A 144179-nucleotide genomic window follows, 5' to 3' on the forward strand; every position below is an offset into this window, starting at 1 on the left:
CTTCCCTGGTCCAACACCTCAAAGCCACAGGACATGAGATTGACTTTAAAAATACCAGAACTATCGCCAAAACTGAACACCACAGCAGCAGAATAATCAGAGAAGCCATAGAGATAGAAAAACGCCCACACAGCATGAATAAAAGAGATGACACCTCCCGCTTACCAGCCATTTGGAAACCGCCCTCATGAACAAACGAGTACCCAACATGATAAATGACACCAGACCCACACCCATGAGGGCCACACAAGATGCCACCACCACACTTCCACGTAAAAATCAGACTCACACCCACACAGAAGATGAGACATGACCACAGACCAGAAGCCGCACTGCAGCTGCATCACTACCCACCTCAAACTCCTCTGAACCATACATGAAGCGAACTGACCCCCACCATGAAGATGTGGCACGACCACGAACTCAAGCCAAACGAACACAGACCCAGACCCCAAACTCAAAGCCATATTAAAACCCAAAATGCTACATCACAGCCACCCGCTCAGGACATCACATCAGAAAACTCAAGAAATTACACCTCAAGAACTCAAGAAGTCACAACACAGCAAATGACCCAGGATATCACAGCACAAGACCAAGGATACCACAGCAATAAATCTCACAAGGTCATCACACAACCCATTACCCAAGCTGTTACTACACAGGAGGCTAATCGAAAAGAGATCAAAACACAAAGCGACCCAGGAGATTACAACGCAAGACCCAGGATACCACAACAAAAGAACTCACAAGCCCATCACACAACCCATTACCCAAGCCGTTAAAACACAAGAGGCTAACGACCCAGGAGATGACAGCACAAGATCCAGGATATCTCTACAACAAAAGGCCATTACACAGCCCATTATACCAACATCAACTCCATCAACCAATCAAGAGGCTGCAGCACAGCCAACCAGCCCAGCACACCATCCCCCACCACTTGTATATATAGAGAGATGGCAGCTCCGGTCACACACTGCTTGCACTGGCACTAAGCCGAAAGCACCAGCCTGAAGATGGCGAGTGGGACCTCGCCGAAACGTTGCCTAGATACTTTGAATCTTACGCGGGAGAAAACCCGAATAACCAAGGATCCACATATATATACCCATGAAAACTTAAGAAAACATATATATATATATATATATATATATATATATATATATATATATATATATATATATATATATATATATATATATATATATATATATATGGATCTTTGGTTATTCGGGTTTCCTCCCGCGTAAGATTGGAAGTATCTAGGCAAGCGTTTCGATGAAGTCTCATTCATCATCTTCAGGCTTCTGTCTTCAGCTCTGTGCTTCTCAGAGTGATGTGAGCTTGCAGCTGCTTCTTCCTTTTAACTGCTAGTGGGGTGTGACTTGATTGGGTGGGGGCTTGGCTGTGTTCTGATTGGGTGGGGTGTGTTCTTATTGGTTGGGGTTTGGCTGTGTTCTGATTGGTTGGAGGGTTGGCCATGTTCTGATTGGCTGGAGGTGTGTTCTGTTCAGGTGGGGGCTTGGTTGTGCTCAGGTTGGTCTTAGTTACTGGGGGATTTGAGCTGGTGAGCTGTGATCTTGCTGTTTGGCTTTGAGTTCGTGGTCGTGCTGCATCTTCATGGTGGGGTCAGTTCGCTTCATGTGTGGCTCAGAGGGGTTTGAAGTGGGTAGTGATGCAACTGCAGTGCGGCTTCTGGTCTGTGGTCGTGTCTCATCTTCTGTGTGGGTGTGAGTCTGCTTTTTACGTGGAAGTGTGGTGGTGGCATCTTGTGTGGCCCTCGTGGGTGTGGGTCTGACCCCCACCATGAAGATGCAGCACGACCACGAACTCGAAGCCAAACAGCAAAATCACAGCTCACCAGCTCAAATCCCCCAGTAACTAAGACCAACCTGAGCACAACCAAGTCCCCACCTGAACAGAACACACCTCCAGCCAATCAGAACATGGCCAACCCTCCAACCAATCAGAACACAGCCAAACCCCCAACCAATAAGAACACACCCCACCCAATCAGAACACAGCCAAGCCCCCACCCAATCAAGTCACACCCCACTAGCAGTTAAAAGGAAGAAGCAGCTGCAAGCTCACATCACTCTGAGAAGCACAGAGCTGAAGACAGAAGCCTGAAGATGATGAATGAGACTTCATCGAAACGTTGCCTAGATACTTCCAATCTTACGCGGGAGGAAACCCGAATAACCAAAGATCCACATACAAATACCATGAGAACCTCAGAAAATATATATATATATATATATATATATATATATATATATATATATATATATATATATATATATATATATGCATGCTCACTAAGAAATGATTTTTCAATTGACCATTATAGCATTAGTATTTTGTATATTATTATTAACACGCTCTGATGCTAAGGAGTTCTACTCCCCCTCCCCATCTGAAAAGAAATCTGTTCCAAATGCAAAACACAAGCAGAGGAGTTTCAGTTTCAGAGCACCAAGCAACTTTAGTACAGAACAGTTGAGCTAAACCACGCCCAGGTTCATTGCTGTCTCCTTCTTGCTCACACAGCAAATACTGTTTCAGTTTCCAAACAGCCCTCAACTCTCTTACACACTGACAGGATGCTAATCAGATGAATACCGATGAATACTGTGGATAGAGGCAGAATTCCCCCTCCTATTTCCTTCCCAAAAACTAAGCCCGACCACATAGCTAGGAAACTATGTGGTCCGGCTTAGTTTTTGGCAAGGGAAATACTATATATAAAGGAACTTAAACGTGTCAAGAAAGTGAATGGGATAAGTAGGTGACCACTGATAAGCTATAGCTTATTAAAACTATACCATTACAGAATAATTTATTGAGAGCCATGTACATTCCCTACAAGGAGAAAAGAGTAGTAGAATTATACATGGTGTGTAAATTGCACTGGTTTCAAATAAAACGGTGTTTTGAAGTCTGTGCATATTCCTAGAGCATTGCATTTGTTTCACTAGGAAAGGACAGACCTGCCTTTGAAAATGTCTATTGAGATTCTTGCTCAAAGCAATTCCTAATATTTTTTTTACTGAAGGACCTCACAGCACAGGTTCCACTCTCCAATTCGCCTTGGGGAAAAGTTACTAAACTGAGCTGGGCTGGATTAGTAGTTGGATGGGAGATCACTAAGAAACCACGGGGATGTAGACCAGACTAAGAAATTAAAACAAAACAAAACAAAACAAAACACCACCCACCCCGGAACAAGAGTAGCTTTTTTAGTTTTGTATACTGCTATCACCAAATTCTGTGGACTTGTGCGTGTCCACACGAACATTCGCACTGGATCGTGGGGATCATTGCCTTTGCCTCCACCTCTCAGGACTCAGAGAAATTATTTCTCTGCTTTCCTTCCTTTTTTCCATAAGAGTCTGAAGCGAAGAAGAAGCGCCTGCTGTGTTGCGAGATCCCAGATGCACAAATCCAGACACGGTCACAACGGCCGAGATTCATACAGCGCAACTCGGGGATAACCCTAAAGCCAAGAACCTTTGCGCAGCCGCATTCGCACCCTCCGCGGGGCAGGACTGAACAGGTAGGGAAGACGGGAAACGAAAGGAAAAGGGTGAGCGCCTTCCCGTTTGAATGACGGCGCTTGCCCAGACTCGTTGCCCGACGAAGCAATGGCGTATTTCCCTTCCAGTCCGCCCGTGACGTCACTGGCCTGTTAGATCACCTGATACGCTGTTCAACATGGCTGCGGCCATCACGCTTGATGGCATCGGGAAGGAGGGGTTGCGCAGAAAATAGTAACGCTGTTATTTAGTTTGGTCCCCCAGGTGAGTCAGGCTGGAGGCGAGAACAGTTACCTCTTTTACAAGGCGGAGATCTGAGGGAACAAGGGGACCGTGAGAGGTCAAACTCCGAGACCGAAACAGGGACTTTCATGTCTGGGAAAGTTTTGCAGAGGCTGCTCTCATCAGAGGAGACGGCGCGTCCATCAGCAAATTCAGACGGGCAGAACTTCCCCTGTCGTTGCCTGCGTTTGCTGTGATGAAGGCGTGGCTTCGAAAAGTTTTGGAGGCCGCCAGACCCCAGTGAGGCATTCTTAATGTCAAGACTACAATATTCCTCCTTTGCCTTAGGTGTAGGACCACCCGGTCTGGCCTGCGGGAATCTGGACGACCACTAGATGGCGGCCAAGAGCCAGCGAAAAACGAGTCTTTGTGGGAGCTAACCAGTCTGCTAGAGTGAGAAGACTTATTTCAGAGTACCTGTTGAAGAAGTGGAAATCATGTGAATTGGATACATTTAGATCTCAGGAAGGATAGATGCCTGGACATTTTGATTTAGTGGGGAATTCTAGTTACTATTTCTCATAGTTGTAAAAATAATACTGCAAATGTTGTTTTGTACACAGTTTCCCAGCAGAATTAACTAAGTCTAAGTAGTTCTGCTGATTGAAATGAGTAGTATGTAAACAAGGATGTTTTTGCAAGTTATTGATTTTTGGTGCAGATTTTGGCAGAGTCACTTAGGATTTGGAAAGCTGGTAATTGGAATCTGTCAACAAAGAAACATTTCTCCACCTGCTTGATGAGAGTGATGAATTTGGACTTTTAAATCAGAAAACAGTTATTGTAGTTTCCTAGTTGGCTAAACTTTGGAGAAAGACTAAAGTTCTTTTTTTTTTCCTTTTTCCAAAATCTTTTCATTTTAGGAAATACATTATAAGCAACACCTGTATATGAAATATATTTAAAAATAGGAGCTGATGAATCGAGGTTTTGCCTTTTGAAGCAGGAAAATGTATCCATTTGGTAGGGAGGAAGCAGCATCCCTTGAACGACTCTTCTGGTTCTTCTCTGAATGTGTGCAAAGGGGAGACTGGGAACTGGCACAGGCCTGTGTCCCTCAGTTACAGCAGTTGCAGGATGATGGCTCTGAAAAGGTTGAAAAAATCCTTCATGCCCTAATAATCTGCCCTTCCCATTTGAGGTAAGTTATATTCAACCACAAATGGGTGAAAGTAGTGTGAAAAGAGGATTTCATCATTTATAACATGTAACAATACAATCCTGTACATGCATATGGACAAGTAATTCTTAATTATTTTCGGTGTGATTACTTGCAGGTAGATTTATAATTTACTACAGCCTGAAATTATTTTTCATGTTGTTCCATGTAGACCAGCTGAAATTTATTTTGAGTTTAATGTGCACATTGTGGTTAAAGGCAGAATGAAGTCTTTCTGATGCTTAGCACTAACATGAAATATTTTTCAGGAATTAAAGAAACTCCAGAGTTTTAAAACTGCTGGTGGTGCTTACACACTGATATTCACAAGATTGAATACTACTGCATGTTAGCTTTTAAATGGTTTACTACATTTTTGAGTATATAAAATTGGTGATTTATTGGAGCACATAGGGAAATAATTTTCCTAGTGGTTACTTTGGAAAAAATATTATTTTATTCTCAAAGTTAAACTGGATCATTTGCTATAGATTTCCTAAAAGTACAGTTATGGCAGATGGAAGAAGTCCAAGTGACTGGGGTTGTAGAAAGTTAGAGGAGGGAGATTACAGTATGTGCATATTTAGCTTGAGATGAAATTTTGAAAATTTGAGTTTTCTGGAATATTGTGTAATTCCTGCTGTGGTTGCAGCTTCAAACATGATTAAGAGTCTTTTTTTAAAAAAGTAAGCTTATAGTATGTAAATGTATTCTTGATTACATGTTATATTTGTAGGAGTGAATCAAAGCACAGTCCTCAAAAACTTGCTTGGTTTTGGCTCCTTGTATTGAAGGAATGGCTATCACACAAACAGGTAAAGAAAAACATTTTAGTCCTATGTAGAAAAATACTATGTCTAGTATAGAGAGAATTTTGCAGTAGCAATAAAATATAGGAATCATCTTTGGAGTAATTATAAGACATCTTAAGTCTTTCTTTCAATTACCCTAAGCCAAATAAGCCAACTAGTGCTGACTAGGAAGAAGCTTGGTAAATAATTCTGAACAATGCAAAGGAAAATGACTTGCAATCAAATAGGCACATTGCATTCTTTCTTACTTCAATAGAAAAAATGCTTTTCTTTTTTCTTTTTAAAATGCAGTTAGTGTAGTGGTTGAGGCATTAGGTTAGTACCCAGGAAACCATGGGGCCTGAGACACAATGCCAGCTGGGTAAACTTGCATCAGTCATTCTCAGCCCTGGGAAGCAGGGAATGGTAATCACTTCCAGAATCTTGCCATTTTCTTGTCCAAGAGTCTTGTCCAAGAAGTCACCAGGAGTCAACACTGATTGAAAGGCAAAAAAACCCTCTAATTAATTGCTATATCTCACTATACTCCTATAATGTAATTTTCATAAGATATGCTGTGGAATGTTTGTGAAGGTTCTCATATTTTTAAATTGTCTTGCTCCTGTTCATTGAAAATCAATCTAACCTGCAATTCCTGACTGTAAAGCTGCTATTCAAATTCACCTCTTGACTTAATGAGAAATTGAGCAGTTGTCTACATTAATTAAATAATCTGGGAGTAGCAAAAATAATTTCCCCAGCTATATGTGTAGCTAAAATCAGTGGAACCCTTGAGTCTGAGTCAAATGTTGGTTCAATAGCTGAAGGAGCAATTGCAAATAAAAATGCAGTCCATTTCTTTGGGGAAATATCACAGTAGTGGAATATTGCTAGGTGTTGTCAAAGTATGTAGCAATTCTTATTCGTAGTTGCTATTTTTTTCTTACATTTTCTTATCTGTTTTTTAATAATTCTAGAAAACTGTCCCAGCAGCTCTCCAAAGAGAAACAGAATTTTTGCTTCTTCTAGAAGAACTGGAAAAGGATGTCCCGTTTGTTGTTCTAAAGGTGTGGTTCCTTTTTAAGGATAACAGGTTGTTTCCAGTGCAGACATGTCTGAACACAGTATTTAGTGCATACAGGTTGGATGTGAATTCAGAATACTAATATAAGAATATGAACTTTGCTGGATAGACAAGACTGCCAATTAATGCAGTGTTACACTTACCGTACAAGTGTAAGTGACCAACCAAGGAAGCCTTCTATTGTCGGCAATGAGGACATCAGGATCCTCCCACGCATTTCTTTGAGGATCCATTGTTGAGAAATACAATGCCTCTGATACAAGAAGAAATTATGGCCACCATGCATATCACCAGCAATTGATAGTTCCCTGGATTTATCTCAACTTTTCAAACTGTTAGATAACATTATATCATGTGATAGTGACTCGTAGACCTTGACTGCACAATGTCAATAAGTAGTTTCTTTGATCTATTCTGAAGCTCCCACATTTCAGTTCAAACACAGCTCTAGTTAGAATTTTGAGAGAGGAAAAGAAATGTTTTTCTTTCCATTTTGTCTATTTGTGTAACATTACTTGTCCAATATTACTTATTACACATTTTCATATATACCAGATGCCAAAGGTTTTTTTTTGATGGGGAAGTTCTTTTAGCTTTTTGATCACTTCAATTGCCTTTTCTTTATATTTACTTTTAGTAGTTTTTCTTTCAAAGTGCAGTGATCAGAATTTCCAAATGTTGTTATACAATGGAATTGTGTAAAGGCATCATTATATTGACAGTTCCACTTTTTTTGTTGTTCCTTTTCTAATAATCCTCAACATGCCATTTGTCTTTGTCAACAGAAGCTCTATCCAAAGTTTTAATGTGAAAGATTGTTATGACAACTACATGGGATAGGCCATGAAATAACTGCTTACAAAATCAGGATGGCCTGATTATTGCCTCATTAGTTAGATTATCAAGAGAGGCCTTTTTGAATAGCCTCTCACAGCCAGAAGCTTATGTTCCTGGATTTTTTTCTGTGTCCTTTCCAGGTTATAAAATACTCTTCTCCTTTATTATACTCAGGAGAATATTCTTAGGAGAAAAGCAAACCTTACCTCTTTTATTAAGCATTTAATTGAATTATTTTAGTGTGACTAATTTTACCTCTGATTTTAATGGTATTGTTTTACTTTTTATGAATCATTTGTACTTTTAATTGGTGCAAGCTGGCTTAAATTTTGTTAAGACAGAAAAATGAGATTAAAAATTAATAATAGGAATAAAAAGATGGTGATAACTTCTAAAATGTGTGAATCAAGAACTGACGTTCTCTTAGTAGAATTTGGCTCCTTTCACATTTGGTTTTAATAGCAGATAATGCAAGAAACAAATGATACATCTCTTTCAATACAACACTAAAGGTCTTCATTAACATTATTTCAAGTTAACATGCTTCGCTCCAGCACCCAGTATTATGAAGCTGGGATGTCATATAGCTACTTAATTACTTGTAAGGATTTAAATCCTGCCTTTCCTTGTGGTTCAGATTTGTTTTCTCTTAACTATAAGGTAAATTGATCTGTGGGAGTGTGACAGGCCTGTGGCTATGGCTGAGGGAAAAAGCCAGTTTTGTGTAGTGGTTAAGGCATCAGGCTACAAACCAGAAAAACACCCTGCTACAGTGTTGACAGTGACACCACTTTCTTCTGGGTGTTTGTTTGATACCCAATTATTTATCCCAATATGCCTTACATCTAATCACAGTGCTGTTTTCTGCAGTGTGATATCCTGAAGGATTGAATTAAAATTTTCATTAATTCCAAGCCACTATCTGAATATTATAGTCTAGCACATTTGGATGGTGCCTAAGTCAGAAATACCATCCTATGAATATTGTTTGTGTTAAATAACAATGCAAGATTAGTAGAAGAACAAAGTGGTTCCCTTTGTAACACTGCTTGGTACCATGAAGATTTCTTGTGGTCCCAGAGGGAATCAAGTACATTTTCAAATCATATTTCTTTTTCCTCTTTGATTTTGTATCGGTACCTTTGAGAATAGGCAGACCAGAGGCAGCTGTATCATAATCATAATGCTGGACCAGGGAATTCAGCTAACATTATCAGCTGCCAAAGAAATAGGTGTTATATAGGTGATGGTTTCTACATGTCCTGAGGTGCTTTTTCAGGAGGCAACTGGACTTCCTTGTTTTCTTTTGAAGACGTTTCGCTTCTCCTCCAAGAAGCTTCTTTATCTCTGACAGGATAGTGGAGAATTGTACAGTTGCCTCCTGAAAAAAAACACTTTTGGGACAGCCATGACCTGGATGACTGAGAATCTCTACAGACTTTTGGTTTCTACATGATATGGGCTTTTCCTCATTTCTACTGAATAGATGCATTTGACTATTAACAGGTATTTGATATATTTTTCATATCTAATATATATTTATGAAACAAAATGTTCTTAGCTATCTATTTCCCACCCCCACTCCCCCTTTAGGAACTTTATGAAGCATTTGAAGACAACCATTTGTTGCATAGGAAACAAAGAGATGGATCAGTACAGAAATTTGGTGTGGAGGTGATGTCTACTCTTCAAAAAATGCTCTTGCAGGCTCCCCGGAAATTGCAATCCATTCTGGAACTTCTTCAGCGTGATTCTGTGGACTGTAGTTCTTCAGTAGTACAAAGTGGCTTGCCACAGAATGTTTTTGTCGGCTTTCTTTGGGATTCACTCAAAAGTTTGAAACGTCTTCATTTAAATCCAGAATTACTGGAGAGAGAGGGGAATAAAGTCACAGATGAAATCTATAACGCCATGAGTATGTTGAATTTGAAGATGGACAATCAGACGAGAGAACTAAGGCTCCTCTGCAGAGAACTTCTGGATGCTTGTTGGTTTGAGCAGAGTCCTCTTAGAGAGGAGAGGCTACTTGGCTGCATGTTGCGAAAAGGCAGCCATGCCTTGCTTAGTCTCTTTGGCAGTGTGTTTATTGAGAAGATGAAAGAAAAACTGTTGAGTCAAAAGTCACCAGGCAAAGGTTGGTGTGGTTGAATAGTCTGAGTTCTAACTGTACATTGTGGCTAAGGGGCATCATCCAGCCGTCGCCAGGGTTCAGGGTGGTCCCCACCCACAGAATTAATGCTGAAAGGCTGAAGAATCGGCAGCTGTTATTGGAATATTAGAGTCCACCATTCAATGAGCAGGTGGAGAGCTGGATGACAGGAAGGGTTTGATGATGCCACAGGAAAAGCTGGAACTTATTTTTTTCACCTATTCTTTTTTTTGGGAGGGGGGAGGAGGATGGAATTAAGGATGGAATAGACAGGAAGTCATTTCAATTTCTGTGCTATATCCCCACCACCACCAAAAAAACAAACAAAACCCAACTCAAAATCATGTCTCCAAAATTTGGGGACAAAATGGCTGGATTTCTATAGCACAACTTTGAGATTGCTTTAGATTAGAAATTGATGCATTCTACCTCCCAGAGTTTATCCACTTCCATTCTTATTTTAGTAAGGAAAAAAAAAACAATTTCAAGGGGACGACCATAGTATGCTGGGTAGAATTTCATGAAAGCTATGGGTGTCCATACCCGATACAATAATTTGAAGAGGACTAAACACTGGTCCTTTAGGCTGGGTAAGAAGATCAGTTGCTGGTCTAATGAGGAATAGTGCATAAGGGTGGTTTCATCCATTTATTGACAGCTAAAACTTGTGTGTAGAACATGGGTATCAAACTCGCAGTGTCACACCATCACATGACGTAACATGATTTTCCCCCCCCCTCTTCGCGGAGCTGGAGAGGGTGTGGCCTGTGTGTGATGGCATCCTGGCCCACAGGTCGCGAGTTTGACACCTAGTGTAGAATAAGTCACAAATCATCTTTGTCACTAACGTTGTTGATTGACAATACAGAACTGAATGTAGTAGGAAAAGGACAGCGGCTCTTCTTATCCCTGCCTTTTGTGTTTGGGCAAATTGTGTCTTATGCCATTGCAAGCACCAAGACTTTAAAAAGAATTCCTTTCACTGGTGGTTTAAGTCTTCTGTATCTTGGCTATATGTGAAACTAATCATTATACTTCTGAACATTTCAGGTACACCTGAACATCCAGATGCTGAACGGGTAGTGATGGCATTGTTCTTGGATCATGAGCAGGCTTATTCTTGGAAAGCTGCTTATTTCTACTATCTTAGCAGCAACAAGCACTTTTTGGAACAAATTCTGGTAAATTCATAATGAGACGTGTGAAACGTTGAATAAGTTAATTGTGTAAATAGTACTATTTCAGAACTAAATCTGTCCCGAGATATTTTGCTGCCTGAAGCAAAAAACAAGATGGCGCACTTAATTCTAGGAACCAGTGGGACTTATAATTTTTAAGACTAGAAATGGGTCAGCATCTTCCCATGTTGGCTGTTTGGCATGACCCAGATTGGAAAAAGAACAGCCTGGAGTTCTCTGGCATAAATTATTCCAGAATTGTTCAATCTTGCACAGCCCTAAGGTGGATACTCATGGACTCTGCTCCATACAAGTAGACACATGTCTGTAAATGAGTCCCTGCCCACCATAATCTCCTGTACTCCTGTAGCCATTTCAAAACTGCTCAACAGTATGCTTTCCCTGGATTATATTCATTCAGAATGTTACACTGTTTTTCCACCAGAGTCATCTTTAGATCTTCCATTATTATCCATTGATGTAAGAATACCATGCAGTTCTCTCCATTCTGTCCAGTTTTTCTGTTTTCATCCATACTCTTGCAGACGATACCAGTTTATACTTTTATGAATAAAAGAGATCAACTGTACATCAGAATGTATGAATTTGATTTTATCTACGGGGAGTTTTCTGGCATACTAAACCTATATGTTCACCTTACAGCCATACTTCCAGCATTCCATAGTCATAGAATAAAGAAGTCATTTCCCCCCCACTATAGATTACTGCATTAACTTTACTGAAAAGGGAAGATTTCTCAAGCCTCAGCAGATTACTGACACAGGAATTCAGCTACCTCAGTCGCCTCCTGATATTGCTTGGTTGGACGCAGTGCTGCAGCTTAGAATCGGCAAAGATGCTGCTGGAGACCCTACACAAATCTCAGGCAAGTCAGACATCCCTGTCCAAAGCACATTTCACTCTCTTGACCCTAGTTTGTTTCTCAAAAAAGAAGTCAGAGAGTGCTCATGTCCTTGTTTTTGGAACAAGGATTAAAGAAGATAATTTCTCCCCTCCCCTTTGTTTTTTAACAGGGTTTCTACAATGACTCTGTATTAAAAGACTTCTGTGATGGGTTATGTGCCCAGGTGGAGGTTCTTGAGTGGTGTATACAGCAGAATAGGTAACACAGCATGGGAGTATTTGGCTTAATTTTTTGGTGAAAGATCTTCCCCCACAGTCAAACTTATTGGTGTTGAAATACAATGACAGTACTATCCATTAATGTGTGCATGCTTGGCCTCTGGCTGTAGCTGTGAATGGAAAGGATTAATAGCTGTCTCTGGATTTATTTGCAATCTTTACCATTCTCATCTGTACTGTTTTATTAGAGTAGATACATCCATTCCTCTATGCATCCATTCAGCTATGCTGATTTAATTGTTCTATTTCTGTTATCTATGGAGGTGTCTATCTCCATCATTGCTCACTTTTGTATCCTATATGTACTGTGATGGGGTCAACCTTTGGTGCAGTTGTATCACAGAGTTAAATGGTTGGTGAATCATATGTACTCCGTAGGCTCCTGCTAGTGAACTTTGGAGAATTGCAGTATTTTATTTATTTGTTAAATTTATTTGCTGCTATCTCTCCATGGGCCTGGTCTGGTATATATGGATCTGCCTTTGTCCCTAAATTTATCTGCATTCTTCATGTTGCTTAAATTGTTCTTGAAGCTAAGGGCTAAAAAAGACACTGCACAGACTAACTAAATTCAACTCTGGGCATGTTGTGTATCTTTATCTAGAAAAAAACCCAGATGTGAAACCAGCATTTGGTGATAGTCAAACTATGCTTACTTTCTTCTATAGTAATTGCATCCCGGAAAACATTCTTCTGCAACATCTTCACAGTTTGGAGTGCCATTCTTCCCTTTATCTTCTGTACCAACTGACAGACCTCTTGACCTTGAATGAGGAAGCAGTAATTGAGCTTTTCCAGAAAACTCCAACTGAGTACACAGAAGTTCAGGGTAAAATATATAATTGTAAATAGTAATGCTTTGGCCAGAATTTCTTCTTTATGTTTAGTACTGATTCCCTTGTTTTGAAGTTGTGCTGCTCATCTTGGCTTTGCTATGGCTTTTTTGAGGATTTCTTGAATTTGGAAACACTAGCTTTGGCTGGTGAAGGATGGTGGAAGATAAAATATAGACTTTCCTGCTTTGAAATCAAAACTACTTCTCCTGTTGCACAGAAGAAAACCAAAAGAACATTCAGTCCCTGAGATGAAGAATCAATGGTTGTAGGATTTTGTCTTAAAACTATCAACTTATTAGCTATCAGTTGTTGAGTCTTAAAAATCATGCATGCCAATGTTAACTAATGGTTGGTTTTGTGTGTGTTCTCTTTTATTTTAGATTCAGCAGTGATGCCAGATGTCCGCCTTTTGAGTCAACAGCACAATCTAACTCTTTACCAGGCATTTTGTGCCATGAAGTATGCCATCTATGCATTGTGTGTGAAAGCACACAGAGGTTCAAATTGTAGGCACTGTGCAAGCTACTTTGTCACTGAGCTCCCTAATGAACTTCTGGAGAAGAATGAATTTCCCACTCAACCTTTCTATCCAGGTCTTGTAGAACCAGTAATTAAATTTTGTGCTGCTTTTTTATTCATTCTGCCTTTAGCTCTTTTTGAAGTGAACTTTTTGTTTTGAATGGCTTTGTTCAGAATTTTATTCAGTGAGAACTTGGGGCTAGTCATTACTAATGTTATCTATTATTCTAGTATTACAGCACATTCTGATGATAACATTGGATAGCAATAGCACATAGATTTATATACCACTTCATAGTGCTTTACAGCCCTCTCTAAGCCGTTTACAGAGTCACCATATTGCCCTAAAATGGCTCCTCATTTTAGTGACCTTGGAAGGATGGAAATCTGAGCCAACCTTGTGCCAGAATCGAACTCCTGGCAGTGAGCAGTGAGTTAGCCTGCAATACTGCATTCTAACTACTGTGTCCACAGCTCACTTGTACACTGATATTGTACTTCCTTTCCTTTATCCAACTGTTGTATTTGTGGAATGTGCAAAGTTTTAGGGAGAGACACTAAATTATACAATTAGAGGATAACCACATTCTGCAGAGAAAATATCATGGATCACCTTACTTGTTGCATTCTCTATTTGGATGACACTATTTAGCCCAACTTTCCCCAACCTGGTGCACACCAAGTGTATTAAAATGGCAATTTGTAGATTCCCAATCTCTAATCAATTATAAATCTCTACTTTAAAAGGTATGGGCATTTCTATAAAAAGGTCCAACATTAAGTTTTTTACGTTTAGAAGAGACCCCTGCTTGGCAGAAAATATAGTTTATAAGAACAGTAGAAGAATCAGGTGCTTAGGGCTCAGATTCTCCTGAATTTCAGAACATTCTCCATGATATTGAGCTCAGCTTCTCCCACTACAGCTACAGTCCAGCTCCCAGAGTACAACTAGGAAGGTTCTGCAGTTTAGCCTTTCACTTCCTTATGAATAATTCTTAATCTCAAAGCTGTATTTGGGCTAATAGTGCTTATTTAGCTTAGTCCACATAATATACCGTATATCTCCTTCTAGGATCCCCAGACTGTGGAATTTCTCTCATATAAGATAGAAAGTGAGGAAATGAGTATAATGTTTGTTAATCACAGAGAACTACATTATGGGAAAGTCAGCCAAAAAAAATTCAGCTATTCTCAAACAGAATTGTTGATTGGAGAGAAATACTGAATCTGTTCACTTAATTGTTTTGTCTTCACAGATACAAATTATGCAGCTCTCTTTCCTCACTATCTCTCTAAGTGTCAGAATTATTTAAGAAGCATACCTGCTCCTCTCAGGTTGGAACTCCTGGAAAATATATTCTCTTTACTCTTTGTTTATTCAAGTGATCTGTATGGTGACAGCCCACAAGAAGAAGATAATGCAGAAGATGGCGGCTTCAGGAAAAAAAGCCGTTTGGGTAAGAGAGCAGAGCGTTGTGCTAGCCAAGATTCATCCACCTCACCAAGTCCTCAGCACTCTGTCAGTCCTGAGATGACAGCCCATGCGCCCACTTCCTCCGCACCTAAGAGCAGCCAAGCGTTATTCAATTTGGAATCAAGCAACAGAAATTGTGGTTCCTTTGGGCTGAGCTATTTGGATTTGAAACACTTCACCAGTAATATCTGTGGATTTCTAGTGGATGAGAAAGCCTTGGAAATGTTTCTCAAAATGCTCACGGAGCATCTGAAAGAAATTGAGGATTCTTTTGTGTGGGATTCAAGACACATCCCTACGATGGAACTGGCTTTGCTAGATAGCTTGAATTTATCTATAAATAGGGAGAGCTTTAACAGCCGTATGCAACAGTTTTCCAGGTATCTTTCTGAAGCGCAGTGGCGGCACAGAATAGCGCTCAGCAACAAAAACACAGGTAAGAATTATTAAGAGATTTCATACATTCTTAAACTGTCCAAAAGGATAGGTGCTTCTCTTGGCGACAGTTTAAAATGAAACAATTTTATATCCTTCTGTGGAGAAAGTCAAGAAATAGGTGCATATACAGGTGAACCTACAAAAGTAAAATTGATTTGGTAAAGAACATGGAGAAGATACAGCAGTGTGATGTATTTCTATTGCATTACAAAATGTTATCTCTCCTGTGTAAGCCTTTAAACCTATTGTGTGATGTACCCCAAATATTGGGGCTGATGTGTTATGATAGTTTGTTTTGTCTTCCCCAAGCATACCTGAGAGAAATATACTTGAATGTAACCAAGTTTTAGAAGTATCTGAAAAGAAGACAGCTGTAAATCATGAGGTATTCCTTGGTGCAAGCCTGATTATGATGAGTTTTCATTCTTTTGGCTAAGTTGCATCTCATGATGCAGCCATATTTCTGCTTTAAACAAAGAAACTATAAGGAAAATTACTAAAATATAGAGCAAAAGTCTCAATATTTATTTCTTTTTTTTTTTGCTTTCATCTAACATATGTTGTGATAAAACGGCAATTATACAACAACTTAATGGTGTTTTTGCAGGTAGTTGTCGTGGTCCAACTAGAATAAACTATAGTTTAACCAAAGCATCCTTGAAAAAGCACACTCAGTCTCCAAGACAAAAGCCAGGTAAAGTGGTAGAAATAGCTATGAGTCTTATATCACCGTCGCAGATGTACTGCTGCTTCTGCTAGTCAGAACCTCATGGCTCTATGACAGGGCCCCCCAAACTTGACAACTTTAAGACTTGTGGACTTCAACTGCCAGAATTCCTCAGCCAGCTATGGCAGTTGAAGTCCACAAGTCTTAAAGTTGCCAAGTTTGGAGACCTCTGCTCTATGAGATTCTGATCATTTATCTATTCTATATCTCTGTAGTGAATGAAGATGGCCTTGGAGCTACCAATGCCATGATCAAATAAATGACACTTTTGCCCAGGCTAAGAAAATGACTTCCAAAAACACCTTAGACCAGAGGTCTCCAATCTTGGCAACTTTAAGACTTGTGGACTTCAACTCCCAGAATTCTCCAGCCAGAATAGCATAGCTGGCTGGAGAATTCTGGGAGTTGAAGTCCACAAGTCTTAAAGTTGCCAAGTTTGAGGACTCCTTCCTTAAATGGTCCTCCTGTCTAATTCTGATGAAGATAAAAGAGGGCGTAAACTAGACACAGAAACCTTGCAAACCTAAAGCTTTTGCTAAACCTACTTTTATTAGAACACCCATAATGAAAGGCTGTTGCAAGCTTCAATGTGCTACTTTTTCTCCACCTTTTAACTTCATAGAAATTGGGGGAGGGGCCCTGTCCTACTGTCTTTCAAGACCATATTCTTTATTCACTACAGTATCTTATGACCCATGCTGGTTTATAATTGCAATCTTAAACTGGGGGTAGATAAGAAAAATTATATTTAATATTCACTGTAAACCTAGGTGCAAAGACAAATAAAATTTAAAAAGTAGCAGATGCTTCCGAATAGACTCTGTAGATCTAAAATCTTGGGGTCTCCTATCTTTCTAGCTGTCATTCAGCAAAAGATTCTGATTAATCCAAACTACCAGAATAGCTGGGTTGGAAATACTGTTCAGCAAGAAAGAACTTGCTTTGTCCAAAACAACCAACTTGTGTTTACTGCAGCTGAATTTTTAAAATGAATTTGCTTCTTAAAATTAAGAAAATTGCCATTTAGTCCTGCAGTGATTAAAGAACAGAGTGGGAACTAGTCATGATTCTATTTGTATAATTATATTAAAATGAATGTAATATGGGAGAACAAAGTCCTCCAAATGTAAGCTAAGCTGTTGCTATAAAACATTTTGTTTAAAGGCAGACTATTTTAAATGTTCCTTCTGTGTTATATCCTGCATTTGCACAGTCGAGACTAATATCGGATATTTTGGGCAATGGCTGTGCTGTCATGAAGTTAATATATGAGGCCTGGGTGTACAAATTAGATAAATTGTATAGAATATCCTAACACAAAGCAACTTACAGTACTCTGCATTCAAGTTCTCTAAGCTAGCCCAAGGTAATATAAGAATTTCTCTAGACTGGATAACCTTTAGTTTTATCACTCATCTCTCAATTAGTCTGTAGATGCTGTAATGAAAATAAAAGGATATGCTTCCCTCAACTTTTTCTCTTTATTTTTTTTCCTGCTTCAGAACACAAAAGAACTTCAAACCCATCACGGGAGAGCTCCAGCAGTGAATTAAGTGTCACCAGCACACCAGGTATGGAAGAGCTTTCTTGGTCACGGAAACCCACGTTGTTTCTGTCTCAGGAACCTTAAGTAAGCTTGTAAAATCTTCAAATGTGTTTTACAAAATACCTCAGGTTTACACATTAAAGCAACCCATTCATTTGCAGAGTTCGTACAGTTGCTTTGAAAGGAGGACTTTCCAATGGCAGCTTTGGTTTCTAAATTATGGCTGAGTTCTTTTTCTTCTGTAAATGCTTGTAAATTTGTCAGTTCAGTTTTCAATCTGTTTTGATATTGTGGCTTTCAAATATACAATTAACAGATTAATTGATTGGTTGTTGTTTGGTTGATTGATTGATTCATTCATTCATGCTATGAAAATAGCAACTGTAAAGAGTGACAATTCTACTGTATAACTAATCAAAACAAAAAAAAATTACCTTTTCCCATTATATTTTGCAACCATCTGATGACATCAAGGATTGTTCTAAAACCATTCCTCCTTGTATTGATATTTTTCTTGGAGAAGGAAACCGATCCTAATAATGTGTACAACATTTTTTGTTGGTTTATTTTTAGAAGGCAGTGCTGGTGCCTCCTCTGACTGTAGTGATGCAGAATACTGGATAAAGCCTCCAGAGAATTCCCTCATCCCAGCCATGCTTTCCCCACCAGAATCTCTTCTTGTTGCATGCATCTTGAAAGGAAATTACGTCGAAGCTCACCAGGTAATGGCACAGAATCTCAAGTCGACAGAAACCAGTTGGATTCCTGAATATTGCTATAAATTTCTACTCTCTCCACAGAGCCTTTAGAAATTAATATCCCATTATCTTGATCTACTTCTTGTGCATTATGTACTCCAAGCAGTCTCTGGAGAATGTATTGTTTTCATCCTGAATATTGCTATAAATTTCTACTCTCTCCACAGAACCTTTAGAAATTAATATCCCATTATCTTGATCTACTTCTTGTGCATTATGTACTCCAAGCAGTCTCTGGAGAATGTATTGTTTTCACCCTGCTAATTGAGAAAAGTGAGATGTATTTTTGTCAGAATGTGTATTCGATGGCAGAAGAACGATCTAAATCTTTATTTGGTTTCAAAATCTAATCCAAAATTAGTCTTACCATTTTAGTTACCCCTGGATTGGCATTGTTCCTTTAGAGAAAATAATAGTGATTTGTCCATTCAGATAAGCAATAATTTCTTGAAGTTTTAAAAAGATTTTTTTTTAAATGTTACAATAAAATTAAAGGCAATTGAGGAAGATTGAATTATTACCCAGCAGAAATTTCTTTATTTGGCTTATCAGACTGCCTTATAAAATTTCTTTGATTATATCCTTCCAGATAAATTATTAGAAAGTTTTATTGGAATAAAATTGAGTTCTTGTTTTTTTTCTGTCAAAAATTAAATATATTTTAAAATCTTACTTAACAAGCATACGTTGCCTCTTAACTCTGCAATATCAGGTTGCTATTATGTTTGATTTGGAAACGTCTGCTTCCTACGGTGAACTAATTTTCCTGGAGCGTTACCAAGAAGTGATTGGGGAGCTAGCAAAAGTGGAACACAAGATTGAACATCAGTCATCGGAGGGATCTGGAAACCTAAAACAGTCCGGCAGTGGCCGTTCCACTCTACAAGCGATTGGAAATGCAGCAGCTGCTGGTAAGATTTGGCTATTCATTTTAAGAAATGAAGCCCTGGAAAATGAGGCTTCGCATACATATGTATGGTACACATGTAACTTCTACAAAATTAAATTTCGATTTGCTATATATTGTATTTGAGATGGAAAGATAAAGTTAGATAGCTAGTGGGCCGTATGTTGCCTGAATGTTGAATCTCTTTCTCTCCCTGCAATTGATTATAGAAGACAGATTTGGGATATTGTGAGTATTGTAGTAAAAAAGAGTTTTAGTTCTCTATACAGTGATATACGGTATTCATCGTTAATTGATTCCGGGAGGCATGATGAGAATCAAAAAAGATGAGTACCAAACAAAATTTTCTCATAAGAAATAATGTAGTCAGTCACAGCTGACACCAACAAATTCTAGCTTGTGCAGTGACTACCAAACAAACAATTAGTACCAGGACAAAATTTACACATCAAAATGAGTTACATACCAAATTCGATGAGTTTCGGAGCAGTTGAGTACTAAGGTACCACTGTATGTTAGGAGTTATAGTTCAAGCATGTTTTCTCTATCATTGGTGTCTGTTTCTCATTTTTTTCTACTCACCTTCGGTGTATATATTGTATATGTGCATGCAAAGAATAGTAATAGACAAACCAAAGCAAATCAAAGCTTTGGACCAAATTCAGACTGTAGATTGTTGCTATTGGAATTTCCTGGTTTTCATCCCCTATCCACACCTGCCATAAGATCAAAGAAATCCCTGAATGTGCTTGAAATGGGAGAAGTTCAATAAGGAGTTGGAAACTGAAGAAATCCAATGGTACTGTCTTATGTATGCAAATTTCTACACTGATAAGACTTTTCTAGGTCCAAGATTTTACAACTGGCAAGACAGATTTCCATCTTGCTAATGAAAACAGAAAAATGAAAAGCAATGGTTATGCTCTGCTCAGTTTCAGGTAAAATCACAATAAGCATCAGAAAAATTGCATGCTCCTGAAGTTAGGCAAAGTGGATGGAAAACCTAAAGAAGGCTTTAGGACTGAAAACCTGTAATAAGTTAAGTCCCAAATCCTTTAACGCAACTTTCATTTTTGGCTTCCTAAGGGATGGTGTTTTACTCCATTTCGGATGTTACGGATAAGCTGCTTGCCCCTTCAGAAAGGCTTGAACCCGTGCTCCAAGAGAACTTCTGGACTAGTAGCACCCAACTGGAATGTACCGACCCTTTGAGTAATGTTCTGGAAGACCTTTGTCCCTCTGCTATGGCCATATTCGATTTGGCAAGTACTCAGTGCAATTTATGGAAAACCTGCAAGCAGCTGTTAGAAACAGCAGAGAGAAAATTGCAGAATAGCCTTGAAATCAAAGGTAAATTTCCCTATTCTGTTTAGTGCTGGGGTATTTTAAAAATTCAAAGAAGCCAGGAGAACAATGGTGAAGTGTGTATATAATTCTACTAATATATCTTCTTCCTGGGTTGTCATCCTATATCTTAATAACAGCCAGAAGACTTGATTCCATTCACCAGAATCCAGATGGCTTGAAAGGTTTCCCAGCAGTTCTCCAGCAAATAAGTAAAATTATCAACATACCACAAGGACAGCCCAAATCAGGTAATTGTTTTGCTTTGTGTCATCAATTTATTCACACATGTACTGTTCTCCATTCTTACACTTGTGTTCTGGCACCTCTTCCTAAGGCAGCTCATCGGGGCCACTTTAAGAGCCATGGTGGTGCAGTGGTTAGAATGCAGTACTGCAGGCTACTTCTGCTGACTGCTGCTTGTCTGCAAATTGGCAGTTTGAATCTCACCAGACTCAAGATTGGCTCAGCCTTCCATCCTTTCCCAGTTCGGTAAAATGAGGACCCAGATTGTTGGCAATATGCTGACTCTGTAAACTGCTTAGAGAGGGCTTTAAAACACTGTGGAGTGGTATATAAGTCTAAGTGCTATTGCTGTTTAAGTGACCATCTTTTCATGAATGAAGATATTTTTTTTTGCTTCCTGTTTTTCATTGCTTTTCATGAGGATTTCTTTTTATTGTATTCATTGTGTAATTCCTTTGAATTTAGTTTCACTTCTGTTTTTCTTTTTTATTGCTTTTACAGTATGTAAGATTTGTGTAATCAATATTGCTAGATAATTTTGAAATGCTAGGAAAAGTGAGATGTAAACACAGGTATCCATAGTTAGCCATTGGAATGGAAAAATGATGTGTTCTGTAATGTCGCAACACAACCCCTGCCCTTTCACTCTTGTGTTCTGATGCCATATACAAGCATTTAAATTTTGGAGATTGTGTTGCATTGTTTTCCCTGCTCCTGTAAAATTCTGTCTGCTACCAAAAAAAAAAAGGCAAAAAGAAGATTAAAGGCGTTCAGCTAAACTGATTTGTAGAGTCTTGGTAGAATGCAAGTCCATGTATATTAAAATATCCCATTTTATATATATTATGTTGCAGATCTCTCATTTTATTAATCAATTACGTTTAGGCTTATATTATAGGAAAGTTTGGGAAAAAAATCCATCATTTCACCCCATTCATGACATTTAATTTCTTTCATGAGTTTTTACATAGATGTTTAGTGTTACAAGTGAGACTGAAATATTTATCTTAATAAATTTTCCTATTGTTTCCTAACAGAAATTTCTGATGAGAAAATAAGTTGTCATTTCCACTGCAGCATTGTGGATTTGCTGCAGACATGTTACCCAGATCTCACTGCAGACTGTATTACTAATCAGCTTGTTTTGTCACAACACTTGGATGAAATCCTGCAAAATCTGGCACACGTAGACAATTTTTCAGGTACATCTGTGGGTGAATTACTTTTTTTTTTTCCTCATGAATGTTTAACTCTATTATCTGGCATGAAATGTATTTAGATTTATGCCTCACCTGCACGATGCTCAAGGCAGTTTCCAAAAATAGATTTGCAGTTAAGATGGGATTTAACATTTCAAACAATAAAGGAACTTTTAAATCCTTGAAATATAAAAATATAGATACAATAGCCGTTCCTTAATTCTTTCAGTTCAGTATTACCACAAATGTGGGAGATTTCTCTTATTGATAGAAAGAGTTGGATTTCTCAGATCTGTAATTTGTTTTTACAGACTCCAAAGGAAACATGCTTGCTTCTTTGGTAGAACAAGCTTTTCTGAAATCAGCAGAACTAGAAGCACATCCAATTTGCAGTCAGATCAAACATCTTCTAAAAATCTTGGACCAATACTCTGTGACTATGCCGGAGGGCTACAGACAGACTGCCTATCTACAAACATTTTTTGATTATATTAACAAATTGGCTGCCATTATATTTCGAAGCCTCACAGGTGAGAGATTTCACCCTATTGAAGCAAGGTATGTAGGTTTAGTTCAAGAGAATCCACTTTTAGTAATGAAAGAAAGCAGATCAATGAAGAGTGGATAAAAATAGCATATTAATAGGAACTTTAAATGATTGCATTCATATTTGCCTATATTTGAGTTCTCACTGAACTATTTAGCTATTTTAAGTATATTTTATTAAGATAGAGAGTAAAAACTATAAACTAATTTGCAGATGCGTAACAGAAATTGGAATACTGTAAAAAGATCATAATAAATTCTCTGCATTTCTGCATGGCAAGAGATGTGGAAGATGGATTTGGGGACATACAATGAAACAAAGTCCAACCGATACATTATTTTTTTGTAAATACCTGGTTTTGCTTCTAGATCAGTCTGCAGAGATCCAAGTTGGAAATCCATTCATTTTGCTCCAACAAAGTCCATCTCATTTGCTATCCCAGCTTCTATTTGAGAAACAGATTGCCCCTGACAGGTAAGGATCTTTCATTTACCTGCTGAACATGCTTCTTTGGAAATATTACAGCTAGTTCTTGTTCACCAGCTGCTTCGGAAAGTGACTATTATCAAATGGCAGCAATAATAAAACCATGGTAAATGGTAGTAAAAAAAATTTTTTTCCCAACCAATATGCACAATTGTGCTCAGATTTGTGCACCTGACTACAATGCATACTGGACTGGGATTCCTTCTGGCATAGTACGAGAGAACTTTATCTGAATGAGACAGCAGCAACCAGCAATCTTTGCAGCATATCTCTCTGTCTCTGTCTGTCTGTCTGTCTGTCTCTCTCTCTCTGTTGCTCTCTCTTGTTTTCCACTGACATAAAGTCCAAATAGTCCTTGTTCATTGATTTAACAACTAAAAGTTATGATCGTGCCCAAAAACGTGATTTATGATTGGGCCTTTCACTTACAACCATTGCAGCATTCTTGTGGACACATGATCAAAATTCAGGTGCCTGGCAACTGACTTGTATTTATAACAGTTGCATCATCACATGATTGCCATTTATAATCTTCCCAGGGGGCTTCTGACAAGCAAAGGGAAGGGGAAAAGCTGCATTCACATAATAGCTATGTGATTCATTTAACAACTATGATGATTCACTTAATAACTGTTAAAGTGGCAAAAAGTTGTAGAATTGAGTGTGATTCAGTTAATGACTGCATTGTTTAGCAACAGACGTTCCAATCCCAGTTTGTGGTCATAAATCGAGGATTGCTGTAACTTTGTTTTAACTATTGTAAATATTAATATACGGTTTTCCTGTATGGGATCTGAACAAAGTAATTTATACATGTCCTAGTATATAATCCTCAAATGTAGAATCGAGACTAAAGAATTGAGATTGTGTTATTTGGAGGTAATGCTGGTAGATGCTATGATAAAAGATAAAATATTTTTCGAAGTCTATTTTTGTATACAAGGTAAATTTAGGGATTATAGCAGAGAATATCAAATGAGTTCATAATTAACATACATTATTTATAGCACAAAATCTTCTGAAATAATCTTTGTCATAGGGTGCAAACAAGCATAAGATGCATTTTTGCACGATCCACTCTCTGATCTGTCAGTCTTCCATATAGAAGCACTTATTATTAAGATGGGAAATGTTAAAATCAGGTTATTCCACACACATACTATGTTCTATAATTTATTGTGTTAAATTGGGGGGGATTATGGTGGTTTGACATTGAAATGAGACACAGGGAACTGTCTCTGAGAAAAATGCCAACCCTGAGAGAACTCAGGTAGCAGTATTTATTGAGAAAAACACAAGCAAAATATACAGTATGCATATTCAGAAAACAATGACCTCAACAGGAGATTACTTCACCAGCATGAGAACACACAATCTTGGAAAGTCCCAGATGTTACCTTGCTAGGATGAGATCATACAGCCACGGAAAGTCTCATGGGAAAGTTTGGAAAGTCCCATGAGAAAGCACAACTGTGTATCTTGTACCTTGAACTTTCACCCATTTTCCTATTCCTTCTAAACTGGCAGAATCAAAACAGAATGAGGCACTCTGAGCAAAGATACTCCTACCCCCACCAAGAATGCCCACATCTTCCTAGACTTACTGCTAGTTATACAAAGGCCTTACAGAAAATGATAAAATGATTAATAAAATATATTACCACATTCCCTCCTTTTTTATTTATTCAAAGATAGGGGTGTTTTAGTGGCATAGTACACAGTTCCCTCATGACCTGATCCCACACGCCGGAAGACTGAGGTACACATTTGTAATAGATTAGGAATACATTGAATAAAACAACATAATAAGATACATATAGCAATAATAATAACAACCCTTGCAATAAGGAGCGAAACCATGATCCATCAGGAAGCCAGGACCACAGACTGTCCCAGAATGATGCATTAAACCCATCAGCTCCAGATTGATGCTGAGCAATACGATCTTCCATGTCCTGAACAGTCTTTGTAATGTTTGGCTCATAATTATGTATAAAAACACAACAATGTGAATGAATTAAAGCACAAACTCCTCCTTGGGCAGCTAACATAATATCTAAAGCATATCGATTTTGCAAAGTAACTGTACGAATTTCAGACATTTCTACATTAATCATCTTAATATTCTTTATAGTATCATTAAACATAGCAACAGTAAAATTATTTAAAATATGAATATCCCTATAGTTCATAGCAATTCCCAAAGGTGGGATAAGACCTCGAGAAATTTGTGTCCATAGATTACCTCCCATGGTTAGGATCTGGAATTGCTCTGTTGTAGCACAAGACAACTGTTTTCTCCAGGTTGCATTCTTTATTAAATCTTTTTCCTCAAAAGGCACTCCATGCAATGTTAGTCCTTCTCCCACTCTCCCAGGAAGGTGCATACACAACCAACAATTGGTGATGTTCAAGTTTTTGGCAGTTGTGCGCAAATCTTTAATGTAATTATTATCGGTCCACAAATCATCGCCCAAATCTCCGGCACGCTGAACATGCTGTCGCTGCTCTCTCCGCACCCGAGCAGCCCAGGACAGATTAGGCAGAATCAACAGGATCAGGAACCACAGATGCACCATCCTGCTCCTCCGAAACTTCCTTCACAGGTGCCTGCGAATGATCAGGCCGAACACACCGACCAGGAACCCAACGAATTTGACCAAGATGTTCAACTGCTGCATAACCACGTCCCACGTTATCAGCTCAGCAGGAACCCATGCCGGATCTGGAAGGAACCGCACCAACACCCGAGGTCTCACCGCATCTGTAGAAGGAGAAAAATGCCTGCTGGCCGCGCCGCAGGGGGGTTACCAGACAAATTTAAAAATTTAAAGTATATAAAGCTAGATTTAATTGATCTTGAATCGTTGATCTTGAATCGCCGGAAGCCCCAGGAGCTTCCCTCCTTTTTTATTTAATTTAGTCAACATGGTCTTGAGCGTGGAATTATGACGTTCTACAATAGCCTGCCCAGTAGAATTGTATGGAATGCCAAATTTATGTTCCACGGACCATTGTTTGCAAAACTGATCAAAACCGGTGCTCCGATAAGCCGCACCATTATCAGTTTTTAAAGTTTTAGGTGTACCAGCAACTGAAAAAGTCTTAATGCAATGATTGATGACATGTTTAACCATCTCACCTCTTTGAGGGGTAGCCATTAAAAATCCTGAGTAAGTATCCACAGTCACATGTATATATTTCCAGGGCGCAAATGATGGATATTGAGTAACATCCATTTGCCAAATCATTGAAGGTTTCAACCCTCTGGGGTTAACTCCCATAGGGATATTCGTGCCCTGCTTTGAACAAGTTGGACATTGTTGAATTATGGCAGCAGCTTCTGCAGTAGTAAGTTTAAATTGCTGTGCCAATGCTTTAGCGTTTTTGATGAAAATAACTATGACTATCCCATGGCTGGACAGTGAGAACTGAAGTTACAGCACTGTCAGCTTTGGCATTACCTTGTGATAAAATTCCAGGCAAATTACTATGACTACGAATATGAGCAACAAAACACACATTCACACGCTGCTCCAAACATCCTTGTAACAGCAAAAGCAATCTTAAAATATCAGGTGATATTCCAGGAGACAAATAAGAACCTGCTACAAAGGGTAACAAATTATACACATACAATGAATCCACTATTAAATTAAAATCCTGATTGTAAAAATTTTGAAAAGCCAAAACTACAGCAGCAAGTTCTGCCTGCTGGGCAGACTTCTGCTCTGATGTCACTTTTGTATGCCAAATTCCAGATTTATCTTTCCAAACACAAGCACCAAAAACTTTCCTCCATCAGTAAAAACTGTAGGAGCATCTGATATGCCCAATGGTATCCTTTCTTACATTTTGGGCACACTGATTTAGGACGAACACCCTGTCCCATTGATCTCTTATTCTGCTGACTTTGACCTCCTCCAGGAGCCCGACATTGCGCTTTAAAATGTCCAGGCTTCCCACAATTGAAACAATTCCCCTTTTGAGCATGTCCTGTTTGTAAAGCCAGAGCTAAAGTTTCCATGTTAAAAGACTGACTCCCAACCTTCCTACATGCATTAATCAAATCTGCGATTTCTCTCTCTCCACTTGCTACCAGTGGATTTAAAATCTTTTTGCAATCTGTGTTAGCTTGTTCTACTGCTAACTTAAAAAGCAACTCTTTCTGGGCGAATTGATTATCAATTTGTCTTTCAATAGCCAATTTCAGTCTGCTAATGAAATTTTCATAGGGTTCATTGTTCCCTTGTTTGATGTTAGTAAAGGTCTTCTCACCACCTTCGCCGTCAGGGAGAGACCCTATGGCTTGAAAAATTATTTGTGGGAGAAGAATGAACCCTTCCTCAGGCATACCATCTCTCTGTTGTTCCACTGTTGTAAAATTACCAGCTCCGTAAAGCTGATCTGGGGTAACATTTGCTGTTCCCCTCTGGACTGCCAGCTGTCTCCATTTCTGATCTAACACCAAATATTGAGCTGGAGTTAAAATCATATTCAACAGAGCTTTCCAGTCAGCCGGAATCATTTTATTTCCATAACCAACTGCTTCTAACAATGCCTGAGTATATGGCGTTCTAACACCATATTCTTTTGCTGCTTGCTTAACTTCCCTCAAAATTCTGAGCTGTAAAGGCTTCCACTCCCGCTGCGGATTTAATGCAGCATCCATGACAATTTCCACTGGATTAAGTTGAACTTCTACTCCAAACTCCACCAAATCATCTCCTGATAATTCCCTCTATTCTTTGCTTCTTGAATAGCTGCAGTAACTGCATCCACCTGAACCCTTAAAGGTAAACTCTTATCTTCTGACAAAGTATTTCTAGCGCCGGACAGTTCCCCAGATTTATCTGGAGGTGCCGTCAGGCAACAAACGATACCGCATGGTAAAGCGGCAAACCTTCTTCGGGGGTGATAGGAGCGGTTGTTCATAAGTAGCTAATGCATCCATAATCACTCTCCAGGTTAACAAAATTGAAGAAGGGGCACGAGGTTCCTCGTGCAAAAATTTCCCTATCTTTTTCCAGGACTCTACTTTAATACTACCTCCTCCGGATATGACTTAATATTTTTCCAAACATACTGTAGTAAGTCCTCAATTTCTTTCTTTCCTACAGCACAACCCCTACTGCCAATTCCAAACCCAAAACTATTCCCAATGATCCCTCTCAATTCCCTGATGTGCTCTTTCTGAGCCTTCGAGAGATCTCCCCCATACTCACGAAAGAATCTATCTTCGTCCAGCGAAGAAGATGAGGGCCCAGTCGACGTCCGCGACGATGAGTATAGGATGCGGGAAACGATAGCCTTCCAAGCTATCACGCGGGGTCACCATTTATGGTGGTTTGACATTGAAATGAGACACAGGGAACTGTCTCTGAGAAAAATGCCAACCCTGAGAGAACTCAGGTAGCAGTATTTATTGAGAAAAACACAAGCAAAATATACAGTATGCATATTCAGAAAACAATGACCTCAACAGGAGATTACTTCACCAGCATGAGAACACACAATCTTGGAAAGTCCCAGATGTTACCTTGCTAGGATGAGATCATACAGCCACGGAAAGTCTCATGGGAAAGTTTGGAAAGTCCCATGAGAAAGCACAACTGTGTATCTTGTACCTTGAACTTTCACCCATTTTCCTATTCCTTCTAAACTGGCAGAATCAAAACAGAATGAGGCACTCTGAGCAAAGATACTCCTACCCCCACCAAGAATGCCCACATCTTCCTAGACTTACTGCTAGTTATACAAAGGCCTTACAGAAAATGATAAAATGATTAATAAAATATATTACCACAGGGGATCACAAATATATAAATCAGAACTGAATCTGTTCTAGGTTCTAGGACCTATGTCACGCGTGCCAGAAGTGGCACGCAGAGCCATTACTGCCAGCACGCAAGCTCTTGGACAGAGCAGGTCCACTGTGCATGTGCACACGCCTCACGCCAGCTGATTGTCGCATGTCTGGTGTGCATGCGTGGGGGTGGGAGTGCATGGGAGATGCGCACGCATGTGCAGAGATGTGCAGTGCGTGGGGGGCCATGCGCACATGTGCAGAGGGTGTGGAGGGGACCCGCGTACATTGCCTTCTGGGTGCTGGCATGTGAGCACACGCACAATTATCGGCACAGGAGCCCTAAAAGGTTAGCCACCACTGTTCTAGGACAAGGGTCTTTAAACTTGGCAAGTTGAAGATTTGTGGACTTCAACTCCCAGAATTCCTGAGCTAACATGATGGAGGGAGAATTCTGGGAGTTGAAGTCCACAAGTCTTAAGGCTGTCAAGTTTGAAGACCCCTGTTCTAGGATGTATGGTAATTAATTAAGAGTGTGCGAAATGTTTCAACTGTAATTTTTCCCCACCTAAAACAAGATGATAAATATGTACATTTTTTCCTAAATCCACTTGTAACAGTTGTGGAGTATGTCTTTAGAGCTTAACATGTGTGTGTGTGTGTGTGTGTGTGTGTGTGTGTGTGTGTGTTTTATTAAGAAATCTTGTTTTTAAAAGATTGAAGAAATATTTTTTAGGTAAAATAAAGAAACGTATGACAAAATTCCAAGAAATCCTGGTGTTCCAGTTAAATTATGATAAATCACAGACAGTTCAACTACCATTCCCATATTTATTCAATCGTTATGTATTTAGATGCTTAATGGGCACATTTATTTGGGGGTGTTTGATATGTATTTGGTGACCTATACTCATCCATAACCATTTTTCCTTTTGTGTTATGTGGGAGATAGTGCATAATGTAAGTGCCAAATGTATTTTTATGTGCTCTCAAATCTGCAGGTTGTCTTTGCTGCTAGCTAAAGAAGAACTGAACTTAAATGTGCAGCAAGTGATCATCAACTGTTGCTGTAAGGCATTGCCTCTCTGCACCAACATGCAAAACAACCAGACTAGATCCCTTTTGACAAACATCAGTAGCCTAGCTCATTTGCACGCGTATCATTGTCTGCCAGATATTGAGGTTCCCGTGCATAATCCAGCCATGGAGTCTGAGAACACTTCCAAGAATCCCCTCTCTTCTCTGCCTGATCTTAACCAGCATTCACTCACCGCTTCCACCCTCAGTTTCTTAAAATCTCAGTCAAAACTCATAGCTACCGTGGCTTGTCTTACTGCCTTGAAAGTGCAAAAGCCACCCAAACAGAGTTTGTCATGGATTGAATTCCGAGGAAAAAGGGAAGTGCCCTTGTCCATGGATCAGATTTCCAAAGAATGTGAAATATTGTTAAAGGACTTCCCCTTTCTAGAAACTTTTCTTCTCACTATGATCGAGCCTCTACAGGATCCTCAGGATAAAGGCATCCGTTTGGCTAGCGAGCTTTGTGGACAGTCTTACATCACATTGCTTTTCCTGGGATTGCATTCCTCCATGGCTGTTGAAGTGTTAATGGAGACTTTTGAACAAGCTCTCACAGCAAAGGATTGGCCCAGGGCCCTGAAAATCTTGGAATTCTACAGCCAGGATATGCAAGAGCTAATCACCGTACGGGATGCTGTATTGAGTTGTGCCACAGCTGATGGTACAAAAAAAATCTATATTCTTTTTTTAAACAATGGTGTTTTGGATATGAAGTTGCAAATGGGTGATTTAAGCTTCTAGCTTTTGAGGGAAAATGCATTCAGCCATAAAATCTAGCAACGGGCTCATGCTGTATCAGATGATCTGGTTGAGGTGGAGAAGAGAGGATAAAGGAGATGTGAAAATCAATTCCTTCAATTATGCAATTGAAGGCAATTATACAATCTGGGTCAGTCACCGGGACTAGAGGTTTTGTCTTCCGAGCTTTTGGACTTGGGTTGGAACCCATCCTCAGGGAACTTCTCTCTAGCAGAGTATGTCAGAAATTCTCTGAGGATGCGTTCCAGCACAAGTTTGAATACTTGAAAGACAAAACTTATGATCCTGGTGACCTGCAACATTATCCTGGGACATGTATATTTGCCTTCATTCCTTCAATTATTTCTGTTTTATAACGAGAGAGAGGCATACTGCTGTTAACAAAGGGGGAAGCTGTAACTGATCATATATTTTGCATTGGAGACCCAGGTGAAATCGCTGCCATTTTCAGGTAGAATTAGGAAAGAAAGCTTTAGGAATAGAGAAGTTAGTTCCTGCATCCAAAACTAAACTCATGAGCAAGTAGTTTATGTAAGAAAGTTTTATATGTTCCTAATCATTGTTATCATTTTCTTAGTACTAGGTTATTCATTGCATTCATTATCCCTCATAGCTAAAAATGCACTGACTGCTTCTCTGTCTTTGAAAAATGCCTCCTTTTCAGGTGAGGATGGATGGCAATACGTGTTTCCAGTGAGAGATGCTGTGCTGAGGAGCAGATTGGCCCTTCGGTGTCTGGATAGATGGCCACTGGAGGCCTGTCTGGAAATACTAGCTTATTGTGCCTGTGATCCCGAAGTAACTGAAGAACTCAAATTTGATCTGCAGAGCAAAATCAAGGAGCTTCAAGTTTATCAAAAGGTATGGAGGCATCGCATTTGGGATAGAGTACTTCTTCCTTTGTCCCTTTCTCTGCATCCAGCCCACAGGGTCTGGCCTGTGGGGCTGCCCTGGAAATGAAAAAGGACCGGCCCGCCATGCCTCTGCCAGCAAAAGCTGATCTAGGGAGAGCCGCGTGCAGCCCTCTCGAGCTCCATTTTCAGCTGCAATGGCCTCCTGCAAACCTCTGCCGCCACAGGCGCCCCCGACATGAGTGGCATTGAGCTGGCCAAGCCCACCCTGCCCATGCCCCCCCACCTCGAGATCAAACACAACCCTGATGTGGTCCTCAGTGAAATTGAGTTGACACCCCTGATCTAGAGCCTGCGGAGAATATCTCAAGTAAAATTACCAACAAGCTGAAGAGAGTTAATAAAATGTTCCTTGATTTCATAAAAAGGACGATGGTTATTGAGCGCCTCACCAGAAAAGAAAAAAAGCAGAATATGTATGTTTCCAGAGTACACATTCATTAACTAATTTTTATGTAATGTATAAAGAATAACCAAGCATAAGCATACATAGTTCTTCAAGGAAATTCCCTACACCAGTATACTGAATAAACATTGTTATTTTAAGTGAACTGGGTTTGATCAAGGAGAGATTATGGTGGCTGGATCAATTTATCAGCTCCACTAGCATTTACTTCAGAATAATTCTTCAATGCTATTTAGTTACTACTAATCTCTGTACAATCTGCTTGCTTCCTATTGAAGGGAAAACTTATTAGCCAAGCTCTCGCCACAAGGTCTGTGTTGGGATATTTATGCATGTCTGCCTCTTTTCTCTTTAGAGCTCAAAGTGATGTCATAACACCATAACACGACACCACTAACACTCTCCTCCATTTCCCCCTACAATAACAATCCTGTGAGGTTGGCTAGGTTGTGTGAGGGTGATTGATTAGTAATAAGTCAGTGATTGGAAGTTTCTGTTTCAATACTTAAATATATTATTGGCCAGAATTCCAATTTCTAATTTTGTGTATGTACTGCCACTGTTGCATCCTTCAATAAGTTATTTTCTTGAACACTGAAGTACCCTACGTTGCAATTTCCTTGTTTTCCCATTTTAGCTTTAAGGATGGTGGAAATTACTCAGTTATTACTTGATAGGATACCTGGGTTTTCTGGAAATAAAAATGTACATTATGTAGTACAATCCTGGTGTTCTATAAATTGATTTTTCTATTGTGAGTGTGTAGAAAGTATGGAGAGTTTAAAACAGTCTTCTAAAAATAATAACCTTCTATTGAGCTAATTTTTTTTTTCACCTTGAAAAGTAAGATTAGAATTTATATAAGGATGGGGTTTTTTTCAGTGAAGGGGACAGGGGACAGTTCCACTGTTCCCTCTTCATTTTCTTGTCTCCTTTTTTCTTATAGTCAGATTTAGTTTATATACATATTTATGGATGGAAAATGGAGTGTACACAGATGGTGTGACAAAAAAATAAATCCTAGTAATAACTACCAGATTTCCAGGGTATTCAGATGTTACTTATTGTCCAGGTTCAGCCAAAAACTTTCACTTTCTCAACTTCCTCCTGCACAAACTTGTCCGGCTGAGAGGTTCTTTGTGGCGGCCATTGCTGACCGCCGCTCCACTGCCTTTGGAAAAGGGAGTTAAGCCAGATGACGAAGGGGGTTGCGATGCCCTCGGACCCCTGCCCGGATCTTCCCTGTCTTCAGTTATCTCTACGGGATAACTATAGCCTCCAAATCCAGCTGGATCGGAGGCACTCCAGTGGCGAGCGCAGCAGGGATCGCGCACAGTCGCGAATTCCTGCCGCCGCCAAAGCCTGACAAACCGGAACCATTTATATACATATTTATGGATGGAAAATGGAGTGTACACCGATGGTGTGACAAAAAAAAATTCCTAGTAATAACTGCCATATTTCTGCTTATGAAAAGTTGCTCACTTCTAATTTAGAATTATTCCTGGAGCAGCTGTTCAGCTGTCCTCTTGAAAGAAATAAAAATTTGAGCCTGTGTCTGTTTGTGCATCCACCAGGAAAGATTTTATGTAGATAAAATGGACAAAAGATCCCAGAATTACAGCAATATATATAACTTTGTTAAATAGTGGAAGCAGCATACTCTCACACAGGAGAACTCTCACTCTGATTAGCCATGACATACAGTGGCAGGAAAGGCACTTCCATCATAATGTCTATAATCTGAATTCTTTAGCATCCAGGTTAATAGTACTAGCCCCCTCCCTCCCTGCATCTGAAGCCAGGGTGCAGTCTCAAGGGAATTGATCATGAGGCTGAGATCTGTGAATTCATATGAATAACAGCATGTGGATGGAAACGAGAGGCACCTTCTGCTTCCCAAAGTTCATGCGATAAATCTACTGATGGGAACAGGAAGCTGGTTACCTGATTAGGGAGAGTGGAGGGTTAATTGCATTGAAAGAGTGGAAAGGTTTATTTGCATTGAAAAGGAGAGACCTGGAGGCTCCTTATCTGATAAAGCCTGACAGCTCTGGAGATAGCAGAGCTTAGGAGAAGCTGTAAGAAGAGACTACACTTAACTAGGACCATAAAGAAATCCAAGTCCTGGCCAGCCTTGCAGAATAATTTTTATGACAGTGCCTGATCAGTTTTGTTTGATTTTCTTTTCTCAGATTCTTAGACTGCAGGCTGTCCACGTCTGGCATGACTGGCAGGATCTAAAGAGGACCTGCACAGAAGATCCGCAGGCCATTGTGGCCATGGTTTTAGAAACAAAGGTAGGACATTTGCAGCAGTGTTTCGTTATTTTTCTCTTAGAGGCTTGTTCCCGCTTATTTTCTGTCCAGAAATAATAATTCTATTTGGTTTAGCATCCCTTTCTTTACTGCGGTCAGCCATTTTTTAAAACGGGCAAAAGGCAGAGCTTTTTCTTCAGTCCATATAACAATTCCGTAGTAGAAAAGTACTAAGGAAGTAGTTTGGTGGAGTGGTTAAATGCATTAGGCTAGAAACTGGGAGTTTGGCACAAAGCCATCTGGGTGATTTTAAGCCAGTCTTAGCCTTGAGAAGAAAATAATGGGAAACCAATTTCAAGAAAACCTGGCAAGGAAACTGCAGGGACTTATCCAAGCAGTTGCCAGGAGCAGAAAGACTTAACTTTACCATGGTTTTTGCTTAACAATTAGAGAAATAACATTGTTCTAAATCCAGTTGGGTTGGTCTTGGAATAGGAAGTTCAAGTCCCATCAGGCACAACTGGGGCAGAAGCCTGGGGAAGGCCAGTTGTAGAATAAGTGGATAGCCTTGGCGAAGTTTTGTTTTTAAACTTTTTGATTTACAGTCTCTATTATTTTTATTGCAGGATTATGAACTGTGTGAAGAATGGGGCCGCTTATATTCTATCCCAAGGGATCACTTAATCAGCCTTCACCAGGAACACCTCCTTCATTTGTTGGGAATAGGAGATATGGAAAAGGCTCTCCAGGTAACTGGTCTCTCAGGTATTCTAGGATTTTTTTTCTTTCATGCCAAAAAGGGACATGTGCTTCTAAAATTGGGTGCTACTTTGTTTTTTCTTCAAAGGCCAAAATGTTGACTTTGGATATGGAGCAGGATGAGTTTGCTACTAAGACGTTGAGCAATTTGTAATTATTTCATTAGGAAAGCAAAATATCGAGCTAATTTTCAGAGCGATAAATCTCAGAGATAAAAGTTTGTGACAGTGATGATAAACTTGTAAAGCAATAGACAAGAGGGAAATGCACGAGTTTGGGCTATGACATTTCCATTTGACACCGTGAAATATGCTAGATGACCAGTCACAAGAGTTATTGACAGTAGTTATCCTTAGTTTTATTATCCTTATTTTGGCATGTGTCTTTAGAGAGAATTGTTGTCTTAGTTAAGTAATAATAGATGCAGATATGTTTTAGTCCATAACCTATTTGTGTGTGTGTGTGTGTGTGTGTGTGTGTGAGAGAGAGAGAGAGAGAGAGAGAGAGAGAGAGAGAGAGAGAGAATTTTGCTAGACTTCCTTTGTATATACATTGTTATTTTACAAAGAAGTTATTTGAATGCATAATAAGTATTTTGATTTTGCAGCATAACTCTAACAAATTAGTCAGAGTATGTATGCAGGAGAGTGAAAGAATTTGCTTCAAGTAGTTCTGACATGGTGGAGGAAACTGATTAAGGCAGAAATTATTGTCCAAACTGTGTAAGACTTTGAAAAGTGTTTGCCTTAGAAAAGGAGAAGGTAGATCTGCCTAGGAAGCATGATATATTGTGTTGATATGATCCATTAAAATCTATATAAAGTGTATACATATCTAAATTTTTTTGTAGCTCTTGCAAAGAATAGGTGATCCAGACATTCAGTTTGTCATAAGTGAACGGTGTCTTGATAGATATCCTAGCTTAGCAGCTTCTCATTTCCTTGCGGATTATCTCACAACATACTTCAACCAGCACCTGACAATTATGCGCCAGAATGAAATTCAAGCTCTTTACGTGGGGTCCAAGGTAAGTAGCAGAGATGATTTCCAGAACAAACTGCAAGACTGTTGTTCTCTACTCATGAGTTGCAAGTTCTTTTCTTGGTAGTTCAAGATGCTGTATTCCTTTCTCTTCTTTTTCAAGGTACTGCTGACTCTTCCTGAGCCTTCCCGATCTAACTATTCCCACCTCTCCTGCAAGCCCCTACTCATGCTGGAACAGCTATTGATGAACATGAAAGTGGATTGGGCAGCTGTGGCTGTGCAGATGTTGCACCAGCTCCTGGTTGGTCAGAAGATAGGCTTTAGCACAGAAGACATTGATGCATTACTCTCCAACTATGCTGGGAAAGCTCTTGACTTTCCATTTTCTCTAAGAGAGAAGAGATCAGGTGACTATGTTTTGAAAATCTCCTATCAATGATGGTGAACAACCCAAGATTTTTATGGCTCCACTGGAAAAATCACAAACAGATTTTCAGTCTATCGTAAAATATTTTAGAACTGTTAACATACATAGAGTAAACAGAAAGTACCACATTTGTGTTTCTCCCATACTCATGGTTCCATTTTTTCCAAGTTTCCTGTTTCATTAGTATTGCTGTTTTCTGCTTTGTGTTGCAGAAAGTTAAATGAGTCAGACTTTTCTCTTCATTTAGATCCACCCCCCCCATAAATACACCCACTTTAATCCTCAAAATGTGACTAGTGTGGGAGAACAGTTGGTCTACGTGCTCCTTAACTGTCATAGCTTAGAGCCACTTTACTCAATCTTAAAACCTTGCAGAATTGTACGGAATTGTACATCACACAGAATTGTACATCAGAATTGTACATCACACAAACTGTCAAAACTCTCAACAGTAGTTGAATAGCACATGAATTATGGGAGTTGAGCTACATGGAAAATTGAGAAAGTTGTAATAGGTGCTGGGCCCTGCTAATGGAAACTAATACTACTTCTATCTCATGTTTTTTAAAAAGCTAACTTTATTACAACATAAGTCACTTTTGTTCCTTAAATAGCAAACCCTGCGTTTATAAAGCAAAAGAAGTAAATTCAAACTAAAGAATGTTTAGGAAACAATACATGAAAAGTATATACAAATCTGTACACATCAATCTTTCTCTTACTACTTGGAGACAGATTTGAACCATAGATTTGATGAATTATTTGTGTGTGTGTGTGTGTGTGTTTGTCTGTCTGTCTGTCTCTAGCATATGTACATATATGTGTGTGCATGTATGTGTATGGTTATATATTTATTTTCTTTTGAATGCCTGCATCAGAATTTCATTTTTAATACGTCCCAATGTGTTCACAGAAAAAAGTGACAATGAAAGTTACTGATTTGCAATCTATACAAAAAATTTTGTCACTTCTGTCACATGAGCTTTTGAACAAATTTGAGCAATTGTTTTTTGACTCAGTTTATCTTATCTTTACAGATAAATATAAATTGCTCAATTTCTTAACAGCATTTTCTTTTTGTCTTAGATTCTCTTATACCAATTCAAGAGAGTTTGTGTCCGGGATCTGAATCTGACACATTATCTAAGCCAGAGTCAACAGAGCATTTTCCATCTAGTTCTCCTGGTGAGAGAAAGATTTAAAACCCAAACTCTTTTCTTTCTCTTTTCTTTTTCTATTTCTAATTGCTTTTATGACTATGGAAAAAAACAAAACAATTTATACAAAGTGGTGCTGCTATCCCAAGCCTTAAGGACCTGGATGTTCTGTCAGGCCTTGGGTTAAGATATTTGGAGCCACTTGATGGATATGTTTGTATTTGTTTTTGATGTTTGTTGAATTCACTAGCTTATTTTCTATTATCTGTATTTTACTGCAACATCTTGCTATGTTGTGACCCATCCAGAATTGATCTGGAGTCAGCCAGTATTTAAATTCAATAAAGCAGCAACAATATAATAATAATAATAAAAACTGTTAATGTTATTTCTTATCAATTTTCCGATGAAGGATTTTGAGGCTTCCATCTGGGGATAAAAGTGGTGATGTTCAGTTTTTTTGCCAAAAAAAATGTTTTATTTAATGTTGCAGTAGTTTATCCCAAAGGTCAACGATGACCTGGACAATTGAGAATTTCCATAGACAGTTGCAGTTGTTCAGTTTTGCTATTCAAATGGCAACAAGTCCATTTTCTTTTCATGATGTAATCTCAGTAGCTTTCAACTCATCTAGAACAATTTTAACTCTTTTTAAATTTCTTACTTTCCTGTGCAATTAATAACAAATATAGCTGCGCTTAAAGGTATTTGTTTTTTCTGGGAAGCCTGTACTTTTCATCTAAATGTTAACATATAAGCCCCCAGTTATCAGTTGGGTTGTTTCCAAGCAAAATCTTGATGACAAATTAATATTGCAGTTTCTCAAATTTTGTTGAAGACAAAGATAAACATTTTCCAATATGCCAGTATGAGTTTTCTGTGCATATGTGAACATACATTTTCTTTTCTTAAAAACTAGATGAATCAAAGCAAATTGCCCCTTAATGTAAAACTCTCCAAAAAGAAATGTTTAGGGATGAAAAATAGTTTGCTTCTCTTTTCATTCTATTGTGATTTTTAGACATTCTTGATTTGGATGAAAACCTACTCTTCCGTTCAAATACATGTGAATGCTATGCTGATGGAGCATATATTCGTATACATTGTCTGCAAGACAACCTTATATAACGGGAGAGCTGAACCTTCTTTCTGTTGGTAATGGGGGACAGATTTGTTACGGATGATGTCTTCTGCAATAGAACCTCCAGTGCATTATCTGGTCTTCATGATAGCAGCAATTCAAATGTTCATTGGCTTTGGTTTGCCTCTTCCGTATCTTTTAGATACAACAGATGCTTCCAGCCCAAGAGAGAAAAGCCTCCAACAAGCTGCCTCTGCTCAGGACTTTGTGCCACCAGAGAAGCCCCCACCCAAACAGCAGTGGATCCCAGATGACACTGAAGTCACATGCATGGTTTGCAAAACAGAACGCTTTACGATGGTAATTGAATTCCAGAACTGAGCCTGAGGTGTATAACAAAAGCTCTTGAATGAGTATTTATCTAATGTCTTTGGAGAACTTTATATATGTGTGGATTAAACAGTAACTGCAGGAATGCCGTTGCTCATTCAAATGTCTTCTTTTATGTCTCAGTTTAACAGAAGGCATCACTGCAGACGTTGTGGGCGGCTAGTGTGCAGTTCCTGTTCTACCAAAAAAATGGCTGTGGAAGCTTGTAAGGAAAACCCAGCTCGTGTGTGTGATCAGTGCTACAGTTATTTCAACAAGGAATATGCAACAACTACATTCCATGACTCAGAAATGTGTGTAAAGAATTTTTTCACATCTTTCCATTCTTTGAAATAATAGTTCTCAGTGTGAGAAATGGTTTTACTGCAGATTCCATAATTCCTGATGACTATAGTGATAAGGGATTTGTAGACTTTAGTTTAGAAGGCACCAGGTTTGGGGAAAACCTGTATTATATATATATATATATATATATATGGCGATGTTTTGACGAGGTCCCACTTGCCATCTTCAGGCTGGTGCTTTCGGTTTCGTGTTTGTGTGAGCAAAGCATGATCTGAGCTGCCGTCTCTCTATAAATACTGGTGGGGAGGTTGGCTGTGTTGTCATTTCTTGATTGGTTGATGGAGTTGATGTTTGCGGATTGGTTGGCTTTTTCGTAAGAACATGTGTGGCTGAGGTTTTGGCTGTGTGTCTATCAGCCTCCTGTGTTGTAACGACCTGGATAATGGGCTGTGTAATAACCTTCTGAGTTCTATTGTTTTGACATCCTGGGTCAATAACAGAATATACCCGTGTAAATCTATGAATGTGTGTGTGTGTGTATGTGTATGTATATGTATATGTATAATTGTTGTCTATAAAAATTAGCTTACTTCGTTAGTTTTTTAATGGCTACATTTTGTGCAGGAACATGTCTTCACATTTTTCTTTTTCTTTTTGGTTTGTGAATGTTGGTTCTGATAGTTCATGAATAAAATGGACATTGTTTAAGAGCCTGGCAAAGAAGAATGAACATGTTAGAGGCTTTTTTTAGGAGGCCACTGATAGAATGTTAGAATCATGAAAAGAGATCTCTTTTTCTCCAACATACATTTATGTATTTACAAATCTTATCTTGCCTTTTCTGAGACAATCTGAGTGGACATAAAACTACATATTAACAAGATCAAATCATAAAACAATGCTGAAAATATTATAATAGTAGTACTCTAGTACTCTCCCCCCTCCTATGTAAAATAACAGCACCAGTGGAAGTGCATATCTGCTCTTAAACATCTTCACAGTCATTCTTCAGCTTGAGGCAAATTGAATTATAGTATGAAATTAATTCGTTGATTATTGTGAACAAACCTGTAGGTATTTCCCCTTCCACTTAAGAAGAAACTATTAGTAGGACAATGCAAACAATTAAAAGAGGTACACATATTTGGTTTCTCTAGTGCATCAGTCCCCAACCTTGCCGGATTAGCGTGGGTGGGGGAGAGGGGAAGCTCCATTTGCGCGTAACTGGAGTTTCACGCGTATGAGTACCTGCTCATGTTCTTCCGCCACTTGCGCAGCCCAGTTCTGAGCGGACTGTGGTGTAGTAATGGGCCATGGCCTGGAGGTTGGGGATCACTGCTCTAGTGATTCTGCATACAGCTAGAGGATAATCTTCAAACAATTGCTATGATGCTTCCAGGAGACCTGCTGTGTTCATAGGCTTTATATAGTCTTCATTTCCAGGGCTTTTCTTTAGTGAAGGAACCAGTTTATAAGAAAAACATGTGGTTTAATTTCATTAGCTACTGACTGCAGTATTCAAATTTTATAAAGTTTTCAACCTTATTAGAATGGATGTGAAGCATCTTTCTTTTCTTTTTAATAGTTCCAATGAAGAGGAACAGAATCAAGAAGGTGAGGACACGTAATAGGTTATGTTCATAATGCTACATCTCTCTCTGGTACTTGCCTATGCCTATGGGTAACAACAACAACAAAAAGATGCAAGGAAAACCTTGTTGAGTCTTAACAAGGAATCAACAACTCAACTGTAGTAGAATTGTAAACCTTCTAGTCTGTGTTGCTGAAGGACTAATAAAATGGATGAAAACATTAATTAAACTAGCTGCCTCCTAAAAATATTTCAAGATCAGAAAGCTGAGCCATGATTCTTTATACTTGGTTAAAAATCCCTTATTCTAAAAATACTTTTTATAAAGAGACACTAACCAAATAAATGCTATAATTTTGCAAAAGTTTCAAGGCTGCCAGAAACAAAACAGTGCAAGAAAATATCATCAGTATACACTCAAGAGAAATAGCAATGGATAGCATTTTTGTCATAATCAGTAAAGTCGGGAACAAAGTAAAAAAAAAAACTGCTAGGAATTTAGCCATCATATTTTATGAGGTTTTATTGTTATTCCTGGAATAACATGAAAAATACAAGTCAGATATTTTTAAAGGCAGAGTATGTAGGGGGATTGGGGGAGTTTTGGGAAATATGCAATAAGAAAAAAATGCCCATTGCAATGGGTGAAAAATATAAAAGTTTAATGTTTAAGGAAAGAAAGACCATGTGCCAAGTTACTTTCCTATCAAGGTGTATTCTTCCCCCAAATTGCTGAGCTATTTGTGGAATATGGTTTCTTAACCTGAACTCATCTTAAAAGTGTTTTGTTGTTGTTCATAGCAGTTGTATCTTCTGATAATGAATGCTCAGATTACTCTGCAGTGGTACAAATACCAAAGCCAGCAGAATTTGAATGGCAGCTTTCTTTGATGGAAGAAGACAATAAAATGGTGCGCAGTGAATTCTTTTATGAACAGGTAAGTACATTTTCCTAAAGAGACCCTGTGGTGTCTTAGGATAGGCAGAAAAGACCAAGGGACATTACTGAGGTTTTAGAAAATTGCTGAAACAGTAACTTTGAAGGAGTGGACAAAAAATTTGCCAGGTCTCTAGATTATTATATTGCAGAATAGTTAGATATTGTTGATTTTTGGTTTGTTATGTTTTAATTTTTGTAAACTATCTTAAGGTCCCTTTGAATTGAAGTGGGAATAAACTGGATGGATGGATGATAGACGATAGACAAAGAGACCCATCTATCTGAAACTAGAGAGAAGAAGTATTGCTTCCTTAGCTTTTAAAGTAGAGAATATTCTGTAACTATGTTGGGCTTTGTCTCATGACTTGTTCCACCTAATTTATATGGGGCTCTTTTGGCCTCATGCACCAACAGAGGTGTCACTCTTTCATTCTTTTTTTTCTTTTCTTTATTTCTTTTCCTTTTCTAATATTCAGGCTCCTAGTGCATCTTTGTGTATTGCCATTTTCAAACTGCATTCTGACAGCATTGCCTGTGGTCAGCAGTTGGTAGACTATTGCTGCAAATTGTCTCAAAGCCTGGCAAACCCTGAAGTGGATGCTGGTCTCCTCATAGACATCATGAAACAGTTGCTTTTCAGTGCCAAAATGATGTTTGTAAAAGCTGGGAGGAGCCAGGAATTAGCTCTTTGTGACAGGTAAGATGTCCATAGGCCTCCTGAAAAACCTTTCCGTTGTAATGATTTGTTTCTAATTAACCTTTTTGTAGAGTTTTGCAAAATAAATCACAAACCAAAATAATGCCCTTGTATGTTTTGTGCAGTTTATTATATTTTGGGGGTTATGTGCAGAATTTATCACTTACGTATTTTAAAAATGTCCAAACCTGCCTTACCACATGACAGAATATATTTGTGCAAACTTTTGAACAAACAATACACTGATTTTCTCGCTTTCAGCCAATTTAGTTGCTATTAACTATCCCGGGCGTTTGATCTTAGCACACATTTATGTTAAACAGATACAGAGCTGAACCATCTATGCAACTAGTAAAATGGACCCTATTATATTTCGTCTTAAGAAGAATTCTTAATGCCTCAAGAAATCATAATGCCTTATTGCCTCAAACTTAAGAAAATGTTGCCTCAATATGAAAGAAAATGTTGCAGCTGGAATTTTTTCTCACAATAATAAAATTGTGTGCTATTCTGGATAAATTGGGAGCTGTTTTCAGGAGACAGCCTGAAAAGAAAACAAAAATAGTATGATCCCTGTGGTTTTGCCTCCTCTGAGTTGCAAGTTTCCTCTTGAAATTAAAATACAATTGAAGCTTTCAAGAACAAAACTGAGTAAAATGAATAAAACGCATTTCATTTGTTTCACTTTTTTTCTTCCCACATCAGTTACCTCAGCAAGGTGGATGTGTTGAATATTTTAGTAGCTGCTGCTTATCGTCATGTTCCATCTCTGGATCAGATATTAGAGCCTGCAGCAGTTAGTAGGCTAAGAAATCAACTTTTGCAAGCAGAATACTATCAACTGTCTGTAGAGGTAACACTATAGGAATGATGTAATTGTGAAGTATAGCCTATGGATTCCTTAACACACTTCTGTCTTTAGTGGAAAAGCATCTCTATGGAAAATAATTTTATCTTCATTCTCTTTCCTATCAAGGATTTTGAGTTAGGGTTTCAGCCTTAGAAATCTTTTTTGGTTTTGGTTCTAGATTAAGAAAAACTAATTATTATTACAAAGTAATACATAGATTAATCAAATATAATTAACTGACCAAATATTATTTTGAATGATTGGATCTGTAAGTTCTTTAATACATTTATTGTCCCAATATAAAATGTAATGTGCATTAGAGAGCACTTTTGCTGCTAGGGGTGAGCTATGTATCTTAAAATGTAAATTATTTGATACCTCCTCAATATTTGAGGAGACTACCTAAGATTTTATTTTTTATTCCATAGTATTCCTATTCAGATATAATTTATTAATCAGTTTCCTTTATAATCATTTATACTTACTTAATTGAGTAGCTGAAAACATTGCCATCCAGTTAACTTTCTAGGCTAATCTTTCCCAACCTGGTGTCCTTTTAATTCTGACCAGAGAAGATATCCACTTTTAATGATGTAGACCAGGGGTGTTAAACTTGCATCACATGGTGGCCCCGCCCCTGCCTGGTTTAGCAAAGGCGGGGAAAGACTGCCATGATATAGACAGTCATGATTAATTGTATTTCTTACCCTACTAGTGGTTAAACTAATTTGTATTTTCTTTACTAATTATCAGAAATATTTGGAGCTTGTTGCAGAACCCTCTCCTACTTCTACCTTAACATGCTAAAAGTTGAACTTGGGATTTTACTGTGTGCTCAGACTCTTAAGCTACCGTCCTTTTCCTATAAACTGTGACTTAGTCCTAATGTTATTTTAAAAAGTTACTCATTTTTAAGGTATTGAAAAAGGTATTCTGCCATCTGAGTTTCAGTAAACAAATGCTTCTTTGATAAGAAAATCTTATGAACAGAAATTCTCTGTAATTTTCTTCTTTTTAGTGAAAAGTGTATATTTCTAATATTTATTAGGCAAACAGTACCTCTAATGATAGTCAGTAGGCTTTTGTTGTATCTATAATGTATCTAAATTTCTGATACATGTGGACAGTACTTATAAAATGCTGTTTTAGTTGTCTTGGTGTACATTTTAAAAAAAACTTAACTATAGTAAGAATGACATTTTTAAAAAAATCTTAATTCTTGGTGGTTTTTAGGTTTCTACGAAGACTGGTCTGGACCCCGGTGGAGCATGGCATGCATGGGGGATGGCTTGCCTTAAAGCTGGAAACCTGACTGCTGCCAGAGAGAAATTCAGTCGATGCTTAAAATCACCACTTGATTTGAATCAGCTTAATCTGGGTTCCCGTCTGGTTCAGGAAGTGGTTCAGTATCTCGAAACCACAGTAAAACCCATTCTTTCTGTGGTAAGGCTTTAATCCTGCTGACAGCATTTGAATAACCTAGTTTTCACTGGGTTGTTAGGGATAAAAGACAAGACAATGACTTGTGTTTGTGTGTGTTTCTATGGACTATTTGAAGAAAGCTGTGATTAAAATATATATATTGTCTTGTTTTAATCAGCGGTATAGCAGATTGATCAGTTGTTAATTGCAGTAAAAATGTGAACTTGAACATAAAAACAAGATATGGTTCATTACTAAAACCTGCTGTTTTGTCAAAATGTGACAGATTTCCTCCCTAAGAGAACTAGAAATCTCCCATTCAGGAAGATTTGGGAATGAGGAAATGGCTTCCCCACTTTTTTCCTCATGAAGTTTCTGCTCTGCTTCACAAACCATTTCAGTTCAGTTTCAGTGGTTGTGGGGTACCTGGCCCATTTTCCACAAGGAGAAAAATGCTCTTGAATGTTTTGTTGATAAACATTCTGAATTCAGCCTGTGACTTCTGATTCTCTCCCTTAATAGCAGGATGATGACTATTTTGCCACTCTGAAAGAACTGGAAGCAATGCTGAGGACACAAAGCCTCTCTCTAGAGATGACACCAGAGGGGAAGATGCAACACAACAGCTATTATCAAGAATGCCTTTTCTATTTGCACAATTATGGCACTAATCTAGCAATCATTAGTTTTTATATGAGACATGACTGTATGCGGGAAGCTCTGCTGCATTTGTTAAATAAGGTAGGGAAACTGCATTCTATTGGAATCCGATTAAGGACTTAGAAAGTAAAGTCCATGCCTTTAAGTTGACCAAAACAAGTTTCATAACTTCGTATATTCTATTGGTTATAAACTTGTTTTTGTTAACCCTTGCAGTTTTCTTGGAGAATAGTCCATGGGAATGGGAGAGAAGGCGGCAAGTCCATCAACTGTTTATTCACTCATTTATTCACTTATTGAATTTATACTCAATCAAATTACTTCTTGAAAATTTCAGTTACGGTTATCATTAAACAATTAAAATATCCCTTGTTAAATCACCAACCTAAATGATAAGAAAACTGAAAAGAAATAAAAATAACAAAAAATGTGCATTTTAATCAAACTTTTGTTTGCCCAAATCTTCATTGGTACCAGTTGATTTAATAGTTTGATTTTTTTTACTGTTTAAGGAAAGTCCACCAGATGTATTTATTGAAGGCATCTTTATCCCAAGTTATAAAAGTGGAAAACTTCACATGTTGGAAAACTTGCTGGAAACCATAGATCCAGGACTAGAGAGCTGGGGTGTCTATCTCATTGCAGCCTGCAAACACTTGCAGAAAAAGAATTACTACCATATCTTGTATGAACTGCAGCAGTTTATGAAGGTAAGAGTTGAAATTTCTTCCTATAACATAAACATTGCAAAATTTACTGAGAACTTTACGCAAAAAACATGGTACTTAGCTAGCTTGTTGTAGTAGTTAAGTTGCTGGCCTAGCAACTAGGAGACCGTAAGTTTGACAGTAGATCACTTTTGGGCATGAAAGCATTAGGTGTCTTTGAGCCAGTCTCTCTCTACCTCAGCCTAACCAACTTCACAACAGCTTGTTTTGTAGAAAATGGGGATTTTATATTACTTTTTTTTAGGATATATACTTTTGTTTATTTGGAAGAATTTTTCAAAGCTGTTCCCAGTTAAAAAAAAAAAACCTGTTACCTCAGGTTGGAAAAAACTGCAGAAGAAAATTTTAAAGGCTAAGTAGTCTCATGGCCTTGGAGATATTTAATGTGTGGAGAAGATATTATGAATGGTGGATTTCTGCATTAGATTTTTCATATATGCGTATTCCTCTACATTTGAGGATTCTTTGAATTTGAAATGATAAAAGTCAAATGAGATTTCCCTTTGGACGTCTTTTAGAATTTTTCCCCTTCAAACAGATTTTTTGAAAAGGACAAAAAGATAAACAATGATGGATGAATGAGTTACAAAGAGTTCTGGGCATCACTTACCTCTTTCTCGGTAGTTGCAATGGAGATAGGGGGTTGCATGAAGTATCTAATAAAGATTTTCTGAGCAGGTTCAGATTCTACTGTATAGCAAAATATGTTAAGCAGTGGATCCCCAAACTCAAAATCAGTGCAGAACCTGTTTTTTTAAAATAAAGCTCAAATGTTATCTCAACTGACCAGATAGTATAATTTGAAAGCTTCATTTGTGTTCAGAAGCCTATCTGTTTTCCAGGATCAAGTCCGTGCTGCTATGACCTGTATTAGATTTTTCACAGAGAAGGCAAAATCTTACACTGAGCTGAAAGAAAGGCAAAAATGGCTCTTAAAGGTCAAGGATCATCTTAAAGTTTACCTTCAAGAAGTTTCTAGGAGTTCAGGAAGAAAAAAGGTTGCATGCTCTTTTCGCAAGAAAATGTCTGCTCCCGATGTATCAAGGTACTAACAAAAGTTGGGCAACATTTTTATAAGTCAACAATTTGTTATTAAACTAATTAGTAATGATATAATAAGATATAATTCAGGATAATTCATATAATTATAATTCATATAATTCTGCTCTTTTCTACAAGAGCAGACAGACTTACCTGAATGACTAACTTTAATGAGGGTTTCTAATTCATGCTTTGAATTTCATCTAACATTTCTCCTTTGGATGTTATTTTAATAATTATCTGCATTTATTTAGAATATGCACTGAAACATATATTCCCTAAATTAGGCACATCAATACAGTTGAGCTTCAGATGGAAGTAACAAAATTCCTCCATCGTTGTGAAAAGTCAGGATCTTTATCTGTAGGTAATTTACCTGTGTCTACCCTGTTTGGAAACAATCAAATGAAGATTGAGGTGGCTTGCAAGGTATGGAGTACCACTTAAATTTATTAGTGTGGTTTTACATATTGAAATGGAATATTGAACAGAGATTGGTGAACTCTACACCAAAATCATGTAGATTGTTTATTGAAGTTAACCCAAAGTCATGTATTATAATTTTCATTATGAATTTTGATTTGAAAGAACAGTGACTCAGAGAAACAGTATTTCACTGTAGTCTTAACATGGCAATTTGATGACTGAAATCCAGGAAAAAATAGAACAAATTGTTATCACAGCAGCTTTTCCCAAAGCTTTCATTCACTTGTATGTTACTCAATTTTTCCTTTTTTTCCCCTCTCTTTTCTGCTGCTGCAATTTTTCCTCAGGTCATGTTGGAAGGCAAAAACATTGAAGAAGGATTTGGGATTGCATTTAGAATATTGCAGGTATATTGAATGAAGAAGCTTTATATCTAACATTTGACATTATTTCAGATTATTTTTATGTAATTTTAGATATTTACATTTTAATAATACTTTTATTAAATATTACAGTTGAAAAGATAGAAACTAATACAAACTACAAAAAATATGTATGAGTTAAAAAGAAAAATTACAAAGTGCAGAAAATGAGATGAAAAAAATAGAAAATGGAAAAAAAAAGAAATATGTAAAGAAGTAATTTCCCCCTTCATCACAAGTGTAACTTATCACATTCTCTTAAAATACAATAAAAGCTCTCATATCTCATTTCTTAACTATAAACAATATCTTAAAACCTCATCATTCATTCCTGATCAGCAAAAGTCCATTAAGAGTTACCAGGGATAGTCACATATCTATTTTAATATTGAGCAAATAAACCAATTTTATATTCCTTCTCTTCTCTTTACTTTTAACTTGATTTTTAATCCCTTCCAATAAGTCCTAGAACCTGATTTCTTTTCGTTTTTCTCCTTTATCCTTCTCAGAAAACCCTTCAAAACCTTTAACAGGTGTCTTTCGTAAATACAGTATAGAAAAGTTAACCCAATCATTCTTTCAGTTTTTATTTGTATGTCCCTTTTAATGATCGAAACATCAACTAGCTTATTTCTATGTACAGTACATCAAGTTTCTCTCTAAGTAATACTTATTTTGTCCACCTTCTTAGGACTTCCAGCTGGATGTTGCCACTATATACAATAAAGTGGCTAGGCAGCTGGTGAAGCAGCAGAACTACAGCGAGATCAGGCAGCTCATTAAATGTATCAAGGAATCTGGTGCTGCAGATAAAAATGATGGGGACAATGTCATCCTCAGTTGCTTGGAGGAGTTTGATTCTATCCCTGCTGAGGTAACGTTGGCTTCTTTTTAAAAAAATATCTTTATTAGGTTTTAACATCTTACATTAAAATACCGTGTTTCTCCAACAATACGGCCTCCACCAATAGGAAGCCCCAGCATGATTTATTGGCATAAAATCAAATTAAGCCCCTCCCCCCAAATTAAGGCCCATATTAAACATGCGAAATGGGGGAATGGCGGGGGGGGGCTTGCCTTCCCTTTGCCTTCGATGGTAAAGTGAATTATTTTAAAACCTCCGCTCATCCTATCAGGGCCGTGCGAGCTGAGCAGAGCCGGGAAAGAGAAGGAGTGCGGCAGCAGCGGCTGTCACAGTATCGTCTCATAGCGGGCAAGGCTGGCAAGCTGAGGTGGCCGCACCAGAGAGCGTCACTGCCGACCCTTTTCTCTAGCCGATTCTGACTGAATCTCTATCCCGCTCCTTTATCCTCACGACGGAGTCGGCAGTGACGCTCTCTGGTGCGGCCACCTCAGCTTGCCAGCCTTGCCCCTTCTCTTTCCTCGCCTCTCCTCCCTTCGCCGGCAGGAGTGTGCGTGCCTGCTGCCACTGCCGCCGCTCCTGAGGCCATCTGGGGCGGGCAGGTGGGAAAGCAAGCAAGGTGGCTGCGCTGTCTTCTTTTTCCTCAGCGAAGCGCCGCCGCTTGCCGCCGCCACCTGCAATGGGCGAGGCGGCGGAGGCACCGAAATGTCACCAAGGCAACGAGTGCCTCCCCGCCGGGCCCTCCGCTCATCCCGCCAGGGCCGTGGCAGAGCCGCGCGCGCTGGGCAGAACCAGGAAACACCCGCGGCTTGCCTGCCACGGCCCTGGAGGCACTTCCTGTCAGCCTCGGCTAGAGAAAAGAGCCAGCCTCTTGGAGCACGCCGGCGTCTTTCCCTCTCTCTCTATGTATGAAAGAGCTCGCCTCGCTCGGAGCGTTGGCGAAGCACACGAGTTTTGCAGTCGGAGAGGGAGGACGCGGCGGCAACGGCAGGATGCTGCAAGTCAGGACCTTGCATTGAAGCAGCCCGGGGGCACGTAGCCACCTCCTCCAGCCCACCTTGAGGATTTGCCTTTTGTTGTTGGTATATACTTGGCTTCAGGCGCTCCTGTGGCCGCCTTCCCTTTGCCTTAGAAGGTAAAGTGAATTATTTTAAAACCTCCGCTCATCCCGCCAGGGCGGCAGAGCCGTACGGGCTGGGCAGAACCAGAAACACCCCGGCTTGCTTTCCGGCTCTGCTCAGCTCGCACGGCCCTGATAGGATGAGCGGAGGTTTTTAAAATAATTCACTTTACCATCGAAGGCAAAGGGAAGGCGGCACAGGAGCGCCTGAAGCAGTGTCTCCCTCAGGGCTCCGGTTGCAGGGAGGAGCCCTGACTGGCTGCACGTGGCTGCGCCAACGCCGCGGCGTTGCTGTAATGCTACGGCAGCAAGGGAGAAGGGAAATTAACGGTGGCGGAAGGTCTCCCGAACATCCAAGCTGTCGCCGCCCGCCCACCCGAGGATGCAAGGGGGAAATTAAGTCACCCGAAAAGACGCCCTAGCCGGTTTTTGGGTCAAAAAAAATAAGGCCCGGCCTTATTATGTGAGAAACACGGTACAAAGTAACTTAAAAAGGGAAACACTAGTTGTACTTCTTGTAGTGTTAGGGAAGAGACAATTGTATTTTTTTCTCTGTCTTACATTATTATTGAATATTTAGAAAGCCAAGCATAAGTCCCACTTTGTTAATGATTCTTTCATAGCCAATGAATGAGTTATGTTATCCTTGTGTCTTTAAACCTACAATTTGCTAATAGGATACCCAAGCACCCCATCCAGTGCTTAAATGAGGAGAGTTACAACATCTTCATTTTGCAAAGGGGTTGGGTATATGTTTATGCCATGGTTGTGGGCATCCCTTAAGTCTCACAATTAAGTCACATAGTTCATTAAAAGCTTCTTTAAAAAAAAAAAAAAAAAATTATTGGTTTTTAAAAACAAACATAAACAAACAAAACATAAAAACATCAAGCTATCTTCCATATGTGTACATACAGTGTGCCAGTTGGTTTACAAATTGTTTTGTGCTTCCATTTCATAGTCTTCAATTACAATTACATTGCATATAATCTCATATTTTCAATCAAAAATTAAATACCTTAGTATCATCATTAATCATTTGACTATACTTTTATTCATTCATGTTTTACAAGATAATCATAATTTACTTAGTTTATTTTATAACAGTTCATATTATCATCCCAAATCTATCCTAAAATCATTTTGTAGATATAATAAGAAAGAAGTACATCTTTATATATTTATTATTTTCTAAAAGTCTACATATTTCATTACTGTATTTTATTGTCTAACCATTGATAGAAAAGATCCCAAATTTTATAAAATTGTTTATCCTCTTGTCCTCTAATTTCAAATGTCAATCTACTCATTTCAGCACATTCCAATATTTTCTTAATTATTTCCTCCTGTGATGGTATTTTCTCATTTTTCCAGTTTTTAGCAAATACAATCCTAGCCGCTGTTAATACATTTACAATCAGGTATTTCAAATCTTTACTATATATTTCAGGTAAAATTCCCAATAAAAATATCTGGTTTCAAGTCTATATGTTTTTTTGTCATTTTTTCCAACCACATGTGGATTTTAGTCCAGTATTTTTTAGCATCCGCACAAGTCCACCACATATGGTAATATGAGCCGGGTGTCTGTTGACATTTCCAACATTTTTCAGATTTATTCTTGAACATTCTTGTTATTCTTGTCGGGGGGAAATGCCACCTGTAAAACATCTTATACAAATTTTCTTTATATGCTGTTGACATTGTCATTTTATCATTTTGAGACCACAATTTTTGCCATTTCTCTAAATCGATCCCATATCCAAAATTCTTCCCCCAAGCAATCGTAGTTTCTTTAACTTGTTCTTCTTCTAATTTAATTTCTAATAAATATCCATATAGTTTTTTAATCACCTTTTCATCAGTACCTGTCAAAATCTTATCTAAATCAGTCAATTTATCATAGAAACCTTCCATTTTAGAATCTTTATCATACCTTGAATGTATTTGCGCATATGAAAACCAATTCATCGTTATAACTTGTTCCTCTAGTTTTTAAATATATTTGAGTTCACCCTTTTCATTCAATTTTCACCATATCTAACTGTTTGTTCCTTTTTGTATATTATAGGATAAGAAAATGCTTCAATAGTCGATAACCAGACTGGAATTTTCAAATAACATTGTCTTTTAATCTTCTCCCAGTTTAACCACAGAGACTCCCGTATATAATGTCTTCTAAAATACCCGTGTGTTTTAGTTCCTTTATACCATAAAAAGCATGCCACCCCAACAACAAATCATGTCCTTCTAAGGTCAACAGTCTAGTATTTCTTAGTGTTATCCATTCCTTAACCCACATCAGATTTGTAGCTTGATAGTACAACTCCCAATTAGGCAAACCAAATCTTCCTCTAATTCTAGCATCTTGCAAAAGTTTTAACTTTATTCTCGCTTTCTTGCCTTGCCATATATATTTCAACACAATTTTATTTAAATCTTCAATGTAATCTTTTCCAAGCCTAATTGGAATTGTTTGAAACAAATATAAAATTCTGGGTGATATATTCATCTTGATTGTTGAAATTCTCCCTATTATTGACAGTTGTAAATTTTCCCATTTCGCCAGATCTAGCGCTATCTGCTGTTTAAGTTTGATATAATTATTCTCTTTTAATGTACTACATCTTGCTGTCAAATATATCCCCAAGTACTTGATCTTATTCGTGACCTGAATTTTCAATAATTCTGCCAGTTCTTCCTTTTGTCTTAATAGCATATTCTTTGTCAAGATCTTTGTCTTATCTTTATTTATTTTCAAACCAGCCACCTTTCCATCTGTCTCTAACTTTTCTATCAATTTTGATGCTTACTGTATCTTTTTTCAGTGGGCAGGACTTCATTTATAATTGCTTCCTTGATTCTCTGGTGAATTGAAAGCAATCTATAGGGGCAAGTATAAGCAACCATATCAGTGTAAGCAATGTTTAATGGTTCATCTCATGATCTTTCTACCATTTTTATTTTCTTGCTGGGATCTAGGAGTTGGATAATTTGATCCAGGATATGGACAGTGATGAAAACAAGGTGAGTAAAACAAAGAATGCTTTTTCCTGGATATGAAGTAATTTTTGGAAATTCTTATTTATGTATATGGTGTATTTGCTCATTCGTTCTTGTAGATACAATCTTTTATCTACTCCTATTATTCTAAGACTATCATATTCAACAAGTGTGTGAATGTGGTTACTGATAATTCTGTAGTAACATTGAACATGATGTTCATAGTGATGCATTCTGCTTAAACATTAATAGAAAGCTACTTTGAAATGTGCTGTTCCATGCATTTCCAGAATATATAAAGGGAAGCAAATATGTATCTCTGCCCTATCTGAATTTCAGATCTTGATTCATTAAGTGGTAGCATACTTGTAAGGTAACATACTACCTTACAATTTAATGACAGTGAGCATGGATATTGATAAATCAAAGTGTGCAGTTTTTCTGACCTAGGCTTCCTTAGAAAGCATAAAACACAATCTTAATCCTGACAAAACCTCTTTTATTTCCACAGCTGTGAATTACGTTCATTCACAGCCAGCTAGGCTTCACATACAGTCTGTCGGGTATGTTTATAAACACCCACCTGATCATACTTGGAATGCGGCCAGAGAACTAATTGCCAGACATAGGGCAAGGCCAAACTTGACACAGAGTCAAACAGCAATTTTCAAAGCTTGAGCCGACCAAACAAAATAATCACGTCCCATTCACTCCTCTTTTATGTCCTATGGGAAGGGCCAATCATCTCTGAGGTGTGGCCTTACTCCTGAGTTGGCCCTGCTTTCTCAATTGTTCTTGTCTTCTGCTAGCTCTGTGCATGTGCAGGCTGGGAACCGGTTCCATAAGCTTCCCCGCATCTCTGCTGTCCAAACCCGAAGGCAGCTGCTGACTGCCAGCCTGCCATGGCCCCTGATACAGCGCCCTCCTCCGGATCTTCCTCAGCCTCCAGACCCGGCCCAGATTTCTCCCCAACCTCCTCACTCCTGTCCAACTCTGCTGCCAGCTCCGTCAGCTGCCAGCAGGTCACAACAGCAGTCACATGAAGACTTTCGTTATTCAGTCTGATATAATCTGAAATTGTACAATAGGAAAATCCAGAAGATCCATATCGCATTCTGAGTTGTTCAAGCAGTTTTTGAACATGCCGTTTCCCCCACCTTTACCAGCAGTGACAAGAATCTGACAAAGTTAAACCCAGGAAGCCCATCTAGAATTTGGGGCATAAATAACCTTATATGTATCATTTATGATAGACGAACGTTTTGTGCACTCTGGGCCATTTGTTGTTCCACACAATGATTCTCTCTTCTCTTGGTGAATAAACCCATTGTGTTTTCTAATTCAGTAAATTCCCATTGTAATGGACTATTATTCTCAGAAAAACTTACAACTACCTTTGCTTGTTATAGAAGAAGCTATGGCATAGATATTACTTTTAAATTGTTTAATTTTTGTTCTTTTGTTGGGAAACATGACTATATAAGAAACAAGATTTTTAAAAAAAAATGTTCTAGGCAGAACTTATTTGTTTAGCACTGAGTTATTTTAACAAGCCTAGCCTGCAAGTCTTTTGTAATACATTCCAGTGCCTGGCCCACAAAGCAACTCTTATCATCATTCTACATGCATGCATTGTTTCAGACTTAAATAGTCTCTGCTGCTGTGCAGAAAACAAGCATCTTTTGGCAGTAAGAAAGTCTATGTGCAACAGGGCTTACTGATATTCACTTCCCGATGCAGTCTTCTTTATATCAAACCTCTTGGTCTCCTACAGACTCATCGTTTAGGTTAAAGTCTGTATCAGAAGCTATATTAGGAAGTGAAGGAAAACCGGTGCAACCCAAGGGCAATAAATACCCTTCTTATAGAATTTCAAATCACGTTATTTTTCTTTCTGTTTCAGATTCAGGCATACTTGAAATGCCATAAACTACGTTCTGCCTATCTTATCTCGGTAAAACAAGAAAACGTAAGAGCTGTGCAGTTGGTTCAACACATACGGCAAATGGCAGAGGACAGTGGGGATGATGTAGTGCAGGCCATCTGCACCCAGTGGCTTTCGGTACATCACACTAAGCCGAAAAGCTGGCTTATCCAAAATTCCAAGAAATGACTCCCAGAAATTTGTTAGGTCGTTGTTTCTAGAAAGGGATAATATTACATTGTACTAGATTCAATTATGGCTGCAAACTGGAAAGAAGCTTTATTGAATGCCTTTTCTTCAAAGGGAAAGGATCAACTTCCTCAAAGTGCCAGTCATGATGCAGTGACAACCAACTACCTCGACTTCAGGGTGTTTATTCTTTACATACTTCGTATTTTCACTGCTGCTTCAGCTGTGTTTTACTTGATGATCATGGAGATAGCTCTCCTTTAGGCACTGTTTTTATGAATGCAAATCCCACATCAACAAGAGTTTATATCTGCTTGTGATCCCCGACACTGCAGAGCTACAGCCAAATCAATAAAGAACCAAGTCGCATTTTGAGATGGGTACAGTGCTCTATTGATTTTCATAGGAAGAAGCTGTAATTGAATTCTGTGCATAAGAGATAACAGGTCTGTAAGCCTACACCTGTTACTGTCTGAGGCCAGAAAATAACCAGTTAACACAGAAAATGGAGGAAGAAATGATGAAGGTTGAATAGTAGTTCCCACTTGGAACCTCTACCCATATTTGCCACCTTTCCTTGAAACAGTCTGAAGTTCTCATTGTCCTTTCAGTGACATGATATAGAAAACAATGAGACCACAGCATGCTCTATAGAAGAGAATATGGCTGTCATTGAGAACAAGTTTTTAACTTGAAAAATTCAAACTGTTATCAAAATGGCATTAGTTTTAAGAAATTATTCAGAATGGTTTAATGTGAGTTTTTTTTAAAAAAAATTATTAGATGAACATCATCCTTTCCCACTAATTTTAGCAAACGATCTAAGCTGCACTCTTCCAGGGAAACAGCCACAGCTCACAGCCACAAGAATAGTAATCCTTAGTTCACTGGATTTGGCAGCCGGAAATAACCTTGAGGTTAAGTAACTTGGGAGGGCTATATCTAGCTTCCATCTTTTCATACCTTTGGGGTCTCGGAAGTTATCCTACTAGGAATCTAAGAGTTATAAAATCTGCTTTTGCTGTCTTATCAAGCTCAACTGCCATGAGTCCCAGGAGATAGTCTGATTGGACTTTCTGTGACTCTCATTACTTCTTCTACCTTAAGAAAAGAACAGGATTCATTATTTGCTGTGTGCTAAGCTATGCTGCCTATTGAGTTTAGTACGCAACATGGCTTGTCCTTTCATCTCCAAACTCTTCTCATCAATACCTTCCAAAGGGAAGACACTTGTGTGGGAGAGAAAATTGAGACGAATGTTGGGTCCACTCTTTGCACTGCATTTTATGCACTTTATATTGTTACTTGGATTCTTTAGGATTTTTAAAGGATCCCCTTCTCACCAGCAAAACTGTCCTGTGAACTATCCTGTACTAAACTGTAACGGAGGAATTCTAAACTTCCAATGAACAAAAGTGTTAAACTCTCATTGAGAAAATAAAAGAATTTGGACAATTTACTGTTTAATCACTTAATATCGTTTCTTGTTAAATATGTAGCTGCAAAATAATTCAGCAAATGAAAGAAACTAAGACAACAAAACCATGCTATAAACATCTAAAAATTTCAAAAAAAAAAAAAGATAATTGATGTAATTTTGTAGCCTGGCATGTTTTCATGGCATACTGAATCACAAATGAGCCAGCAACCTTTTAGCCCAGCATGTTGTGCAAAACCACATCAAACAATTCATAATTCACACTGCCAGAAAACCCAGAAAAACTAAGGAGTTGTTATTATTTTTTGTAGGGGGAATCAGGAGACCTTCAGCATGGAGTAGATAGTTCCATACACTAAACAGTTGTTTGAGCTCTATTTTAATGGAAACGCTGAGATTAACGTTTTTATTAAAAAATGAACATAACCCGATCTGTGAACATTCCATGAAAGCAACACTTTTCCAGAGTCTTACATACAAAATACAGGATTTAGGTGTAGCTGGCCTTTGCAGGTCAATTCCACTCGACACCAAGGAGTTCACAACTAACACTCCAAAGCTTCTTTGCTGTTTCATCATTACGTCCTTGAGATGATACATTTGCTGGTTTACAATCACTGTTATGTAAAGGAAGAAAGCATATTAGCAATGCTGCATTGCATTAATTATTATAATTAATTATACTTTAATGTAATCATATTAACTAATTATATAATTATAATTAATATGTTCAGCCTTAGCAAAAAAAAAAAAAAAAGCAAACTAAAGCACACTAATTGTAAGAGAGGCAATTAAAACATACCTGAACAATGGACTCCTAATACAAGATACCAGCATTCTTTCCCTTTTGTAACAGGATTTGCGCTATATAAATATATCAGCAGCATGCTCAACTAGAAAAAGATTCATTCTGATCTTTTTATAAACTAGTGTATTCCAGAAGTTCTGCTGAACCCCTTTGGAGTGGCTGCAGTTCAGCCAAAATAAAGCCCAGAGGATCACAGGTGGTCCTCAGCTTACAAGTACAATCGAGCTGAAAATTTCCGTTGCTAAGCAAGGAATGAGTTGTTAAATGAGATTTGCCCCATTTTATGACCTTCCTTACTAAATTTGGTAAGTGAATCGCTGTAATCCTTTTAATATCATGGTTGTTAAGTGAATCTGGCTTCCCCATTAGCTTTTCTTGTCAGGTCTCAAAATGTGATCACATGACACCAGGATACTACTAACAAGCCAGTTGCCAAGCATCTGAATTTGGATCCCGTGGCCATGGGGGGTTGCAATGGTTGTAAGTGTGAAAAACAGCAAGAAGTCACTTTTTTTCAGTGCCATTATAACTTCGAATGGTCACTAAACCAGGGATCGCCAACCTTTTGGACTTCAGGGACCACCAAACTCATAATTTTAAATCCCAGGGACCACTAACTGGTTCTGTGGGTGTGGCCTAATTTGTGGGTGTGGCTTGGTGGTCATGTGACTGGCTGGGCATGGCTTGTATGTAAATATTATAAATATTTATATAAATATTGAATTTTTTATAAAAAAGAAACTTTTACCCAAAATCAGGCAAAGCAGGCAGGCAGAATGAGTTGCTCACAGAATCATTCAGTGATTTATCTATCTGCCATCGGCTAGCTCAGTCTGTCACATAAAATTTGCTTGCCGTGAATCTGCACTGAATAATAGAACCTTCAGTCGTAAGGGAAGTTGGGCTGTGCTTAAAAGCAGAGCCGAAGATCTAAAGACTAGCTAGAAAGCAAGAAATCCAACCATTTCCTGCTTCCTAGCTAATTAATCTGGCACAACAGAACACCTGATGGTCGGAAAAATAGCAATTTAGTAGGCAAGTTTGCCAGGTAAGGAGTGAGTGGGCAGAGAGGGTTCGCGCGGGCCATGTGGGCGGCACAGCCTTGTGTTTCTGCACAGCCTGGATTAATTGCTTTGAGGGGGTGCTCTGGGGGTGAGATTTCTCTGTGGCCCACCAAAATTTTCTCACGGCCCACCAGTGGGCCAGGACCCACTGGTTGGCAACCGCTGCACTAAACTAATGGTTATTACTTGAGGACTACAAATATTGAATTTTATAAGGCAAATTCAACAAGACTTAGTTATTAATTGAGGACTACCAATATTGAATTTTATAAGGCAAATTCAGCAAGATTTGAAAGCCAATTTGGTGTAGTGATTAAAAGTACCAGGTTGGAGCCTGGCAGGCCGTGAATTCTAGTTCTGCTTTAGGCCCAAGGTCAGCTGGCTGACTTTCATTCTCTTCAGCCCTAGGAAGAAGGCAATGGCAAACTACTTCTGAAAATCTTGCCAAGAAAAATGCAGGACTTCTCCAGGCAATTGCCAGGAGTTAAGACTGTGCCCCCTCTCCCTACACACCACACCAACAAGGCCCTCTCCCCACAGCATTCTTCTACAGTTCCCCTCATTTTTACTCTTAGCCACTCCCCACTGCCTTGGCTTTCACCTACTCTTCTACTTACCCAGAACAACCATATTTCATTCTGTATCCAGAGCAACCCTGTTTGCTCATGTTATGAACTTAAATACATGTTTCAGGAATGGACCACCTATAAAATAACTGTTCTGTGGAAACCCAAAATGTGCGCCCAGAATTTTTTGCACATTCCTTGTACAAAGCTGTCATTGGTAAGTTTTAATGCATAAAAAAAAAAACAATTTAGACTACTTTTACAAAACTATCCTGGCAGATTTTAGAAGCTACTTAACATACTGCTAAGATTCTTCACTCATTCAGAACACATAGCTCAAAGAAACACATACTCAACTGGTGTGGCTGCTATGAGTGCATCACATAAATAACTATGGATCTTTATCCTTAGCATTAGCTAAGGGAGTCATTAAGGCTGATGTCACCATGAATCTTTATGCAGTAGAACTGGATTCAGATTTCTAATCCTTTAAAGCGGTAGCTTTTAACTCTTTTCATCTCATAGCACACATCTCAAAGGCAGGACTTTCAGGCTGCAGAACTGGAAATCCCTGACAACACAAGTTGCTGGGACTCAGAAGAAGAAACTGAGGCAATGTGTCTCCTGGCAATGTCATAGGGGTGGGATTTTGCTGTGCATCTGGGCAGCACTTTTCCTGTCATGTAGCTTGGCTCACATGCATACCTTTATGGCACAGTGGCTGAAAACTGCTTGAAAGAGACAACTAGTAGTATCAACTGGTGCTGTTAGGCGAGAATCAGCAGACGAGATTCATTCTTTCTGAATGACTTTTCCACTTATTAGAGGTACAAGAACTCTTAACCCATCAGAAACTCATTACTAAGGATTTGCTAAGTCCCATGTTTGCACTTAGCCTATGGGAGAGCCTCACTGATGCTTCAAAATAATACCAATAGCAAAAATAACTCCTGCTTGTATCCCGGTTTGAGGTGGCTATCCAAAGCTTCTTTCCCCATTCCAAGGCTTATACGGTGACGAGGTGGTTATAGCAAAACCCCCAAAAAAAAGGTTTTCCCCTAAGTTTGGACTCAAAGCTTTGTTCTCTCTCCCCACATCCCAATGCCAGTCATCCCGGATCAACCCACCTGAAATATTTTCCACTGACTGTCTCTAGCTCCTCTGCCACTGCACAATATATGCTGGTCTGAGCTCCTTGCCAAGGTGTCTTCAAGAAGATAGCAAATATGTTCCACAAAACTTTTAGTGTAAAGGAGTGGCGAACAAGTTCAGACAAAGCTGTGCCTGGATGCAGGGCATTCACGGTGACGCCAGAACCTGTAGGAGGCAAACCAGGCATGTATTCAAAAGTATACTGATAATGGGATCAGCCTGTACAAAAGCAAAGAGAACTTTGTTTGATTTACAAAACGGAAAGATGATGCCAGTGTAAACTTAAAAGTGTCAATGGAAGAGAATATATGTAGGTCAAGGTTAAACTGTTGAGTCCTTGGTGCCATACTTTTAATTGTATGTATGGGACTAGTATAATTTATACATGCTATAATATTATGGCCTCTGTTATGGGTCCTGAGAGTGGTGAGTCCCCTTTGATTTTGTTTGTATATTTGTCCATTAAATTGAAAGTAGATAATGAGGCAGAGGTTGATAAAGTCTTTAATTCTGGGTATTTCGATCTTAGTGTATTTGGCTAGAACAGAATGCTCCTCTCCAGCATCCAATACCCAGATAAGCAGAGATTAATACCAAGCAAACAATGAAGCAGAAAATAATGCAATAATTAAAGATTTACCAAGGAGAAAAATCACATTTCTACCCCAAACTGGAAGAGCTAACTACTATATATGAACAGGGAACAACCCCACATTCACTCACACTGGAGATGTTACTTTGGTGGTAGTGAAATGCTTGCAAGCATATAATCAAGTTCAGAAAACACCAAGGCCTCCACAAATTAAGAGTTTGTGTCCCATATGTCCACATAAAATGCATGCATGCTAAAACCAAGAATAAATAAGTCGTATTTATAGTCCATTCAATGGCAGTTGGACTAAAGGAGACCATGGTTTCCTTTGGGTGCAAACAATCATAATTATGGTAAAAGCCTAAATATCTCTCTAATTAGTTTATTTCTCATTACTTAGAAAAAAAGTCGCACAGCAATCAGTACAGGTAGTGCTTGACCTATGACCACAATGGAAGTCAACATTTCTACTGCTAAGCAAGACAGTTATTGTGCCCCATTTTACGACCTTTTTGGCAATTGTTAAGTGAATCATGGCAGTTGTGGGGTGAAGTGTGCAGTTGTTAAGTGAACCCGGATTCCTCCATTTGTTTTGCTTGTTGGAAGCCAGCTGGGAAGGTTACAAATGGTGATCACATGACCCTGGGACACTGCAACTGCATGTCAGTTGTCAAATGCCCGAATTCTAAACACGTGACCATGGGGATGCTGAAACATTTCTTAAATATGAAAACCAGTCATAAATCACTTTTCAGGTGCTGTTGTAACTTTGAACTGTCACTAAATGAATGATTGTTACTCAGGGACTACCTGTATGTATGCATAGAACAGAAACACCAGGGCAGGGGTGGAATACTACCAGTTCTGTCCAGTTCCGTACAGCCGGTAGCTCTGAAGAGCAGCAGATATCAAACTGGTTCTGTGTTTGCTGCTGTGTGGCCCACCTGCCCGCCTGGGCTCTTACCTGTCCTTTAGTTCCTGCTTTTTCAACCTGAGATGCTTTGTGCAGCACAGCTGAAGTTGAAAAAGCAGGGAAAAATAGGCTTTTCAAACGCTGCGCACTTGCATGCAATGCTTATTAGCTGTCCAGGGAGCACAGCCTAAGGTTGTTTTACATGCAGGCCGGTTGAATCCCACCCCTGCACCACGGCTTTTGCAAGTTGTTCCAGCACACTCGGTCTTTGCTTTTTGAGATAACATTTCCGCCAAGCTTAATCCGGGCCAATTTTGACATTCTATTTTAAATATTGGGAGCAACAACTAGAATTTTTTTTAAAAAAAGGTCTTACTTCAAAAATATTAGAACTTCTCCCATCCCAGTACTCCAATTTTTCCAGTAGTTTTTGCATCTAAATAATATTGCTGACTAAAAACACTGCAAACTTTCAGCTCACCTTGCAGATGTCTAGCCAATTCCCGAGAAAAAAGAATATTGGCCAGCTTGCTATGACAGTATGCCAAGCCCCGAAAGTAGAACTTTTCACCCTGGAGATTCTGGAAGTGAATCCTCCCCATATGATGACCCAGCGAAGACACATTTATAATACGAGCTGGTGCACTTTGTTTCAGGCGTTCTATTAGCAGGAACGTTAAGAGAAAATGGCCTAACAGGAAAGATTATGAACAATAATTTGAATTTTGTGGTTGCTTTGTTAGACCTGCTCACATTCGTTTTTATTAAACATGCGGGTTACAAGGATTTAACTTATACCTATCCCAACATATCACACTACTAAATATCTGCAAGTGTATTAGAAAAACACTGCTGCTTAAGGGGAAAAAAATGAAATTTAAAAGAAAATTACAACATTGCATAATTTTAAAAAAATCAGTGATTCGTAACACTGTTTCTCTCACTTCTTGTTAGTGTTCAACAATACATAAGCTATCATATGTTTGTAAAATTTGACAAAAATAAAGCAAAAATGTGTGTGTGGGGGGTCCATTTTCAAGACATGACTGATAATTTATAAACTAAGTAGTTGTCCTTAAGGACTTAATCCATTTTTTTAAAAAAAAATATTCATTCCCTTTCAGATATTCTGAATATTTGTATATCTTTCAGTAGTTCATGTAGGTTCTAAAATCATCATCCTGATAGATATGAAAATGTAATTGTCCTTAGATTCAGTAACTGGCTGTTGAACTCACATTTAAAGATTTTCGAGCATTAACTTGACATTTTGGATCCTACCATAACATTTCTGTACAATTTAGATCTCGACTTTGAGTTGGCCATTCCAAAGAAGTGAATGTGGTCTTCTTTCATACCCTTTTAAACCTGTGCCTATATTTGCAATTACTGCTTTGCAATTGCTGTGTGACCTGCCTACGCTTCAGCTGATGGACAAATGGCCTGATATTCTCATAGCTTTCTCCAATAGTGACAAGTCACCCAAATCTGGGATAGGAAAGCATCTCCACCCTCCCCCATGCTTGACAGTTGGTATGAAGTCTTTATTGTTGATTCAGCATTTGTTCTGGTATACCAGATATTCTACATGTCACGTGTTCCACTCTTGACATATAGAACAAATGTTCAGATATCTGGAAGGTTATTCAGGTGATTTTTGAGATAACCATTGATGTTCTTCCCAGTGACCCATGACTTTTACCTGTCTACTCTGTCAGGAATCCCATTTCTGCTCAGAGCCTTTCTGATGAAGGAATTATGAGCACTGACTTCAGCCAAAGCAAGTGATGCCTTCTAACATTTTTTGTGACTTCTTGGATGACTATACTGTGCTCTTGAAATAACTTTGACATGACAATGTCCTCCATGCAAAGGGTTTTTATTGTTCTGAATATTCATGGTTTCCCCAAATCTTCTCCATTTCAAGAGTCCTGCTAGACTAATGGAACCCTCCACATTTAGAAATGAATTTGTAAGCTTTGCCAGACAGATAGACATCATGGTTTTTTTTTAACAGAGGCCTTTTGAGCAGGATACATTATGCCTTTAAGAATCTCTATGGTGAGAACTTTCCTGCTATTTATTTAATTCAATTTATATGGTTGCTGATCTCACAATGGTGACTCTGAGTGGGAAATAATAGTTTAAAACACAACCAATAAGGAAAATAAAATGGATAATTGGAAGCCAAGGTAAACAAAATCCAATCAAATCATGATTAACATAACCATCTCATGGACTGATGAGGAAAGCCAAAGTTTGTGAGTTTTATATAAGGCAGGACTCAGCCCCAATCAACAGAGCCTTCCTACAACTGAACTGAGATTTAAGGTTCATCACTTTTTCAGACTAGCAAACTGCACATTGGATCATTCTGTTTATGAAATAAATGAATCGAATAAGAAAAGCCAGAAATACTTTTTTGCTCACTTTCTCCTTATATATCAATTAAGAAGCATGTGAAACTCCAACAACATTCAATATTAAAAAAAGCAAGAATTCAGAAAATCTGAAATAAGTGATTTTCTTTCATAGCACTGTTTAAAATATGTAGAACTGCTCTTGCTAATTTTGTGTTCTACATCTTGGTTGAGTTCATATATATAATACATAGATAATACCAGGAATATAGGATATACTGGGACATTTAAAAAAAACAGGAAAAGGCAATGGCAAATCATTTGTATATTGCTGCCAAAAATATATATATTATTTTTTATTTATTTATTTTGTCAAGCGATTATAAGGTAACAGGTATAAGTATAAACATAGTTATGAATACATGAAATGAATACATATATATGAATACATAAAAGAAACAATAGGACAGGGACAGTAGGCACATTGGTGCACTTATGCCCATGAAGTCCCATGAAGTCACCAGGTATCAAGAGCAACTTGGCTTTCCAAATTGGATGAGAATGTATTACTGATCTTTGGATTTTTAGAAAGTAAAGTTATCTGGTGCAACTGTGTTCTCAAAGTTGTTTCCATTCCCCCCCTCAAAAAAAAAATTACAAGCATAACTTTCTGATTATTGAAATCAACTAAGGACTATGCACGTTCAAATAGCTCCTTAACTTGATGAAGAATCTGAAGCATTAAAAAAAAAATCACAGTGTGGTCAAGAAAAACAGTAATCCCTGTGAGAATAATTATGATAATGTTGTTTTATCTCACCCTTCCCATGTTACCATTAATTAAAACAAATGAGCAGCAATAAATCTTATCTCAATCAGGGCTCACAGAACCTTAAGGAAAATTTGTTACCTCAATGTAATGCTCCTCTATATAACAAGTACAATCTTCTGAAAGACCTCTGTCTGCAGAATTCAACCACTTCATAAAGATAAAACAAATATTGCAATGTAAGCTCAGTCTTTTACATATGTGCGTGCAACATTGCAATTTATATATAAAAGAGGAAGACCTAGTATTGCAACATCGCAACACTTTTCTTTTTTATCCTCCCTGCATGCCTCCATATGCAAAAGCACACAAATCTTTCCAATCTTTACATGGGCCCGAACTCTAACTTCTCATAGCACTTTAAGACAAAATTGGGAAAAAAGGCTTAAATAAAACTTTCTAACAGAAAAACTGATCAAGATCAAGTTAAGCAAGCTTACCAAGATGGTTGACTCCAAAATGCATCTCAAAACCATCAGCTGTCTTTGAATAGGGGCACATCATAACCCCTGCGTTGTTGATGAGTATGTGGAGTTCTTTCTCCTCTGCAAGAAAAACAAAAGCCATGAACATCATATGAATAAAGAAGCCCAAAATAAAAATACTGGAACTGGAGTCATGGAAAGATAGTCGCACTTCAATTTCTTTCAGATTTTCCCATGAACAATTTGACAAGGTAAAATTTGGGCCTATAGGACTCTGTAAAATCACTCCAGAAAGCAGGACAGGAAGCAGCAAGCAGCTCCTCTTCTGTTTCATTCAGTACAGTACTTCCTTTAGGGTTACTTTAGCAATCCTACTAGTTGAAGTATTGTTCTGCCGCAGAGGTCTAATTTTAGAATCTGTAAACATTTTAATGTTTTTTTAAAAAACTGTTTATGTATTTAGAGTTGCTTTTATTGATTTGTAAGCCACCCAGAGTTGCTCTGGATAGCGAGATGGGCAGTGTATATATATGCTGCCCATATATACATATAATAAATAATAAATAAAAAGCATGTCTGAATTTCATCATGCCTACTGGATTTTTAAGACAAATAATCAGGTATCGTTTTGCCCAACCTCTGAGAAAACAATGTTCCTAAGACATACCTTTCAAGAAATTACTGGCAAATTCTCTGATAGATTTGGTGTCTGCCAAGTCTAATCTTTTTGCTATAACCTCTTGATTTCCTGTCTTGATCCGGATTTCGTGGGCTGCCATTTCTGCTTTTGCCATATCTCTGCAAGCAAGGATGACTTTGGCACCTGCAACCATTAAAATACTAAAAGTCACACAAGAAATTACATGCATGGAGGGTTACTAGTCAAATTACCATTTGGGCCAATTTTCCAGAAACAAATTTATTGCAAAAAAGAAAGATAACAATACATATAACCCTTCAAGAATATGGCTTTATGAAAAAAAAAAAGAAAAGAGAGAGACTGATGGTGAAATAATTATTTTAAAAAACCTTGGGACTTTCCCTGGCAGGCTGAAACCAAAATATAATTCAAAACTGTTGTTATAACTTGTGGAAAGACAAAAATATTGGTTAAATGGAAAAAATTACCAAAAATCTTGGTTAGGAGCTGCCAAAAAAGCCAATGCGGTTCTGGGCTGTATCAACAGAGGGATAACATCACGGTGATGAGAATAAAGTAGAGTAGAATTAATAGAACAGAACAGAATATTCTTTATTGGCCAAGTGTGATTGGACATACAAAGAATTTGTCTCCAATGCTGCTTTATATTGCACCTGAGGGCTATACTTGGAATACTGTGGGAAAGTCTAGTCACCATAATACAAAAAAAAATGTTGAGATCGTAGAAAGTGTGCAGAGAACAGCAACAAAAATGATAAAGGATCTGGAGGTAAGTTATATAATGAACAACTGAGGAAGTAAGATATATCTAGCCCAATAAAGAGAAGGATTAGGGGGCCATGGTAACTTCCTGTAGTTGAAGGGCTATCACAGAGAAGATGAGATTGATTTATTCTCCAAAGCACTACAGAGCAGGACAAATAGTAATGGGTGGAAGCTTGTTAAAGAAAGATCTGACCTAGAAGTAAGGAGAAATGTTCTGACTGTGAGAACAATTAATCAATGGAATAGCTTAATTTCCGGAATTGTGGGTGTTCCATCACTGAAGATTTCCAAAAATAGACTGGACAACCATTTGACCAAAATGGTATAAGGTCTCCTGTCTGGAGCAGGACTAGAAGACCTTCCAGCCCTATAAGTCTATGTTGTAATTCCAAACAATTAATCATTCAAGATGAATTTCCTATTCCAAATTATAATCTCAGAGAAATGCCAGACTGGCAAACAACAATCAATAGACTTACATGAAGTAGGAAAAATAAGAGCAAGATTCAAGATTTTGCAAGACTCAAAACAAAGAGGTCTGCATTTCCTAACCTTAAATTATATAATTGAGGAAGCTACCTAAGAAAATCCCTGAAGCAAATTACTAATTATAAAAGAATCTGGCTGCAATGGGGAAACTGGCAGGGAAGATCACAACTCATTCACTTCCGCCTGCTGCATCCTACTCATCTGCATGTAGCCTCCCTTAAAACACATGCAACCTGCACTAGGCTTCCCAAAACCTCTCTGACCTTCCCCAACTGTTGTGTAACCCGTGCTCAGTCTCCCAAGCTTTTCCTAAACTCACACACATCCTATACTCAGCTGAAGAAGCTTCCTGATGAGACCCAAAAAGTCTTCAAAGAAAAACTAGAACATCCAGTTGCCTCTTGAAAAAAGCACCTTTGGGACAATCATGACCTGGGTGACTGAGAATAGACATCCTGTACTTAGTCTTCCAAAATCTCATCAGGTCTCCCTCCTGCCAGGCCTTCCCGGGTCTCTCCCTTCCCCCCAACTTCCTTACCATTTCTTACTTAATAACCCACGTATCTTGAGATTATGACTGCAACTGGAATACTGGGATTGTTGGTGCTAAGCGATGTGGTTGTAACATTGCTTAGCAATGGCAGTCCCAATTCCAATTACCATTGCCAACTCAAGGACTGGCTGTAATCTCAAGAAAAAAGAAGGGAACCTGAGAAAGAAGACAGAATTTGGACAAATTAGGATGCTTATATAACAGAGATGGAACAAATTAAAAATTGAATTCTAAAGTTGATGCAAACTTTCCAGATGCAAATAGAATATTGGGAAAGATATTGGGAAAAACCCAATACATTTACGATTACCAAGATACATAAGTCATATAACAGTAGAAATGCCACAACAAAAGAAACATCTTATGGCACCTGATGGTTATCAAAAATAAAATCACAAAATTATTGGAACAAACATATTAAAACATTCACAAAGTTTGAAACATAAACTCTGAATTTAAACCATAAGATACTAATGAAAAACAAAAGATGAAATGACTTAAATGGTTTATAGAAATAAGTTTAACAGGCAAAGTATGGTTGTGTAACGGTTCAGTTGGAAAAATAAATAGAAGATATGGGAGGGACATGTTACCCAGAGATTTTTAAATAATATTTTATGTTTTATTAGTAATTGTCTTCTACTTTGCTTTTTGTATCTTTATTCTTATTAAATTTGTTTAAATAACCTGTCAAGGCTTATGGAAAAAATTTTAATTAATTTTTTTATTTTATATTTTACAATAATTCCATTTCATTTCAACCGTGTATCGACTGGGTACATATATCTTGTGCTTATAATTATAATTAATACTTTTCTTACCAATATAACAATAATCACACTTTTTATTTATGGCTGGCGAGAAATGGTCTGTGCTCTGGCCATTGAGACAGAGTGAGGCTCCATGAGACAGAGTGAGCTCCCGTCATTCGCTCCCTGGCTCCTGCCCACATCCAGCAGTTTGAAAGTATGCAATATTGTGAATACACAAATGGGTACCATTTTGTTGGAAAAACCTAGCTGCCTTTGTGTGTGCAGAGTGCAGAAGCTGGCGCTGGACATGGGCAGATGCAAGGCAATGCAACACGAAGCAAGGTGAGGCAAGGCCAGCATAGGAACTTGGAAGAGCGCTGCTAATCATCTGGTGTAAGCTAGTTCATCCCTTGCAGTGCATCAAGAATAGGCACACAAGCACCCAACAGAATGAACTAGCAATCTAGGCTGTCAGGATTGCACTGTGTCTAGCATGCATAGCTTTCCCTGACATTGTATGCCATATGCTTCATACATATACATATATAAATATTACAAGCAGCCTCCTGGTATCAGATGTGGAAATGCTGAGATCTCCAACCAAAGATTTCTTCTTGTGTACAGATAATACAATTCCAGATAAGTACAATTCACACCCCCACAATAAGTTCACTATTTGAATATAGAGGTTTTGATGCATTCGTTGGGAAGCACGGTGTAGTTATAACACAAAAAAATAAAGGCTAAGAAGAAAAGCAAAAATACACTCTACTTCTATTTACTCCATCTTCATGATTGGAGGTCAGCACTTATCTAGCTAGCTCAAGTTACAGTACCAATTCTAAATGGTAAACTGGTCCTCGGTTATTCAACAATCACTGAAACTTACAGTGGTGCTGAAGGAGCTCCAGCCATCGCAGCATCCCATGGTTGTATGGTCACCATTTGTGACCTTCTTTAGTGGCATCCTACAAGCAAAATCAATGGGGAAACCAGCAGGAGGTCGCAAATGGCAACCACAATCCATCCTTGTTTAATGACAGTGTGGAATTCAGCGCCACTGGAACTACCCAAACTGCTGCCACTAAGCAATGCAGTTCCATGACATCATGTTTTACAACTGCGTCGCTGAGAGAGAGAAATTCCAAGTCTCAATAGCTGTTCTTAAGCAAGAACTAACTACCTGCACTGAATTGCTGCAGTTCACTTGATGTCAAAATCAGCAGCAGGACAGTAATGGAAAGAAGTCTATTTCAAAAAAGGAGATACTATAGTGGAGACCTTTCTTGTGTTAATGTGATATGTTTACCCAAATCAGCTACAAATCTTAGCTGCAGTTTGTGTCTCAGTATATTGTCAAGCTCAGCTTCAGTTTATGATAGAAAGTACTGAGTGAACAAAAAAGTGGCTTAATTCTATCATGAGTTAAAGTGAGTCTATCATGAGCATTTCCTTGTATGCTAACAAGAAGTATAGTGACACAGACTGGAATGGGACAGTCTGCTGATTTTGAGAAATTCCACTGTACATGTCAACAAAACCTTGATAAGCTGCTGCAGCCTTATTTAATCAGTGTAAGCACCATAGAGTGCTAGAGACAGGAAGAATCAGTCTTGACTGTAAGCATGAAGGTTGACTTGTGTTGGATAAGAATTTGCAGCTTATGCAGGATTACTGCCACTTTATATTACAATGTATTTAAAAAGAGATAATTTTTTCTCTAAATCTGAATCGCCTAGAACCGTATTTCATTCTACTGATGATGAACTTTGATTCTGCTGTGAAAGGCAAAGTTCAATTCCTGCCAATCTTCAATTCCTTTTATTACAATTTCTACCTTTCTGGAAGCTACCAGGGATAAGAGCCAATATGAATAACTTGCCTCTTCTTGCAAGGTCTCCAGCCGTTTCCTTCCCTATACCAGTGTTGGCTCCCGTGACGACTACAACTTTCCCATTCAGTTGTGCTGCAGACTTGCACACTCCTCCTCCAAAATACTTCCTATAAAATATAAAAAAATCAATTGAATGGCTGAGGTTTTAAATTTCAGTCCCTTGTTGAAGTATTCACAATGCAATGCAGTGCAATTTGTCATAGTTAGCTTCTCATGCATTTAAAACACATAAACACACACACACGGGGGGGGGGGTACTCTGCACATACAACAGGGAAAAAAACCAATTCACCAGAAATCGAGTGAGCGCTAATATAGGACATCGGTATTATATAGTTAAGCGATTTAAATATTTTTTTTAAAATGCCAGTAGTTTTTTTTTCTTTTTGAAGTTGCACGGGCGACAGTTTTCCAGGCCACAAGAGTTAGTCAAATCAATCCCGCTACAAACCTGACATACGGCACTAGCACAAATACTGAAAGAGGGACCAAGAGCAAGGGCAGCAACACGGACCCAAGGAATCCCAGCATCGTCGCCCCTTGTCTGGTCGCTTCGCTTCTTCTTCTCGCTCGGTCAAAAAGAAGGCGCGGCCTCCCAGAGCCCAGGCTGATAAAGGCGCGACTTCTGAGGTCCCTCGGAGGGAGGCGCTGCGGGCTCTAAAAGAGGCGACGAACCAGCCTGAATTTCCGGTGAAATGGCATCAGCCGCTGCAAGGTTGCGGGGCTGGATGGGATGCTCCTCCCCGCCCCCTTTCCAATACAGAACGTGGAGGAATCTCATTATCTGAATGTGATAATGCGCCACCCAGGTTTCGGTTTGGGCAGGAACGGGCTTCCCTTACTTCTCGGCGTTGCGTGAGAAGGTTTAAGTTTGGAGCTGTAAGAGCCCGTGAGTTCCGCGAGCCGATCAGAAGTGTGGAAGGTGTGATGCAAAAGACCGGAGCTTTCGGGTTTCGAGGATATGTAGCCTTTTCCTTTCTATTGGGGGGCGAAGGGCGGGGGGGGGGAGTAAGTGCTATTCGCTTCATGCAATGTGTAATTCAGCATCTTTATGTGTCATCCAAGTCATAACAAGGATGGTATGCACAGTACTTTCTAGGCCAGCTGTGTGCTTTGTTTTCCCTCACGCTACACGCTACTTTCAGTTGATGGGATACGAGAACTAGTTTGCAAGAAAATCCGGAGTAAATCCATGGGAGGAGGGGACAAGTAATGTCAAAAAAAAAAAGTCAAGATGGCTGCTGTGAATAAGTAACCAAAGCCCCACCTCTTTTTAATATGAATTCCTGGTGTAATACCGATAATGCTGCTACCCTTCAAAAAGACCTCGACTACCCTTCAAAAAGACCTCGACTACGTATCAGAATGGTCAAACAAATGGCAACTTCAAATCTCAACAAATAAATGCTCTGTCTTACAAATTGGCAAAAAAAAAAAAAAAAACAGAAAATAAAATACAAGCTGAATAGTCAAGACCTTGTTGATGATCCAAATTCTGTCAAGGATCTTGGAGTACTCATCTCAAATGACCTAAGTGCTAGAGCCCACTGTAACTACATAGCCAAAAAGGCATTAAGAGTTGTTAACCTATTCCTGCGTAGCTTTTTCTGCTGTAATACGACACTACTAACTAGAGCATACAAAACATTTGCTAGACCACTACTTGAATACAGCTCATCAGTCTGGAACCCACATTACGTATCTGATATTAATACAGTTGAGAAAGTCCAGAAATATCTCACAAGAAGAGTTCTCCACTCCTACTCGTTGCAGAGTACCTTATGTCCCCAGACTTGAAATTCTAGACCTAGACAACCTAGAACTACGCCGCCTTCGGTCCGAAGTTTTGTATATAAAATTATACACTGCAATGTCCTACCTGTCAATGAATATTTCAGTTTCAACTACAACAATACAAGAGTACACAATAGATACAAACTCAAGGTAAACCACACCAAACTTGATTGCAGGAAAATACGACTTCAGCAACAGAGTAGTCAATGCCTGGAATACTCTACCTGACTCTGTGGTTTCTTCCCCAAACCCCAAAAACTTTAACCTTAGATTGCCTACTATTGACCTCACCCCTTTCCTAACAGGTCTGTAGGGGGCGTGCATAAGCGCACCAATGTGCCTACTGTCCCTGTCTTATTGTTTCTTTTTATTTTTCTTATTTGTATCCATTTCATGTATTCATAACTATGTTTATATTTATACCTGTTACTTTATAATCGCTTGACAAAATAAATAAAAATAAATAAAATAAAGTAATGCATTTTTAAAAAGGCATCTTCCCACTCCTCCCACCCCCACCCCAGTGTGCTTTTAAAGTAGTCTCTAGATTAGGGATCTTAAGTTGCACAGGATACCATGAGCACAATTTTGCTAAAACGGGACTTTGGTTGTGCATATCATACAGGTCAAAACTGACCACTATTGCCCTTAATATTTCAGGGAATGCAACACGGTATGTGTATGACCAAGGCTGGCAACCTAGTCTTCATTGTATTTAACTTACTAAAAGAGTTGTGCAAAAGTGTCAACTGGCCTACATCGTGATGGGTGGCAGAAGTCAACGTCTATGGATCTCATCTGCTGACCAGGAAATGGAAAGTATGAAGAAGGATGATAAAGTGAAAGAGAATCTAGCATGAAAAATTCATATCAGAGTATGATTGCTTTCTAAAATGAGGATGAGAAAATATAAAATAAAATATAAAATGAGAAAAAAAAGTGATTACAGGGAATATAATCAACAAAGACAAGGAACAAATAAGATTAAAAGAAACAAAAGAAAATGCATAACAACTATAGTGAAAATAAATTATGGGAAGTACCTTGTATGCTTACATACAAGATCTTTCTCCTTTTCTGGATATATCATACAGGTAGTCCTTGATGTATGACCATTCATTTAATGACCATTTAAAGTTATGATGACACTGATGAAGGTGACTTATGCCTGGTCCTCACAACTGCTTCAGTGTTCCTACAGTCGTATGATCAAAATTCAGGCACTTGGCAAGTGGCCTGTATTAATGACAATTCCAGTGTCCCAGGGTCAGGGGATCACTATTTAAGACCTTCCCAGAAAGCTTCCAACAACAGGTCAGTAGAAGAAGTCAAATTCACCTAACAATGGCAAAATGATGGTAAAATCTGGCATGACTCACTTAATGACTGAAGTTCTGGTTCCAATTGTAGAAGCCTGGCATTCAGCAAATTGGATTGAGGTTGAAAACATGTCTCTTCACTTTGCTTGGCAAAATGTATCTAGGACAAAATGTGTCCAAGATAGATGGGCAGTTAAGAAATATGAAGTATAAATTTAAAAAAAAATTAAATCTTGTTTATAGATTATTTTTTTCTAGAGATTTGCCATGCAGGGGCAACTCTGTAGGCTGTCCTGAGTTCCAGGCTTGGTTGAGCCTTGCTGGATGACCATGCACTGAAAAGAGCTTTTGGCAATTGCTAAGAGATCTTTGTTATGTAAAGTATTCTGGCCCAGGCCTTAATGGCCCACACATTAACAAAGATGGGGATGAGATTAACAAAGGTGGGGGTGAGCTTCTGCTTCTGAGGTGAGTTTCTACTTCTGAGTTTCTACTCTTTTTAGAGGAAATATTGTGCCTTTTTAATATTTCCTAGGATATTTCAATTTTTCTAGGAGAGGTGTGGGTGCCAACTTCCTACACCTCCCATATCTATTCATTTCTTTTTTAATTATAGTTCCTTCCATTCTTCATTATATGAGTTTTTGCCTCATAAAATGGTTTTTGCCATTTTAATGTAAATTCCTGCAGATTTCATGTTGGAATATTAATTCAACTCTAAGTTAAACGATAGGTAAGTATATTAATAAGATGTTTCACTTGAGTCTGTAATTCTGTAGTTTGGAAAGACACCTGAATTGTCTAAATCAGTGATCCCCAACCTTTTTTATGCCACGCCCGGTATCCCCAACCTTTTTTATGGCGTGCCCGGTACCGGCATCAGCTGGGCGCCGCCATCTTGTTTTGATGAAAAGTGCCCGTGAGCTCACCGGAAGCACTTTTTCATCAAAACAAGATGGCGCGCCCAGCGCTTCTGGTGAGCTTTGGCGCCGCTATCTTGTTTTGATGAAAAGTGCTTCCGGTGAGCTTTTACCCGAAAGCTCACCGGAAGCACTTTTTCATCAAAACAAGATGGCGGCGCCAGCAAACCAGCGCCCGGTAGGACTTGTTCCACAGACCGGCACCGGTCCGCGGACCGGTGGTTGGGGACCCCTGGTCTAAATCAAATGCTTCCAAATTGAACCTGAGGCCCAAATCTGAAAACAGATTCAAAGCTTCATACCACCCATTGACTAGCATGGAAATCCATAAATATCAGTACACTTTTAATTTTTGAACAGAATGGGAGAAATTTCCAGACAAGTAGGAATAACAAATACTGCAAGTCACCCAGCTGCCTTTGATGACTAAAGCAGGACTCAAACTCACTGTCTCAGGACTTCTAGCCTGTAGCTTATCCTTAGATTAAATTGACTCATTTTAAATACAAAAATGTTCAGTTTAATAATTGTCTTCAACCATTACACTTCTGGGCTTCTCAAATTGATGCTCAGTTCTGGTCTCTACTCTAGTCCTCCAAAACAACCCATTCCACTACCAATCATATTTTAGTTGGAATATAAATGTATTGTCTACTTAAAAATTATCCACACAGTATTTAATGGAGCCTACTGGTACAGGTAGTCCTCGACTTAATAACATTTCATTTAGTGACTGTTCAAAATTACAACGGCCCTAAAAAAGTGACTTATGACCGTTTTTTACATGACCATTACAGCATCACCATGTTCACATGATTGAAATTCAGATGCTTGGCCAATGGTTCATATATATCAGGGGTCCCCAAACTTGACAACTTTAAGACTTGTGGACGTCAACTCCCAGCTATGCTGGCTGGAGAATTCTGGGAGTTGAAGTCCACAAGTCTTAAAGTTGCCAAGTTTGGGGACCCCTGATATATATGAAGGTTGCAGTGTTTTGGAGTCATGTGATCAGCTTTTGCAATAAGTCAATGGAGAATCCAGATCCACTTAACAATGATGTTACTAACTTAACAAATGCAATGATTCACTTAACAACCGTGGCAAGAAAAGTTGTAAAATGGGGCAAAACTCAACATGTTTCATTTAGCAACATAAATCTGGGGCTCAATTGTGGTCATAACTCGAAGATTACCTGTATAGCATAGATGAGCATAGATAAATGAGCATAGATTTATTGTGTCATTCCAGCTGACCTCTCTGACCCATGAGTAACCGTGAAAAGGTTGGATGAGGGTAGCAGCTGAATAGGAGAACAGATGCAAATCACTTCCATATTCTTCGTAGAATTTTGCCTCCTATTGATCAGAGGAGATTTGGACAATAAACCAGAATCAGCATAGGGCTTGAAGGGACCTTGGATATCTCCTAGTCCACCCCCTGCTCAAGCAGGAGACCTTATACCATTTCAAACAAGTGATTGTCCAGTCTCTTTTTAAAAACCTCCAGTGATGAAGCACCCACAACGTCTGTAAGGAAGCTGCTCCATTGGTTAATTGTCCTCACTGTTAGGAAGTTTCTCATTAATTCTCTCCTTAATTAGTTTCCATCCATTGTTTCTTGTCCTGCCCTCTGGTGTTTTGGAAAATAAATTGACACCCCAACCCCCACTTCTTTGTGGCAGCCTAACTTTGTCTCCTTACTGATAGGTTTCTTCTGACATCAATATGGAATCTGTTCCCCTATTCCAGGGGTTTTCCAACTGGACAGCTTTAAGATTTGTGGACGCCAACTCCCAGAATTCCTCCTCCAGTCACGTTAGCTCAGGAATTCTGGGAGTTCGCAAGTCTTAAACTTGCCAAGTTTGAAGACCCTTGTCCTGTTCAGCTGCAACCCTCGTGGGAATAACAAACATAAACATTGCCTCCTCCACCCGCCCCCAGTTTCAGAGAGGTGACTGTTTCTCCTCCGCAACGAGGGGGGGCGCTGTTGCGACTGACGGCACTGCTTTAGTCACCCTGGCGGGGCGCTCTGTAAGGAAAAGAAGACGAGGATGGGGTCTAAGCTCCGCCCGTTATCCCGGAAGTGTCTGTGGAGGATGGTTTCCAGGCGGTAGTTACCCCTCTGCGGCGTCGGATCGTGGGTGGGGTGGGGTGGGGGGGGAAAAGAGCTGCTCGCTCCCGACTTTCGCGGGATGGCGGACCGCGGCGTCGGCTCCTCGGAGCATCTGGAGCGGCTGCACGAGATTTTTCGCGGCCTCCACGGGGAGTTGCAAAGCGCCCCGGAGAGGCTGCGTGGAGCCTGGCGGTCGGTACGTGAGAAAGCAGCGCTCGGGGGCGGCGGGGGTGGATGGGGGTGTTGGAATCTCTTCCAGGGTTTGGTTTAGGGCAGGGCTGTCCAACCTTGGCCCCTTGAAGCCTGGCGGACTTCAACTCCCAGAATTCCTCAGCCAGCCAGCTGGCTGGGGAATTCTGGGAGTTGAAGTCCGCCAGGCTTCAAGGGGCCAAGGTTGGACAGCCCTGGTTTAGGGCTTCTCCGTGCGATGCCGCGGACGTTCCCTTGCAAGCGAGGAGGTCGTTTGTCCAGGGTTACCGGGTCCCGGGTAAACGGAAACAAATCGGTGGCGCTCTCCAGATCCCAAAGCGGGAGGCTGAATAGTTGGGGAGGGACAACTCACAGCAGGACAAGAGTTACTCTTAATACCAAAGAGATGGTGGAACACAATCATTCAAGAAAGCACGCAAAAGGAGGGACAGAATGAAATGGGAATGGCAAAAATTAAAATAATTTTTATTTATTTTAAATAATAATTAAATAGAATTGATAGTCTGCCAAGTTGCCTCTCGAGTTGGCCGTGGTGACTTGTCCTGCGCCAAGGTGCCCATGGCGAGTTGGCGGTGGTGAGTTGGCTGTATAGCAAGTTGTCCCATTCGCTCAGGGAGGACGAGAGAGCTTTGCATTTTCACTATATAGTTTATTCCACTTAAAAGAAAAACGCTCATATTCAGGTTTAGACTTCTTTCCTCTCCTTCGATCCCGGGCAGCTGCTTTCCTGACTTACTTACTTGCTGGCTGGTTTACCTGGGACAAATTGCATTGTGCAGTGTTGGATTACAGTCTTCTCGTCTCTCGAAATTGTGTGTGTGTGAGAGAGGAGTTGGCAGGGAAACCTGGTTGTCGATGCTGTAATAAAGACAAATGGACAATGTAGAGTTATACAAGAGGTACAGGTAGCTCTCAACTCACAGCAGTTCATTTATGACTATTTGAAGTTACAACGGGATTGAAAAAAGTGACTTACGACCGATTGTCACACTGATGACCGTTTACAGCATCCCCATGGTTACGTGATCAAAATTTGGATATCTTGACCACCGGCTCCTATTATTTATACTGGTTGCAGTGTCCCAGGGTTATGTGATCACCTTTTGCAACTTTCTGACAAGCAAAGTCAATGGGGAAGCCAGATTCACTTAACTCTGTTATTAATTTAACAACTGCAATGATTCACTTAGCAAATGTGGTAAGAAAAGTCATAAACTGGGGCAAAACTCATTTAAATTTCTCACTGAGCAACATAAATACTGAGCTCAATTGTGGTTGTAAGTCAAGGACTACCTGTACTCTTGTTAAGTTCACGCAGTGTAAGACTTGAAATTCATCCTTGCACAACACATAAATCTACAAGCTGAGTATCCTATATGCATGTTCATCTAGTCTCAGCTTCTCTAGTGAAGGAAAATCCTGTACCTCCTCAGACAGTCTGTTCCATCATTGCCCATGTCTTACTTGCCCCAATGACCCAATATTCAATGCCCTGATGAATTTTAATGCTCTGTCATTTTAAACTCATTGTTTCTTTTTCTGTCTCCTGAAGTGGTATTTACCAAGTCTGCCCTGACTTTTACACAGTAGCCCTGCAGGTTCTTGAAAACAGCTAGCACATCATCCCAGAGTCTTTTCCAGGCCAACACCTCCAGCTATTTTTCCTTTCGGGTCACTTATCACCTTAGTCTCTGTCCTCTGGATAATTTCAAATTTATCAGTGTGCTTTCCAAAATGGAGCACAAAGCAGAGAGAAATCCTAACCTCTCTTGACCTTTCCCAATACTTTGATTAATGCAGCCTAGGATGACTTTTGCTTTTATTTTTTGGCAGCTGCAACATACTATCATATTATTGTGCTCAGTTGTCCAATTTTGAGGTTGCCTGATTCCTTAATGACTCTGGCCAGCTTACATATAAAAAGGAAAATCAATAACCTAAATGTCATAAGGACAAAAGCTGCATGAATCTCCTGGGGGGCAGGGGAGGTATTGCCAAACTTATCTGTTCTGAAAATAATTCAAAACAACATTTTAAAAATGATTTATTCAATCCTGATTGGAGTATGTGATAAGGGTGGGATTAAGTGATATATGGTCAATTCTTTTAGGACCCTTTGTTTAGCAGGCAATTTTGTTGGGCAGGAAGAGTGCTGTGTAAACTATTTAAAGTAAAGCTGACAATAAAAGGACATAAACGGTGTGAATGAACTAAATCTGTGGGTTGCTTACAAAGTTACATGAACCAATTAGGTTAATATAACAGGTATTACTTTGCATGTACCCTCCAGAACAGATTCAGGATATGTGTGAAGAAAAAAATCATTGCTTTGGGGCCTATATTGTTCCCTCAGCAGACCAATATCTTTGAATGTAGCCCATTATATAATAAAGGTACAAAAACAGCCATTTTACATGGGATCCGCTTATCCATAGAACTAGAGATGACAATTCTGAAGACACCTGAATGTATTTGAATAAAAATGACAGGAAAAATAAGTCAATTATTTAAAATAAGTGGCCCATGGTTTTTTTTATTTATTGATATACTCACAATGTCAACTTCTTGGGTTCATTAGTTCATTAGCCTTGACACAGAAATGTACACAGAAATGAGTCACGATGGTGCAGCGGTGAGAGTGCAGTATTACAGGCTACTTCTGCTGACGGCAATTCAAATCTCACCAGGCTCAAGGTTAACAGCCTTCCATACTTCTGAGGTCAGTAAAATGAGGACCCAGATTATTGGGGGCAATATGCTGACTCTAAGCTGCTTAGAGAGGGCTGTAAAGTCTAAGTGCTATTGCTATTGCTACATATACATATATGCGTATGTACATACCAGTATGTATGCATGATTGGTAGAAGAAACATTATATATATTATATAATGTTTATATAATTATATACATTATATATATATATTCATTCATTCATTCATTCGTTCATTCATAAAGGCATTTAGTTAGGGATCCAGTAAAAAGTGAGCAACTCCAGATGTACATATGACCATCTACCTCTAATTATTGAAAGTGGCAGCACAGTTGCCACCTTTTTGAGATGGAAAACTCTTCAAATATTAATATAAAACCTCAAGCAAGCACAACAAAATTACCGTATTTGCCGGCGTATAAGACGACTGGGCGTATAAGACGAGCCCCCAACATTTCCACTCAAAATATAGTTTTTGTTATATACTCGCAGTATAAGACCACCCCCCACTTGGAGGCATGCTTTTCAAGGCAAAAAGTCGTCTCATACGCCGGCAAATACGGTAAGTTGTAACACTTGGGGTATTCTGGATATAATTCTTGATTGACACCCCAACCCCTTTCCCCCAAACTTACAAAGCCACCAAAATGCTTTAGAGAGGCAGCTTCGCCTTTCTCAGGCTGGCACTCAATTCCTCTCCCTTTCTTTGTGACAGCCCCGCGTGCGTGCCATCGGGACTCCAAGGGTGGGGGATGGACAGCTGCCAACTCTCTCTCTCTCTCTCTCTCTGTGTGTGTGTGTGTGTGTGTGTGTGGTGTGGAGGGTAATTCCGGCTATCTCTGGCCTCCGCTCGGTTTTAAAGTCGCTTGGCCGGTTCCCAAGTCGCAAGCGCGGCTGGCCGGGAGACGCGGCGCCGGGTGGAAGCTCGGTGCAGGGAGGCAGATCTTCTCTCTTAAGCGGGGAGGGGAGGAGGGGACAAGAGGAGGGACGGGACGGGACAGGGGGCGGGAGGAGGGCGCTCGCCTTCTTCCACCGCCCACCGGACCCTTTCTTCCCAAGGGGACCCTGGAAAGCAGCTCGGGAGCCGGGTGGTCCTGCCCAGCGGGTCCCATCAGGAACTTCCTGAGGACACCCCCCGCCCCAAGCACAGCCCTCCCGGTCTTTCAAAGAGGGAGGGAGAAGCGGGAGGAGCAAATTGCCGCCCCGCCCGCTGCCCAGAAGGAGGGGTGCCACAGTCCACCCCCACCACCTTCTCCCCCCACTCCCGGGCCATTACGCGCTCGGGGCTGGCTGGCGGCGGCCCCGCCAGAGACCTCCCGCTCCACCCCCACCCCACCTCCAGATTGGCCTCGCAGCGCCCCGAGCCGGGCGGAGGGTGGGTGGGTGGGTGGGAGGAGGAGGAGGAAGAGAGACTTGGCTGGGCTTGAAGGGGCTTCGCAAGTTACGGAGCTCCGCCCCGTCGCTCTTGCACCAGTGACAATGATTACGGCGCATAAGACGACCCCCACTTGGAGGCATGTTTTTAGGGCAAAAAGTCATCTTATACGCCGGCAAATACGGTATACATAATACATACTGTGTGGATTATTTTTGTACTGCTAATATTTTGTCCTTTAGTGAAAATTTATATTTTTAAAATTTTATCTTGTAGAGGAGAAAAAAAAGTTAATGCGAGAGTTTGATGAAAAACTAAAAGAGGCAAATGAAACGGTAAGAATGTGAACTATTCTTTAAGACGCTTTAGAACTCTAGTGTATATGAAACTAATCCACAGTGATTTAAACATGGTGGACCTTAATAAAGTGCTTAATATTGATTGAAATCATTGTTTCTCGACCTTTGCAATTTTAAGGTGTATGAACTTCAACTCCCAAAATTCCCCAACTAGCATGGGGACTTCAATTTGTGTTTCCAAGACTGAGAAACACTTGATTGAAATAATTCATTTTTAAAACATTTCCTTTTCTTTTCTCTTTTTCCCATTTAATGATTTGTCCAGACAAGCCAAAGCCAGTATTTGCAGTACCCATTTCAACAAATTAATCTGTTTTCTGTTAAAAAAATGTTTTAAACGCATACTACATATTTTTGCTGAATTACGCTTAAAGATAATGATTTTATCTTTAAAACACTACAAAGATTACAGACGATAGTATTATATTGTATTTGTTTACAATGAAGATTGCTATGGAGCAAGGTGAAATATTCTTTTGAGTCTGGTCTTTGTTTTTGTTATCAGAGTGATAACAAAACTATGTTCAGCTATGCACACTTCAAAGAAGTTAATTTTTTTCAAAAAATAATATTGCTTTCACATAGCAAAAAGAGGATAGGAAACTGTTTGAAATCTAGCCTTTTGCCTGATGTATTTGGTGGTTTAGTTCCATATGTTTAGTAAACAACTATATTTTTATAACCTTTTCTGAAGCATATTTTCTTCACTGCTTTGTATAAGTAACATGGAAATACTTAAAAGTTTTCTCCATTTTTGGCTTTTATTGTCATTGCATGAAGTGTATTTAAATTGGCAGAATGCTTTTTCTGAATAAGCTCAGTTTTAGTCAGCCAAAGAATAACTTTCCTAAAATAAAAACATGAGATACATATTTTTGAAATAAAGAAGTGAATTATAGATTGCATATATATAGAATATAGTTTGCATTTTATATTTTAGTGAAGTATGATTCATAAGAAATTTGAGCAGGTTTTTTATTTAGGTCTCTGATGTGATGTTTCTGGTAAATTTATCATTTTCAGTCTTGATTTTCATGTTTCAAATACAAGTGTAACAAGGATTTTGATACATGTTTACTTTTGAAACTTGTTCTAGTTAAGGGAAATGGAAGAAGAACTGAAATATGCCCCAGTGTCCTTCCGCAATCAAATGATGATTAAAATTAGAACTTACAAAGGAGACCTTAGCACATTTCATAGGAAAATGAAAAATACGGACTTGGGAGTAGCTCCAAGTGCACGTGGGAATTCAAAGTTTGGTATCTTTTCTACGGAAAATGAGCAGAGAGTAAGTACTAAGTATACAATTATTTTAAAGGTTGTTCCAATGTCACCATCCTTCGGGTTCTTATTCAGGAAGGGGAGCAAATGAAAGATGCATTCTATATAATCATTAGCAGCACCAAACATTGCAGTTTTTATACCGGTGCCTGAGCTAAAGTGAAGACTTAAGATTTGTAGAGAAGAGACAAATTGACTTATGGAACAATTAGAAAATACAAAAGTATTAAAACAGTTAATACAAAAGCATATAGATTTGAAACCAGAAATATTCTTATTGGGCATCCTGCCGGAAAAGGATGATAAAAGGAATATATATTTGATTTTACATGCATTAACTGCCACTAGGATTGTATTTGCACGACAATGAGAAAGTGATAAGATCCCGACATGAGAATGTAATCAAAAATATTAGAATGTACAGAAATGGACAGATTAATGCTTATAATTAAGGAAAAAGAAACTGAATATTTATTGATAGGGGACTCATTTTATCAATGGTTAAATAATAAAAACAGAAGTTAGAAATATGGGGATATAAAAAGGACAAATGTTATAAAGGAGATTTGTTAAAGTAGATAAGTTAAATATTATTGTTATTATAGTATTATTATGATGATGATGAATACCATTGTAAACATCTTGATTATGATTGTTTAAAAATAATTGCACCCGGACAGCACACTGTTTGATTAAAATTGAGTTTTTACATGTTATATACATAAAACAAATAAAACATGAAAAAGAAAGAAACCGTGCCCCCTCCGGTCTGCGGAAAAACTTCACGGAATCAGTCCCTGGTGCCCAAAAGGTTGGGGGCCATTGCCTCAGAAAATAGCTGAATGAACATTGAAAGAGAATGAAACTAATTGTAAATACTCCCAACAAAATGTTGATAGCATTTGCTTGAATCAATTGGGGGGAAGGGGTGGAATAATCTGTATGCATAGTTTCTGCTGTATTATAAGGGACATTTTTTGATTGCAGAATCAAACTAAAAACCTAGGTGTCATAAGGACAGGGATATGGGATCATCTCGGTGTCTTTGCCAACATTTTCTCAAAAGAATAGACTGTTTCTCTCATCATTAGGAAATTTCTCTTATTCTCCTATTACATTGCTAGCATGACTTAAATCTCCACTCTCAGGGAAGAACATACTGAAAGGTAAAATATCCCTTCTGCCTTTTTAAATAGGTCTTTATTGTCTCTTAGACTCAGGTGCAGTCTCAGAGGGTGTTACTGCTTCAGGGAACAGAAAGCTTGAATCGAGCCACTCAGAGCTTGGATCGGACACACCAAATTGCCGCAGAAACTGATCAAATTGGTAGTGATATCATTGAAGAACTAGGTGGGCAGCGTGAGCAGCTGGAACGCACCAAAGGCAGAGTAAGTTTTCAAAATGCCACTGGCATAGTACAGTCTGGTTTTTTTTTCTCCTATCAACAAATAGGTTTCTCTAACTATGGAAAAAATAAATATTTCCACACTCCCAGCAATTCTCTCTTCCCGTATCACTTTTCTATGAAGCTTTGCTCTTTCATGATGGAGATAATGCTGAGAGGAAACTATAATGAAATAGCAATCTTTAGCTTATACAGCTATGTAATGTAACAATATAGTTAACAAAGTACTTTTTTTTTGGTTCTGGCAATAAAACAGGTCTACTTTTTCTAAACTTCCTGGAATCAAATACTGTTTTCTTGAGACTGGATTTGATCTTCCTTAGATATGTGTTTTAATTTATTTTAAAAATAACACTTATCTTTTAATATACTGCTGAAATCTCAGAAACTAGATAGATAAATACATAGTCAATGTCCAGTGATGAAATTTACTCATGGTCTCTGCTCTGACACAGATGGAATCTTAACCAGCCCTCAAATGCTGCTTCTTGTTTATCTGATATCTTTGCGATTCACTATCAGTATTTTTCTCCCTCAGGAAAAGACCAAGATTTTACCTTGGATAGTGTGTTATTTGGACTTGTTATCAGAAACATAATTCAGTCTAAAAATACAGAAAAAATACAGAAATACATAAGTTGGGGTGCATCATACTTCTTTTAATTATTATTGCAGAATGTTATGGTCAGGAGTTGAGCTGACACGGTGTGTACCAATTGTTATCTTATTTAAATATCTTTCTCTAAATTTGGCTCGATCTCCTAATTTCAACATTGTGCTTCACATACAACGCTTTCCAACTGTCAAAAGTAGCACCCTAATCCCTTGCCAAGCAGATGGGAATTCATGGTTGTTTTTTTTCTTGACAGTTAGTAAACACGAATGAAAATTTAAGCAGAAGTCGGAAGATCCTACGTTCCATGTCAAGAAGGTTGGTGAAATGATGCTTTAAAATGTGCTCTGAATCTTGGATCAGAATGTTTTGTATGTTTGGGATTTTTGTGAAGCTTATTCCTTTGGTGTAGGCTTTGGTGTATGTCCCTATCAAAGAATGGCTTTCATTTTCATACAGATGTGGGAAAGATGGCAATATTCAGGGGTCAAGTTCAGCAAGTTGTAGTTAGGAGTTAGAAAGTAAGCTAAGGCCCCATATATAATTTGTATGGCTGGTGCACCTTTAGGCATTTTGTGCATAAATGCAAAGTCCAACAGTGAGGGAGCATTAGTGAGTTAGATGCTGAATAAATCCAAGCCAAGCTTTGCTGGGGCTACCACATCTAGGCTGCAAACCACTGGACAATGAGTAGAAAGCAGCAAAAATGTACCTCTTTGCTTCCATCTAGGGGTCACCTGGATTTTTGCAGTCCAGATCTGGTAATTTAGCTTTTGGTAAAGAGTGAGAAGGAACACTGTTTTGCCAGTTCCTCCTTTTGTATGCAGCACTGTGGCTTGCCCCATGCTATACAGCAGTGGTCACCAACTGGTGGGCCGCAGCCCACTGATGGGCCTTGAGAAAATTTTGGTGGGCCGCAGAGAAATCTCACCCCCAGAGCACCTCCACAAAGCAATTAATCCAGGCTGCGCAGAAACACAAGACTCTGCTGCCCACATGGCCCGCAGGAACACTCCCCGCCCACTCACTCCTTACCTGGCAAACTTGCCTGCTAAAATTGCTATTTTTCCTTTTTCCAATCATCATCTGTTCCGCTGTGCCAGGAGATTTAGATTAGCTAGGAAGCAGGAAATGGTTAGATTTCTTGCTTTCTAGCTAGTCTCTTTGGCTCTGCCATACCTCCCTTAGGACTGAAGGTTTGCTTGCAAGCAAATTCAGTGCGGACTCACAGCAAGCAAATTTGAGAGACTGAGCTAGCCGAGGGCAGATAGATCACTGAATGATTCTGTGAGCAACTCAATCTGGCGGCTTTTCCTGATTTTGGGTAAAAATTGCTCTCTTTAAAATAAAAAGTTCAATATTTACATGCATGGTGTGTTGTGAGTTAATTTTGTGAGTTTGCTTGCAAGCAAATTTTATGTGACAGATTGAGCTAGCTGATAGCAGATAGATTTCTGAATGAATCTGTGATTCTGTGAGCAGCTCAATCTTCCTGCCTGCTTTGCCTGATTTTGGGTAAAAGTTGCTCTTTTTTAATAAAAAATTCAATATTTATATAAATATATTTACATACAAGCCAGTCACCTGACCACCAAGCCACACCCACAAATTAGGCCACGCCCACAGAACCGGTTAGTGGTCCCTGGGATCAAAAATTAAGAGTTTGGTGGCCCCTGAGGTCCAAAAGGTTGGCGACCCCTGCTATACAGGACAGCTAAAGGAATAAAAACCCTACAATGAACTCAAATATTTCTCTAGCGATAATATTCTTTAAGTAGATACTGTAGCTTGATTTTCCGCCCCCTCCCTCCCCCTGGAACAAGAATAAAATAAGAACATAGGATATGCCCTAAATTTAAGATTCCTCTCACCTCGGAATGGGAGAATCAACCGAAAATAAGCTATATAAATACAGGTAGTCCTTCATTTAGTGACCATTCAAAGTTACAACAGTACTGAAAAAAGTGACTTAGGACTATTTTTCATACTTAGGACCATATTTATGAAGGTTGCATTGTTCTTTTGTAACCTTCTGACAAGCAAAGTCAGTGGGAAAATCAGATTCACTTAAAAACTGTGTTAATAACTGGGGTGATTCACTTAACAATTGTGGCAGGACAGGTCATAAAATGGGGCAAAATTCACTTAACAAGTGTCTCATTTAGCAGCAGAAATTTGGGGCTCAATTGTGGTCGTAAGTCGAGGATTACCTGTACTATATAAAATGCTGTGTGTAATATCGAATTTCTACACCATCATGTGATTAACTGGACACATAAGGCTGGATTGTTCTTTAAAGCTCTCCAATAGGCATGGTTACAAATATTGACCAATTTCTGAGGCTAAGGCCTCATAGAAAGAAGTCTGAGCAAAGGACTCTTACTGTGGTTCCCTCATGTCCCCACGCACACCCACAGCAACAGTTTTTAGTATGCTAGGAGGATAAAAAAATCAGGGGCTTCCATTTAATAAGGTTTACTATTTATTGAAAGAACTTGCTATACAAATGGGAGCTACTAAAAACAATATTCAAGTCATTAATTATCATCAGGTTTTCAGCTCTTTCCCATTCAGCTCTTGCTAAAAACTGAAACTATTACAGCTTTATCTCTTCAGTTAGGAATAAAGTATATTTCTGACTCTATTCTTTTATACCCTACAGTGAGGCTCTATAACTTCTAGCAAGAGTATTTTGATGTTTTATAAGGAATCTTGGGAACCTTGATGTTTTAAACAAAAATAGTTAATACTCTACTTCTCCATCATTAATTTTCTCCACAGTGGCTGTAGCTCTGTGCCTATTTACCTAGGATATTCCTTAAATCCGCAGTACATAAAGGGACCTACTTTTGAGTAAACATGCAAAGGGTTTGCTTCACCTAAAATGAAACTGGATGGTTCTGTGGTGTTCATAACTCCATAAATGGTAATGACTTGCAGTTTTAAAAAAACCCAACAAAGTTTGTGTCTCTTTCTTTCTAGGCTTATGACAAATAAATTGTTGCTTTCTGTCATCATCATCCTGGAGGTAATCATCCTGGGAGGTCTTGTCTACTACAAGTTCTTCACCTAAGCCTTGAAGAGATGCAGCTTTTCTCCTTTGCCGTTTTCAATCCACTATATGGACATTCCTTGGCAATAGCTGTTTGACACAGATATGAAAAGATAGATTGTATTTTACTACATTTAAAATATAGTGCTGGCTTGTTGTCAGTCTTGACATGTCCTTCTGAGAACAGTGCAGTGCTACTGGGAGGAAATGTGGCTGGAGAAAAGACAGACCGTGAACTACATCTGCAATATAATACGACAGTCATTTATACTGAAGATATTGATTAATTTGTGGCACAGTTTGAACTGTCCCGACTGAAAAAAAAAGATCTCCAAAGCTGAGTGAAGAATTCAGAATGTAGTACACTTGATTTTTGTTTTGTCCACTTGTTTAGTTGATCAGCAGAACTATACATAATGCCCTTTAAGTGGCATCTATGCCACTTGGGAGACCCTAAAGCCGGACTTGCTCTTCATTTTCCGATTCATCCGGCGAATTAGGTGTTGGTAGATTCTCAAAAACAATGTGTGCTCCTTCTCTCGTCTGCCCAAAGCTTGTAGCAATCACATCTACTGCCAAACCAGCTGTTGCGTTCACTTCTTCCTGTGAAGCGCCAAGGAATGGATTTACTTCTACAAGGTCCATAGCTGAAAGCAGACCTGAGAAAGTGAAGGCAGTAAGTTATTTTGTAGCAAAAGACAGAAATTTGCAGTATTAAAAAAAAACCTCTTAAACCAAATAACAGATCTGTCTCATTACATGTTGCATCATACTTCAATCCTACTTTTACCCAAAGCAACAATATTTTCCATTAGTTTTATTTCCTTTCCCTATGTTTTGATGTTGCCAGGAGCAGGTGAATGGTTAAATTTTTAAAATACTATATATGTCTTTAAAACTCCCTGACAGTTCTAAACTGAGTCAAGAAGAAGGTTGGAGAAGTGTAATATAAATACACAGATAACAAAAGGGAGTAATGATAACTGGGGGATGAACTGGGAACACTGACTTCTCTAAGTTATGTTTCCATATAGTTTAAGTTGTGTTTCCATATAGCTTATGCTAAAATTTGGTAGCATAGCTTGTAATTAGGAAAACTAAATAAGGTGCCCACTGAAAACTGGAAAAACATGGCTATTGTCTTCAGTCCAGGATGACTCATGAATTGTTGAAAGAGGGGGAGAATAAAAGAATCCAAGATTTATTTTGTTAACATTTTGATTTAAAACACTTCTGAATATTTTTGTAGTACAGATATCCTTGCAAGCATATAATTACAATTTTTGTGATTCTCGTTACCTTAACCCAAATTTTTAAAAAAGGATGCTTAAGTGGTTTTTACCTGTGTTGTGTATTTCTTCAGAAATGTACATGCCTTCACGATACGTTAATCCACCTAAGACACGTGTCCCTGTTGCTGGAGCCAGGGATGGATCAAAGGCATCAATGTCGAAGCTCAGATGGATTGGCCTTGGCCCTCTGACAAAAGATAACGCTTTTGTTTACTAAATATAGTTCACCTGCAATAGGTCACTTATCCTTGTCATCAGTAGGTATGGCTAATGGTTGCTAGTGACCGGTTTTCTGGCTTATTTAATTACCTAACAATATTCTTCAAAACATGTTACCTTCCCAAAAGATGATCGAGTGTTTTTTCCATCACTTTCTGGATTCCAAGATCATCAATATGTCTCATTGAAAAGTATTGGATGCCATAATTCTTCAGAATATAACTGTTTTGAGAAAACAGGTTAAATTTAAATACTCTTACACTCGCTCTAGTGAATTGGGAGGAAAGGAATAATAACATTCATTTAAACTAGCTATCGTGTACTTACTGTTCAGCAGGATCAACATCTCTCAGACCAATATATACAATATCTGATGGTGAAAGACAGGGCTTCAGCCAGGAAAATCCAGGAAGCAATGGCACCTTCAAAATAACAGAAAAAACATGATCCTGGAAAGACTAGTCTAGGAAATACTATTTGAGTGCCATGATTTTAGTATAGACTCGCCCCCCCTGCCCCCAATATCCTGTTATAGAAATCTTGTTTTAGTTGATAATGCTGCAGTCATGTAACAGTTTTTCTCCCACAAGAATAACTTGTAATAGATTAAAGATACTATATTTTTTCCTTTTTTCCTCCCACCTAGGCCAAATGGATGTCAACATTCTCGATCAGAGAAGGTAATTAGGTCTCATTCACTTTCTTGTATAAAATTTGCTGGAATCTAGAACACAAGCTTTTGAAAACATTCTAATATTGAAATACATACAGGTAGTCCTCCACTTACGACCACAATTGGGCCCCAAATTTCTGTTGCTCAGCGAGACAAGTGAAGTTTGCCCCATTTTACAACCTTTCTTGACACAGTTAAGTGAATCACTGCAGTTAAGTTAATAGCATGGTGGTTTCCTCATTGACTTTGCTTGTCAGAAGGGTGCAAAAGGTGGTCACTGCAACCGTCTGAGTCAGTTATCAAGCACCTGAATTTTGATCATGTGATTATAGAGGTGCTGCAATGGTCGCATGAAAAATGGTCCTAAGTCCCTTTTTTTCAGTGTCGTAACTTCAAACTAAATGAAGTGTTGTAAGTCGAGGACTACCTGTATTATGAACTGCACTGATGGCCACTCCACAGGGAGGTGAAAAAAGGAATGTGGATGTGGAAAGCAATATTGCACTGCAAAGTATGCCTCTATTCTACACCTGTCACAATTATAATTTTATTGTCTTGATGAAAACATCAGATCCTGCTATGCCCTTTACATATTCACATTACTGAGTGTGTGTTGTTTGATAAATCTCTTTTGAATCAGAGTCCATTGCCAAACTGACTAGGGTTAATGAGAGTTGTTTTTTTAAAAAAAAGATGAACCCAAATTACTTTTATCCCTGCCCTAGGGGCAATTAAGATTTAGCTGGTTGTAACACTTTCCAAGTGTTAGATGTAATAAAGAGTATTTAGCTACAGTGTTTATTTTAATTTGCTTAATTTGGGTAAGAATGATAACCATGTTGAGCTGCTGAAAGCTAGAAGTAAATCTAGCTAACAAAGTCTCCCCATATCTTGAGTCAATAGTACTTTTCAAGTGGGTATGATCAAACAAGTTCTTTTTAAATTACCAGGGCGGGGGGGAGGGCTATTGTATAGAAAACACATCCATGCATGATAATTCTTTTGGAAGGAAAACTGCAGGAATACCAGCAAGTACAGCCATCCACTTTCATCTACAGTTCATTAAATAACAGATTATTCCTAACAAGGAAAAAATACAGGTAATCCTTATTTAGCAACTACAATTGGATCTGTTAAGCCAAGTGGTCACTAAGTAAAAATGTGACCGTGTTTATAATCTTTCTTACTTCAGTTTATCTTTCTTTACTTGTATAGTCCTGCAAAGGTCATAAATGTGAGGAATGGTTGCAAAATTGCTTTGCCATCATCACTGTAACTGCAAACGGTTGCTAAACTGAGGCAGTTACTAAATGAGGACTATGTTAAGTGCGTGTGTGCTAATCTTCTGAAAGGATTGTATGGTAGAATTGCCATATAGTAAACCAATAGCCACCCAATCTCAAATCATGTTGACTAACTCAATATAGAAGTGCTGGCATCTTTATGAATTATGCATCCAAAGAACACCATTCTTGGATGTTCAGGATGTATGTCTCTACAAGTTTATTAACTAGCAGAAATATTCCATCTCTCTGATATCTAAAGTTTACTTCCAATAAAAAAACATACTGATAACTCAATAAGTGCTATTCCTTGTTGACATCACCATGCAATCTCACCTTATCCTGAAGTTCTCTTAAAAGAAATGAAACTGGCTGCCCATGGAGATTTCTTGATTGGCTTGTGAGTGGAGTGTTAATATCAGCATGAGCATCAACCCAGATCACACAGAGATGTGGGTACTGCCTTGCGTGTCCACTGATGGAACCAAGTGCTAAACTGTAAGGGAAAAACAGTTCAAATTTATATCAGACTTGTCTAAATTGGGGAAAGTAGAATTAAGGTATCTAATAAATGTGAGCTTAGAGAATTACTTTGGAAGTCAAAGGTATACGACAACTGCACTTAAATTCATATCAATGCATATCATGGATATGATCCTGCCCTCAATGCCTTGCCAGTGAGGGGTTAAAGGGACAAATGTGAAATCAATATATAACTTTACGTTCTCACATTATCTACTCAGTCTAATCAGCACCATTTAGATAGCCAAGATACCACTTAGACTTATATCACTTCACATTTCACAGTGCTTTACAGCCTTCTCTAATCTGTTTACAGTGTCAACACATTGTCAGCACATTGTCCCCAACAATCTGGGTCCTCACTGATGGTAAAATGCTATGTACATACCTTAAAGTCAATAGCCCAAAGTGTCCACAATATGTATCCAATGGAAAATCTGCACTGAAACCAGTAATCTGTTTTTTTCTAAGGATCAAGCAGATCCTCATGCTAACCATAGACAACCATAGCCATCTTCCACTGCTCTCCAGCAGCTGGAGTTTAGAGGCATTCTGGTGATATAGGTTTCCTCAAATAATGCAGGATTAGATTGAAATAGGAAGGTTTTTTTCTCAACTCACTGAGAATATAGTAATGGAAGCAGATGTGTGTTCCTGTCTAATTGCAAAAGAGGTTTTTTTTAAATTCAGGACTACTTTTTGTTTAGTACAATAGTAGTACATCCATTACCTACCTACCATTACTGTATGTCCTACAGTATAACTTTAAATGGATACAACATCATCTAGCCCCCCCACCCAAATCATTCTCAGATTTAGTGTTGCCAGGCCCATCATTTGTGGAATTTCATCAAGTGCTATAAGCAAAATATTTTTAGAACTCAACACCTCTTTTTATGCTGTTCATGTTGGTTACTTTCAAGCAAGCAAAGAAACATGTATTTTGATGGTCTTTATATAAAAGTCATATGAGAGTTTCACTTTTCCTCTCACCTATGATCACCTCCAATGGTTATGCAGCTATGTCCAGCTGTCACAGCTCCATTCACAGCGTCAGCCAGAAGTTGGCTAGCTAATCCTACAGAGCGTGGGTACTTGACCAGGTTATTGTACAGTTCATCATTGGGCACCGGGGTGAAACTTAAGTCTCCAAAATCATATACCTGACAACCTAGGAACAAGCAGAATGGGAGAAGAAAGCAAAGTGATATAGATTAGCTTTGTTTGATGACAGAATATGATGGAATTTAGAATTGTTACTGTTTTCCTATGAATAATTCCTAAAGAGTCCTGATAAGTGAATCTTATGGAACAAAAGTAGAAAATTTTGGGGGCAAAGAAAGTGCTTGAAATTATGAAAATGGTTGCTGTGATAGGTATTGCCAATCATGGAACTTTATTTGCCAGAATATAGGTGCATTATACCCTTCCACTTCTCTGAATATGTTTAGCCAAAGTTGTTTTAAGAGGGATGACTATACAAAAGTTTTTAATTTCACGAACTTCAACTTACTTTTTCTCTTTTTATGGGTAGGTGGACACAACAATCACCTAAAGCACTGAGCTGCAGACACTATTTTATTTTCTAAGAACATTTATGTGGAGTTCAGAGCAGTGGTGGTATTCAAAAACTTTTACTACCGGTTCTGTGGGCGTGGCTTGGTGGGCGTGGCTTTTTTTGAAGCCCCCACCCATTTTGGGGAGCTTCTTAGCCACAGAGGAGCCTCTGGGGGGGTGTTTTGCTCCCCTAAGACTCCTCTGGGGCTCTGGAAGAAAAGGAGCAGAGCATGGGAGGGGCATGCAGCACCCCTCCAAGCTCCATTTTGGGAGCTTCCTAGCCCCAGAGAAGCCTCTAGGGCGGCGTTTTTGCTCCCTCAAGGCTCCTCTGGGCTCTGGAAGGCAAAAAATGGAGGGGGGGCTCAGCTCCTCCCTCCTTTTTTTGCCTTCCTGGGCCTCAGCAAGGGGAATCCCGCCACAGCTGATCTTATCTACAGCTGATTATCGGGAGGGGGAAAAAAATACCTTAGGTCAGACAGGCGGGCAGGGTGAGCGAGCATCAGGCGGGAGGGCGACTGGGTGGGGGGGCGTGGCCAGCCAGAACTTACTACCCGTTCGGCAACCTACGCCAAATTCTTGCTACCGGTTCGCCTGATCCGTTGCGAACTGGCTGAATACCACCACTGGTTCAGAGGCATTAACACAAATAAACATATCAGAGATATTGGTGTTTTTGCACTGCTCTAACCTACTGAAAAAAAACAGTAAGAACTATTAAGGAATTGAAGTCAGCTGGGACAGAAAAAAGGTTTCCACGGAGACATCAGATCGATGGCTGCTTTGTCATCACAAATACTGTGGCAGGGTGTGCATCATTTCAGGCTATTTATTTTAAGATAATCTTCAACATAACACTGCCCTTCAGATGTGTTGAACCAATTCCTAAACTTCCCAAAGATCCAGCTGCTGAGGAAATCTTGGTCCAACACATGCACTTGGGGAAGATTGCTATAGTAGTTTTACATATATAGGGGCAATTTAATGATCCAGTATGAAATGTGCATAGTCTAAATCTCTGCATATCTTTATATTCACTTGCCTACCATCCTCACTTCCATTGCATGTGTTGCCTCTTCTTTAGGTTTGTTAGCTCTTTCTTTGTGATCTTATCTGTTCCATCCAACCATGTTTTCTTTACCCTTCCCTTCCTCTCAACTACTATTCTTTTACATAGTTCAAGAGCAAGTCAATCCCATTTCTTCCTTCCATATTAATAAACCATCAGTAAACCACCATATCTTTCATACTAGTCACTTATTGTATTTGCTCCACATTTATTCAACATCCATTGCTTCTCAAAGCTATTTTTTCTTGTTCCACAAATGCATCTGAACTATCCTATTTCTAAAGTAATGTTTCTTCTGGCATACTAATTCTCTGAAGTGGGTAGAAGTACACTCTTACACATTGCAGTTTTCCCTTCCCTTGTTGCATCATATAGCATCTTTAACATTTGCTGCAAATCATTTTGATATTCTCAACCAAAATAATCTGCACATACTCTACAAATTCCCAAGTAACACACCTATACAATCGTTACAAGCATTCTGTTTATCCATAAACACTTCTATCCACATCATTCCAAACCCTTTTTCCTTGTCCAATGCCAACTCACTAAGCATTTCTTTCATCTTCATGCATTTTACTTCTATGAGTAGATGTACATGTACATACTGCATTCCACAGCCAGTTTCAACTCTATATTGTATATTTCAGGTTAGTTTGCTTTATTATGTTTTCCTTAACTCTACAAAGCACAATAAATTGTATTTTTCACATCCATTCATTTCTTAATGGTTTGCTATAAAGCAAAGGCTGGGGTTAGATTGCATTTCTCAGATTGTCATCTCTTAGAGCAAGGGTCTTCAAACTTGGCAAATTTAAGACTTGTGGACTTCAACTCCCAGAATTCCTGAGTTAACATGACTGGAGGAGGAATTCTGAGAATTGAAGTCCACAAGTCTTAAAGCTGTCAAGTTTGAAGACCCCTGTTTTAGAGACTTTCAAGGTTCAAACACCTTCCCAGGGACTCTCTGACTACTCTCTAACTACAAAGAAATTATGCAGTTTTTGCATTCACTCTTGGTAACTTTTCCTTTATATAAAGGAACAATAACAGCATTATTTCAACTATCAGTCATAGCAGTAGCTTTCTCACATAGATAAATCACACATCACCTCCACAAGCAAGCCACATCTTTACATTTTCTCAGTTATTTCATTTAAACTACTTTTCAAGATTTTTAGAGCACTAAATAATTCCTTTTCATCAGTTTTCCTTATACATGAAGATTTGTATATGAACATGTAGTCAAAATGTGTCCAAAATTATCAGGACACTAAGCAGGGAATGCTGCATACGGTGAGTGGCATTAAGACTGATAATGTAGTCCTTAACTTAGCTTACTAAAAAGTTTTGTTTCATTTTCCAACTAATTATGTACTTCTTCGTTCCATATACCTTATATGTTTTTCCTATAGATACTTCTTAGATTATTTCCTTATTTTTTTACTCAATAGTTATGACTCAGTTATCAACGTCAAGGTTTCGTCAAACTTTACAGTTAGTCATTTTACAATTTTAACATTAGATAAAGTTTACTCATCTTTCTTCCTTTTGAAGGATTTCCTATTTCACTACTTTTGAATAAACAATTTTTTATCCTTTGGCACTTAACAGCCTCTAATAAAAGAAATTAGGAGTTGAAATGTGTGATGAAACTTCTTAGTTAATAATATATTGCAGACATGTTCACAAAATGAAATTCACTTTTTACACTGAAGTATTATTAAACTGATCAGTTTTCCTTCAGGAATCTATGGAATGTTGTAACTGCTAATCATTTTTACTGACTGCCACAAAACTAAGCTCTGGATGATTTGACTACATATCAGATAGTGTAAATGTGTGACTTGTGCTTTAATTCAAGATAACTTGGATTTACAAAAAACTTTTACTGTGTTAGTTAGGTTTGTTATCTTTGTGATAATCTGATGGTTTCAAAACAAGGCAAGTGCTGAGTTCATATTTAACTCGGAGATTAGGAAAATTTAGTTTGATGAGGTTTTAAGAAGACTGAATAGCACAGTATGTTTTAGAATTATTTAAGTCTATTTTAAATTATTCAATCATTATTGAAGTCTGTTTCAAACTATTCACTTTTGCTTGATGATCTTGTCTAGGTGTTGAAAGCGATTAGGATCTCATAAGTCCATCTCCACAATGCCTTTCAATGTGTTGGACTACACCTTTCCATGATTCCCTACCTCCACCTCAATGAGCCAGAGAATTCATGAGAGTGGGCTACAGACTGAGTGTAATATACTATAATCATTCAAACACGTTTCTCCTTTCCTTAAACTGGATAATGGCTGGGCAACTTTAGAACAATGGGCACACAACTATCTGGAAGGCACCAGGTTGAACAATAACGTTAATGTTTCAGAGGGTAGACTCATGGTGAATCATACGGGATGAACGGCTGGGTGGGGTAAGTTAGGCAGGAACACAAAGAGAGGACTCAGATCCCTTCCTGAAAGTTAGGGGCTCCTCCCACCTTTCGGGAAGGGATCCGAGTCCTCTCTTTGGACTCCTTCAATCCCGCCCTTCCCACTTACCCATGCTGGAGAGCTTTCCGACCAGTCCCGCATTCCGGACCACTTCAGGACCGTGATCCACTCCTCTTTTTTTCTGCAAGACAAAGCAGGATCCGCGCTGTGATTCCAAGTTGCACCCGTGGGAAGTGACACCAATGAGCCCACTGCCGGTCGCCCCCTTCCCCCGCCAGCCAGCCAGCCAAATTCTCTAGAGGGCTCCATCCCAACCTTTCCTTCCTGGCTTCCGACACCCTCCCCCCCCCGACCCGCCGCACCGTTTTCTCCCTCCTCATCACGACCGCGTGCAGCAGCCTTGTCCCTGTTTTTTTTGGGGAGGGGGGGAGGCAATCGTCGCGGATCGACTGGATCGGGCACGAACGATAAATCGACCGATCCTCTTCGGAGCATCTCTTTCCCACAGCCCAGCACGGGGCATCAAGTTCCCTTGGCTGGCTGGGCAAAGGCGGAGGTCCGCAGCTCCCCCTCCCACGGGGGAGGGGAAGGAAGGCCCAAAGGAGCCCCCACCTCTCTCTCTCGACCAGTACTGCAGTACTCCCCCCTCGCTGCTCCGGGCTTCTCCCTTGCCCGCGACGCCCACCTACCTGGCCCCGGGAGAAGGGAGCCCCAATGATGGCCACCGAATGGGAGAGCTTCCGAGGGACCCGCAGAGGGGAGCCCGCTTGATGGAGGAGCCGAGCGAAACTGCCACGAACAGCCATGGCGGCGAATAGAGACACCTCGGGAAGGAGAGCCACGCGCAACCCACCAGCTCCGTAACCGCGCCGGCGCCCGCCTTGAAGACCGCAGCTTTATAACCAGCAGAGGCTTTGTCGAGCCTCTGCACCTCTAGCCCCTCCCCTTGGCCCTCGGCCCACTTACGTGCCAATCGGCGTAGAGCTCGCCGGGGGCGTGCCTCCGAGCCCCTCAGAAGACGCGAGCGAACGTGACCCGTCCTCGCTTCTGCATTCCTGCTTGACCTCCCTCTGGCTTTCACAGGTCGTTCCGGAATTTCGCCCCCAGACCCTCCCCCAAGACATTTCTACCTGGTTGGTTGGCTTTGGTTTTGTTTTGTTTTTGTGTATATGTGTGTGTGTAATCAAATCGTTGTAAGGTGAGGAGTAGCCGAGTTACATGTTTGTCGGTTGAAAATCTGCCCGGAGATTCAGGGTTTCACATACACACACACCCCTTCCTCCTTAGCCTTAGAATGACTTTATTGTCACTTTGAATGTACACTAATAGGCATACATTAAAATGAAATTTTGTTGCATACAGCTCTCAAAAGGGTCTCCATCTATTTATTGTATTTTATTTTATTTACAAGATAATAGGTATAAGTAAAAATATAGTTATGAATACATGGATACATATAAGAAATATATGTGTGTGTGTGTGTGTATATATACACAGACACAGACACACACACACACACACACACACACACACACACACACACACACACACACAATATATATATATATAAAAAAATATATAATATATATATATATATATATATATATAAAACAATAGGACAGGGACAGTAGGCTTGTTGGTGCGCTTATGCACGCCCCAGACCTCTTAGGAAGGGAGTGAGGTTAATAGTAGACAGTCTAAGCTTGAAAATATATATATACACACACACACACATACAGATATACGTATGTCCAATATACACTACATAAACATGACTAAATAAATAAATATAATAAATATATATAATAAATATAATAAATAAAAAAATAAAACAGAGTGGTCAATGTCTGGAATACTCTACCTGATTCTGTGGTTTCTTCCCCAAACCTCAAAAACTTTAACCTTAGACTGTCTACTATTGACCTCACCCCTTTCCTAAGAGGTCTGTAGGGGGCGTGCATAAGCGCACCAATATGCCTACCCTCCCTGTCCTATTGTTTCTTTTATTTTTCTCATATGTATCCATTTCATGTATTCATAACTATGTTTATACTTACACCTATTATCTTGTAAGCGATTGACAAATAAATAAATAAAATAAATACAAAATTATGCATATGCCCACATATATGACCCAGAGAAACAACAGTCTAAAACCTCATAAAAAACCCACTAACAACGCTCCTAAAACTAGGTTAGATATCTGCCTTTTTTAAAAAGGAAAGTTGGGCTCACAGATCCATGCAGTACATGCGTACTGGACTAGGAGGGACAAGGGGACAATTCCCCTTAAATTCAGAGCAATTTGTTTTAGTGGCTCTCTTGGAAGATTTAAAGATTGGTTGGTTGGTTATAATTATGCAATATGTACCGAATTCTCCACTCAGACAAATGAGCGTGTGTACAGATTAGACTTATGCAAACATAATTTCATCATTTCCAGTTCTTCTTTTCATCCATGAGCTGTAGGATTGCGGTATTGGGAAACGATGTCACGCTGACTGTTGTTATTTCAGCTTCTATAGGAAATAGTAAAAACTTATCTTAAAGGCAAGCCCTCTTACTCAGGGCTTGCCCTTGCTCAATATGTTGGATGACTTTATGCAAAAACCTCCTCAATTATTCCCTTCGCATATGTTCCACCTGTTCCCTTTGCCACATTTGCAGCTCAAGATGTCCAAGAGTGGATTGTTGGACATACACCGTTTCCATATAAATCAGCTGTCAGCTGGTTACATTTCACAGGTATTTCCTGTGTCTACTGCCATTTCTGGAAATAATGAGAGCTATCCAGAGTTGACCCATCTGTTTTAATTTTTTTGCAATCTTAAAGCATTGCCAACTTTCCAGAAAGATGCTTGTTTTTCTAAGAAAAGTAAGGATGAAAAGAAGTTACTGGTGTAGATCAGGTTATGAGGTGCTGGTGAATATCTAGCTCCATTTTGGTAGAAACAGGTTGAAGAAAATCTGGTCTTGCCAATTCAGAATTCTTTGAGTCATGGAATACAGCCTGGAACTGCCAGATTCCAGCATTCATGTAGTTCTCAAAGAGTTGTTAGTAAAATTAACAGCATCGAGCTATGAAATCCTATTTAAAGATAAATCTCACTGTGCTCATTGGATCGTGCTCATAACTAGGCACATGTGTATAAAACAACAGACGTACTTTCTTCCTTCCACAGTGTTTAACATGGGATTAGTCTTCCTGAGGTTCCTCACTTAAAAGAGGTAGTCTGGCTACTATGAACCAGAAATACAATTAATTATGTCTATAAGATATCATTAGGCCTTGAGTTCAGAATGCTGAATTTAGCCAGAGCATGTGATCTTGATGAAGTCTTGTTTTATAGATCCTTATAGGTTAAATCAACCTCTTCCAATCAGAACATTACTAAAGTGAAGACTTTCAGAATTTTCAGCTAGCCCAAAGCCACGTTGAATAAAATCTGGCACTGGAAAGGTAAGGTTAGGCTGCACTGCATAACTATCTTTTCCAAGTCACAACAGAACAAGTACTGAGGAGTTTCCACAACAGATTCTGAGGAGATTCTACACTTCATGGAAAGTTACTGTCCAGATCATGGAAAAACACAGGACTGTTTTGCAATCATATTTGCTAATGCAATTCCAAATGATTTAGTTCCCACATCAGTAAAAAAAAATTTAAAATATACTGTTTTATTGTTTTCAATTGCACCTGCTTCAGAGATTATTAGCATTTGATGCCAGTCTGCTTTAAAAAAATAAAACAAGCATAAAAGAAATGAAACAAATAGTAAAATACATTGCAACTGTACAATTAATCCTGTAAGCATTGTAATTATGAATAAAGCGTATTAAGGAAACTGCCATGTGAGTAAAATATCATTAAAATATCAGTTATTTTAAGCTTTTAAAAGAAGTATTCTGTGAGATGAAACTATAAATATAAAATTGTGTCACAATTCCCCCCCCCCCCCCGGGAGTCACATGATGCTGTGTTCCCCACTTCTTTTAAATAATACCATTCTTGGCATCAAGAGACACCCTCCCCCCCGAATTTTTGTAATTTTTCCTCATTGTTTTCCAAAGTCAAAAACATCAATTTCTCCAACATCAGTGTGCGGGAATAATTTTTACAAGGTTCTTTTTTTGTGGGTCTATGCAAAACACAGGATGCGGGACCAATCGACATTTAAAAGAAAATCTATCCAAGCCGGATCGTCTCGATTTTTCGGAACTGAGAACCAAGAACAGAACAGCGCTGCCCAAGGAAGAGAAAGACCAGGAGGACCTGATGCATTGGAGATCTTTTGGGGGGAGGGGCGGTGGACTGTCCCTTCCTACGCTCCTGTCCCGGTTGTGTAAAGGGAGGGAGCCGGCGGCCGAAGCAGTCAAGGGAAGCCCCATCCGGCGGCCGGCTCGCCAACCATTCCAGCACAACAGACAGCTCCTAGCCGGGAGAGGCGGAGCCTTGCTACCATAGAGCGACAGCCGGCTAGAGAGGGAGAATAGAAAAAGATGCTCTGCGCATCTGCGAACCGCCTTCACCTCGCTCCCGGGCTCGGACATGGCGGAAGAGCGGGAATACCTATCGGTCTCCGGGGCTCCAATTAAGCTGCGGCCCCTCCACTACAGCGCCTCCTGTCGGGAGCTCCAGGTGCGCTGCCCTCGGCTGCAGTTGGGCTCTCTGACCGCCGTCACGTGCTGCGTGTGGCTCGTGGCTTATGGGCTCTTCGTCGTCAGCCAGGTAGCTAGCTGTCCGGTCGACGCTCTTCGAAGCGGGTTCGGAAACCCGAAGTTCGTTCAGACTCGGGGAGTAAAGGGCAATTAATGGCCCGCCATTACGAGGAACGCCCCCCCCTCCCCTCCCCAAGAATGCAGCGGCCAGGCAGCCCCCACAACCCTCCATTCCGGCCCCTTTCAGATTGCTGGAACCGGCTGGGCTCTTAGGGTCTTGTAGTGTTTCTCTTTAAAAGGCGTGGCCTCCCCCTCCCAGAATTCCGCAGCCAGCACTGGGCCACACATCTTAAAGATGTCAAAGTAGAGAAAGATTGACCGTTGCATTGAGTAGGCATTATTGTGGAGCTGGTGGTGAACTGCATTTATCACCAGGGCACTGCCACCTTATGCTTGTGGTCCTCCTAACCCTTTGTCAGGGTGGCCCAAAGCTTCTTTTTTTCAAGAGGCAACTGGGTTTTCTTTGAAGACCCTTTCCCTTCTCATCCAAGAAGCTTCTTCAGCTCTAAAGAAATATCTTCAAAGGAAAACAAGAAAATCCAGTTGCCTCTTGAAAAAGGCACCTTTGGGACAAAGAAGACTTGGATGACTGAGAATCTCCATAAACCTTGTCAGGATATTAACGCAAGGCATTGTCTTCGCCCCGTTGTAGTCCACCCTCATAGCAGGTACCACCACCCAACTTCCCTCCAGTTTAGCAATGGGACATGAGGCCATTGTTGTCCTGCCTTGGTCCCTGGCCACTGCTTTTCAAGGCTATTTGTCTTTTGGCAGCAAGAAAGTTGGGGCTTTCTCCCTCTACATGCTCTTCAGGATCACTAGAATTCCTCTTCCACCATCAACATTCCTGTCCTGGTTGCACATGATATAGGGTGAAGTCTAGTGGCTCTGGAAGACTCCCAGTTGAACAATGGTTGAACTAAATGTCTCTGGAAATTCTCAGTCATCCAGGTTATGGTTGTCCCAAATATGTTTTTTCAAGAGGCAACTGGACTTTGAAGACATTTTGCTTTTCATCCAAGAGCTGAAGGAGCTTCTTGGATGAGAAGTGAAACGTCTTCACAGAAAAACAAGAAAATTCAATTGCCTCTTGAAAAAGCATCTTTGGTTGAACTAAAGTTCCCAAAAGTGGGGAAAGAACAAAACTCTTTTCTACATTTATCTCCTTGTATTTCAAAATGTTTCTTCTAGTGCCACATCACTTTCTGCTTATCTCACCTACCTCAACAATCTCTTTATCTGCAAGGAGATAGTTCACGAACCACCTTTTTGCCAAGAGGGTCTTTAAGCATTAATTCAAATATCTTACAATTTATTTATCTACAGTTTCTTAACTAGACCCGCAATTCAATGTAAAATCCATCATGTCTTGTGAAATTAATATGATTCTCTTTCTAAATGAAGATGCATATGATTTTGGCACTGGTTAAAAAAAATTAAGAGCCTATCAGGACAAAAAACTATTGTAAATAAAAACAGTTCAAAGATGTTTGTGACCCTCTATCTCCATTATATGTAATTATCAGTGTCATGTCTTCAACTCTACTCTTGTATCTGTTTTAAAAATAAATATGTTCTTATTTTGCCAGAAATGTATATTTTTAGATTGATGTACCATTTTTATGTCTGATATAAGAACAAGTAATATCTGTTTTATGAAACACAAATGTACAACAAATGTACTACTGTGCTTAGGCAACTATTTATTGTCTCTGCATAATTTCAACTTGTACTCTTAATATAGTGCATGAGCCACTCATATAGATTTAAATGGTAATGATCAGCTTTTCCTTTGAAAGTGTTTTATAGTATTGAAGTATAGTATATAACTATGTAGAATACAAAATGATTTTTGTTTGTCCATTTGATAACTTGTTTTCCATTACAGAATAGTATGGTGCTCTCCGCTTCTATATTTATCACATTGATTGGCCTACTTGTATACCTGCACTTTGTGAAAATTGACCAGGAGTCTCTGCTGATAATTGACTCGCTTGGAATACAGATGACCTCATCTTATGCATCAGGGAAAGAGAGCACAACCTTTATAGAGATGAACCAGGTCAAAGATGTGGTAATCAATGAAGCCATTTATATGGTAAGGAGATTCTTTTCCTACACTACTAAGAAATTGTATTAAAAATAACAAGAGATATTTCAGAAAGAAAAAAAAACTTGAATATTTCATGTTCCTAGTGAGAAGAATCTGAGGAAAAGAAGTTGTGCATGTGCTTGTTCTACATTATAAAATACTGTTTCATTGCTTATTAATTTTGAAATGGGAGAACTCTGAAGGACACTCCATCTTCATAGGATTGGGATGGTTTCAGAAATGGCCCAGACATGAGAACAAGTTAAATTCTAGATATAATTGGCAGATATATAGTCCGGGCATGAGCAATAAACTTGTTTGCTTTTGTCTAAAAAAATAACTGATTGAAAGTTGCTTCCTATTTAAAAACTACCATACCTTTGGAACTGTTTCAACAATCAGAAAAATGAGTGAGAAGGCAATATTCGGAGACCCAGTATCATGCAAAGCCACAATGTTGTAAATAATCTCTTATTTGACATTATGTTGTTTCTTGCAGGAAGTTAAGCTACAATCTGGCAAACCACGTCTTAGTTTAGTATATAATAGTATGTACTAATATATAATATTTATATTGTACAGTACATATTTGAACCCTGCCGTAGTCAATAATGAAAACTTGAGGTGATTCATGAAATGGGAAGGTGAAAGAACTCTTTAAAAAAGGAGACTTCTGTGTTGTCAAGTTAGAAGTTTCTCTATTCATATTTGAATGCTGTTCTAAAGACTCCCACTGACACAAATATTATTTCCATGTATATTTTTCTGACCATAGAACATAGTGTAGATGGCAATCTCTTCTACAGGATTGTTGTTTTAAGAGCAGATTTTATAGCTGGGATAATTTTATTTTTTATGATCTTATCTATACATTACTTTTAGCAAAAAGTTATCTACTACTTGTGCATCCTTCTCCAAGATCCTATTGAACCACATGCTGTTTCTGAAGTCGTGCCACTGTTTCAGGTAAGTATGAAGTGTATTGCTGAGGATGTTAAGACCTATCATACCATGTTTTTCTTGCTGAGATGCCTCTTGGAAGCCATTTGTTTCTTTGCAGTATTTCTTCTTTGGAAAATACATAGAAATAGTAAAAATATTAAAAGTGATTTTAAGTTAGAGAACAGCATTTTTACGTGATCTTTTTCTCGATCCCATGTTAAAGAATATATATCTTTGAAACTTACTGACTTGCAATAACTATGCCTTTAGATACAGCAGTGATATGCTCAGCTGAGCATGGACTGACCACTGAACTTTTTAGATAGTTAATTTTGCACAGGTAGGTGGAGTAGTAACCCTTGTCACTCTTTGATGCATTTAAATTCTTGTTTTTCTCAGTTATGTCAACTCTAAAGAATACAATTTACCACCTCACTGAGTCTATTAACACTTCTGTAATCACGTATTGTACTAAATTAACCTGTTTTTCTATGAAACTTCTGGATACTCCACAAAGAGCGTTTCCAAATGGACTTTATTCTGTTAAAAGATCATTTAGAAGTCAAAAATAGCTAGAGAGCAGAGCGTAGAAAATTACTGAGTAGATTAAAAATAATAAGTACATTAATTTGTTTTTAATTGTTACATAACTCAGCAACAGTAAATATTATATATTATCTATTCTTTAGCAATATGTTATACTATTTTTTGTATTGATAAAGATGGAACTCTAGGCTGAATAAGAATAATTCAGTTGAACGTAATTAATTCAGGCCTCAGTATATCTAAAGTCAGTGGAATTTATACAGTGTTCAGTATGCTAACATTGGAGTTAAACATGAAGTAGGAGCCATTGGCATGGAATCCTGAGTTGTAGGCTGCACTGGTAAATCAATTTCATACAGAGAACTAAAACTCAGTTATGCTTTTGGAGCTTTCCCTAGGAAGGAATTAATCAAGGAAGATTAATTTATTAAAGAACTCCCAATTTGGGAAAGTTTATAAATGTGTTCAATTGGCTGTTGTGGTTGTCCTGTAAAATCCAATAAGTCATTTTTTACAGTGGTTCTGTATCAATTTTTATATGATTTCAGCTGCAAATTCACATAAAATATTATTTTTATTTATAGAGCTCCATGCCACGTCTAGACTGCCTTGTAGACATATACAAAAGTTGCCAAGAAATCCTGGAGCAGAGGAAAAAATCTTGATACCAGCTTTTAATGTGAAACTTTTTATCAAGATAGAAGAACCACAATAATACAATTTTGCCCCATGTTATTAGGTGAAGCTAATAACCATGTTAATCTACCTGGCTATGTTGACAACTAGGTAAGAGTAGATTCAAATCCACCAAGGAACTGTTAGTGCTTTTTTGAGAAAGGATTGAATGTGCAGCTGTGAAGAAATGTTACAGAACAAAATTACTAATCCAGGTTCCACACTTTCTTCAGTCAACTTCATGATGTAAAAAACTCAATGATATTTTTTTCCTGTCAAAAATTAACCCTGTCTAAATGACTGGAAATCTACAAGGAAAGCTCAGCAGAAATAAGATGAAAATAAGGTTTTTCCCCTTCCTAAATAAAATTCCATGGAAGACTAGAATCTGTTTTCTAATAATGTTGAGTTATAGTATATGCTATGTCCAATGGTATTTCTTTTATAGACTTAATTTTGTTCATTAAATATGTATACATATTAGTGGATTGTGATAATTATAAATGCAATTTCTGTAGATTTAATTTGTTAAGTAAAGTTCATTTGTATTTATGGAATTCACAACAAAGTGATTTTTTCCTGACATAAGGATGCACTTTGATTTTACAAAGTGTATTTTTTACAACAAAAGCTGAGAAACAAAGCTATTAAAAGACCCAAAGGTGTTTTTTCAAGAGACAACTGAACTTTCTGGTTTTTTTTTCTTTAAAGATTTTTGCTTCTCATCCAAGAAGCTTCTTCAGCTCGCTTCAGCTGAAGAAGCTTCTTGGGTGAGAAGTGAAACGTCTTCAAAGAAAAACCAGAAAGTCCAATTGCCTCTTGAAAAAGCACCATTGAGATAACCATGACCCGGATGACTGAGAATCTCCATAGACATCCTATTAAAAGAATACAGTGAAAGAAAAGATTCTTATTGTGTTGAAAATCTCATTTATCAATATCACTTCCATCTTAATACAGAACACAGTTTTTATGCACAGGACATTAGCATAATTGTAAAACTAATTTTTAATCAGTTATTTCTAATGTCCGGTTAGGGCTGGGTGACATGGTCAGTATTAAACTTTGCTATACTGAAATGAAAAATCTGTCAACGTTGCTATACTTAAAATAAATGAACTGTAAATGTATAATAATTTACATGAGAACCTGTATGAACCAGAAGAGAGCCCCAGCTAATATCTTCCATATTGGAGTCTCCATTTTCTATTTATGAAATGGGGATTTTAAATTAGTTTATAATCATGACAAACACAGCTGGAACTAAAGAACTTTCAACCCAATATAAAAATAAATTGTACCATACCATGTTGATAGAATAATATTTCTTATTTTAGGCTACTGTGTTGCTTTTTATTGAAGATGCACACCAAAGCTTACTTTTGTATATATGCATAACCACACATGTACCGGTAATATCTTTGCTTCTTTGGGAAACAGAGTTTTTTTCAAGTTCCTGTGCTTTTACTACATGAGGGATGCTTAAAGATCATGAATATGTTTACCAGATTAAGTAAATTTAGTTGCAACTTTTAACAGATCTATTGTAATAAAAGATACTTTTATTTGACAGGAAATTTATATCCCAATTTCCAAATATTAGTTTCTAATGCAAGAATTAGTTGGTTGGAATTAATATTAACTGGTAAGGAAGGCAGAAAGGAAAATAAAACCATTTTAAATTTATTTATTAGCTGTCTTCTTATCTAAAATAGGATGCATGAAAATAACTATCACAATGGTTTTTTGCAGAAAGCTAATCTCAGTAGCCAAATGACCAAAAACTCAAATTATTTTATATAGAAGTGATCAGTGCCAATAGTGGCAACCATAATTAAATGGTTATTATAATATTACAAAGAATGTACTTGTGACTGAAAAGAAAATACAATTATATGGTGCAAGCCAAGGGATTATCTGGTTGGTGAATGTCATGCTCTGTCATGTACAATATATCTAGATTTGTTCATAATGTTGCTAAATCCCCAAAGCATTTTATGAAATTCAATTTTTATTTTGACATGTGCATTAAAATACATCAGTGGGAATGATGTATTTCAGTGAAAGTGGCTTCTGTATGTTTGTGTGTGCATGTTTGTGTCTGTGTACACATACACACACATATACATACACATACTCAAAAATCTGAGCAATACACAAGCCTACAGTACAATACCAGAGCTAAGATTTAAGCATCTTTTACATCCACTAATCCTGCTTTCCTTAAAACTTACGAAATAAAACATTCCACAAACCTATCTAACTTCTTGTGTTGCTGAGCTGCTCTTATCGCTAGTCTGGGGTTTTTACTATCCTTCTCCAAATATTTAGCTTCTCATGGCCTTGACCTATTGTTTCATTTCCTGACGTTGGTCCACAAGATGTGTAATTGATTCATATGTACATCCTTTGCACGTAGCTTAAATGAATGTAAAACTGTCAAGGTATCTCCTGTTCAACTGGATGTCATGCATATTTATTTGAAGTAAGTAACTCATACCCTCAGGGATACATTGCATTGCAGGCTTAGGTTTCATTCTTGCTTGAACATACTAGTTCTCAATTTCTTTTTTACTTACTTGATTGTATTTTGAATAAAAGTATTAGCTCCATTGGGGATTCAAATCTATTGGATTCAAACCCACTTTAGACAGTGTTCACAATTAAAAAGAGATTAAAAACAACAATTAACAAAATACTTACAACAAAAGAAACAAATATTCCCAATAAGAACTTCAAATTAGCCCAAAGCCTGGGGTGATCAAAATCAGGTCATTCTAAAATAAGGCCAGGGGAGGGAAATGCAGATCTCAGCAGAGGGGATGCTGTTCCAAAGAGCAGGAACCACATAGGGGGCATGATTCCTGGATCTTATAAGAATATGCTATTTTATTCATGAGTCTTTGAACCTACTGACTGTTGGATCAAACAGGATGGGCAAATGCCACGGAAGATAGACCTTAAATAACTAGACTCGGTGTCACGAAGGGCTTTAAAGATGGTAACTTGCACCTTGAATTGCACCCAGAAGCTTATTGGTAACCGGTGCGGTTTCCAAATCAAGTGGTTATGTGGCAAACCAAAGGTTGTCCATAACTGCCCGTGCTACCATATTTGGGACAACCTGTAGCTTCCAAATGGTTTTCAACAACAGTCCTGTATACAACACATACAACTAACAATAGTCTATATGTGAGATGACCAAAGCATGACAGACTGCCAAAAGTGTCCCCTGTTTCAGAAAAGTTAAAGTTGGCCTGCAAGATGTATCTCTGCAAAGGCTACAGCTGCCACCTGCTCAACGGGAGTTGTAAGTCCACAAAGTCTTCCCAGTAGTGCAGCAGCTCCAAGAAGTGTAATCCTATTTAGGATTAAAGACAATCTCAAGATGTGGGCTGTAGTCCTTGGTATGGTTAATGACCACACCTTTGGTGATAAGTTACAATAGTGCTGCATGAGTGGTGATTGTGATCAGTTCTTGAAGTCCCAGCTATCCTTCAACTTCAGCACCTCCACGACCACATGGAGGCACTTGCTGACCATCTTGCAGCATCACTTGGTTAAGTCAGGATTCAGATAGACAACTGGGTGTTATTGGCATACTGGAGATAACAGTGCAAGTCTTAACAAGTCCCAAGTTTTTCAAGACACTGTCCAGAGATCCAAAAGTCTTCTATTGCCTATGCTACTGGCAATGCCTGGCCATGCGTTATATTTCAGCAATAAATAAATTGTGAACAGATGTCCAAAAAAGTACAGTTTATTAAATGATTCCATATAAACTTTATTATTTCATACATTTATGCTGCCATTGTAATCTATAAGCCACCGATTATTGGAGCTGTTCTAGATAATCTACATACTGTATTTTAATAGCAACTTACCAAATGCAGGCAAGTTTGATGGCGGGCATACCAGGTAAGGAGTGAGTGGGGGGGGGGGTTGGGCCCAGCCAGTGACGCTATTCACCGGTTCTCCAAACTGTGCAGAATCGTAACAACTGGTTCTATGGAGTTAGTCTGACCAGATAGAATCCCACTCCTGATTTTACCTAATATTTTAGACAGCTTCACATCTATTCTACCAAATATTGTTATCAACAATATATGTATTAGTATTTTCTTCTTCAGATGCTGCAAACTTTGCCTATGCCTTTAACCTCCTCTAATGGAGCTAGCAAGGAAAATTTTTAGAGTCTCTGTTAAAGTAGAACATACCTATCTAATTGATGATAATGTAATCTCCTTTCCTTCTAATAAGATATTTCAGGAGAGATATATTTCTCTTGCAAGAGAAAGCGAAAGAGAAGAATGTGAGTGGGGAATGTGAGTGTTGCAGAGTCCCATAAAGTAAAACCTATGCATTCTGATTTAGTGGCTGTAAGTAATTAACATGTATTTAGAATTGTTTTTAGACTTTATTTTAAACATGTTCAAAGACTGGTCGAATTCCCTGCACAGATATTTTCTCTAGGGCTACCAGATCTTGGCCACAAAACTCTAGACACCACAAGAGGGCACTCATAAGAAAGAGAAAACTCTTCCACTTTGCTGACAGCTCGTGATTCTCCAAATTTTGGAGCTCAGATGTAGTTGCCCTGACTTTCCCTGAGCCTCAGTTTCTGGTTTGAGTATGCCTAGCTATCATCCCTTTTATCATACATCTTGAAAATCAACAAGCAATTCTGTGTTTTCGGGGTTGTGAAGTGGTAAAAATGGTCTAAACTAGGACAGATGACCTGTAGCTGGAATTAAGATATCCTTTCCTCCTAAAGGTGCCCATTTCCCCTTCTTTTATTAGCCAAATAAAATAAACAGTATTTTCTTCTTCTTTTAGCCTTGCTCCTATCAGTTTGATGGGAAAGGGAAGAGGGGGAGAAAGCTCAATGAAGGGCTAAATTTAGCATTATGATAGCAAAAATGCATTGTACAGACAATCTCTGAAAGTTTGTTAAAAATAATACTACTTGAATAATGAAATTGTATCGTTTGCTGACAGTACATCTGCCATCTAGCTATCATTAGTCTTATTTGTCGTATACCACTGCACCAGGGGCGGGATTCAAACGGTGTTACTACCGGTTCGGTAATTACGTTTTACGTTTGTAAAAGTGGAGACGGAGGAACTTGGAGACTTGCAAGATTCTGTCAATGTAACCTTTCAATAAATTTAAATCTAGTATTTTGGGGTGTGCGTCCTATCTGGACTTCCTTGCAAGACTGACACAAGGCATCTATGTATATCTGCAAACTAACTATATACTTTAAAGAGCATGGCAAAGTTTGGCTATTGCCTCTCTTAATTTAGTTGTCACCTAGTCTTTAATATTCACAGCTTTTTTCTGAATAATTTGAGCTTCTTCTGCTCTTAGCTGTCTTTGTTAGAAATATAAGACACATACCCATAAAAGTAGCAGCAGTAAAAGACTTCAATAGCATTGAACTTTTTGCAAGATATCACATGGCGAGGAAGTTGTACTTTGCTTTGGCAATTGACACAGAAAACGAGAGAGAAGAGGCTTTTGTGCTCTTTAACTCTTTACATGAAGCTACTTACAAAGAATATGTGTAATAGATTTGTGCAGTGCAATTCTGGTATTCACCTCATGTCAGATTTCCTCTTAAGTTTTCCTCCCAGAGCTATCCCCTTCCAGCTCTCCTGATTACTTCCCCTCTGAGGGCTTTTTAAGAGAGAATGAAAAGTAAGGAATGGGCTAGATTTTTACTGTAGTGTGCTCAGCACAGCTTGGCTTTCTCCTGGATCTGCACAGCCAAACATCTGCTGCTTTTTCATTGGAGACAGAACATGTCTCAGGGTCTTCTATCCAGTTCTTTCGCAGAGACTAGGGTTTTGCCAACAGCTGGTGAACCCTACCTTCCTGTATTGGGTCTTTGGTATAGATATCCTGTTTATGGGTCTTCAGTTCCATTCTTCCAAGCAAGCCACCTATGGACCTTTCTTCTCTCTTCCAGACCAGAAATCTTAACTGGTCTGCGCACGCACACACACACACACACACACACACACAATTTCATTTTCTATCCTTTCTCCCCAGCCACTCCATTTTCTCTTTTTTCTCTTCCCTCCTTTCCTCTTCTCTCTCTCTCTCTCTTGGTTTTTTCCCGAGCATGAAAGCTGACATGGAATCCATAAGTATCCAATACAATAGAATTTCAGAGCACAGAGGTCTTTACATCACCTAATAATTAGTATTATTAACTGGTGTTAGGCAGGGGTGGGATTCAAACTTTTTAACAACTGGTTCTGTGGGCATGGCCAGATGGGCATGACCATGTGACTGGGTGGGCGTGGCTTCTTCCTTTTTTTTTTTGCAACACCCCACCATTATTTTGGCCTCCTGGGCCTCGAGTAAGCCTCTTGGGGGGCGTTTTTACTCCCAGGAAGCTTCCCTGGGGTCCAGGAAGGCAAAAAACAGAGTGCAGGAGGCACAGCACCCCTTGGACTCCATTTTTTGGCATCCTGGGCCTCAGGGAAGCCTCCTGGGCAAAGCAGTAAGACAGTGAGAGGGATCCCGGCACAGCGAACAGCTGATCATCGGGAGGGAAAAAAGAAGTAACTTAAGGAGTGACTGGGCAGGGGAGAATTCAGTCAGCGATGCTGGGCATGTGCAAGATGTCACACATTTGTGATAAGGACTGACTGGGCGGTGGACAGGTGACTGGACAGGTGGAAATGGGCGGGGCCAGCCAGGGGCACAATTTGCCAGTTCTCCGAATTGCACAGAATCGTAACAACCAGTTCTATAGAACCAGTCCGAACTAGTAGAATCCCACCCCTGGTGTTAGGATTATATATTGTACCTTCTGCCACCACCAACTATAAATCCTCCCCTTTAATGACAAACACAAAAGAGCTGGAAATGAGCTATTTATTTGAATTCAGTGGACTTTTGATAAAGTAAGTCAGGACTTTTAGCCACCATTGGATAGAAAAGTCCACTGTATTCTGATAGTTTTTCAAAAGGGAGTTATGAAGGGGATATGCTTTGGAGTTTTGGGTGTTAGAGTTCCTTTCATAAACTCATAAGCCTTAAAGGATCGTCTACTGTTTTCTAAAGAATCTTCATTAGTCCAAGTACTGCATTTAATTCAGCAGTGACAGGAATTTTCTGACCACAAATGATTCCTTTGATGATCCTTGGCAATTTTCTGGAGGCACCTCCAGTATTAGTCTAATTTGTTCCTACTGAGTGAGAGAGCAGACTCTCATAAGCCCATTTAAGAATTGAGGTATTTGTTATTTAGGAAGAATATCCTTGACCTTTTAGGATGTTTTCCTCTACTAGTCTGGCCTTTTCACTTTAAAACTACAGACAAGTAGAGTGAAATCCAGGCTGGATGTGAATTTTTGTATGGCTTCAGATATGGATCAGTAGATGTTTTGTTTCAAAGATGCAGAAAGCCATGTTCTCTTCTCTAATTCACATCTGCTGTAGCAAATAACCTCTCTTAACACTGCCTCCAAAAGGCAAAACTGCTTGACATCCTAGCCAGAAAGCCCTGCCTGCTGAACTAGATGCAGAGTTTTTATTTGAGCTGAGGATAATGATAATCTAATGAAAGATTTTTCCACTTGTCTGATTCTCAAATGTTGATTCTATGTTGGAGGTTCTGAATAACCAGGGAGGGATATGACCAGGGAGATGGTTGCCTTATTTCAGGACAAAAGCAGCAAGGCATGTGGGGAATGAATCAACCACATCTTCAGACTCAAGCAGGGAAAGAAAATGCAAGCTTTCAGACTCAGCAGGCAGCTCTTTAACGTTCACTGTCTGTTGCTTAGTCAGAACATGCATGCCTGTTGGCTGGTAACGCCACACTATGCATTAAGTCTATGCCAAATTTAATTAAAGCATTTTTTAAAAAATGCCCTTTGCTCCCTGGATATTGAAGTTGCTGGTGCTACTGGTACCTGGCAACAGCAATCTTTCAGTTTCGATACCTAATTTTCTAGGAACTGCCAACAGTAGAAATAACTTACAAAATTGGAGACAGACTGCTTTCAGTATGTGTCCATTGATTAAAGTTCCATCTCTTTGGGTACAAAGCTTGAAGTGCCAATTTGGTGCCCCAGATTTGTTTTTGAATGTAACTTCTATCATTTTAACCAGCATAGCATATTTTCAGGCTTGATATGAGACAATTTAAACATCAGGAGAAGACTTCTTCCTTATGTCTAGAAGCACATGGCTATTGTGTCCCACACAACAACGGATTGGAAATGGACTATTGAGACTCGATCCAGATAAAGCAGAGCTATTGTTGGGCATTGCATAGATTCAAGATGGAGTATAATCTGTTCTGGATAGAGTTATATTTGTCTGGAGGATCAGTTTCATAGATTAGGAGTACTTTGAGATTCAGTATCATTGACATCCAAATTGAATGACACTAAATCTTAAACATCTCTTGATCACAAGAGTAGGGAGTAAACAGGAATTCTCTGCCACGTCATTGTTTATCACTCTGCTGTTCTTTCATAACCGAAGGCTAATCTGAGGTCACTTTGTCTGCCTTTCTTCTCTTTCAGATGTGAACCCAAGCACATGATCCTGGCCTCTCCTTCAGATAGGATGTAGTTAGCTAGATATTAGTCTTTGCCTATCCCTCAAATGTAATCCCTATAAGTAAATCTCCTTTCTTTGTAAATTATAAAGCTTGCTTCACTAATCCTGGGTGTAGCTAAAAGCAAATATGGAGCAGAAATAAATGAATATATATACCTTGAGGAGCAAAACCTTTCTGGCCTGTTTCTCTGCATATTCACCTCTTTGTTCTGCTTCAATTTTTCTTTGCTTCAGTTGTTGCATCTGGAATTCAAAATATAAAAGCAGAGGGAGGAGGATCACATTCCTAAGTTCGTGGCAGTCAGATCATACTGCACGATTTTAAATTTTCAAGGGAAGTCATCTCATCCCCTTATCGAGTCTGCATGTTTATGATATTTATATTAGAAAACTAAAACCCTCCTTTTCAATATTTCTGACAAGCCCCACAAAACCGGGCAAAATTAAGAAACCAAAAACTACACAGATTTCATATCTTTAAATGTTACTCAGGGTAAAGAGAGAAATTGTATTGGGGAAGCCTAATAGATCTTATACCCATGTTTCTCAACCTTGGCAATGTTAAGCTATGTGGATTTCTACTCCCAGAATTTCCCAGCCAGCATGCTGGCTGAGGAATTTTGAAAGTAGAATTTTGGAAGTAGAAGTCAAGCTTAACATTGCCACGGTTGAGAAACACTGTTCTATACCATAATGTCATGTCCAAGATCTTTTAGTTTACTGACATTGTTACATTACCTATATGTTACCCAATATTGATATCTGGAAGGATCTCTCTCTTTCTCTAAAATTACAAAAAAAATTAGACCATAGAACGATAAGAATCTAATCATATATCATTAATGCAATTCTATTCCACATTCTATGAACTCTTACGGAAATTTAATACATATAATCGCAACTAAGCCAGTAATCTCTTCAAGCTCTTACTTGCTTTTCAGGCTTAGCTATGACATCCTAATATAAGGCCAAAAATAAAACACAAAATGAAGGGCAATTAAATGGTGTATCTGTCGAGACCCTGGCAGGCAGGCAGGCAGGCAGAAAGGAAGGGAGGGAGGGAGGGAAGGGAGGGAAGGAAAGAAGGAAGGTGGAAGCAAGGAAGGAAGGAAGGAAGGAAGGAAGGAAGGAAGGAAGGAAGGAAGGAAGGAAGGATCTAGTTCTAGCTAATTGTGAAGGTGCACAGTTTGAGATTATTCAAAACCTAACAAAATGCTGGCTCTTAATTTGACCATGACAAAATACAGTTGCTATGTTTAAAGCTAGCAATAACCTAACAGTTTTATTTCGTAATTCCACAATTTGATTCTTGAAGTAAGTTGGACTTGATTCGATGATTGACTTTGAGCTACATTAGAAAACATACAGTTCCAAGAGTTAAATAAATATCTCTAGAAAAAAAAAAATTCTAGCATGAAAGATAATCCTGAATGATATCAATCTAATAAGGATAAGGATACTTCAAGATTTGGAAGGTGTTTTCTGCCCTTCATTCTGGAATTAAATAATCAGAAACAAAGACTAATGGATGGAAACTGATCAAGGAAAGATAGAAATAAGGAGAAATAAGGAGAAATTTTCTGACAGTGAGAACAATTAACCAATGGAACAGAAGTTGCCTTCGAAAGTTGTGGGAGCTTCATCACTGGAAGCTTTCAAGAAGGGACAGAACTGCACATCTGTCAGAAATAGTGTAGGGTCTCCTGCTTGGGCGGGGGTTGGACTAGATGACCTACAAGATCCCTTCCAACTCTGTTATTCTGTTAAATGTTAGGATGATATTCATAGCCATCATATCAAAGCCATTTATGGGCAATGTTTTCAATAACATTTCCCTCAGACACAGTACTCATGTAATTCATTATCCCCTCGGATATATTGGAATATTTTCGACGAATATTTCTTTAAAATGTCTGTGTTCATTTTGAATGCTAGAACTATACTTAATTCCTGACTGAAACAATTTGTGCATTTATCAAGGATCAAATGCTATTTTTTGACAAATTTGCCAAATCCTTGAATACATGAAAGTAAAAGCTAAACAATTCTTAAATAACTGGTATTTTGAATTATTTTTACTGTTTTATTATCTGGCTAGATAATGATAAAACAGCTGCCTTTTTTGTTTTACATCAAGTAAAAATGTAACTTCATGGTGCCTTCAGAGTTTCAGGGATACTTCAAGATGTCTTAGGAACCATGTAATCTAACAATACAATGAGTGTTCACATTTTTTCTATAATTCGGATGAAACAATTGATCCCCATATTAATTCATTGTGAAACAAACACAGAAATGTGGGTTTTAAAAATTCACTTACTCTGTTCTGACTGATCAAATGCCACAGTGCCATATAAAGAATGACATCAAGCACAATATGGTTGATCTTTGGCAGGCTGTCCTGTTACCCACTTGACTAAAGTTTCAAAAGTGAGAAGGATGGTCAAAAATCCTGCTCTGCAGTCCAATTTTGCTGCCATGGCAACACTCAGTCAAGTCAGCAGAATATCAATGCTCTTTCCCCTCAAGTGAACAACGGTGAAGCAAATGCCTGCAAAAACATGAGATTCTTGAATGCATTTTCCAGATGTATTATGTGAAGATTTATTAACATTGAGAAAGAATAATCTTTGCACTGGCCCTCTAGTCTATGAATAAAAGCCAATGAGCACACTGTTATGTTGTGGGAAAGACGACTCGAGACCAGTTAATTTTTAGTTGCTTTTAATTTCCTTCTCAGTAACTGAACAACAACGGAGCCGCGGCAGCCTCTTTTATAGCGGCTGCTCGCGGCTCTTGGCCAATGACGGCTATTCAATTTTCCCGCCATCGGCCGAACCAATCAGAACATTCAAATATATAACACCCCTCCCTATGTGGTACAGTCCCACCAATCAGGCCACCCCTATGTTACGTAGTCACGTAAATAGGTGGGGCTTTTATGGTTCCTACTGGACCTGCGCAAATCATTCGTGGTGTTGTCTTCGGACTGCTCGGACGGGTTCGCTGTTCCTCCCGTCCTCTTCTGTGGAACCTCCTGGAAGGTGGAGTCAGCCATGCCGCTCCCGCCTGGCCTTTCCGGGCTGGTTGAGTCGGCTTGGCTGCTCCTGCCAGGAGTGGCTTCGTGATGGTTTTGCGATGCCTGCTCCAGTCCTCCAAAGTTTTCTTCTTCTCCAGGTACATTATTTTGATTTCCCCTCGGGGCTAATGGTGCTGTTAGTTGTTGTGTTGTTGTTAGGGTTTGTTTTGTTATTTCTCGTGTTTGTGGAGGGTCTCCCCCTCCCCTCTCATTTATGTTTGAGGGGTCTCCCCCCTCTCTGGTTTGGTTATTATTTTGGTTTAATGTTTTATTTGGTTCTTGTGTTTGTGTGGGCTCTTCCCCTTTTTCCCTTTGGTTGTTGGTGTTTCTTAATATGGCCCTTGATCTGAGTTGGTCTATATGTCTCCTCCAGTTCTTTCCATCGTCTGTCTCTACCCTGTATGACCGGGGTCCTGTTACTTGGATTATTTTAGCTGGTATCCATAATGGCTCCCTCGTTAGGTTTTTTGCATAGACCAGGTCCCCTGTTTTAAATGTATGGCACTTACTGGAGGAGTCTGTTGGTTTTTCTGTGCTATATGTGGGGTGTAGTCTATCTAAACTAGATCTTAGTTTTCTTCCCATCAATAGTTCTGCTGGGCTTTTGTTAGTCGTGGCATTTGGCGTGATGTGCTGTATCATTAGCAATTTATATATTTTTTCCTGGATATCTCCAGCTTCCAGCCTGTGTAATGTTTCTTTGGTAAAACGGACCATGCATTCCGCCCGGCCGTTTGTAGCCAGCTGACCCGGTGCTGTTAAAGCATGTCTTATACCTAGTTCGGCTAGGAACCTCTCAAATGTTAGTGCAGTGAATTGCAGTCCGTTGTCAGATACAACTAAATCCAGCAATCCATGCGTTGCAAAAAGCTTTCTTAGTTGTCTAATAACAGCTTCTGTTGTGGTTGAATGCATGACGCTTACCTCTAGCCAATTTGTGTAAGCGTCTACTACTATTAAGAATGTATGCCTTTTTGTTGGTCCAGCAAAATCAATGTGTATTCTAGACCATGGGCCCCTAGGTTTTTCCCAGTCAAGTACAGGTGCAGAAGGGGGTGCAGGTCTAGATTCCTGGCATCGTTTGCACGTTGCTACCCATTTCCCTATATCCAAATCCATCCCTGGCCACCATACATAACTCCTAGCCAGGGACTTCATTCGGATAATACCTGGGTGACCTTCATGTAATAGTTTAAGTATTTGTTCTCTCAATCTGTCTGGTATGATCACTCTATCCCCCCACAGTACACATCCTTTTAAAATTGACAGCTCAGTTTGTCTGTGCCGAAATGGTTTAACAGTCTCGTCGCTTCCATTCTCTGGCCACCCTTTACCTACCCAATTTAAAATCCACGTCAGGATTCTGTCTCTCGCGGTTTCCTTCGCAATGTCCGTTGCTGTTATGGGTAGGCTTGCCAGCGTCTCGATGTGCAGGGTTGATGTGGTTGGTGCAGGATCATCCTCTAACTCAGGTAGGGGAGAACGGCTCAGGGCATCAGCGTGTGTTATGTTCTTTCCTGGCCGGTAGATTAATTTGTAGTTGTATGCAGCAAGGAATTCGGACCACCTCGTCATTCGCAGTGACAATATGTTGGGTGTGGGTTTGTTTCCTGCGAGTATTCCTAAAAAAGGTTTATGATCGGTGACCGGTGAAAATCTCCTGCCATAGGTGTACTCGTGGAACTTTTTAACTCCTGTTATTGCGGCCAGCACTTCTCTATCCAATTGGCTGTAGTTCCTCTCCGCTTTTGATAGAGTTTTTGAATGGAATGCGATTGGTGCTTCTCTTCCATCGTGTAATATGTGGCTGAGTATGGCCCCGATGCCAAAGGGTGACGCATCGCAGGTTAACGTTAGTGGCAGGGTCTCTCTATATTGGATTAGTACACAGTCTGATGTAATTAAGTCTTTGATTCCCTGGAATGCAGTTTCTTCTCGTCGCCCCCAGGTCCAGGTAGCTTTCTTATCCAGTAACCTGTGTAGCGGTTCTGCTATTGTTGCCTTCTGCGGCAAAAATACATTGTAAAAATTAATAAGTCCCAAGAGGGCTTGTAAATCTGTTTTATTTTCAGGTCTGGGAGCTCCCTTGATTGCTCTGATTTTCTTTTCAGTGGGGTGGATCCCTTCTTTATCTATAAGGTATCCCAGGAATTCAACCTTATCGGTGGCTAATTGGCATTTCTCTCTTTTAACTTTAAGTCCCGCCTCTTTAAATTTTTGTAAGACCTCCCTCAAACGGTCTTCGAGTTGTTTTTCGTCCTTGGCTGATACCAGCACGTCATCAAAATATGGCACTACCCCTTTAATTCCTTGCAGTAGGTGCTCCATTAGACTCTGAAATACCCCTGGGGCCACGCTAACTCTGAATTGTAGTCTTTTGCATTTGAATGCCCCTCTATGAGTCACTATTGTTTGTGCTTCCGCGTTTTCTGAGTCAACTGGCAACTGTTGATAAGCTTGCACAAGGTCTAATTTCGCAAAAATTCTACCTTCCCCCAAAGAGTGTAACAGGTGCTGTACCACCGGTACTGGGTATGCGCTTTGTTGTAGCGCATGGTTGAGGGTAGCCTTGTAGTCTCCGCAGATGCGTACGGACCCATCTGGTTTGATAGGAGCCACAATTGGGGTTTCCCACCTTGCGTGGTCTATTGGTTCTAATACCCCTTGTGTGATAAGTTTATCTAATTGTTCATCAATTTTTGGTTTTAACGCGAAAGGGACTCGTCTTGCCTTTAACCTTATTGGGGCTATCTTAGGATCCAAATTAAATGAGATAGGGGACCCTCGGTACTTGCCCAGTTCTCCATTGAAGACGTCCTGGAATTCCCAGTCTGTCTCAGCGATGTTGTTTATTCCGGTCACTCCGATTCCTAGCGGTTCGAACTATTCGAGTCCCAGTAAGCTGGGGCAATCCCGGTCGACTATGGTCAATGGAAGGACTTTCGTGTATTTTTTAAATTTGATCTGGAAGTGTCCGGTTCCAACTACGGGAATTCTGTTTCCCTGGTAGTCTTTAAGTGTGAGTTTTTGTTTTTCTAGTTCCTTTCTTTTCATGTCGGGTATCAGGCTTTTGAGAGTGTTCCATGATACCATTGACAGATACGAACCGGAATCCACCTCCATCTCACATGGTTGGTCTTCTATGGTGAATTGTACCAGTACCTTCTTCGCATTGACTGCACTCGAATGTCCAATAGTTATTGTCTGGTGTGTTTCTTCTTTTCTATTGGCTTCTTTCCACCGCTTGTTTCTGCTGTCTTGGCTCCAACGGCCCCCTGTCTGTCTTTCTCTCGTTCTGGGGGAGGTATTTCCTCTTCATCTAGGGCTATAGTTATTTCTGTTTCGGCATGCCCTAGCTATGTGTCCCCGCCGTTCACAATGCCTGCAAATAGCATCCAAGAAAAGACATTCAGAATGTGGGTGGTCCCTTCCACACCCGGCACAACGAAACCCCGACTTTCTTTCCCTGCGCCTGCCTTTCTCCAACCGAAATTGATTTACTTCTTCTTCTTCCTCATCAGTTTCGGATAGGGATTCAATGTCCTCATGGTGTGTCGTGGTGGTGGTTTTTTGAGTCTCCTCTTGCTTCTTGTTTTGAGCTTGGTTAGTGTCTTTCGGGGTTTCCTGTGTTACTTTATTCATCTGTTGCATGGTGGCTGCTGATCTTTGTGCTGCTTCTGCTGCGGTGGCTTCTTCTATTGCCTTGGTCAATGTTATTTTGGGTCAGGTCAGTAGTCGGCTCTGTAGTGTAAGGTCTCTTAATCCAAGAACCACGCGGTCCCTCATAGCCTCGTCCATGTTTAGGAATTTGCACGCTCCTCCAATGTCTCTTAGGGCTGCAACAAAATCTCCGATGCTTTCGTCTTCCTTTTGGTCGCGCTTGTAAAATTCGTGTCGCTTGATAAGGCATGAGACGGTTGGTGTATAATGGGCTCGTAGTAACTTGTCTAAATCCGGCCACGCCATTTTCTTTACATCGTGGGGTGATGCTAATGCCTTTGCCATTTTGAAGACTGTGGGTCCGCAGTGGGTGAGGAAAATGGCTCTCTTCCTATTGTCGGAGATTCCTTGGAGCTCGTTCCCTTCTAGGAAACATGAGGAATCGGTCGATGTACGATTCCCAGTCTTCCGTTGCTGGGTTGAACGGTGCGGGTGGCGAGTTGTTGCCGGCCATCTCGTCTAGCTCGGTTCTCGTTGCCACGTGCTCAACTGGTCTCCTTGTCTCAGAATCCCACCTTCGTCGCCAGTGTTATGTTGTGGGAAAGACGACTCAAGACCAGTTAATCTTTAGTTGCTTTTAATTTCCTTCTCGGTAACGGAACAACAACGGAGCCACGGCAGCCTCTTTTATAGCAGCTGCTCTCGGCTCTTGGCCAATGACGGCTATTCAATTTTCCCACCGTCGGCCGAACCAATCAGAACGGAACATTCAAACATTCAAATATATAACACACACATTCTCTCTAAGTTAAATCATGTACCTGCCGAAAGAAAAGTATCTGATTCTTTTCCTCTCCGTTAAAATAATTACATCTACTCCATTTTCCTTTCAGTACCTTTGGACCATGGCCCACAGTTCATTTCTTAATCATCATGCTTCCATAGCAACAGTTTGCCATGTTGCTGAATAACAGAATGGAACTTGTATTTTCTTTGGTGGAGGGATGATGGGAAAAGTAGAGAAAGAATATAAATGCTATCTAGTAAAGGAAGGAATCCAAAATCAGTTTATTTTAGTTTCCATGAAAAATTTCTCGAAACTTTTCAAATATGTATATTTTTTCATATGTAGCTTTGAAAGATTTCAAGAAACTTTTCATGGAAATTAAAATAAACTGAATTTGGATTCCTTCTTTTATTAGATAGCATTTACATTCTTTCTCTACTTTTCCCATCATCCCTCCACCAAAGAAAATTTGACAACACCAATCTTTTATCTTTTAAATAGCATGACAGAACGCAGTTTTCTATTCTGTTACATCTTTCATTATTTATTTATTAACAGAATGATTTTCACAACCATATGGCGGTTCTGGACTTTGTGATTAAAAAACCCCACAAAAATGTACACAAGACCTTTTTGACAAGAATGGTACTAGAACTGATAAGAAATAATATGTTCTCCTTGCAATAATGGTTTTTTATTTTGCATGCATGAAAATCTCTGCTAGATGATCACCTAGGTGGCAGCACCGAACTGACTTTGGCTAATTTGGATACCTTATATTTTCTCCTGCTAGATACAATAACAGTTATCAAATAATTTTAAAATAGCAGCAAGACATTGTTGTAGGAAATGATCTAGTTTATATTCTTTCTTTCTTTCTTTTTTTCAGTTTAAAATATTGATTTCAGACAAATAAATCTCAGGAGCTTAATTACTTAAACAGAGAGGTTTAGGAACTTTAACAGTATGTTCCAGGCTCTTAGATTTTAATGTTTATGATTACATATTTTCAAAGGAAAAAGAACATTTTCAAACAAAATGTGAGACTACAGTACAGCAAAACTTCTAGCCATCGCTAGCATTTGACAAGTCTCTGTCATGATATAATTTGTAACTGCTTTTTTAGCCTTTGAGTAAAACAGAAAAGACAACCATATATTCATATTTCCACTGAACTAGGCAGCCAGTTACAGAATAACTTGGTCATTGAACCAAATTGCTCCATAACATGAACAATATTCAAAGTCCATAATTTGAATTAACTCTGGAGACTTCACTGTCTTTTTAGGGAGATCTTCAAGAAATTGAATTCTCTGAATATATGAAAGATGGTATGAGAGGTGTAGGAAGTTAGCATCCACCCCTCTCCTAGAAAAGTGAAATAGCCTAGGAAATATTAAAAAGACAGAATATTTCCTCTAAATAGAGTAGTAACTCAAGAAGCGGAAACTCACTTCAGAAGCAGAACCTCACCCCCACCTTTGCTAATGGATGGGCTATTAAGGCCTGGGGCAGAATACTTTGCATATCAAGGATCTCCAGGTAAAGCCATAGCAATTGCCAAAAGCCCTTTTAAGGGCATAAATCATCCAGCAAGGTTCAACCAAGCCTGGAACTCAGGACAGCCTACAGAGTTGCCCCTCATGGGAGTCTGACTACCAATCAGAATACAAGCTCAAATTCAAATCCCAACAGAGGGTATAAAACCCAGGCACTCTCAGCACCTCAGCCCTTTTTCTTGATCTCTTCTCACCTTGAAGCATGTGATCATCCTTCTCTGGAGCTCCAGGCCATGTGGTCCTGATATTAAACCTTCCAAACAGCCTCCATGTTTCCAGTGTCTTTTTTGCCCACTTGGAACTGAACCCAGAAGGATATTTATTCCAACAGAGGAAAGGGACAGGTTTATGGTTTAATTACAATTCAGATTAAGAAATATGGTTTCTTATGATTTCAAAGATGGGGCAATGAATTTGGAGGTTTTCAAATTTGTTTTACAAAATTAAAGGTATGGGTTAAGATGGTATTAAAGTCAATTTCAAAAAGATTTTGATTATAAGCAGCTTATATGGAAATAATATACTGTGCTTTTCAGTACCAGCAGAACAATATGTAAAGTTAATTTATTTAAACTCACAACAAGTAATAAAAATTACTAAATCAGGAGATAAAAATACCAGGTGTCCTGTAAGTCTTTGGGTGCAGCATTAAAAAAATGAGCCAAAGCTCTAGTGACTGATGTATTGCAGTCACTGCATTAAAAATTATATTACAATCATATAATAAGAAATATAAAGCCCTTCCTCATCAACCTTTGGGCCACATGTAGAATAAATATTAAGATTTCCAAAAATAGGCAATATTTTTGTCCCTCCTTGAGTGAGATCAGCAGTCTAGAAATGCAAAAGTATAAATATCATTTGCAATCCTTGGAGTCTAGTTATATCATATTCTGAAGTATGTTCCCTAGAAGCTATGTCCAAATAGATATTGGCTGGAAATAAGTCAGCATACTTGGATTTTAAGAAGGGTCTCTTATTTAAGATCTCACAATATTCATTAAAATCATACATTCATTCAATTTATTTGCATCTTGTATTTCCTCATAGAGCTCAAAACAATATAAATTATGTTTCTTCCTCCATTCTCACCCCCATCTCACCTGAATGTGAAGTAAGTTGGATTGAAAACTGATCTAAAGTTTCTCAGTGACTTACCATGGCTGAAACTGTATTTATTCAGTTTATACAACCTAATAACTTTTTAAAGAAGCATTTAATACTTTCTAAAAAGATTTTATTTTAAAGTATAACCTATAACTAATATATTATTTGTTGAATTCATCAATCCTTGAAAAATTGACTACATATTTCTATTATATGCATGCCATAGTATTATGTGCTCCTTCTATATAATTTTATTACTATTATCCATGTGCTGTATGCCATACGCTAAATAAAAAATAAATAAATCTTTTTAAAACTACTTAGCCAGACTGTATCCCAAGACTGCTAGAATAAGGGTCATATATGTAGATTGTCCAGTTCTTCCTCTAAAGATTCCACCTATGACCTTTGCACAAATTGAGATATGAAAGGAACAGAGAACAAAACACCAAAGCTAACATGCATAATTTTATGGTATACAATTTTAGGATCTCTTGTTGTTGTGAAGTTTATTTTTTAAATAGGTTTTTTATTTTAACATTTTCTGGATTGTATTAATTATCTTGAGATTTTTGTTCAGGGAGTGAGTTGTATAATGAAATCCTTATTCAAATAAATAACATAATATTTTTCTAGATCTCCACGGAGTGTATTATAGCAATTTTAAATTGCAAACATTACAACAAGTGAAAGATAAAGAGATAGTATCTTTTGATCTCAATATAAAATATAGTACTGGCAAACCACAATTTTATTTATTTATAGGCTGATTGGTAAGCATAAACACTGGATGCACACACACAGCTTCTGCCTTGTTTTCTTCATGGATATTAGTGGCTTACAAGCGGAATTTGAAGAGCTGTGTCTCTAATGCAAGGCACCATTTATGCCAATCCAAGCATCTGTCATTTTCAGGGAATTTTTATCCACCAGCTGAACTTCTTAAGGCGATCTAAATGAACAAGGTAAAGAAAAAAGACAGAAAGTTTAAAATACATTACTGGTTCTCCTAGATTTCCCAGGACAAACATTTTCAGCAGAAACTGATTTTAAATGTTTAACTAAAAAGCAATACATTAGTAAACAACAGTAGTGAATCATCACATAGTGTTCTGAACCATAAATTAAGGATACCTTTTACCCAGGCTATATATATTTTCTTTTATAAAATTGTACTCTATCTAAAGGGGTGGGTGTATAGTTTAGCAGTATCCTGAAACCGGGATTTAATGTTTGATGTTCAGGTTAGTGCTGTGTATGAGAAATCTTCTTTTGACTTAGGCTAGCATACCATTTCTAGAACAGGATATCTGGTCAGAACGACCCTTCGCCTTGTCATCTCCCACTTAGTATATGGCTGGAGTTGTAATAGCTTTTGCCATAAATCTAGATGTTCTCAGCTTTCAGTCAGATATGATAGATAGATAACTGTAATTTTAATTTGTAAAGTGGAAAAGACATATTTTAAATTAAATTAAAGTGGATATCCAGCTTCTATTTATCTTTACAACACAAAGCTGCTATTTACTGAAAGATAGAAAAATGGCGTTATAACATACTGATTGAATAACCGAAGTCTTGGATTTAGATAGAGAGGCTTTTGATACCATTGACTGTGGTATTCTGCTGAATTGGCTTCAGAGATTGGGTGTGGGAGACACACGTGATATGGTGGCTCTTCTCCTTCTTCCACAGCCAGTTCCAGTCAGTATTGGTAGGAGAGGAGAGGTCACGCCTAGATCCTTGAAATTGAGGGGTGCCTCACAGTTCAAAATTTCACCATTCTTTTTTTAAAAATCTATATGAAACTGCTAGGGGACGTCATCCATCAGTATGGGGTTTATATCATTTATATAATATATAAACATATATAGAGTGGCTGTGGGTTTTAGGCCCTCCCAGGAGAGATGACTTCATCTTCATCCTTGAGTCTGGATGGGGTAGTACTTCCCTAGAATGAGCTGGTGCACAATTTGGAGATCTTCCTGGGCTCGCAGCTCCTGCTGGAAGAGCAGAGCAGGTGGCAACTGTGGTTGGGAGTGGGGGGGGGTTTGCAGAGATTTATTCAGTGCATCATTTGCACTCTTTCCTGGACCAGGAGATCTTGCTCATGGTCACTCATGCCTTGGTCATCTCCTGTCTGGATTATTGCAATGTGCTGCTCTTGGAGTCTATCCAGACATTTCAACTGGTCCAGAATGCAGCAGTGCTCACAATAATGGGGCCCCTGGGTTTGCCTATGTAACACCTCTTTTGTGCAAGCTATACTGGCTTCCAATTTCTTTCCTGGTGCAACTCAAAGTGCTGATCATCACCTTTAATTCCTATATGGCACAGGGGCAGGCTATCTTTGACATCGCCTTTCCCTAAGAACATCTACCTGTCCTATCTGGTCAGATAGGGGGGATCTGCTCCTAGTCCCTTCCCCTAAATATTGTCATCTGATGGGAGCTAGGAAGCATGATTTTTCCATGGCAGTCCCTGCCCTATGGAACATTTGCCCCCTGAAGTTCAGTAAGCTTTCATCCTTTTAGCCTTACAGAAGCGTTTTGAAACCTGACTTTTCTCCCAGTTGGGAGAAGGCTAGATAATCTTAGAAATTATTTAGCGCCAGGTTTTATCAGAAATGATTTGGCACCAGATTTTTGCTGTTTTTACTGTTTTAATAAGTCGCATTTTATAGCTTTAATGTTGATTATTATAGTTAGTTTTAACCATTGTTGTGTCTGACTCTTGGAGACTTTATAGACAAGTGCTCTCCATGCTGTAAACTCTCCAAGAGTCAGATGTGATTTATATGTCTTTTAATTTTGATTAGGAGTGACTCAGAGTTGTTTGAAAGATTTATGGTGACATAAACATTTTAAATAAACAAATATAGGGAGTAGATTACTCTACATTAACTTAAAGGTGGAAGCTAAGTTACTCTGTTGCATGGGAAATTAATTAGATATCACCTTAGGGATTGTCTCTCCTACACAGAACTTGCAGATACAGAAAGAAATAATGGTATCAATGTGCAGAGGCATCTGTGGAAGCCAAAACTTTTGCAAAATGACAAAAGTAATGTTTCTCGATTGTGTTTTTGCAGATGTGTGCGATGTTGCAGTGTGTACCTAAAGGGGTCAGAATTTGCACCATGATGGCGCAACACTACGTATATCATTTCCTCTCTCTTGAGCACATCTGTAGACACCTCTAATGCAATTAAGAAGACTAGGTATCACATTTTGCTCTAGAATGCCAGATAGTGCTGAACTCTGGCAAAAATTAGGTTTTCTCTAGGAAAAAAATAGGTTATAATAACAGGCTGCAATTTTATACTTATTTATACAGGAATCAGCCCCATAAATGATCAACAGAACTTAAGGCATGAAGAAGATTATGCTGGCAATCTGATGGCTGAATAGGTAAAACTACATCTTGCTTCGTATCTGACTATATTCCACCACCACTGCCACCCTTTATCTTCAACCTCATAGTGAGCAGATTGTATGGTGTCTCTTCACAGGCCATTCTTCAAGGAACAAAGGCAAGATACCTCTTTATCTTCATGAAGTTTCTAAAAAGTTTCGTGTGTATACATTTATTTTTAACCTTAGGTTTTAGAAAATTTCATATAAAATTGCAACAATCCATATAAGTTCATTAGCAGCACTATCTGCAAAATCTGCCTTTGTATATTCCTTGCAGCCATTTGCAAACAATGAAACTGGTTTTGTTACATGTTCATCTACATCAGACTGTTTCAGTTGGGTTAACAAAGGCATGATGAAGCTAGTTCTAGCTTCCTGATACAATTTGCAATGTAATAAGTAATGGTTCAGATTTTCTGCCTGTGAATTATTACAAATACATAAACAATGTGTAATTGGTAATCCTTTATATTTTCCATCCAAATACAATGTTGATATTGTTTGAAAACCAGATTCCAGGACATCTTGTCTCAGGGAAAAGAATGTAAAAAACTGTAAGTAATCAAAGAAGGAGCTAAAGGATGTCATTGTTCTCATAGCCATTGTTTTTGCTGATGTTAATGTTTATGACTATGGAATTATACATAGTTATTTTGTAGACATAACAATTATTGCCAATGGATTTTATAATAATCTTGTTTAATCCTCTTTGTCAGTGCTTGATATATTTTGGCAATTTATCCCTCACTGCCTCTACCAATTTTAATTTAATCTTAATTTGTTTGACTAATCTAATCAATTCCTTTCTTTCATACCTACATTTGTGATTAAACTATGAGTCACTGGTTTCAATCATTTTTCCTTGCTACATACATACCAGAGGTTTAAGATGGCCAGCCATTTCCTCATTCTGTATATACTATTTGCATTTTCTGCTTTTTGAATAACTGTGACCCTCTGCTGTAGCACTGCAGGACTACATAATGCTAATCTTATAGCTTTGGCCAAGGGGAATATCCATTTTAATAGTTTCTATAGTACCTCCTACATTGTGCTATTCTTGTACTACAAGGTGTTTTTTTAAAAAAGGCAACTGGACTTCCTTCGTTTTTTTTCATTGAAGACATTTTGCTTCTCATCCAAGAAGTGAAATATGTTCAAGGAAAAAACAAATTAAGTCCAGTTGCCTTTTGGAAAGCACTTTTTGAACAGCCATGACCTAGATGACTGAAAATCTCCATAGACACTTATGCTAGATTATTTCTACATATCCATATTAAGTTCAATCACCACTCTCTGGTTGATTTATAATAACAAAAACACCGTACTAATGGGATAACTGAGGGCAATATCAATATATAATCAATGAGACTTCCCCTCTGTGGTTGACTGATGTATAAGAAACCCCAGACTGATCCCATTGTGATCCATGTAAACTGACCACTTGTAATGTATATGTTAATTTATGTAAAGTTTAGACTGTTCTTTTTCTGGATCTTATTATGAGATATAAAAGGAAAATGGTATCTGTTAGGGATATACACCCTAGCAGAACGTGCAACGGTAGTCAGTCAGTCAGGCAGATATGTGAGATAAATGTTGTTGTAGCTTACACTCAGTAAAACAGATACACAGTGCTAGTTAAATAGTTTATTCCAGTAAGATTGTTAGCATAGTCAAACAGTCCATATATCATACACTTAGTTCAGTCCATCTGGGGATTATCCATTAGCAAAGTCCAGTGTCGAAAAAGAGGTCAGTAAACTTACAAATAATCAGTCCAGTAATATATCTCTATTTGCAGTAGAGATATGAAGAAAATCAAACCTCTTTTCTTCGTTTAGCAATAGCAGGAAAAAACACGCAGTTATCACCATCAATCCATCATTGTCAGCAATCCAGTAAAAGCCAGCAAACAGTGAGCTCTCTTGCTCCCTCTTATGGTGATTTTACAACCGCACCCAAAATACATGGTCTGCATTTAAAGTGACACACACAATCTTCTTCTTCTTTTTCTTCAGCGTTTGTCTCGCGCTCTGGCGAGGTCCGCTAATGTCCTTGAGTACACACAATCATAGTCTATATATATTATTTTACCCAAACTAAGTTAGGTAACCATGTTATTCCTAACAGTATCCATTTCAATTTATTGTTGAAATTCAATATCTTCAAACTTGGGTCTATTCTAGCATTAAAATTTTCACAAATAATTAAATTTGCAGTTGTGATATGATACAACATAACAATTAATGCCTGTTCCAAGTCATCCCAATTTACCTGTTGTCTTGCTGGAACATACATGTGAACATATATTAATATTTTCCCTTTAGATTTGAGCCTCAGTATTTGAATGTTATCTATATCAAAATTTCCACTAGTAATTTTTCTGTTCACACATCAAGATGTACTGTAATTAGGTTCATTAAGCCCCCTTTCGCAGCCCCCATCTTTCAGTCCCTCTTGACACATTTATAAAAACACATCACATTATTAACCCCATCACATTATTTCCCATCCACCAAGTTTCTGGGGGAGAAAAATGAAATCATACACTTATGGAAAATGAAAAACTTCCCATCTAGACAGTTACCTACTCAACCAGCAATGTTCCAGCATACACATTTAACTGTAGATGTTTTCATGTTAGTTTTGTCTATTTTCCTTGCAAAGTTGTATTAGAATATGACATATCTATTGGCCACCAGTCCTTTCTTTCTTTCTTTCTTTCTTTCTTTCTTTCTTTCTTTCTTTCTTTCTTTCTTTCTTTCTTTCTTTCTTTCTTTCTTTCCTTCCTTCCTTCCTTCCTTCCTTCCTTCCTTCCTTCCTTCCTTCCTTCCTTTCTTTCTTTCTTTCTTTCTTTCTTTCTTTCTTTCTTTCTTTCTTTCTTTCTTTCTTTTTGAGTAATTTGAGCCACCCCTAGCCATTTCACATGCTCTACAGTATTAAATTTAAAATTCTTTGACTATGTTCATAAAGACAATTATTTTTAACCCCAGGGATATACAGTATTTCAATGAAGAATATTGAGTCCAATTCTAGTTGTTTGTTCCTTCTCCTTCTGCAATAGTCTTATAGTCCTGCACTATTCATTGTCTTATTCATCTCAGCCAGCAATAGATTTCATGATACTCTGTGAATCATTGGCTGTTCCAGATTATATCTATTTGTGTAGACATAATGACCTTCATGGTCATTAACAGTGTTAAAGTTAGCAAACCTAATCTTAAAGAGTAATTAGAATTACCAGTTGTTAATCCTGGAGTTGGGAGGTCATTTTCCTCACCACTTAGCATAGTCCAGTTCCTCTCTATTGGAGTGTTATTTGTTGTCAGTATGTAAGATCACAAGTGTCAAACTCACGGCCCATGGGCCGGATGCATCATGCACTGGCCATGCCCACACCAAGCTTAGCGAAGGGGGAAAAAGTCACGATATGTCATGCGACTCTGCTGTGACCACTCAAGTTTGACACCCCTGTGTAAGATTGTTGATTTATGAGGACAAATTCTTTGACTAGGTTTATTCTAGTTTCAACTGACTCTGTTGTAAACATACAGTGGGGCCTTAATGACCAGTCATGAGATGACTTCATTATAAGGCCTTCATTTGGGTCAATTGAGCCATTGTCTAAAAGAAAGTTAGGTATTGGAGGGACAGAATCGATGCTTTTAGTTCCTTCCTCTTTATAGTCTTCTGCTACTCCAGTCTTTGGTTCAATTCCTAACTGATAATAATCACCTCTTGTGAGGACCGTTCTGAATACTTAAAGAATAATAATGGCCCTCCTTCTCATTATATTCACAATCATTCTTCCATCTTCCTGCAATAAATGCTCTCAACAGTAGTAATGGCTGCTTGTATTATGACTGGGAGAGCTAAAATAAGTTTTTGCTAAATCAGATGCTTGGAGTTTTACCATTAGTTTGCATTCTTTATCAGCACACCACAATTCTGCAATCACTTCACTTTTCACAGTCAAGCCACAGCTGATAGTAATACTGAGTGCTTCAATTAATAAATCCTACCCAATGTTTATAGTTTAACATTTAAAATTATCAGATGGTACTCACATTGCGAGAGCCTCATGCATCATTGTCTCACCTGAAGTTTTTGTAAATGGTTGGATTGTTTCTACAAAGAAAACTAAAATACAAAGAAGTTGTGTGGTGCCTGATCATCTAGCAAATATATTATAACATATGTTTTTATGGACTTAGGTCAACTTAGGTATGTAGATTCTTAGAAGAGAAATATAATTTGTTTTGAGATGCTTAAGTGAATTTAAAAATGTAACATGTACAGTTTTTTTCATTTCCTGTAATTTCCACATAATAGAGGGTTTTTTTTTAAAAAAAAATACTGTATCGAAGAGGACTTTTAAACTTAAATAATATTCTCTAGTTTCTTCAATACTTAGTTTGTGTTATAAGATATTGTTTAATCACTTTATAGTTCTAATTGTCTCTATCACTTCATGGAGTTCTTCCCTACCAACTTTTGTTTCAGTTTCCCAACCCTCTTAGTGTCAAAGTCCTGTACTATATGATCCCCTTTTTTCTTCTCTATTTCCACCATCATACACCTTTGTTAAGCCTGAATTCCCCAACGAGTGTTAAGGAAAACAAACTAAACAGAATGTGTAGCGTAGTCAGATAGGCAGACAGGTAAATGTGTGAGATAAGTTTGTTTTCCTTAACACTCGTTGGGGAATTCAGGCTTAACACTGGTTATGGGCCCAGAGACTGCAAAGTCAGTTTAACTAGGATAAAAAACAGGTTTATGTAAAAAGTGAGATTTTGTGTTGTTACACGTTACAGTAAACAGACAGCTGTGTTTTTATTAATTATAGTTTTATATCCATATATTGAAACATGGCACAAGTCAGTCTACAAAGTTTGTCCCTTATATCCAAGCTGGATGGAACAAACTATGTTTCATGGTCTATGAAATGTAGTCTACTTCTACGAAGAGAAGGTCTGTGGAACATAATTGAAAACCCACCAAACGTAGAGGAATGGGATCCTGAAAATGAGGAAGATAGTCAAAAGATAGAAGACTTTAAACAGAAAAATGAACAAGCTCTTTGCATCATAGGACTAACACTATCTGATCAGCAACTTGTTCATATACGCAGAGAGCAAACAGCTGTTGGGTGTTGGCAAAAACTGAAGAGGATTTATGTCCGAGATAACGTTGGTGCTCACATAAATCTAACACGGAAGCTTTTCCGGACGCATCTCCAAAAGAATGGTGATATGCTGAGTCATTTGAATACTATGAAAAGAATTTTTCAAGAACTGCACGAGAAGTAGCTTATTTTCTCTTAACTACACCAGGTCTACATAATTCTATCTTCATTAGACGAAAGTTTTGATGACTACGTAACTTCCCTTGAAATTTTACCTAAAGAAAGCCTAACTTTAACTGATATCACTGGCAGATTGATTGAAGAGGCCAGAAGAAGACTTGAAAGAGATCAGTTAAGGAGGGAGCAACCTCAAAAGGAAGATAATGAACCTACTGCATACGCAATTAAAAAGTGTTTTAATTGTGGAGGAAGAGGACATTTGGCAAGATTTTGTAAGAAAGCAAAGCGCCAGAATGCAAGTCAGAATACTGGAAGTCATCAAAGAAAAGATAAAAATTTTGAGTTAGCCATGTATAGTAATGGAGTTGTGAAAAATAATTTATGGGTGGTTGACAGTGGAGCATCCCACTGCATAACAAACGATAACAAAAAATTTGTAAAAATGTCCATGAGTTCACAGCATATTTCATTGGCAAACGGATGGAAAATGAAAGCAAAAGGTGAAGGTATTGCACATTGTTCTTATATAAAAGAGAACATAAAAATGTTATATGTACCTCAACTTAAATTTAATTTGCTTTCAGTTAGAATGTTGGTTAGATTAGGATACATTGTTACCTTTAGGGGAGATACTTGCTTAATTGAAAAAGAAGGTAAGAAAATTACTGCAACTTTAAGAGGTGAATTGTATGTGTTAAATGATAATGGTTTAGAGGTGGCTAACACGGTTTATGATAATAAGAAACCTCATGATGAATGTATTCACTTGTTACACCGATGGCTAGGTCATTTAAATTTTAAAATGATTAAGAGAACTGTTCAACTATCTAAAGGAATAAGTTTAAAACCTTGTAATAAGTATTTGCAATGTTCTGCTTGCAATCAAAGCAAAAGCAAAGTCCTACCGGCAAATAGAGTTGATGGATTTACTACCAAAGAGCCTTTAGAGGTAGTATTTGCCGATATAATAGGTCCTAAAAAACCAAGTGTAGGTGGTGCTAGATACATATTAAGCATAATGGACCACTATTCTAGGTATGGTTTCTGTTTTCTAATGAAGAGAAAAACTGAAACGTATCTAAATTTCTTTAATTGGTTAAAATTTGCAGAGAGGAAAACTAAAAAGAAATTAGTAACTCTTATAACAGATAATGGTGCGGAATTTACAAATAATAAATTCCAGAGTAGACTTAGGATGGCAGGTATTCAACATAAAAAGTCTGCACCATATAGGCCTCAACATAATGCCTTTATAGAGAGATGAGGCCAAACACTGCAATCAATGGGACGGACTATGTTGTCTGATTCAGGATTACCTGACAATTTGTGGGGAGAAGCTTTAATGTATGGTAATCACATATTAAATAATGTTGTTAATTCAACAACAGGTGAATTACCATTCACACTTTGGCATGGTAGGAAACCTGATTTAAGTTACATTCACACATTTGGTGCACCAGCATGGGTGCATATCCCTACACAACTCAGAAACAAAGGACAGCATAGAGCTAAAAGATTATTTTTTGTTGGATATCAATCAAACCATAGATCTTATAGATTCTGGGAACCAGGTACATCTAGAGTATACTGCAGTGCTAGTGCACAATTCCTAGAACATATAGGATGGAATAGATTAGAGCAAGATTCAGATAATGATGTAATTATAGAACCCTACAAGAGGCAGAAAGAAAAGACTAGTTATAAGAAAAGTCTAATTAAAGAAGAAGTCCACGAAGAGCAAATAGAACCAGAACAAGAGAAAATAATTGATCAAGAAGAGATAGATAATCAAGAACAGAAAATAAAGGAAAGTCCACCTGTAAGTCCTGTAATACCTAGACGCACAACACGTGTAACCAGACCACCTGAAAGGTATCAGGCAAGTATAATTTGCCAAGTAAATAAAGTTCCTACTAGTATAGATGAACTTAGGATGAATCCTGTAAAGGATCAGGAGAATTGGCAAAAGGCAATGGAAAAAGAGTTAAATTCATTAAAGGAAATGAAAGTATATGAAGATACCAAATTACCTCCAGGAGAAAAATCCATTGGGTGCAAATGGATATTCAAAGTAAAGACTGGAAATAATGGTACAGTTACTTATAAGGCTAGGTTAGTAGCTCAAGGATTTAATCAAAATGCATTTGATTATGATGAGGTATTTGCACCAAATTTAAAGGCTACAACTTTAAGAGCAGCTTTAGTGTGGGCAGCTAAGAAGAATTATATAGTTAACCATTTAGACGTAGAAACTGCCTATCTACATGCACCATTGCAGCATACAATATATTTGAAAAAACCAGTTGGTATAAATGATAATAAAGCAAATAGCAATGATTGTTGGAAACTCAAAAAGAGTCTATATGGATTGAAACAATCTGGCTATGAATGGAACCAATATATTGTGAAAGAATTAAACAATATAGGGTTTAAATCTGGTTTAGCAGATCCATGTATGTTTAAAAGAGAAAATAATGGAACGGTGTCATTATTGTTATTATTTACAGATGATATTGCTTTGATTACTAAGACCAATAATGAAGCTACTGAGATTATTTCATTATTAGCCAAAAAAATAAAATTAAAGCATTTAGGTGAAATTAAAAAGTATCTAGGATTGACAATTAACAAAACCACAAATGGATTTAAGATATCTCAAGAAGATAAAATTTGCCAATTAATTAAAATGTATAAAATGGAACTTTGCAAGCCGGCAAATACTCCAATGAGTCAGAAAGTTTGCCAAACTGAAGCTCAAAGTCCCAAATTCGATAAGACCATCTATCAATCTTTGATTGGTAGCTTATCATATATAAGCAATTGGTCAAGGCCAGATATTGCTTATAGTGTTAATCAGCTGGCACGATTTAATAATGATCCACATCAATGTCATTGGCAAGCATTAAAGAGAATTTTAAGATATCTTAAAGGAACAATGCACCATGCATTGTATCTAGAGCCAAAAGGTGATTTGATTCTTAGTGCCTATGCAGATGCAAGTTTTGCAACTGACATAAACACTAGAAAATCAACATCTGGGATGGCTATATTATTTGGTAAGACACTAATAGGGTGGAGGTCAATCAGACAACAGCATATCAGCTTGTCCATGATGGAAGCAGAATTTTCATGTCTGTCATTACTATGCACTGAATTAATTCTGTACAAACAGTTATTATTAGACATGGGTATAACTGTTAAAGATTCCATTATTGTGTACGAGGACAACCAGGCAGCCATACAGTTAGCTACTAATATTGCTGTAAAGACTAGATCAAAGCATACTGATTTAAGATACTTAAATGTTAGAGAATCTGTGAAAAATGGTCTAATTAAACTAGAGTACTGCATGACGGAAGAAAACATTGCAGACCAGTTTACAAAAGCTCAATGTGTGGTAAAATTTAAAGAGAGTTGTAACAATTATGATTTAAAGGTGTAAATGGTTATATTATTATAATATTATTATTATTACCCAAAAGGGGAGAATGTTAGGGATAACATTGTTTACCCTAACTGGTTTGGGTAAAAATAATAAATAAGTTATCATGGTTTGTTGGTTAAAGTGTGTGTAACTTTAACTACAAGAATGTAATTAAGGGTGTGGTTGTAAAAGCACCATAAAAGAAGCAAGTCAATTGCAGCTCTCTCTCTCTGGCTTAATGATCCCTAATTACTGAATGGATTGATGACTACGTTTTTCCTTACTGGAACGGAGGAGAGAAAAGAGTGTTGATTTCTCAACGGAGAGAAGAGATAATATGGACTGATTTATTGTAAGTGAACTGACATTGGCTATTCAACACGGACTTTGCAAATTGAGTATCCCCGACTGGACTGACTGAAATGATACATGACAAATGGACCGTTTATTTTGACTATGCTATCATTCCTAATTGGAATAAACTATATTTTTGATAGCACAAGCGTATCTGCTTTTTACTGCGTGTTAACTAAAATACAAACTTATCTCACACATTTACCTGTCTGCCTATCTGACTACGCTACACATTCTGTTTAGTTTGTTTTCCTTAACACTCGTTGGGGAATTCAGGCTTAACACTCTTGAACTTTGGGAGACAACTAGTTCCTGTGTACATTATGTGGTTAGAGATAAACAGTTTCATCCATCAGAAAGGAATTTTGCATCAGATCTGTTACTTGTTTAAATGTAAAATATATACCAAAATTATTCTTCTCAGTCATCATTTAAAACATGTTGCAGTTTGCAGAAACCCATCCTAAAAAGAGAAGCTCCTTCTGTAAGTCCAAAAACTTACTATAACATTTCATTTTTGTGACATCCAGGATCGAATATAACACAACCTTCTTTTCCTATGTTAAATCTTTTGAAGCTTGAGGAATTTTGAAATGAGTATTTCTGTTTTGCTTCAATGGTAAATAATAACAAATGGCATTACTCAATTAAAAGCTCCTGATAAATCTAAAATGAGATAAAAGCAAACATCCAATTTCTTAGGCATTTTTAATTAATAATTGGCCTAGACTGGACAGACATGGGTTCTATTAAAGATCATTAAAAAAAAAAACTCCTTGGTTTTCATATGTCTTGCCCAATTTATAATCCAGACCACTAACCAAATATTTGGTTTCTTCCAGCAATTAGTCAATACATACTTGATGGTTTCTGTGAAGACAGCAGGAAGGACAAACCTGTTAGCTTAGCACATACAGTACCTAAATTTCCAATGTTGATACTTCACTTCATTAGAGTGCCATAAGATAACTGGAATGGGAAACAGACACAATATACCAATTGTATTCAAGGATGACAGAAACTCTTTGGATGAACGAATGAATTCTTTATTGGCCAAGTGTGATTAGACACACAAGGAATTTGTCTTGGTGCATATGCTTTCAGTGTACAGAAAAAGAAAAGATACATTCATCAAGAATCATAAGATACAACACTTAATGATAGTCATACGGTATAAATAAGCAATCAAATCATACTAGGAAACAGTCAATATAAATCATAAGGATACAAGCAACAAAGTTACAGGCATACAGTCACAAGTGGGAGGAGATGGATGATAGGAATGATGAGAAGATTAATAGTAATAGTAATGCAGACTTAGTAAATAGTTGGAAATTGTTGAGGGGATTATTTGTTTAGCAGAGTGATGGCGTTCAGGGAAAAATGTTCTTGTGTTTAGTTGTTCTGATGTGCAGTGCCCTATAGCGTTGTTTTGAGGGTAGGAGTTGAAACAGTTTATGTCCAAGATGTGAGGGTCTGTAAATATTTTCACAGCCCTCTTTTTGACTCATGTAGTATACAGGTCCTCGATTGAAGGTAGGTTGGTAGTAATTGTTTTTTTCTGCAGTCCTAATTATCCTCTGAAGTCTGTCTGTCCTGTTGGGTTGCAGAACCAAACCAGACAGTTATAGAAGTGCAGATGATAGACTCAGTAATTCTTCTGTAGAACTGTATCAGCAGCTTGGTGGCAAGGTTCTGGCAATAAAGTACTTCCACAAAGCAGATGAGAGAGACCCAAATTAAAGCTTAATTCATCAGGATTCATCAGACTTTATGTTCTGTACAGTCATTAACATACTTGTAAACGCCGCGCGGTGATTGGTCAAGACGCACGGCGAGCTGATTGGCTGAGCGAGCCGCACGGATTGGCCCGCCGCGAATCTCCCGCAATTGGTGGAAACCAATCGCGGGAGATTCAAAGTGGCGCCATTGGCCGCGGCCGCCGCGGCCAAGGAATAAAAGCCGCCGCTTTTCCTTTGGACCCGAGCCGATCTCGGGAACTAAATAAAGAGCTGAAACCAAGTCACTGGCTCCGAGTCTCTCTTTCCACGACGGACATAACACTGGTGACGAGGATGGGATCCCAAGCCTGATTCCCATTGAACACGTGTCCGGAGGAAACGAGACCGACGAGATGGCCAGCATCGCACTGCCCGTGCCCTTCAACCCAGCTACTGAGGATTGGGAATCGTACACCAACCGGTTCCTGATGTTCTCTCAAAAGTAGCAACCTAAAGGATGCCATCAAGCGGGCAGAAGAAAAAGCCGTCTTTCTAACACACTGCGCGGCCCGCAGTGTTTAAGATGGCAAAAAGCCCTCACGGTGAAACCCGAGGACGTGAAGACAATGGACTGGGCCGATCTCCAGCCGTTGCTCCGGAACCACTATGCCCCCGCCGTGCCCACCCTCATCAGGCGGCACGACTTCTACCGGCGAGACCAGAGAGCGGGCGAGAGCATCAGCGATTTCATGGCTGACTTACGAAATCTCAGGGGCCTGTGCGGGTTTACGGACATGGACGAGGCACTCCGAGACCGCGTCGTCCTGGGGCTCAGAGATCCGGTCCTACAAAGCCGACTGATGGCAAAAGGCAACATCGCCCTCGCCGACGTCCTCACAGACGCCACCGCAGCCAAAGCGACCCGGAAATCAGCGGCTCGAATGCGGAGACCAGACACCGGAGACCACACCAAAACCACCGAGGCAGGCACAGCAACTGAGACACGCTCCGAAGCAAGCCGCCGAGAGACCACCACCACACACCATGGCGACCTCGACTCCGTTTCCGACACCACGGACGAGGAAGAGGACATCCATCGACTCCAGACGGAACGAGACCGGCGCGATCAGCAGAGTCGTAAGTCAGGACCCCAATGCGCCGGGTGCGGAGGCGACCACCCTCGATCGGAGTGCCGATTTTTCGATGCGATATGCCGGCACTGCGATAAAAGAGGCCACATCGCCAGAGTCTGCCGACTTAAGAAAAACTACAGCCCCCGGCGACGAGACAACAGCAACCGGAGACGAGACGGCACCAGAGATCGCCAAGCCGAAAATCATTGGAGCCGAGACGGACGGGGCCACCGAAACGGCAAGAAACGGCAGAGAGAGGAAACCCACCAGACGGTCGTCATCGGCCATTCGTCCAGCGCAGACGCCCGGAAGGTATATGTGGAAGTGGCCATCGAGGGCGAGCCATGCAAGATGGAGGTGGACTCCAGGTCCTACCTCTCCATGGTTGCATGGCGGGAAATCAAGCGCCTGGTGCCCAAAATCCAAAGAAGGGGACTGGAAAGCCAGAAACTAATCCTCAAGGACTACCAAGGAAATCGCATCCCGGTAGTCGGAACAGGACAGTTCGAGATAACCTTTAAGGGGCGCACAGCAAGGCTCCCACTGACAATCGTGGACCGAGACCGCCCCAGCCTTTTAGGACTGCAATGGTTCGCGCCACTCGGAATCGAAGTGACAGGCATCAATCACATTGGGGAGGCCGATTGGGAGGAGCAACTCACAAGGGACTTCCAGGAAGTGTTCGACGGCACCCTAGGCAAGTACCGAGGGCCCCCTATCTCCTTCAGCCTAGACCCTAGCGTTCCCCCAATACGCCTAAAACCACAGCGGGTACCCTTCGCACTCCGGCCCAAGATCGATGAGCAAATAGACAAGCTCATCAGACAAGGGGTCCTCGAACCTATTGACCACGCCAGGTGGGAGACCCCCATAGTCACCCCAGTCAAGCCCGATGGGTCGGTGAGAATCTGCGGGGACTATAAGGCCACCCTCAACTGCGCTTTACAACAGAGCGCCTACCCTGTCCCAGTAGTGCAGCACCTCCTACACTCACTGGGGGGGAGGCAAGGTTTTTGCGAAACTCAACCTGGCGCAAGCCTATCAACAACTGCCGGTCGACGAAGAAACCGCCGAGGCGCAAACCATAGTAACCCACCGGGGGGCTTTCCGCTGTAAGAGACTCCAGTTTGGAATCAGCGTGGCCCCGGGAATATTCCAGAGCCTCATGGAGAGGCTCCTGCAAGGAATCAAGGGGGTGGTGCCCTACTTCGACGACGTACTGGTGTCGGCAACCAACCAAAAAGAACTGGAGGGTCGCCTGAGGGAGGTCCTAACGAAATTCAAAAATGCGGGGCTGAAGGTTAAAAAGGAAAAATGCCAATTACATACCGAGAGGGTCGAATTCCTGGGGTACCTTTTAGATCGGCACGGAATTCACCCAACCGAAAAAAAAATCAGAGCAATCAAGGAAGCCCCCAGGCCGAAGAATAAAATGGAACTACAGGCATTTCTAGGGCTGCTTAATTTCTATAATGTTTTCCTGCCCCAGAAGGCGACCACAGCGGAGCCTTTGCATAGGCTTTTGGACAAGGCGGCCCCGTGGACTTGGGGGAAATGCGAGGAAGCCGCCTTCAACAAAACCAAGGACCTACTCACCTCGGATGCCGTCCTCATCCAATACAACGAGACCCTACCACTAGCAGTCACATGCGACGCATCACCCTTCGGCGTCGGCGCCGTCCTCAGCCACACTCTCCCCGACGGAAAAGAAGCACCCATCGCCTTTTTTTCAAGGACCCTCACCAAACCGGAAAGAAACTACAGCCAGCTGGACAAAGAGGCCCTGGCTATCGTCGCCGCCGTCAAAAGGTTCCACGAATACATCTACGGCTGGACGTTCACCATCATCACCGACCACAAGCCATTGCTGGGAATCCTGGCAGGAAACAGGGTCACCCCGAACATTCTATCTCCAAGAATGACAAGGTGGTCCGAATTCCTTGCCGCCTACAGCTACTGACTCACACACCGACCCGGTAAGACAATCACCCACGCAGACGCCCTAAGCCGCACGCCGCTACCTGACTTGGACACCGACCCAGCACCCATGACGGCCACCCTTAGCATAGAGACTCTACCCGATCTACCTGTAACCGCGTCAGACATTGCCCATGAAACTAATAAAGACAAACGTCTGGCGCGAGTGTTACATTGGGTAGAGAAGGGGTGGCCCGAAAAGGACGTCGATGAAACATTCAGGACATTCCGGAACTGGCAAACAGAACTGTCATTACAAAAAGGGTGTTTACTTTGGGGGGATAGGGTTGTCATTCCGGAAAAATTACAGGGAAAGGTATTGGAATTGTTACATGAGGGGCACCCAGGCATCGTTAGGACAAAAGCCTTGGCCAGAAGTTACGCCTGGTGGCCAGGGATGGACAAACAAATCGAGGCTTGGGTGGCAGCATGCAACCGATGCCAGGAAACCAGGCCCAGCCCCCCTGCCGCCCCAATCCTGGAATGGGAAACCCCCAGGGGACCATGGTCCAGGATTCACATAGATTTTGCCGGACCCACGAAAGGGCACACCTTCCTCATTACGGTAGATGCTTACTCCAACTGGTTGGAGGTAAGCAACATGAGAACTACCAATACTCAGGCCGTCACCAAGGAACTCAGCAAGCTGTTCGCAACCCACGGCCTCCCAGACGTCATCGTATCCGACAATGGGCCCCAATTTACCTCGCTGGAATTCGAAAAATTCCTAGCGGAGCGGGGGATACGACACGCGTTAACAGCGCCGGCACATCCGGCGGCGAATGGGAGGGCGGAACGGATGGTTCAATTTACAAAAAAAACAATCCAAAAGATAGAAAACGGGGAAATCCAAGAGAAAATAAATAAAATGCTTTTTATACAACACATAACCCCGAACACAACAACCAACAAAAGCCCGGCAGAACTATTAATGGGGAGGAAATTAAGGTCCACACTCGACAGACTGCACCCCACATACAACCCAGAAAAAAACCCCAAATTCCTCAAGCAAAGACCGAACATTTAAACCAGGCGACGCAGTATTCGCAAGGAACCTTACCGGGGATCCACTTTGGGTACCAGCAACCATAACCCAAGTGACAGGTCCCCGCTCGTACCGGCTACAGACAACCGACGGACGAGCATGGAAACGACACATCGACCAACTAAGGTCAAGAACAACCACGGGAAACACAACCGACACGCAAACAGACACAGACACACACCCAGAAAAGAAGGGAACCCCCCCCAACACAAACCAAGAGGGGAGGGAAGACCCCAAGAACCAACCCATACCAGAAAGAAACTGGGAATACTCACCAACAAGCAGCCAGCTCGAAGCCTCACCAGGGAGAAGCAGCCAGGCCAGCTCAACCAGCCCAGAAAGACCAGGCGGGAGCTGCGACAAAAGGCCCGGCTCACCCTTCCAGACCGTTCCATCGACGAGGCAGAGAGCAACACAGAACCCGACTGAACCGGCCAGGAGCCAAGCATCAACTAACCTGCGCAGGTCAAGTAGACAAGTATGAAGCTCAAGACGCACAGCGAGCTGATTGGCCGAGCAAGCCGCATGGATTGGCCCGCCGCGAATCTCCCGCGATTGGTGGAAACTAATCGCGGGAGATTCAAAGCGGTGCCATTGGCCGCGGCCGCCGCGGCCGCCGCGGCCAAGGAATAAAGGCCGCCGCTTTTCCTTTGGACCCGAGCCGATCTCGGGAACTAAATAAAGAGCTGAAACCAAGTCACTGGCTCCGAGTCTCTCTTTCCACGACGGACATAATACTTTAACTTCATTACCTCAATCTCATATCTATTTATCAAGTCATTTTGTCTGTTCTAATTGTCTTTGGGAACTCTTTTTGCTTGCTCTCAAAGTTAGTGAATAGAAACATAACAAAAAGAAGGCTGAAACTCTGGGCATCCAAATGTCTGTAATTCTGCTTCAGTTAGTTTAGGGGAATTAAAAAACCAGGAGTGCTCCCCTCCAATCCCCCACCCCACCCCCAACCTCACCTCCAGCAGGCTGGCCTAACAGCATTGACAACAGAAACAAGTAAACCCCTTTGGAGTCAAATAAATAGCAGAGTTTATATATATTTTTTTCCTGTGTCTGACCTTGCCTTGCTTTTACTCAGAAAGAGAGTATATCAAGAGCCATCTGCCTGCTGCTTTCTTCCAGCCCTTGAAGCAACAGACAGTTGTTTTGGGGAAGAAACTAATAGAAGAAGCACATCATATCTTGGCTTTGGCTTTGCT

The 144179-nt window shown here is 39.2% G+C and overlaps 5 protein-coding genes across 10 annotated transcripts; 3 read left to right on the forward strand and 2 right to left on the reverse strand.

Annotated features, from left to right (window-relative positions):
* Window positions 1-3682: 3682 nt before the first annotated feature.
* On the forward strand, window positions 3683-56826 carry ZFYVE26 (zinc finger FYVE-type containing 26). Of its 3 annotated transcripts, XM_087951574.1 has the most exons (43): window positions 3703-3803; window positions 4110-4214; window positions 4685-4962; window positions 5717-5795; window positions 6749-6838; window positions 9286-9826; window positions 10892-11022; window positions 11741-11905; window positions 12054-12142; window positions 12831-12991; window positions 13379-13591; window positions 14774-15427; window positions 16037-16123; window positions 17659-17727; window positions 18276-18424; window positions 19173-19371; window positions 20454-20717; window positions 20852-20962; window positions 21995-22159; window positions 22468-22686; window positions 23072-23177; window positions 29997-30736; window positions 31499-31695; window positions 34347-34451; window positions 35036-35158; window positions 36019-36195; window positions 36313-36559; window positions 37666-37764; window positions 39020-39177; window positions 39331-39500; window positions 41078-41106; window positions 41885-42021; window positions 42500-42720; window positions 43426-43573; window positions 44804-45013; window positions 45515-45733; window positions 46165-46362; window positions 47223-47425; window positions 47709-47850; window positions 48195-48254; window positions 48961-49143; window positions 53234-53278; window positions 55158-56826. In XM_087951574.1, exons 3-43 carry the CDS (start codon window positions 4772-4774, stop codon window positions 55365-55367), a joined length of 7704 nt encoding a protein of 2567 aa, XP_087807700.1. In that variant the 5' UTR covers window positions 3703-3803; window positions 4110-4214; window positions 4685-4771; the 3' UTR covers window positions 55368-56826. The 3 variants fall into 3 exon arrangements, with proteins under 3 accessions (XP_026526935.2, XP_087807700.1, XP_087807701.1); XM_026671150.2 differs by lacking the exon at window positions 4110-4214 and having other exon boundaries at window positions 3683-3803; XM_087951575.1 differs by lacking the exons at window positions 3703-3803; window positions 4110-4214 and adding an exon at window positions 4236-4316.
* RDH11 (retinol dehydrogenase 11) lies at window positions 54758-71340 on the reverse strand. Its single transcript, XM_026671152.2, has 7 exons — window positions 71080-71340; window positions 70617-70735; window positions 66182-66337; window positions 65530-65634; window positions 62382-62591; window positions 60371-60560; window positions 54758-57422 (listed from the first exon to the last, which is right to left on the reverse strand). Exons 1-7 carry the CDS (start codon window positions 71157-71159, stop codon window positions 57320-57322), a joined length of 963 nt encoding a protein of 320 aa, XP_026526937.1. The 5' UTR covers window positions 71160-71340; the 3' UTR covers window positions 54758-57319.
* A 5356-nt stretch (window positions 71341-76696) lies between these two features.
* On the forward strand, window positions 76697-89117 carry VTI1B (vesicle transport through interaction with t-SNAREs 1B). 2 transcript variants are annotated; one of them, XM_087951577.1, is made up of 6 exons: window positions 76697-76972; window positions 81348-81406; window positions 82527-82718; window positions 83926-84099; window positions 84986-85047; window positions 87712-89117. In XM_087951577.1, exons 2-6 carry the CDS (start codon window positions 81365-81367, stop codon window positions 87800-87802), a joined length of 561 nt encoding a protein of 186 aa, XP_087807703.1. In that variant the 5' UTR covers window positions 76697-76972; window positions 81348-81364; the 3' UTR covers window positions 87803-89117. The 2 variants fall into 2 exon arrangements, with proteins under 2 accessions (XP_087807703.1, XP_087807704.1); XM_087951578.1 differs by having other exon boundaries at window positions 76809-76976.
* On the reverse strand, window positions 87189-97765 carry ARG2 (arginase 2). Its single transcript, XM_026671145.2, has 8 exons — window positions 97527-97765; window positions 96946-97018; window positions 92764-92941; window positions 91585-91744; window positions 89620-89714; window positions 89410-89514; window positions 89124-89260; window positions 87189-88440 (listed from the first exon to the last, which is right to left on the reverse strand). The coding sequence occupies exons 1-8, from the start codon at window positions 97641-97643 to the stop codon at window positions 88235-88237; spliced, it is 1071 nt and encodes a 356-aa protein (XP_026526930.1). The 5' UTR covers window positions 97644-97765; the 3' UTR covers window positions 87189-88234.
* A 3571-nt stretch (window positions 97766-101336) lies between these two features.
* PIGH (phosphatidylinositol glycan anchor biosynthesis class H) lies at window positions 101337-106368 on the forward strand. Of its 3 annotated transcripts, none has more exons than XM_026671144.2 (4): window positions 101341-101566; window positions 103445-103654; window positions 104531-104614; window positions 105721-106368. In XM_026671144.2, exons 1-4 carry the CDS (start codon window positions 101387-101389, stop codon window positions 105799-105801), a joined length of 555 nt encoding a protein of 184 aa, XP_026526929.1. In that variant the 5' UTR covers window positions 101341-101386; the 3' UTR covers window positions 105802-106368. The 3 variants fall into 3 exon arrangements, with proteins under 3 accessions (XP_087807705.1, XP_026526929.1, XP_087807706.1); XM_087951580.1 differs by having other exon boundaries at window positions 101343-101476; XM_087951579.1 differs by lacking the exon at window positions 104531-104614 and having other exon boundaries at window positions 101337-101566.
* The last annotated feature ends 37811 nt before the right edge of the window (window positions 106369-144179 follow it).

The sequence above is a fragment of the Notechis scutatus genome, chromosome 1, assembly GCF_049901735.1.
Source record: "Notechis scutatus isolate UNSWTSFEM ecotype Mainland chromosome 1, rNotScu1.2, whole genome shotgun sequence".
Lineage (NCBI taxonomy): Eukaryota > Metazoa > Chordata > Lepidosauria > Squamata > Elapidae > Notechis > Notechis scutatus.

What these genes read in the sequence shown, in the direction of transcription:
- ZFYVE26 (XM_026671150.2), top strand. Translation starts at nt 4,772, where the DNA reads ATGTATCCATTTGGTAGGGAGGAAGCAGCATCCCTTGAACGACTCTTC. An exon ending in ATCTGCCCTTCCCATTTGAG is followed by an intron (nt 4,963 to 5,716) that starts GTAAGTTATATT and finishes TTATATTTGTAG; the next exon opens with GAGTGAATCAAAGCACAGTC. An exon ending in TGCTGCATTTGTTAAATAAG is followed by an intron (nt 45,734 to 46,164) that starts GTAGGGAAACTG and finishes TTACTGTTTAAG; the next exon opens with GAAAGTCCACCAGATGTATT.
- ARG2 (XM_026671145.2), bottom strand. Translation starts at nt 97,643, where the DNA reads ATGGCTGTTCGTGGCAGTTTCGCTCGGCTCCTCCATCAAGCGGGCTCC. An exon ending in CGGAAAGCTCTCCAGCATGG is followed by an intron (nt 92,942 to 96,945) that starts GTAAGTGGGAAG and finishes GCTTGTTCCTAG; the next exon opens with GTTGTCAGGTATATGATTTT. An exon ending in CTCGATCATCTTTTGGGAAG is followed by an intron (nt 89,261 to 89,409) that starts GTAACATGTTTT and finishes ATCTTTTGTCAG; the next exon opens with AGGGCCAAGGCCAATCCATC.
- RDH11 (XM_026671152.2), bottom strand. Translation starts at nt 71,159, where the DNA reads ATGCTGGGATTCCTTGGGTCCGTGTTGCTGCCCTTGCTCTTGGTCCCT. An exon ending in TGGAGACCTTGCAAGAAGAG is followed by an intron (nt 66,338 to 70,616) that starts GCAAGTTATTCA and finishes TAATGGTTGCAG; the next exon opens with GTGCCAAAGTCATCCTTGCT. An exon ending in GTCAGTGGAAAATATTTCAG is followed by an intron (nt 57,423 to 60,370) that starts GTGGGTTGATCC and finishes TTTACATAACAG; the next exon opens with TGATTGTAAACCAGCAAATG.
- VTI1B (XM_087951578.1), top strand. Translation starts at nt 76,856, where the DNA reads ATGGCGGACCGCGGCGTCGGCTCCTCGGAGCATCTGGAGCGGCTGCAC. An exon ending in TAAAAGAGGCAAATGAAACG is followed by an intron (nt 81,407 to 82,526) that starts GTAAGAATGTGA and finishes AACTTGTTCTAG; the next exon opens with TTAAGGGAAATGGAAGAAGA. An exon ending in TGGAACGCACCAAAGGCAGA is followed by an intron (nt 84,100 to 84,985) that starts GTAAGTTTTCAA and finishes TTTTCTTGACAG; the next exon opens with TTAGTAAACACGAATGAAAA.
- PIGH (XM_026671144.2), top strand. Translation starts at nt 101,387, where the DNA reads ATGGCGGAAGAGCGGGAATACCTATCGGTCTCCGGGGCTCCAATTAAG. An exon ending in GGCTCTTCGTCGTCAGCCAG is followed by an intron (nt 101,567 to 103,444) that starts GTAGCTAGCTGT and finishes TTTCCATTACAG; the next exon opens with AATAGTATGGTGCTCTCCGC. An exon ending in TCAATGAAGCCATTTATATG is followed by an intron (nt 103,655 to 104,530) that starts GTAAGGAGATTC and finishes CATTACTTTTAG; the next exon opens with CAAAAAGTTATCTACTACTT.